Source organism: Puntigrus tetrazona, chromosome 11 (assembly GCF_018831695.1).
Source record: "Puntigrus tetrazona isolate hp1 chromosome 11, ASM1883169v1, whole genome shotgun sequence".
Classification (NCBI taxonomy): Eukaryota; Metazoa; Chordata; class Actinopteri; order Cypriniformes; family Cyprinidae; genus Puntigrus; species Puntigrus tetrazona.
Genome location: NC_056709.1, coordinates 23,991,138 through 24,135,316, shown reverse-complemented (window position 1 = coordinate 24,135,316; position 144,179 = coordinate 23,991,138). Strand labels below are relative to the sequence as shown.

The window sequence follows — 144,179 nt, the reverse complement described above, 5'->3', positions numbered from 1 at the left end:
CATATGATGATGTTTCTCTTTCATTTCACAAAGATGTAGGCAGATGGTGTCTGATTTGTGATTATCAAAACTTATTATGCTTTGTGTACATACACAAACACCCCATCATGTTCACATTGATGTTTTTAACTAATTAAAAATCTCATTAAAAAAACTGGAATAATGATTCCATGATCCCTTCATTGGCATATACTGTAAATCCGGTCAGAAGGTCAGTGAATCAGATTTGCACTCATTATGACTCATATCGAGGCGAAGCAGGTCATAAACAAACAATTGTTTGTTTTTTTAAACCCTGAACAGTTTTCATAATTATTATTTAGCGCTATGAATGCCATTTCAGAGTTTTTCGAGATGCTTTCGATCACTGCTTTTCCCAGGAGAGGGGTGGAGATAGAACGTGTGAGAAAGAGTATAATCCTGGATAAAGTTTAAAAGTCATTTTTTCAATGTTCTGGCCAAGATTGTCTGCTAATCATAAATCCGAGATCCAATCTGGAATCCGCGGCTTACTCCGGTGCGGTCTTGATGGATGACGTTGCTGCGGATTGTTCTAAATCTGCCGCGGCAACAGCCTCCATGCAACTTACATGCAACCGGCCTGAGCAGAATTCCAAATTGACCTTGGAGCAATGAGATTTCCACAGCCGTTTTTTTATTCCCCACCTGGCCAAAATCGGGCCTGTATCCGGGCAGTGTGAGAAAATGCTTTGCTTTTGATCCACCGACACCGTGGCTTTGATTTTTTTGTTTTTACTGTAATAATCCCATTGTTTATGGAGATGAAATTTTGTTTTCCAGAAAATGTTTTCGAATGAGCTGCGTAGAGAATGCCTGTCCTGGAGGTGTGTGGATCATATGTATGCGTGTTCTGAGAGCGAACGTCGACTTGAATCTCATTACATTTGATTTTACATGAGTTGACAAGGGTAATGCAGAAGCGGCGGGAATTACAACGAATAAAAATCTTGACAACGGAATCAATACAGTTCACAAATGAATTAGATTATTCCTCCTCAGTAGTTTCGTGTACTGTACAATTCTATAGTCAACATGCCGGTCACTCCACCAGATTCTACACTTACCCACAATCCCCTGCAGATATATTCAATGCTCAAAGTTTTTGATGGGTTGTCCTTAAAGTACATTTTTTCGCATATAAATATGTGTATATATATATATATATATATATATATATATATATATATATATATATATATATATATATATACAATTTTAATATATCATCCTAAAGCCATCTTGGTTATGGATATTGCATTAACAAAACTTTATTTTATTAATATAGATTTAAGAATGCACAAATGATTCAGTCCATTACTTTATTTGGCCTCTACGGACGGGTTTGTAGCTCCGTATTGAATATATGTTTACTAAGCGTGGACATGTTTGAACAATAGGATACTTTATTTATAAATGAGCATTGTTAACAGACAGAAAGGAGAGAACATGTTGAAGCGGCTTTAACAAGCTTCAGGCTATTTAACAGTTCAGCCTCTGAGGACCAGGCTGTTGTTACTTAGAATGTACTTATGGAAATATTGTCAACAACAGGATTTATTTATTTAATTTCTAAATTAACGCTGTCTACAGGAAGAAAAGTTAGAGAAATTGACTAAATAAATTGCCTGTGATGGCTTTCAAGCAACTAGGTCACAGCAGAATGTCAGAAAAACATTATTAGAGCATTTAATTTTCCACTTGTTGACAATGTTTTCACCCTCAAGACTGCAGGATTTTATTTATTTATTCATTTTATTTTTAACAGACACGGTCGATTTCGTACATCGTGGCTGTCGTATGAACACTTCATTATGGAGCGCTTCTTAAACTTCTAGCAAGCCGGTTTAGCGAATGAGGGGAGCGAAAGGTTTTAAAGGCAGCGATAAAGCGCCAAATTTAGCTTAGAAAACACCTGCGATGGAACACGTCCGTTACCACAGCAAACCGAAGAGCACAGGAAGTCCCGCAGTGAAGTCCGCCGAAACGGTAAGGAAACGCGAAGGAAGCGCGTCTCGCACTCCTAACCGAGTGGCGGATCCCCTAGAGCGCGCAGAGCCGGCCAGAGAGCGCGTATGGCGGCGCGCGGAAGCGCGGTGACAGTTCCCCCGCTGGGTTAAAAGATGACAGAATGAAAGGAACACACATGCTGGGACATCTTGTGTGAAATGCTTACCAAACTACTAAGACCCATTTTCTTGAAGAAAAAAAAAAATAAAGAAGTGAAAATAGCGTTTTTCACCCGAGAGCCTATAAACGGCTGTGTCTCGTTGTTGTTCTTGGCTTTGATTTTAAATTGATCGCTTTGACATTTTAAAGGCTATTGAGTTTGCCAGTAAGCTTGTGCCAAAAAGTGCCACAAACCCCAGCCCGAACTAAAGCATTTTTTCCGTCAGCTTATTAATTCTGCGTGTTACAACTGTATTATTTTCCTGCTCGTTTGTCATTCTAACCAAGTTCCTTAATGGATCCAGGTCCATTTAGCTATTGAATTTAAAACTTTTTTTTTTTTTCTTACGCTGTTGACAGCATTTCCATGTTTCAAAATGCAAATGCACCTGGCCTATTCGGATGGACATAATACTGCATAATGCATAGACACCGACACCGGCGCATTTTAACGCGGGTGTCTTTTGGGATGAACGCAATCCCGAGCCTGCTAGGGCGAGGCCTGTCAATCAAACACCGCGCGAATCAGCGTTCCCGCGTCCCCGCGACCTTGTCAAACGGTGCTTGATATCTCCCCGAGGAGTAGCGTTATTATCGTTACTCATTATCTCGCTGCTTTCGGAGTCGTTTGTTATGATGACTGATGGACCTTTTAATCAGAGGAACGAGAGGAAGTTGTTGGAAACAAACCGGGCAATGTTTCTCTGAGGACAAGCGGCGTGTCGTGGCATATACCCGATCTAATTGTCCGGTCACACATCTGACGAGATGCCTATGATATGAAGTGCTTAAATTTAGTGACGTTTAACGAGCATTAAAGTCATTTATTTATATTTTCAATGTCTGACGTGCCCTGTACCTGGTGAGATGGGTGTATGCATTACCTGACGTGACCCGAGGACGTTATTTTTCCCTGTCCACATCAATCCATCTGCTCAGGTTAGGGGGAAGGTTGAGACAAGAGAAAGAGTGGCCCTTCTTAAGGTGTTCACAGAGCCGGCGTGATCCAATTAGGAGATGATTGTGTCTAAGCTTCTAATCCTGATTTAAGAGCGCTGAGCGAGAGGGTGCGCTTAAACCAGCGTGAAAAACAAACATTACCCCATCACCGACATCATGAGCTGGAAATTCCTTGTCTGCTACGCTGATGTCGCACATCATTTAGAACAACCTAACCTATCAGATCCCATTCTGTCGGGGCACAGAATAAAGCAGTTTATCTTCACACTTTGCTCAAAGCAGCACACACACACACATGCACGGATACACTGATGTTAGGAGATGCTCCAGTTGCTCCAGAGTAATGAAGGCTAAAGATAGAAAGACACTCTGTAAGCTATAGGTAGCGATTACCCCCCCCCACACACACACACACACACGCGGCTGTACTTAATATTACTTACTCAATATAAGTTTTATTTGTTAATAATTTGAAAAATAATGTCATTGTGAAATAATTTATCCGATAAAGTGATCATTTTATTTTCAACTTTTTTATTCAAATTACAGTGTAACAGCAAGTATAAGATTTTCTAACTGATAAATTAGTCAAGTGCATGTATTAAATCAAGAAACATCATGTGCAAATTTTATTTGTTGGAAACAAATTATTTATTGCTCATTATAACTTTTTATTTTTTCCTCTGTATGTTCCAGAACACTTAATTTCCAAAACAAAATGTTTGAGTGTCCAGATATTTCCAAACAGCACTCAGATGAAAACTGAATAATGGGTATACATGGAAATGTGTGTGTGTGTGTGTGTGTGTGTGTTTGTCTGGGAGAGCTCTGTTTACCGTTAGCTTGAATTAATTGTGTTGCGCTCGCTTATGTTTGCTCATTCACTCCACACACACATGCTAACACACACACGGCGCCTCCCCAGAGCCATGTACCCAAACACAAATGAACAAACCCGCCGTGTGTGTCAGACTGCATGTATTGTCTGCGAAGAAAGGATTTCAGTTATAGTGTATAGTATATGTGCTTTTACAAGAAGTGCATTAGTGATTTATTTTAAGCTCTCCTACCAGCGGTGTAGTTTGTGCAGCGAGGCAGCCACAAGCCAGGCTCTTTAACCTGCGAGGTCCATATGGAACAATGCCTAATTAACAAGGCCTTTTTCCAAAGCAGAGTTCAAAGACCAGCGGCCATTCTTCGCCATCTTATGTGCATTCTAAATGCTGAGAATAAGCAAGTAAGGGCACCCTTGGCATGCTTCAGGCAGGTATATCATGTGCTCGTATTGCCAGACACTATTTAAGCTCCTAAGCGGCTCCTCTGAGTCCTAACAACCAGGATTGTGCACCATGCAGAATTGAATTGAGAATGCCTTTTAAATAATTCAGTTAACAAATTGCGATTTTTTTTTTTTTAAGCATAAGGAAATTCAATTTAAAAAGTGAATACAAGCAAACAAATTAAACGGGATTTGAATTTTAGAAAGCTTTGTTTTGGAAGTTTCAAGGTTTATAGATATTACGCACAGACAGACGGCTGGTGGGATTGGTAATTGGATGAATGGATGGTTAAACAAATAGATAGCAGAAATGTCCACTACACAGAACTAAAGCATGTGACCCCTGGCACATGTTTATTATATTGATGTATTGCGGCGGTTCAAAATTGAAATATCTATGGACTGTCTATCTATGGACAAATTTGACTCTAAAATTACCCAATAGTATCCAAAACAAAACCCATTGGTTGATGCAACCATGCCATTTCCACTTCATTTAAAATAGATTTTAACTATTTTGTTGTACCATAGTTACATGGGATTCGAACCAAAACTCTGTGAGCTACTGAACAAACCTACCATCTATGAATACCTGTGAAGATATGAAGCTGGATACATCAGTTTTCAAATATCCCAGATTATTAATATTAATTTGAATGTTTCGATATTCTTTAAATGTGTGCAAATTACTCTTTATTAATCGAAACTAAATTTGTGTGAAAAGGAATAAAAGGTGTATTTAGGTGAGTTTTACTGCCTCTAGTGTTCATTTCTTTTGGAAACTGCAGCGATATATATATATATATATATATGTATTTTGTGTTTTGCTAAAAAGTGCACCACGGTAAATTTATGAGACCTGGTAGTTTAGCCCTGATCACAGCATGCATTCGCAGTGGCATTATTTCTGCAATGTCACAACATTTATTCCCATAGATTATTTCCAGAGTTGCATTATTTATTTATTTATTTATTTATTTTATTTTTGACAAGAACTTGTATTGATGATGGGCGAATCTGACCACTGCCACATCCCACAGATTCTCAATGAGGTTAAGGTCTGGATTCGGTGGTGGCCAATCCATGTGTGAAAATGATATCTCATGCTCCCAGATCCAAGCTTTTACAATTTGAGCCCAATGAATCCTGGCATTGTCATGTTGGAATATGCCCATGCCATCAGGGAAGAAAAAATCCATTGATGGAATAACCTGGACATTCAATATATTCAGGTAGTCAGATGAATTCTTTGGGCACGTAACATTGCTGAACCTAGACCATGACCAACTGCAGCAACCCCAGATCATAGCACCTATTTTGTTTAGTTAAATCCAGGTGTTGACACTTTTTGGACGGACAGTGTAAATTCGAATTCGCACTCATGAACTGAAAGGGAGCTAGATCTTCACTTCTGAATTTGGCCCAGCCCTGTTAACCGCAGAGGAAGTTTCAACAAACTGCCATCTGATCTGGCTTCACCGAAGTGACCGAGCAGAACAGACACATCAGACCGGTCCATCTGAGATCCTTTCAGATCTGCCACCTGTATCGCTGCTGAAACCGCCAGAAGATACAATGCCCAGTGAAGGACAAGCGACCTGTCAGCCTCTGCTTAAACCTCCTAGTCGTCACATCATGACTCGGGCCAGAATCATGCTACAATGGACTCGGCAGCAGTGGCATTGGCTCTTCGTAAATGAGTCACTCTTCAGCAAGCTCTAGAGAGATGGAAGAGGAAATGAAAGGTATGTTAATGCCTGTTTTCTGGAAAATAACTTCTCAGGTGGAACCTGAGAAATCTACCATATAAATAGGATACAACTCAAACTGTAAAATTTACACTTTATTTTGATGGTCCTTTATGAACATTCTGACAATAAGTAAGTTTGCACCTACATGTCAAATAACCTTCAGTAAAGTATAAGTGGACTGTCTGATTATTATCTGCTATCTCTTTATTGTCTCCCAACAGACATTCTACTGACTATAGGTAGCTTTTCAAGAACATGTCAACTCATTCTAACCCTAAACCTTTCAGTCTACTAATACCGTACTAAGTTAGTTGACATGTAGGTGCAAAGTTACTTATTGTCAACAGAATCTTCATAAGGGACCATCAAAATAAAGTGAAACCAAATTCTGTCATTAACCCTCATGTAGTTCTATACCCATGAGATCTTGATGAATCCCGAAAGCTTTCTTATCCTTCATAGAAAGCAACACTGCTGAAATGTTTCCAGGTCCAGAAATGTATAGCACATCGTTGAAATAGTCCATGTGTCACCTTAATTTCAACCATAACCATTCAATTCCTGCAACACAATGCCATTGTGGGCAGAGTATAACAACACATGTACATGCTTCTGCGTCATGTAAATGGCACATGTGCGTGTTACATAAGCAGAGGCATCGTGCACATGCATTGTTTACACGATGTGGATGAGGAGAAGAAGAGTTGTCGAATAAAGACATTATTGTTTGCACATGCTACATGAAATAACTGTTGAATGTTTCAGTCGTGTTGCTATTTATGCAGGATCAGAAAGCTTTTGGAATTCATCAGAAATGTTAATTTGTCTTCAAATTCAAAATACATTTTTTGGGTGAACTAGCCAGAAACATTCAGTTTCTCTGTCTTAAAAAAGTCTTATTTAATACTTAAATTGTATGATGAAATTTACTGCATATTGCCCATCTGATGTCTGTCGCATACCGAAATGCACAATTTTATCTCAATATGACAAATATTAAAATATGAATGGCTTTGTGCACATAATTTTGTTGGGTAATCTATTTATTTCTTTTGTCCTCACAACAAAGTTGTTTATGTTTGATCATAAATACAACTAAATAAAAGTAATAAAAGTGTTTGAAATATAATTACAATATAATACAATATAAAATACAGTTTTGTGTATTAGTATGCGATTTATTCCCATGATGTTAATGCCAAATTTTCAGCATAACTACTCCAGTCTTTAGTGTCACGTGAATAATTTTCAGAATAATTGTAATACTAATAATATTTTAATAATAATTTTAATTAATCTTATTTGTTGAACGTTCCCTGTCGAAAGCTAAAAAGCGCTTATTTGTAACCTTTTGTAACATTAAATGTAATTGGTTACATTTGTCAGTCATTGGTTGCTATAAAAGAATAAAAAGAATAAGCTGACAGTCAAAATTCTGTCTCTGCCACACTAAATCATGTTAACGGCAAAACATAGTGAGGTACTAATCTAATCTGTTGTTTTTCAGAGTATTTTGTTTGTTTACTGGTATTTGTCAGCAATGGCGGTTGAAATTTCAGTCAAACATTAAGCATTTCATTTGCTTTCGCCATCAACATTTGCATCAACGTTTGTATATATATTGTGTGTGTCTTTCTGTGTGTGTGTGTGTGTGTGTGTGTGTGTGTGTGTGTATCTTTGTTCAGACTCAAATTCCTTTCAGGTCAAGGGCTCGGTCCATTGATCTGGATATTTAATTTCATCCAGGAAAGCCCATTTGCAGAGGGATTCCTACTCTCTCATCTCTCTCCCTCTCTTTCTTTTTTCATTCAGCAGTGTTTAGCTCCTTAGTGTTGTTTTCATAGGGGAGAATAGGCTGGTCTTCTCAATGACGATAAAGGGAAAATGAAAAAGAGAAGGAACAAGGGAGAAAATAAGAGTGTGTGAAATGGCTTGAGTCAGTCTCTGGCGGGTAGAGTGGCATCAGCAGGGTACCTGTCAATCAAAAACAGTGAGAAAGACTAGGCCTTTTGAAAACTTCAGCACTATTATAGTGAAGATGGCTTATTCTTAGGAGGCGCTGCCCTATTTGCGTGAATATGACTTATTGTTTGTTTAATTATCAGAGGGGGAAAATACAGTTACTGTAGTCACTCAGTCAGCTGTTATGTAATGCAAAAGAAATATAAAGTAGTTTATTGTTGTGGTTAAAGCGTTAAATTACTTTTTAATGTTAAAATATAATCTGCTAAAATGGTGAAATATTTTTTAAAATTTAAATTAGACTTTGCAAATATGCTATTTTATGTAGAATTGATTAATTTATAGTTTTTAATGTAAAGTGCTTCTTGTATTGAGTATTTTTTAGCATTATTTCTTTACAGTTACTATTGATTACAGCATAATAACATTTTGAACTATCTATATATATATATATATATATATATATATATATATATATATATTCAGTTATCATTTAAAATTATAATGTATAATAATGAAATTGCTAAATTAAATAATAAAATTATATAACTTTCTATTACTTAAGATACTTTAGATGTCTTTAAAATTACAGAAGCCATTTTTGCATTACACTTGCAGCAACTTTAATTTAAAAAAAATGAAGAAATCAAGAAATGTTGTGAGATGACAAGATTTATTGCATTTTAACGATACTGTAAATTGGTGTGAGACGTGGGTATACACCGAGTGTTTCCATGTTATCCAGAGTCAGCACAGCTCACAAAATAAGCACAGACTTTTAAAAACACTTCTGCTTGTCACAACGTTCTCTTTTCTTATTTGTCTCAGCTTATGCCAATAAGCTTTGTCTCACCTCTGATCTAAAGAAGGAACTGCAGAAAATGCTTTGCTTGGTTCTTTTTGCCCGCTTCACTGAAATCATGTGAAACCCACACATCGTATTTTGGCGGCTGTTCGCTGACCTGCTTGTGAGTTGTAGCCCCAGACAGAAGCCTGTGCTAAAAGCTTTGGCCCTGTGGTGTGACGGTGGAGATTGTGTGGGAGTGTGTGTGAGATTGAGGTGTCTCGTCTCGCTTTAATTATGGCCTGGGATGTAATCCAGTGCAGAGTGTCTCCACAAACTGCGCTGCCCTCTGCCACCTTGATTGACACCGGGGTTAAAATGAGTCTCATTCAGAGATAAAGATAGAAGGACTGAAATTGAGGGAAGGCAGGAGAGAGGAAGTGCATAGTGTAGATCTTTGCAAATCAGAGCTATCTTCAGCATTCACTTATGAGTGTGTTTTGTTTCTTGCTAATTTCATGACCAGCCTTTTAAGGAATACAGTACTGTAACCAACCGCACATGTGTTTGTTTGTTTGTTGTTGTTTTTTGGAGTAGAAACCAGAAGGTTTAGATTTTCTGGTACCACACTAATAACCAATGAGCTCTCAGGTGACACCAACAATTTTTGTAATTTGTTTAATCTTCTTGGTTAAACTTCTCTGTAACTTCTTATATTCTAGATTCATTACATGTGGAGTAAAACACAATTTTTTTTAATTGTGATGATTATAGCTTATAGTTCAAAAACCATTGTCTCAAAATGTTAGTATATTTCCTAAGATCAATCAAGGAAAGGATTTGCAAAACAGAAAAGCTTAATTTCTTTGAAGTATGTTAATGTCTGCACTCAATACCTGGTCAGGGCTTCTTTTGCATGGGTTGAGGAGTGAGTGGAGGTGATCAGTCTGTGGCACTGCTGAGGCTCTATTGAGCTTGAGCTTTCCATATGGGCTTCAGATATGACTGCCAATCAAGCACAGTAATATCATGGTCATCAAAGCACTTGTAAGGGGTTTTGGCTCTGCTGGAAAAAGGAAATCAGCATTGTCAGCAGTGCTCCAAAACCTCCTGGTAGTCGGCGGCGGTAGCCTTGTTGGCAGCGTGTCAAGATTCAGAGCCATTGTGCTTTGGCATTGTGAGTTTGAGTCCTGGCTTGCAGACTCCACCTGATCTTAACCCCTCTCTCTGTCTCTCTGTACTGCTACGCTAATTTGTCGGCAATGATCCGTCTTATCAAATTTAAAGACAAAACACCAAACAAAGCTGTATGGACTTGATCCAACACCAGCAGACGTCACGGCACCCCACAATCTTCTGAAAAAAAAATACTTTTTACAAAGTTTTTCATTTATATATTTTTTTATGAACCTGTGTATGTACTGTGTATGTGTAAGACATTTTGCTGTGAATTGTGCAAACATTGGTGCATGTTTTATGAAACTGGATATCTGATCGCCCTATAACTGTCCAGTGTAGTTTATCCTCCTTTTTTACTAATTTATATGGAAGAAGCCATTGTTGTAAAAGAAGAAGATCAACAGGCTGTCTTTTTCTTTCTTCCTTCACTCTGTTTTCATGCTCTGTTTTACTATAAATGTCACTAATTCTGTTGGGATTCTGTCATTTGTCTTCTCAAGGTGGGGACATGGCACACATATTCTCTCTCTCTCACACACACACACACACACACACACACACACACACAAGCAACCTTCAACAGTCCTCCTCCTCTATTACCAATATTTTGGAATAGAACGCTTTTCTTAAAATATCTGTAGTATAAATAGAAATAGGCTACATTTATTTTGTACACTGGCCTTCCATTTCTAGTGTCATGAAGGAATCAGACATACTGTAAAGGTTCTTTATGGAACTATTTAAGCAAAAAGATTCTTCTCTGGCACCTTTATTTTTTAAGAGTGTAGCCTTTAGTTTGCAACCTGAAAAAGAAGGCAATTTAAAAATGAATACATGTTAGCTATGCAAGCTCAAGTTTGCTATAGCATCAAAGGCATCAGAAATTGACTAAAAGCTACGTGCACAAAAAAATGTAAGTCGACTTCCTGAATAATTTGGAAGAAAATGGTTAGAGAGAAAAAAAAATCCTAGTAATCTTAGAGTATGTTTACATGACAACAATGTATTAAAACTGAAAAGGTTTTCATTTGCATACAGTTGACAACCTTATCCAGACAACGAAACACTACACACCGGAGTGCTTACCATTAGACTGTAAACATAATACTCATGTTTTCACAAAGTTAGTTTTTTTTACAATTTACACAGAGATGATAATGGTATCGTTTTTTAAAAGTTTGCTTTTCAGGCCTTCAAAACATGCAGTGGTGTATTTAAACAGCCAGAATGTATAAAAGTTTTCCATGCCATATAAACGCCCCCCGTAGTAATCATTTTTGTGATTCTGTTTGTTGCTGCAGAAATTTGAGTGTTCGTGTTTAGGAACTGTCGATCTGATTGGCTGTAGGTGTCAGGCTGTCCTTTCCAGCAGACGGATGATATCATTCAGCCACAAAACAGCAGTGTCATGATCACACCTTACTGCAGGTCCTCAAAACGACCTTTAGCTGCAAAAAGGAGATGGAGCGACCGAGAGACACCTAAAGATGATGAAGTGCCGCCACAGCCTCGGCTGATGGACTAGGGGTCAAAGGTTAGGCTGTTATGTGCGGTTCTTCCTCCTCTCTTCCTCCCTGCCTCCCTCTTTCTTTCAAATTATTACTCTCTGTACATCCCCACATCAAAGCGAACTGATAATTCTATCAATTTCAACCTGGGGAAATACCAAGATACAACAGAGAGAGCAAAGGAGAAGAGCGAAACAGAGAGATGAGTGTGTTTGGTTGCTAAGGAACTGCTTGGTCGAGCTCAGATTGTACTGTCTGGTGTGTGTCAAAGTGATGGCGTGGAAACAGGAGGAACATGAAACCACTTTCTCTCCTTATTTTCATCTCCTGAACAGAGAAATGACCTCCTATCAGACCACACGCATCGGGTCCGAGACCTCTCTTTAAAGGGTTAGATTGTAGCTGGGTTGCTTTACCTCTCGCCTCTACCTCATCAAACTTTATGGTTAACCTCTCATCTGTGCCTCAGCGCGCTACTGTTAACCTCGCGTCAAACTTTACCATTGACCTCTCGGCAAGCTTTATTCTTCATCTGTGCAGCACACTGTAGCACGTGTTTCAAAGCGAATAAAAGTCATAAATGGAGAACCTATGAGAAGCTGAAGATGTAGAATGTCGCAGGAAAATGAATAGAAGGAAAGAAAGTTTCGGCTCGCTGTAAAAAGAAGCAGTAAGTTTACCGGGAGAGCATTAGCCAGGCCAACTTGAAAACACCGTTTTTCTTTTAGCACATACAAGAAGTATAATGTTACGATAAAAAATTGCTCAGATTTTTTTGGGATTCGAAATACGTAATTGGAGCAAAGTCAATAAGTGTTTCATAATATCCATGTAAATCAAACTTTTTTTTTTATTACTAAAGAGCCAGTAGGACATTTAATGCTACAAGGTCAACGCAAAATTTTACATTTGGCTTTGGATTGCTGCAGAAAAATAAGCTCTGTGTCCAACAAAAGTCTATTTCAGACATGGTTTGATCACTGATATACAAAACGTTTAATGAATTTTAAATGCAATTTCCAAAAGCTAAAAAATCTAAAATCGAAGGCTCTCTGATTCCATTTACCCAATTACCTCATTTTTTGAGATCAAATAGGAAAATATCTTGAGTTTGTGTTACTGTAAATGCAGACCTTATTTCAAGCATTTAACTAAAAACCCTACTCAAAAAGAACGCTGACATCAATTACGGAAATGGAAAAGTTACAAAAAATGGCAACTCATTCCTCCAGCGCTCCCCCGCTGAAATCTCAGAAAAAAGGAAAAAAGTAAGATCCCTTATCCAAATAAGTGTAATTAAGATTTTAGGAGCTTGGCAACACCATCTCCCATTATTGTTGTGTCGCACAGAAGAAAGAAAGAAAGTCATGCAGCTTTAGAATGTCATAAGCGTGAGCAAGTGATCGGAGAATTTTAATTTTTAAGTGTATTATCCCTTTAAAACATGAAATATGTTCAGAGAGGCTATAATTGTCCGATTGTCTTGTTTTCGTTTTCAGATTGCACAGACAAATGACTTGTTGCTGGAAACCTGTAGAATCACAAGTTATAGTGAGAGTGATAGAAATACATGCAAATGGACTTGGCTAACTATACAGTGTTGGGCTTGAGGGCAGTGAGCTCTATGGATGTAATTATGGAGTAGGCGTGGTGGAGGAATGCCAGGAGAATTTTCTCAGGAGTTAGTTGAGCAGCCATGTGTGCACAAATATGATTGGCAGGATTAGATGTATATGGTTCTACGAACCTTTTGTTTCCATTATTATTATTATTATTATTCTCAATTTTTCATGTCACCAATGAGAGTTAATCATTTCTTGGTACCGTTGTCCACACTCTCTCGTAGAGAGTCCTTTCATTTGTGGGCTACGTAATGTACATGACCATGTAGAATACAAATCAAGTTATTATGTAATTCCTGCTCATTTTATCTACATGATTTCACACCTCGTTCCACGAGAGGCCAAAGCAAATAACAGCAATTACAATAACCGCATTCACGCAAAATAACTGTGTTTACACCTGCTCCCTCTGGGCCTCACACGCGCATACACTCTTTGTGTGTGTCTGAAAAGACAGAAAGTTGGGGACAAATGATAGAGGTCACGGGTTAAAGCAATAAATAAAAAGAATATGAAAGCGCAGAATATAGAGTCAAGGTCGAGGGCAAAAGGAGTGATAAAAGATTCTAAATCATCATTCATTGAAGATGAATTCAATTAAGGCCTTGTCATTTGAGGTCAACAAAATAGATAAAAAAATAATACAAATGATATTTTCTACCGAACGCATTTCCTTTTTGTGATTTAAACAAGCTTGTGAAAGAGAAAGCCAGTGCAATGCTACGTAAACAACAATATTGTGTTGCAGGCTTCATTTGCTTAATGATTGCTAATGAGGAACGCTTTCTTAATGAAGAATGTCTTTGTCCTAAGTGCATTCATTTTAATCTCGAAAACTTACTTAATATTATAGTTTAAGATCGATACTTTCTCTAATGTCAGCGTGCTAGTTTCTCCAATCTTATGTTTATGTTTTACAGAAGAAAGTCACAGGTTTTAGAACGAACGCTGGTAGCAGAGATGATTAAATATGACTAAATGCAATGATTGCTTTACGCGTTGATTGAACTGTAGCATTTCACAACTGAGTGTTAAATTATGCACAAGAAGTGTGCTGCCTTAAAAAACAGCTGTTCTGTTCTGTTCTGTGTTTTTCACCACTTCTCAGAAACTTTAAAATGAGTGAGCAATCTTTAAATATTTCATTAGTTCACACGTATGATAAACTAAAATGCAAGCACTCTAAAGTTAAGGTGCAATTAGTGTTTCAGGCACTTTTTGAGGTACCACTAGGTGGGGCAAAAGAGCACATTTGAAGTGTTGAACATAAATCATTACATGCAGTGTCCCAGGACATTAGCTTGAAATTGATTTTAAAAATGAGGTATAATAGAAACAGTTAAGCCTAAATGAGGATAGGATGTAGGGCAAAAGAATAGCTTTGCTTAGACGTCTGTTCATTTGCATGCAGTGCAACCACTGGGTCCAGTATGTACAGTATGAGCAAAACTGACCTTATTTACTGTATAAAACAGATTCCCCCGCTCCTATTATGATTTGCCAGTGCGTGGTTTCTCCAAAGACTCCAAAGACCTGTGCTTAATTGTCTCTATATTTTGCTGATAATCTCAGGTCAAGATGTTTGTGAGCTTGTTTCTTTATCGAAACAGATTTGGAGAAATTTTGCATTACATCAGTTGGTCACCAGTGAGAGTTAACATCTCACGAAAAGCTGTGTTTAAGTCCATTAAGATTTTTTTTTTTCTTTCAAAGTGACCTGATGGATTTGTTTCTTACAAGCATACAGCTTTGCGTGTTTATTAAATACATGTTTATCGCTTAATTAACAATTCAATTAAATTACTTAATTTCTCCTGATCATTCTGACGAAGAAACAAACTCATCTACATCAGAGACGGCCCGAGGGTGAGTACTTCTTTTTTTTTTTTTTTTTGCAAATTTTTCTTTTGGATGAACTGTATGCTAGTAAACACGCATGTACTAAAACGTAAGCTATCTGACACGTTGGTACCGTAGCCAGATACAACCTGCTATCAGGTAATTTTAATCGTCTCCATATTTCCAGAGGGAATTAAACACAGCCAAACATTCTTAACCGCATAACACAGCTGGCACTCAGCAGTCATAAATAATAGAGACGGTAGTGTTTTGCTCTTTACAGAAAGCGCATTGGGTACAAGGATCGGTGCGTCACCTGGAAGTCAGTAAGGAATCCTATTATTGTACCCCACCTTGATTCCTCCCGGTATGAAAGAGCGCAGAGCGATAGTGAGAGAGAGATAGCACATGTGAGCCGGCAGAAAGAGTGAACGCAGCTCATGCATGAGGGGACACGACACTTGAAATGGGTTACATGCCTGACTTGGCTTTGTAGCTGAAGATAATAGCAGGAACCAGCTGTGAATTGCTGGTTCGATACCTGCACAAGCACGCTTCCATTTATACACCGCAGAAACACAAGCCGGCGCACAGAACGAGGGAGAGAGAGGCAGAAGAAGAGCGAGAAAGAACAAACACTTAACAGCTATTTAGGGAGAGGAAAGAGGAAGGAGGGGGCAGAGAAAGTCAGAGAGAGAGAGAGAGAGAGTGATTTTTTTTATCTCGGTGGTGAGAAGCATCAATCTCTAATCATTGTCTCTTCGCAGGTGCATCAGTAGGACATAGATCCGTCTGACAGCTATTTAAATAGGTGCTATTTTAAGGGGCGGAAATACATCAAGAAAGATTGATCAATATGTTGCGCTGGCAAATCTGCCTTTGAAATGCTCCCAGCAGCAGCTGGATTCAACCAAATGTTATCATCTATATCGTGTGTGGTATGCGCAGAACCCGATTTTGCGGAGTTCAACATCTCTGTTGACCTTGGAACAACATCGGGATTAACCAATCGGATTTGAAGAACCAGTTTTGGTTTTTGCGAAGTTTAGGTTTACAACCAGTGTTCGGTGCTTGCGCATCTATCATTAAATCAGATTTTTCATGGCTTTCAGCAACCTCAGTCAGAAAAGCAGGGTTCACTTGGATGATACTTAATTTGTCCCACCATAAATTTTTATTATTTTTTTTTTTTTTAATTGAATTGAACTTTTTCAATGTTATTTAAAAAAAGGACAAAAAGAAGGTTGTATTTTATCTCAAAACCATTTTGCCGAGTTCAACATCCTTGTTGACCTTGGAACAACATTGTGATTAACCAATCAGATTTGAAGAACAAGGTTTTTGGTTTTTGTGAAGTTTAGGTTTACAACCAGCGTTTGGTGCTTGTGCATCTATCATTAAATCTGATTTTAGACATCACTCTGGCGTAAATTTAGGTTTAGTTGTGGAGTTATGGTAAAAATTAAATGGTTGGATTAAAATGTTGTTCTAGGATTAACGAAATATGTTGACCCAGTAACACATAGCATGCGATATCAGGGCGTGCTGCGGTGTACTATATTGACCAATCACCATCCAGAATTAGAATTAGAGAGTGGCTAATGTACAACTGAACGTCGAGATACTAGATGTCAACTAAACCTTTTTGTCGTTCCGGAATTTAATGGTAGCACCGAAAAAGGATAATGAATATGCCCGTCCTGATTTTGTTAAGTTGCGTGTGTCCCTGGGTCATTTTAATTCAAAAGTGTAATCACCTAAACACAACCTTACCCATGAGTAATCCCTAAAATCAGAGGAAATGATGGATGGATGACACCATACACTGATTGTAAGCCTAAATTTTACTAAATGTATAAGCTGGTTCTTCAAATCTGACTGGTTAATAACAATCAAAAAAGACGTTGATCCAGGAACTTCGCACTAATAAGGTTCTGCTAATGAACATATGGAGAATTTTTATTAACTTTCAAAACAATGAGACATGAGAGACAGTGAATGTTGATTAAACTTTAATTTTCAGTGTTACCTATTCCCTTATATGGAATGTAAAGTTTTCTTTATTAAATATGCATTTTAATGACCTCTGACGAGAAATTCCTGCACAGAATCTTCCTGTCCGTTGAGAATGCAGGACTGCGTGGTATGCAGACCCCTCCATATTAACTAACATTGTCACCCCTGATTTCCACATCAAAGTGTGAGAGAAGGCATTGTGAGATCATAAGAGGCTGCTCTTAACGGAAGCGCACTGGCAAAAATACGAGTCAAGACGAGTTAGATGTGGCTGAGTGTCTCATTCTCAAAGCTCTCTTTCCTCAGAAGTATTTTGGACAGGTTTATAGCGTGATCCAGCTGTGCCTCAATGGAATTACGGCCTGGTTTTCATGGCTTTCAGCCACCTCAGTCAGAAAAGCAGGGTTCACTTGGATGAAACTCAATTTGTCCCACCATAAATCTTTTTTTTTTTTAAATTGAATTCAACTTTTTCAATGTTATTTAAAAAAAGGACAAAAAGAAGGTTGTGTTTTTATCTCAAAACCATTTAGATAAATGAAAATTAAGATGCATTTCAGATGCATTTTTCAGATTAGGTTTAGTATTAGGGTTTGTTTTAGGGTTACTTACTTATTGCTAGTTATGCATAATCTATTGTTATGATAATAGTAAGTAAATGTAATGTGTAACAAGGACATCTTAAAATAAAGTGTTACTGTGTACAAAATTGAATTTGAAAATTATTTATACATAAAGCTTATATTTGTACTGTAAAACAACATGATTTTAATAATGTTTAAAATTAATTTTTTATATATATATATATATATATATATATATATATATATATATATATATATATATATATATATATATATATATATATATGATACTCATGAAAATAATCAAATATAATTTATTTTTCTATCTGTTGTTTTGGGGTAAAAGGTGATTATTCGCATGAGATTCTCCCTAAAGGTATACTAAAACAACAACAAAAAACATTTGTAAAGCTTTAATATAAAAAGATCTCTAATAGGCGTTACAAGAAAAGCAAGATGAACAGAGACACGTTTTTATTTACAATCTTCAAAATGAACAAAAAAATAAAAAAGGGAAGAAGCTCAATGAATTGCTCTCCTCCTCACTTCCTGCTCGGCCTCTTTCCTCCGAAATGACCCCTTGTCCACATCTCTTTCTTTGGGTGAATAATAACAATAATTGGGGGCTAAATTGCAGCTTGAGAACAGAGTTGCCTGACAGTAGCTTCCTCAGGCGAGATTTCAGCCTCATCCTGGCCCAGTGACACTCACACAGGGTCTCTGTTAGCTTCTAAACGGCCGTTAAAAACACGCGCACGCTTATACCTTTATTAGTTTTATTTTGCGATACTTCTTTATAAAAATGCGTGGTTTTATTACCCTCAACCGGTTCTCTCATTTTATAGCTGTGCTGTAAGGACTCCAAGCAACAAATTCGATTAAAGAGTATGTGTGGGGACAAAAAAAAAAGCGTGTGAATTAGTCAAGGACAAACCAAATTAAGAGCTAAGAAAAGCATTTCATCCTTGATAGAGTCTTTGACCTTGTTATAATTACTTTGTTGGTCGTAATGAAGAAAGAAATGAATTTCAATGTTTGGTTCTGTACAGCAACCTGACGGAATATGGAACAAAATCCTTTTACTCCACCTCTTTCAGTTGGGTTTTTGACACAGCTAATTGCAGTGTTACACCGAGAAAACGTGGCATTCGGTGAGAGTGGAATAATTCAAGAATGGGAGATTTTTCTGATTAAAGTAACAATGGATTTATTATAGATTTGGTGTTAACTGTGATTCACATTATAAATTCATGAGTCAGGCTGTCAGTCATGTGAATTCACTGCTGTGAGCTCTCAGCGGTCTCTGACACACATACACTTGTCATACGCTAGATGTGAGAGCCAGCGATTTATTTACTGTAGATGGGATGCTTCATCTACAAATATGTAACCTAGAGCATAAAAGGGATGAAAATCTGAAAAGAAAAGAGATTTCTTTAAACTCTCTCCCCGGTTTTCTTTTGTAGCTCAACCGGTAGATATGCAACTACTCTAGAAACACCAAGATTTGTTTCCCTGCAGGAAAAAAAAACAAAAAAACAAACCGATCAGATCTATACGTGCGGGTAAACTCTGTTTACTTCATGACTCAAGACTCTGCTTCGTGCATCAGTATCCTGTTAATAAAACACAGAAAAGTTATTTCATGTTTCCAGCTAAATGTCTAAAGTATTTTAGAATCGATCTATTTCTATGTATTCATTTTAAATGAGCATACCTGAGTAGGTCATAGATGTTTTGTCTGTGTGTACCGTAAACTACTTGGCTCTACATCTGCAACCCCGGAATTATGTACTTTACTGCACGTTTGAAGGCAGTTTCAAAGTGAAATGTCCAGAGAGTGGCACTAAAACACGTTTATTACGTGACGGTGGCGTGTTTTTATCACGTTAGTACGGTACGTGTTGCAGTGTTTTTATTATGCTGCTTGAGGTACGTTTTGTGGCCGTTCAGAATTCAAACATCCATAGTGTTGCTAAAGTACTGCCTCTGCTCGGCGATTCATACGTATAGGTACGTTTTCTTTTAGTTTTGCAGATATGTATGTAGAGGCAGGTTACGACCCTTCTTTTAGCTCAGGGCTTGATTGACAGGTCCTTTGTTGTTGGGGTGCCTCAGGATATATTATATGTATATTTCACATGTGACGTGATCACATACCGTAGGTTTCTCAATACCTCTGAATGTGTTTGTGGTGAACAAATCACAAAACGTCTATCAGTGAAATAAATGTTAATTCTAAATCATTTCTTCCTCCCGATCTTTCATTATGCTCTTTTGATAGTTCTCATGTGAAACCTCTCTCTTGCTCTTTTGGTGTACAGCTTTATTTAAACGTTCTAATACATCGAATGAATTGCATATCCCCACTGTATTTTGCAGTACGCGAGAATATTCACATGACAATGGCTAAAAAGGAAAATTGACTGGCTTTCAGTTTGGGTTTTTACATTTCAATAAATGCTATTAGCAGCCACTGCACGGCACGGATCACGATTATCCTCCTGGCAAGTGAACATGTATTTATCATAGTCTGGAACATATTTTCTTTTACTTTGCAAAGATTCGTTCATAGTTTTCAAGGATGGCACCTTTGTGTATTTTTGTTACATCCAATTGAATGCAAGACTTTTCCCAGTGAACTATTAGGGTGCCTTCATTACCAACTTGAAACAATTTAAAACAATTTCTTTACTTCTTTAGGGCTCATGTGCCTTGCCTGAAATCATGTGCTGACCCAACTCCCCAGAACAAAGAAAAAAATCCCTCTGACCCATTTTAGTGTGAAGTAGTGCAAGTTTCTATTCCGTCCTTACGGCTGAGATGAACAAATGAGAGCGCAGAGGCCGTCCCCGCCGTCTATAAAGAGCATTGTCTCACACAAACCAATTTATTGCAATTCCCACTAGGACAGAAATAGATTTGAGTATAGTGATCGTGCGCTGTTTTCATATAGACAATGATCATGCCCGTAGGGCTTGAAAACGAGAGAAATACAGAGAGGGAAGGCAGAGAAAGGGATGTAAAATTGCTGAGATGTTGGGCTGTGGAGGCTGGTTAACTATCCCACGTCTACAGTGAGCTCACTCAATGGGTTTGCTCCGCATCAGTCCGTCTACACCATGAGCGCAAGACACAACAAAACCGAGAAGCGTGTTTGGAGTGTTTCTCGTTTTGTCACGTGGCGTGGCTCGTTTGCAGTGTTGACACTTCAAAGTTGGCTGTGCTTCAGGGCTGATCAATAATCACATGTAGAGCATTCGTTTCTCCTGCCAAGTCCGTGTCTTGTTTAGATATATACACCAAGCCTAAAACAACGGGCAACTCGATATGATGAATGCAGAGCAACAGCATTACACACCAATTAGAGCCAACTGAAAACGTAGGTGTTTATGTTCAAGTGGGTGTCGGTTTGATGGGAACAAAAACAATATTCTGACGGGTGGATGTACAATTTGCGTGTGGGAAATGTTAGTTAGGCTAAAAGAATTTTTGAATGTTCTAGGCAGCTTCGAATGCATGAAACTGGTGTCTGAATACGTAGAAATAAGCAAAAAAAAATAAATCATGCACAGTGAGAAAAGTCTGGGTCAAATCATATCTGAATAAACTTTTTAGAGCATGAAAACTTTACATCACATTTGGTATCAAATAATTCATATTTGGTATCAAATAATTGCTGTGTGCTTCTCTTTTGCCTTTTAAAACCTCTGAAATGTCCAATTGGCTTCCATTTTAAGTGCATTGCTGCAATAGATGCTGTCGGCTGTTGATAACATGAATCAATATTTTATTTGGGCCTGTTTATGGGCAGATCTGTGATGGATATTACCACACTGTAAATGCTTGATTTATGCAGATGTTTAGGGAAAATTTGTTTCCTCCTATTGCACTTATTTATCTCAGATGTTCTGGTTTATACTTTATCATTTATACATAATCTTCAGAAAAGACGCATAGCGAACATTTGCGACTGATTGTAAAAATAACTTATTGTACAGGTTGTATTCATTATTTGGTGAGCTTGGAATTAGCTGGGTTTAAGGTTAGCCAAATGATTTCACTAATGATTGATGTGATTTGTAACTTCCTGTCATCTGCATTATGAGAGTTGTTACTCTCATAATACAGTGGCAATTAAAGTTAAGTGGTTTGTCTGTGTGATGTTTATAAGGCAGAGGAAAAAAATGAGTCAATTATCTATGTTGGAAGAAAGCACGGACTTGAATGTGTTTTTATGTGGCTACAATGGCTGCTTGTACCATTAGCTTGAGAAACTTTCAACTGTTTATTTCTTAATTTAATCTTCTAAACATTAATTAAAATGGTATATTTGTATGTGCGTGCAGTCCAAATCACTGTCGTCCACTGATCTCAGGGTGTTTTAGCCTGACAAAACATTAATTAAAATTTCGCCTTTGTCAGCTTATCTCACACCTGCAGGACAGAAGCAAAAGAGAGAGAGAGAAAGGGAAGTTTAGCTCCATTGGGAGCAGGTGGAGGAAGAGAGAAAGAGAGAGAGAGAGAGAACCCTCGATTTCATCAATGTGCTTCCAATCTCTACTGACCGGGAGAGTTTATGATCCAATCAATGGACAGAAAAAAATAGAAAAAGAAGAAGATTTAGATTTTACAGAGTGATGTGTGCCATTCAAACAGAGTGCATTTTTGCATTTCAAAAAGGGCAGTGGGAAAAAAACCCAGGGTCCATAGAACCTGTTTTAACTTCAGCTTATTTTTAGCAACTTTTTAAAATACAGTTTCATGCAAGAGACCCAGGAAAAGACTGAAATGCAATGGTCACATACAGTCCACCTAGTCCACTGAAAACAGTGCTTTGAGCATAGTCCATTTTCTGGACCATCCTAATAGTTCTAATAGCATTTACAGTCCTAAAAACCAACGGCTACAATAATATTCTGCTGAAAACAAACAAAAAAAAATACAATTGACACCATCAGGGATTTGTAATGGTTTTACTGGTTGAAATAGAATTTATTTCCATTTTCCCATTTGGTTTTAATAGAAACAGTGGGCTACTACAGGTAATTTGTCACCTTCTATTGGTGGAATTAAATATTAAATATGGTTAAAATGGTTAATGGTTAAGAGTTGATGGTTTGTAATTTTTGTATGTAGTGCCCCATTGATGAATACTACTATACCATTTTTTTCCTATTTCTGCAACAAAGCCCTATATCATAACTACTACAAAAACAGTAAATGTTAGTACACTATACCTAACTATGAGTTTCAGCCTTCCAAAACATTTTTTTATTTATTTTTTTTGAACGAATCAGTTGAACGAATGACTCAGTAATTCATTTATATGGACACTTGTTTTGTACCTGAATGAATCAATGTATTGAACAAATCGATCAGCTGAATGATGCAACATCTCTCTCATAATGAGTTTTTTGTTGCCACCTACTGGTGTAACGATGTAACCTACAGAAAAACCTTCAAAGAAATCACCACTACTAATGTCTAGACAGATAAAGTTTCCTGGTATTACAATATATCCTAATTTATTATAATTAGTTATATTTAGAACATATATAATTAGAACAGCTATAAATGCTGTTCTTTAAGCAGTGGCATGTGATATTTGATTCTGGGCTGTAAAATTTAGTATAAACTATGACCTCGTCATCACAAGTACATATTTTAACACATTAAAAATATTATGCCTGCTGAATGAAAAGTCCATTCAGATCTGTTTTCTGTTGATTTTTTTTTTTTTTTTTCTCCTCGGAGTAAATAAGTGATGTCTCTGTGTGCATTAAACACCTTGGAAACTGTACAAAGGCTTCGTGATCTGGTACAAAACCTTTACTTACAAACCGGACTGCCACACAAACACCTCAGTGGCATGTCTCTGAATCCAGTTGGCAAGGTCTCTCTCTTTCGCACACATAGACGTCACCTCAGCACCATTACCAGTCCTCTGAATGCAGCATGGCAGGGACTCCACACAGACAGAGCGAATGAAGCCAGCAGACCTGTCGCTCTCTCCTCCTCCGCTCAGCCAAGACCCCCCTGCTGTAAGGCGGATTGAGGGTGTCTAGCAGGGTAAAGTGGAAACCTTCTTCTCTCAAACCGCCCCAGGTCTGACCCAGACATTCTTGCTCGGCTCATGGTGAGATGGAGCCACACACTGGGCCTTTTTCTTGAGTTGTTGTGGTGTCTAATCTGAAATCCTGCTTAACTGTTCTCAACACTGAATGTATAGCACGGGTGGGTTGGTGATACCTGCTGCTATGTACTCGTTTCACAAGTTTATTGACCTTTCAGTGTGTGGGTGGTCTGTGAAGCAAGATAGATAGATAGATAGATAGATAGATAAAACATTGGTAGATAGACATTTTGGTAGTTAGGCAGGACGATAGTTATGTTGATTTCATTCACAGTTTAGATATACAGCTGTTATATAGACAGTTCGAAATATACGTAGTCAGACACAGTTCAGATAGATAGATAGACAGATACGTGTGATGTTCCGTCATTTTGCGGGTACAGGGACAGAAACGCTCTGATTCTAACACACCCTTTCATTCCCTCACCATTGCGAAACAGAACAAGAGGAGAAGAGAGCAAACGCAGATGAAAATGTTACTGGAAAGGGCAGCTACACTGAAAAACCGCCTCCTCTGAGAATTGTCCTCGGCAGATGTGAAAAAAAAAATTGCATTTTGTACCGCATAAAAGCCTCATCTCCATAGAAGGAAGAGAGAAGGAGAGAAAGAGAGAGACGCTGCTTTTGAGGCAGCCGGTCCAAAAAGACCAGTCTCATTACCTGAAGAAAAACCGTGCCATTAAATTGAAATTTAATTTGCAAAATTGTGTTTTAATGTAGCTATTCGCCTCCATCCTTCCAAATGTGGCTTCTGTCGCCGGCATGTCTTAAGGCAGTTTAATTGGACTAATAGAGACAGCTGTTAATAACGGGGCTTCTATTGTGTGGCTTTGGTGGTTTTTCATCAAGGCCAGACCCTCAGGACACACTGACAGAGTTTGAAGCAGATTCAGTTGGAATCAGTTAGAACTTTCAGCTTCTGCGAGCAACAAGGAGAGAGATTTGACACAACACGCACGCAAGCACATGTGCCGTATGGCTTCTCTCAGAAAGTCCCTCAAAATCCGCTCAAGTAATTCACATGCCAGTTTCGGCTTGCCAGTAACGCCATATGCATCTTCCATGTAGTCAAGAAGAGGCACGAGGAGAAAGATACAAAAAAGACAGATATACACTCCCTCACCTCATGACTAGGGCATGTGTGCGGCACTTCTCAGAGAATAGAAATACCTCATGATCGACGTCAAAAGGAAAGGTCATGTCCAAGGTCAAGGACACGGCAGCCCATATTGAGTCTGAACGGTAAGATTTACAGCTGAAGCACTATCAAACGCTCCTCTATCTTCGCATAATCAAAGGGCATTAGAGACAGAGAAGCTTCAAACGGCCTGCATTACAGAGGCAGCCCTGTAATGGTATGACAATGGAGAAGCATCTCTAGAATATTAAGGTACCGTGTGCCGGAATTCACAATGAATTCAGACACCGGCTCCAATCCCCATGTTGGCCGATGATGAGTCAGGCCCATGCGAGCAGCCTCCAATATGAGCCAATGAAGACTTGCGTCAGGCAAAGGCAGCAGATCTGGACTCAGATTTATAGTTTTCCATATCAAAAAGGGTTAGAGTGTGACTGACACCAGATCAGTGGATAGAGGTGAGTTCTATCTAAATATCCTAATATGTTTCAAAGAATTACGCTACATGATATATTAATTATACATTATTAAATACATTATGCCAATTGTATTTTTTAATTAAATGATTGTTCATAATTAAATAAAATATTAATTCATATTATTTAGAATTTATTATAAATAAATAAATAAAAAAATAAATATATATATATATATATATATATATATATATATATATATATATATATATATATATATATTTCTTTTTTTAGTACATTTTATAAACTCGTAACTGTAAACCTTTATATATAATTTAATAATTGAACACTTAAACAAACACAAATAAATGTAGGCATATTACATTTACTTATTACATTTGTATTACTCTCTGAAACAAATATTTAATATTAAAAAAAATAATAACAAAAACTAATATTACAAATATTCTATATACAGTACATTTAAAGAATAGAAATACAATGTATGTAATGTGCAGTCAAAAACTTCACTTGGACTGAAAAACGAGGAAAACTCTAGTTGAAGGTTCAAAGGTGTCCACTAGAGGGCCTAATGAGCCGGTAGAAGCGTCTTGTGTTTCTGTTCTTCAGCTGCTTGGCACATCTCATAAAGCATTTATATAGCGTTTAAAAGCATTTATATCTCTGCATTTTATATTTTGTGTTCCTAAGCGCAGAACAGTCTGAAAACCTTTAAGTATGCAGACCTATGCAGAGTATTGTAAATACTTTAAAATGCGGCTTCCGGTCTTAAAATATACTCTATACTGACAAACACATTAAAACACAGAAGTGCTAGCTGAAGTAAAGCCGGGTTGAGAAGGTCACTCGTTTCGAATCTTACGCTTTCCTTGTTTAATCATTACCGTTCATTCCCCGAGGTTTACACGCAAACCAAATGAGCCATGTATGTAATAGTGATTCAGTGGGAAAAAAGCAAGCTCTAAAAAATATATATATATTTTACTTGTGTTTGTGTGTTTGTCTTTCTTTAATGCCCGAAGGCCAAATAAAAGACCAGCACCGAAATGAGAGAAACAAGAGAAACAAGACAGACATACAACTTCAATCTGTGAAACTGGAGAGTTCTAGAAAGCTCAGTGAATAATAACAAGCATTCACTTGTATAGCCTGCAGATTTCTATCCTTGTTTTTTGTTTTTTTGTTAGCCGTATGTAGCTTCAACAGCTTTATCAATGCAACTCAAGCAACTCCTTATCAATTCCAAACCGGTAACACTGAGGTGGAAATATTCTCAGTGACATCAGGCAATTGTATACAAATGCTTTTATGTGACGGTATACAGTTTTTCACCATGAGGATCTTCTGTCTACGAGAGCACCTGTGAAGGTCTAAAATATGTATGTTGAATGGTGTGTGTGTGTCTGTGGACAGTCTGTCTACTGAAATCCGACATAAATAAAGGCAGTTTCTTTAACGTAAAGATTTCCAACCCTACTCGAGCTCTCAAAGTACAAGAGTCTTTTATAAACTCCCGTCTGCGCTTAGAAAACGCGTCCACATCACTCACATAAAGGACCGCTTTGAAATCCCCGCCCACAATTTGAATTCCGAGAACGCGATTGGCTGTGTTACTCCCCTCCTCCTCCATTTATTGGTTGGCGGCGGATCAGTAACAATGTTTAATGCACTATGAGACAGAGTCAGACAGTCAGAGAGAGAAACGCGCAGAGGAGGCAGAAGGGACACCGGCACACCACAGTGCATTTATTCCCGTTCCGTTATTGACAGCTGGTCTTAGTGACAGTAGGATTGGACTGAACACTTTCGGTTGATATGCACATTTAAACTTTGGACACTCTTGTTTTCCCCTTTTCGGTTTTTTTTGTATTAGGCACTGGACGCATTTATCACGGGGATGTCTCACCCCGCATCAATGCAGTACAAGAAGCTGTTCGCGCTGGTGATATCAACGGTTGTGGATGTATATTTTACGCTTGGGTCAAGATATCTGTCCTGAAGCGTCTCTAGTCTGAGTCGATGAGCGGAGGAGAGTCACTGCATCCTAATCAGCCTCATTGACATTACAAGCGCACTTTTGGGGAGCACTTTATTTTTCCATACAGTCTAGCAGGAGTTTTTTTTTCTTCCCCCACTCATTGGGAAGGTACATGGAGGATGTAACTCATCTTTGGTTATGGTTGTGTTTAGACTGGATATAAGGCTACAGGTAAGTCTGTGTGATGTTTCTCATCATCATCATTCTGTTCCAAAGTGTCACCCTGAAAAAAATATGAGATGACATGTCATATATGCTCCTAGAGCTGCTGGATGCGCACAGTGCCGGAGAGGATGCAACAGCTTCTTCTCGTATTTATTCAAGAAGCGCAGTATAAATAACCATCCGGGATTGTGTTTCATTTGCTCTGCTTTATGCGACTATGTAAGAATTGTATTTAACAGCCGGATTATGCCGTTTAAGAGGCTTATTTCAACGCATTTGCATTCAGGGGGTTGCCTTAAGACAGCAAGGTATAGATATGGCATCAGTTAAGCGGCTGTTTCAGGACGCAGGGACATAGGAAAAGATTTATCCGTTTTTATTTGCTCACCACCTTTTTCCATAATTGCGCGTTTGATGCGCGTAACGCTCTTCGTGCCACATGGCGCATCCTCGACGCATTGCTTAGCCTACATGTTGAAAGCAGAATAACACAAACATCCACCTGTGTTCAGCGCTAAAGCGCTCCGACGCATCTCAAGGTTGGATTGACATGCCATCCACGTCGTTCGCCAGGGAATGAGGAATTACGCATTAGAATTACGCGGTCACACTACAGAGAAAAAAAAGCGCATATGTTGAGACACGAGGTGTTTGTTAAAATCTGCATGTCAGAATCACAATCATCAAGTGCAATATTTCATGCAATAATCTGATAGAGGTTTGTTTCTTTTATTTTTATTACAGGAGAAGAGGCTGGGAAAGGCTATTTCTTTGTGGAAACTGGATTGTGATTATGCCTCCAATGCGCCTGGGCGTTCAGCAGAATATAAATTAGCTGTACAGCCCTACCGTTTGTTGTAAAAACTCAGGATAAAGAGAGCCCTGCTACAGAGGAAAGAAAGGAGCATTGAAAGGAAAAGCCCACATGATGACTTTATACATTTTTTATCATGAATTGGCATGTGTGCTCAGTAATTGAAGGTAAAAAATTGTGATATTGCCGGGAAGATCAACAGGTCGGAGGCGTAAAAGGCATCAGAAACCTAAGACACTCTCACTGAAAGGGATGCATCTTTCTGTTTTCCTTTTCCTACTTTTATGGGCGCAAGCCCTGACATTGAAAAACTTAAACTACTCAATACCTGAGGAGAAAATACAGGGCGTCATTGGAAACATTGCCAAGGATGCGGAGCTGGAACTGGGAGAGCAGGGGAAAAAATCCAACTTTAGGGTGTTGGAGAACTCCGCCCCACACCTTATTGACGTGGATCCCGAAAGTGGGCTATTATACACTAAACAGCGGATCGACAGAGAAACACTGTGCAGACAAAACACCAAGTGCCAGCTCTCTATGGAAGTGTTTGCCAACGACAAGGAGATCTGCATGATTAAAGTTGAGATACAGGACATAAATGACAACGCACCAAGCTTTCCTTCTGAACAGATTGATATCGACATATCTGAGAACGCAGCCCCAGGCACACGTTTCCCTTTGGCTGCTGCCTATGACCCTGACACTAAGGAGAACGGCCTGAAAACATATCAAATCACGCGGGATGATTATAGCATATTCTCTCTGGATGTTAAATCCAGAGGGGATGGAACCAAATTCCCTGAATTGGTCGTTCAGAGGTCTTTAGATCGAGAGGAACGTAGCCATCACACTTTAATTATAACTGCCACAGACGGAGGGGAATATCCCAAATCAGGCACAATGCAAATTAATGTAAAAGTCACTGATTCCAATGACAACAGCCCCGTGTTTGAACAGCCCTCATATGTCGTGGAGATCCCCGAGAATTCACCCCTAGGCATGGTACTGATAGATTTAAACGCTACCGATCCTGATGAAGGGATTAATGGACAAGTTACTTATTCCTTTAGCTGCTATGTTCCAGACAGGATCAAAGAGTTGTTCTCAATAGACCCCCGAACGGGTGTCATAAAGATTCAGGGTAAAATCGACTTTGAGGAGAACCCAATTATAGAGATTGATGTTCAGGCAAAGGATCAAGGCCCCAACCCAATTCCTGGCCATTGTAAAGTCACTGTTAAAGTGCTTGACAGGAATGACAACTGGCCATCGATAGGTTTCGTAGCTGTGCGTCAGGGGGCGGTTAGTGAAGCAGCAACCCCAGGGACAGTGATCGCACTCGTCAGAGTCACAGACAAAGACTCAGGCCGCAATGGGCAACTCCAATGTAGAATTTTGGGGAACGTACCTTTCAAGCTGGAGGAGAACTACGATAACTTCTACACAGTAGTGACTGACAGACCCCTGGACAGAGAGGTAAAGGACGAGTATAACATCACTATTGTGGCAAAAGACAACGGCAACCCACCCCTGAACTCAACAAAGTCTTTCACTGTTAAGATCTTAGATGAAAACGACAATGCACCACGCTTCACAAAAATGGTCTACCTTCTCCAGGTGCCTGAAAACAACATCCCAGGGGAATACCTTGGTTCTGTTCTTGCGCATGACCCAGATTTGGGCCAAAATGGTACTGTATCGTATTCCCTCCTTCCTTCAAATGTTAGCGAGGAGTCTATCACTACATATGTTAACATCAAACCCACTGACGGTGCAATTTATGCCCTGAGGAGCTTCAACTATGAACAAACCAAGTATTTCGACTTCAAGGTCCAAGCGAAGGATTCAGGTAACCCTCACCTGGAGAGCAACACCACTGTCCGTGTCAGCGTGCTGGATGTTAACGATAACATTCCTGTCATTGTCCTTCCGTTACTTCAGAATGACACTGCTGAGATCCATGTGCCTCGGAATGTGGGAGTTGGACACATTATCACCACCGTGAGAGCGGTGGACAACGATTTTGGCGAGAGCGGGCGCCTCACCTACGAGATCTCAGATGGAAACGAGGAGCACTTGTTTGAGATTGATTCGGTGACGGGTGAGGTACGGACAGCCCAGCCACTTTGGGAGGAGGTGGCACCTGTTGTGGAACTCATCATCAAGGTGACTGATCATGGCAAGCCGTCACTGTCCGCCATGGCCAAACTTATCGTCAAAGCCTACTCCGGGCCCTTACCAGAGGGTGAACCACGCATCAACGCAGAACACCATAACTGGGACATGTCGCTCCCGCTAATAGTAACCCTGAGTATCATCTCAATTATGCTCCTTGCTGCCATGATCACCATAGCAGTCAAGTGTAAACGGGAAAATAAGGAGATCCGCACATACAACTGTCGGATCGCAGAGTACACTCACCCACAACTTGGCAAGGGAAAGAAGAAGAAGATCAACAAGAATGACATCATGCTGGTGCAGAGCGAAGTGGAGGAGCGGGACACCATGAACGTGATGAACGTTGTCAGCAGTCCCTCCCTGGCCACCTCTCCCATGTACTTTGACTACCAAACTCGTTTGCCCCTCAGCTCTCCTAGGTCAGAGGTCATGTACCTCAAACCCACAGCCAACAACCTCAGTGTTCCTCAAGGGCACGTTGGCTGTCACACCAGTTTCACAGGACCTGTTACGAACACCACCGAGACGCCAGTGAACAGGATGTCAATAATACAGGTAAGAACGACAACTTATATTCTCCTTCCTTATTACCCTCCATCCCCCTCTTGTCCTGCTCTGTCTCACTAGGTCAATACATGAATGGATGAGTAGATGTGTGTGCATACAAAGCAGCTGGTGAATCACAGCGTGGGGGGGGAAGGGGATCACAACCGGTGATAATATGAAACACGAGTCGTTCTCCACCCGTTGCCAGATGCTGAAAAGCACTAAGCTATCGTTTTTTGAAATCTAGCTTTGCTCATATTGTTTCAAGTAATGCGTTAAGAGGAAATTGAGTATGGAACACAATTCTGTTCTGGAGATATTGTTTTGATGTTACCTCTGGTGTGGAGAGATTTGATGCACTGACAGGTTCAGCCCTAAAGGCTTGTTATTTCATAACGGCCGTACCATGTTGATTTGCTGCTCTTTCCTAGAATATATTTCTCACTACTATATTGCAAATGAATAGAGCTTCGATCAATATGTATTTTCCTGTGGCGCTTTGAATGTAAGGTTTCTATGCTTTGCCTCTTACAGTGACAGAATTAATGTTCTTGTTTTCTTTTTTTTTCCTTTTCTGCTATTGCTCATACGCTAGGTCCAATAAATATGTATTTTCATCCAATGTAATGCAATTTGTCCTTACCTCAAACGTTTCAATTTTCAGTCTTGGCATTGTAACATCCTTACCGTATTACTTACTCAGCAGGTTTGTCTCACCTTCGTACTCAAGAACACTGTGACAATCCTTTCTCTATTAAAGACGCCCGAACTGCTTTTCAACGAAAGAAAGAAAGAGCTTCCCCAGATTTCCTCGTTCCTTGCTAATACGTCTTTGTGTGGAGCGATTTGGTTAAGCCAGTGACAACTTATGTGTGTCTGTGCTGCTAAGCCAGTTTAAAGTCATTTGAAATCTGTCGTGTCAGATGAGGCTAAAGTCACCTCTTTAAACTCTGTACATCAGGTACGCATGCATGTGCAGCGACTGAGATTATAGCTGGAAAAAATTAATTTAGCTTTCTTTTGGTTCATGCCTTGAATCAGTTTTATATACACATTTCTTTGTAATATCTCTACTTAAGAACTTGTTTTAAATGTATGTGTGCGTGTCTGTCCTGTATTTTTACATGCTTGTTTTGCTTTTTCTCATATTTAAGGTTAAAGATTTGAACAAACCTCTAATGACTAACTCGTCCCATCCAGAGCGCATTAGCATTATCGCTCATTTTAAAAGAAAAAGTTATATGAAAGTGTTTACGGATAAGCTTGAATTTTGTATTTTAATGGTTTTCATGGATGTCTTGTCATTAACGTTCTCTAGATCTGTGTGTTTGCTGCCGCATGATTGTGTGAGCGTGTGCATTGCTATTCATCGCATCCCAGCTGCAGGTCATAGGTCAGAGTGAGGCCCATTATTCTGAGCCCTTTAATAATGAGCAGAATAACTGCAGAGGTCTCATCAAACCACAGACGCTAGCACTACAGCATAGATACATGCCCTTTTCTCTCACAACCTTCAACAAGCGAGCTCCAAGACACGTACATGCGTTTTGTGTTTACACAGATCCATACAGTACAGGATATACTCTCCATTATTTACAGCAGAAGTGTGGCGAGAGGCAGATCTGCTATCCTGTTACTGAACCCGTAAAACAATCTGGCTCTCCTCTCCCCTGGCTTGGAAAAGAGAGAGGGTGAGATTAAAAAAGAGCCATAGAAATGTGAATCCCAGTTGAGAGGTTATAAAAAATGTTAGAAATCCCTCCCATTCCAGTCCCTGTCGATCGATGTGTTCGTGTGCTGTCATCTACATCTGTCATCGAAGCTAGAGGTAGCCTGAAAGCTGAAAATAAATAGACATATAAACATATATAAACACACACACACACACACACACACACATATATATATATATATATATATATATATATATATATATATATATATATATATATATATATATATATATATATGTATGTTCCCAGTGCTTGCTACAACAGCTGCACAAGGGCATTTCAAATGCTTTTCACAGCAGCAGCGACCAGGAGCTCCTTAATGGTGTTTTATAGTAGTTGATCCAGAGGTTGAGAACAGCTGTCCATTGAAGTAATAGCCTACATCTGAAATGAAAAGAGGTTCAGGGTCAATTACAGCACCAGATCGGTCTGCTCTCTGAGAACACAACAGAATGAGAAGTGTAATTCGATTGGCCGAGAAAAGTTTCCTGGATAAAGGGATGTAATAACGCTTAATTGCACCACAGGCGTCTGGATCTATTACTTAATGGTGAATTGAGGTTTAAGAAAATCTTCGGTGGTATCCTTCCAACCTGGTAGCATGGGATTTTCTTAATTCTTTCATCTAGAGAGCATTTAATATCCACCCTTATGTCTGCAACATACTTAACGGCATATTTGAGCTAATATATAGTCATAGATTTATTTGCAGGAAAATCTCATAATTTGCTGATAAAGTGAAAATAACATCCTCTTACTTACCTCAGTTTTAGAGAGAGGAAATGTGTGTGAGGATGAGCCAGAGGCTGATACGGCTGCTGTGAGCATCATGGTCGGCGTTCACGGCTATAAAAGTGTCCCCTAGGTGGCGACAGTCTGCCTTCAGTGTCTTGCAAGCGCACAGCAAAGTGAATGAGGCTTGATTTGAATGCACATGCAGTGTTTGCCATCAAATTTTTCTGTAAGCGTGACTATAAAAGATGTTGATGTAGTGACAGCTGCTTGCAGTTTAACATCTTTTGATGCTTACATCTTTCTTTTTTTTGTTTTTATCGTAAACAGAGAGGTCAGCTGATCCGCTTAAGGTCAAACAAGTAAGGCAGGAGTAGCAATCGGGGGAGGGCAGCGGGCTTGATACACTCAAGTTGTAAAGGTCAGCGGTTGGAGGGAATATGCCAGCGGACAATAGTGATGTACCTCCAGGGATTGTCCATCTGAGCTATTCCATTAAACTCACCTCAAAACAAAAAGAGAGGAGTGGGACAACAAATCATGCTGTTGAGTAACTGCTTTGATGCGTGGACTGTAGTTGTGCTTGTGGCATAATGCTGTTGTGTGGTGCGCTGAAGTCACAGTGTTTCATAGAGATTGGGTTTCTGTCACCTTGTTTTTTGCAAAATTGAGCGATAAAAGCGTCTGTCAGGTAATCAAATTGCCGCATGAGTTCTAGATGTATTGCTTTGGGAACTGAAGCGAAATACTGTCAAATGGCAAGGCATGAGAGAGTCAATGTCTGACAATCTGTTTAGTGCCCTCTTTCTCTCTCGCGCACTGTGTGTGTGTTTTGCAGTGGGACAGCAGGAGTGAGAGCACAGTCATGCATGCTAATGGTTCTGTCCTTGCATGCTGCATTATATGGTACATTGTGTGTGTGCAGTGTGGGAGGGGTATTAGTATATGTGTGTGTGTATGTGTGTGCTTGCAAATTGAGTCATAACATTTCCCCTTGATGGCTGTTACAGCCCATTGTTTGTCCTCCAAATCTCTTCTCTTCTCTTCTCTTCTCTTCTCTTCTCTTCTCTTCTTCTGTAGTTTTGTGTACCGTGGCTTAGATCACATATTTTGAAAAGATTTTTTTCCCCCTCCCTTTAAGCTCCCTGTCTGAGAAATAGAGCGTTTGTTTACGGCTTGGAGTTAAAGACAAAAGACTGAAAGAAAGAAATAGGGATCAAGGAGAGATAATCATAAAAGTTCGGAAAGGAGTTCTTCCTCCTCTTTCGGTCCCAGCTCGTCCTTCTTTAGCTTTTGCGTATGAAATTTGTTCTTTCTTCTGCCCTTGGTGTCTTGTTCATATTTTCAGATGGTGTGTTCGCGCTGAATTATTGATAGGTGGTTTTGATATACACACGTGATCGATGTGTTCTGCAGTATACGAGGGAAATCTAAACAGCACTTGTCTGGCAGGCCTAAACGGTGCACATGAGACTCTACAGTAAATCCTGCCTTTGTTTGTTTGATTTCTCCAAGCTTTAGGCCTTCTAGAGTTGCAGGTGTTATATATATATATATATATATATATATATATATATATATATATATATATATATATTTATTTTTCTTTTACCTTTTGATCACTGTTTATGTGGCTGTTTATTGTGCGTGTGTGTGCTCTGAACTCAAACAATCCTCTGCTACATTTACTTGCTCATTAATTAATCATCAAATTTAACAGAACAAGACTAGAATGTCACAATAAACGTCTTTAATTTCTCACACCGCTTCTTGCTAACAACGGAAGTCCGTGACCACAAAACCTCACCTTCAATAAATGAATGTGTTCACATTTTGGTCATTTTTTACTTAATCCTTCATTCATATGTAATCATGTACGCTGCCCAAACTGTTTTTTTTTTTGTTTTGTTTTCATCTGCGAAGAAGCCTTGGGTTTCAAGTGCTTTGAATCCAGATTAGACGAAGGATTGAGATTAGCCCAGTTCTTCAGGAGATGAAAATCAATCCCGCGAAGCCAGAAACAACAAAAAAATCCATCCGTCTGTCCTCCCCTCCCTTCCTCCTTCACGTGGTCGCTGATTTTCTTTGGGTGCACTGAAGTGTGTCAAAACCTCAGCATGAAAAATGTAGCAGGGAGGGTGAAAAGATCTCTGTAGTTTTTTGGCACACATTTAGGCGATTAATTACCGCACAGCTGAAGTGTACAGATATGTGTATAATAGTAGAGACATTTGTTGAACTGCATGTATAATGTATGGCAATTCTGGAAATCCAAGTAATGCCATTGAATTATTTATTGAGTTGTATAGCTCTATAACCCAGCCCTGCGTGGTTTGGAACCCCAGACCCGTTTGGGAACCAGCGGGCCGAGGCCATTAATAACTCATAAACGCATTCGTAATTTTACCCCGCCCTTGTACAGTTCCGCTTGAACGATGGAATTAATCTTGAGAAAGTCATTGTGCCGGAGTCGTTGGGCTAGATTGACGACGTGCCTCTGAATGCACAGACGAATGAATGGATGGATGGATGAGTGAACGATACATATGGTCTGGAGAAACGAACGGATATGAGAGGCTGTCGGATTTCTTCCTATCCTTCTTTGTGACCAAATACATCTTATGTCAGTGAATTTGGAGCCAGAGAGACTGCTATAGTTTACAGTGCTGATGTTTCATATTTTATTTAACTGTATGGCCCAGACGACATTCAGAAAATAAACTTAACTTCAATCTAAATATAGTTATAGCTATTATTAATGTTCCATAGTCATTTCCGTCACGTCTCAAATAGCATAACAGCTTTTGCGCTGGAAATGACTATAAAACTGTATCATCGCACTTTTTTGCATAATTTGATAAAATTACAGCTTGATTGGAAACGACAATATTCTCTCCTAAACAAGTGCATTATCTTTGGAGAACATTTTTAGGATTTATTTGCTTTGGTAAAAATGATGCCACAGCTGTGGGACAGTTTTTGACACATTTAGAAATGATCTTCTCATAAATATTGAAATGGTTTATGATTATTTCAGTCTTTGTTTAGATAATCATCATTTTAAACATTTAATAATTCATATTTTCATGATGGATTTCCATATTTGAAAACTGAAAGCACGTCTGGGACAAGAGCGGTGCTGATCTAAGAGAGTATAGCACGGATCATTTTAGATGCTTATGTTAGTTAATGTGTCATTTTTGCAAAGCGCAGAAGGCAAATAATGCTCTTACGGAGCAGGGGTTATTTAATTACTTAAGCTCTAAAACCTGTTTGTTCTGAATGTGAAAAGGAGAAATATTCCGGAGTTATAAGACCACAAGAATTGACCCTCAAGGGGGAAAAAAAACACTGAGGCACTTAAACTAATTTGCTTGGTCGACTCAGAGAAGGACATAGTAGAGTAGAACTTTTTTGAGAAATTGAACATCAAAACTCTTGGTGTTTGTTTAAATTATACCTGCAACAAAATGTTCTTTTTTCTATTGATTTCACAGTAAACACCAGTGTTTCTCGTTCCTTGTCCACAAGGACATTGCACGGTGGGGTGTTTGGGAAACAAGTCCCAGTTACTCCCTGTCAATATTTGTTCTGGCTCCTCCACACGAACAGTACTGGCTAAAGCTAGCCTTGCTAACGCTTGAGGGCATTGGCGTTGGAGTTGCTGTCAAAGGTTTGGTTGCTTATGTGCTTGTTTGTTTTGGATAGTGGGATAAGCTAACCCTGATGAACATGGTTTAGATTGTGTCAGTGGTGTCGGGCAGAGTGACGCCCACATTTCAGATGGCTTATGGTTGTGTGTACACTTCTCTCTCTCTTTTTCTCCGGCACCAATTGCCAGCTAGCCTTTTTAGCCATGTGGCGCTTAGTTTTTGAGACCAGACACTCAATAAGACAACTGCTCTTTAATTAGAAACGAAAACATCATCTGCATGTTTAAACGATGCAGAGGCTAAGCCAGAAATCTGCTAGGTTACACGTGTCAAATGGCTGACCTCTGCCCTTGGTCCTTCCTACTGAATGCTTTAGCAACTTGTAAATAGTTAATGCTAGCTGTGTGAACAGTGTGGCTCCTAAACACAAAGCCAAAATCAAATTACAAGACCAGAATGAAGGCCAAGACAGGAAAACGAATAATGGAACAAGGGCTAGGACTAGAAGTTATTTTCTGGATTTAATGAATGAAATGAAATCTCACACATCGGCAGATAGTGAAAGACTACATTCACAAAGTAACAGAATAGGTCTGTTAGATCTAATTTAGAGTGTTTTTCGCTTTACACTGTTTTTTTTTTCTTTTGTACTACGTAGCACTGCTTTTTTGCATCTTGCAAATGAATTTCATTTTTTAAAGGTGACAAGTCAAGTTAAATTAAGTTTAGATAAAAAAAAAATCGTATTAATGAAATAATTGTAAAAAGACATTGAGATTTTAAGATGCGCCATCTTTGATACTTCAGTTGCTGTGGTAATAGGCGTTCATATTTATAGCTATTATAAAAACTTTGGCTATTCTGTTTAATTGACTAATAACTGTGTTGATCAATCATAAAGTCATATTAAAAGTTCCTTTGTACGAACATTAATTTATTATTAAACAAGTTTGTGTGCACAGTGTTTGCATAAAACACGCCCCAAACCATCTCCATATAAGGTCCTCTTCCCTAGTCTGTTACCACTCTCAGCAAACATATGTTGCATATGTGGTTTCAGTTGTCCTACAATTTAAAGTATAATTTTAATATGATAGTTATTGATAAATTATTTGTTCTTGAAAGCATTTGCGATCAGAATTCACTCACAAATGTGTTCATGCTCTGTGATTAAGAGCCAATATTCAAACCACAACTACTGTAAGCTGTTATATTAACAGGCAAACCACAAGACGCGACTGTTAGTAATTGCGGTTGTCGATTCCAAAATTTCTAGCCAAAGAAAACAGCAGCAACTTCTGCAAATTCTGCTCTTAATCAATGCGAACAGATCGTTTTCTCTGTGTCTTCACAGCAAAAACACACACAGCTGTCTGTTGCGGTATGTTTGGCCATGGGGAAGCCAGTCCTCGCAGCTCTCTGCTGCGTCCTTTCTCTATGTGGCAGAAATCGTGGAGCATTGTTCAATCGCAAGCTGTGCTTTCAAGCACCATCTCTCCTTTTATTATTTGCAGATTGCGTCAGTTCCCCTGCAGGGCCACTCTAGACCCTGAAGGGTTCTTGGTATACCTCCCATGGGGCTGCTTCTGCTAAGCTGTTTAAATGGCAGTATCCACTTAAGGTCGCGTTTGTTTGCTTTCCTTTATTTATTAATTTTTTTCATCAAAGACAAAGTTCGTACATCAGCATTAAAATTCACAAAGCACACATCTGGGAATTCACATGTATAAGGTAACGATAAAAACGGCGTCTTGTTTCAATGTCAAACGATGTGGAACATCTTTTATTTAGCGTTGGCAGTTGTCCAATCAACATATCTTTTTTTTTTTTTTTTTTTTCGTTCGACAGATGTGTTCTTATGTACGTTTTTCACACTGGGAATTGTGGTCTTTTGTTTTTTGTTTTTTTTTTTCTCTCTGGGAAGTAAAGAGAGATCTGATTACCACTTCCTAACGGTCTCTTTTTTTTCTCGCATCATGTCGTTTTTCGATTTGCGGAACTCTTTGTAAATATCCAACAGACGTGTTGCTGGTTGCAACGTCCTGATGCCATTAATGTTGTCAAAGAAAATAGTAATTAAAGAATTCCCGCTAGCATAAACAGTAAATTTGCACAGTTCTTGTCCGCCTCAGGGTGATGTTCGAACAAGTTCTTCATACTCTTCTCGTCTCTTATTCCTCACGCTTTAGTGAAATACCTAAAGATAGCTCCTGGCTTCGGGCCTGTCTTTCCAGTGAGGTGTTGTGCGCAGGAAGATGGCTCTCTTTCGAGATATCGGATTGCCATGTGACAGGGCCGGCTGGTAACATAAACCCCGCATCTGTGGCCCGGTCAAGTTTAATGAGTGAGCTTGTCAGCACTCATGTTTTGTACACAGTCTTATCTGTCTACAGTTACATCTTTTCACCTGCACTGATGGGCTGAGGGCTGTCAGCTCTCAAAGAAAATGGCTGGCAGTTTTTATGGGGCTCTTATTTCTGTTTGTTTTTCTTAATCCTAGTAAATAGAGTGGGAAAATGCTTGACTTGCAAAAACCTTCTATTTGTTTATGGTTCTTCTCTTCTGTGTATTTGTTTTTGTGAGACAAATGTCCTTTTCTGTATGCTTGACTTCAATAATGCGGCATTTCAGGCAGAGACATACAGGAAGACATATGTACGGTGACAGGTGACACTGCTCATGGGAAAATGAATGGGAGAAACCGTAATGCTTATTATGGTGGCTGTAGAAACGTAGGAAAGTTTGCTTTTCCTTAAAAAAATGTCCAATTGTGAGATTTTACTTTATTTAATTTGCTGTTATTATTATTATATACTATTATTAATATTGTCATTACTATTCCTATTATTTAACTGTGATTTGTCAGATTTTATTTGCTAATAGTGAAAATTAAATCTTAAAATTTTGGTTTCAATCCTCATTCAAGGAGGAAGTTGTACTATTTTATTATAATTGTTTTATTTTATAATTTTACTGTTTATGCAGCAATAAGGTTAATCATTAGTGTGTATATATGTATATATATATATGTATATATATATATATATATATATATATATATATATATATATATATATATATATATCAGTTACATTTTATTTTATTTAGTTGTCAATTATATATGAAAGTGCACAACTTCAACTAGAACCTCTTGAACAGATACCATTAATTTTTTCATTGTTTAATTCAAACGGCATAGAAATAGCATAAGATGTTGGCATATTATGAAACATTGATTTTTACAGAGAAGTCAAAAATCAGGCAGATAATGTTTATCGTTCATCAGTTTAATACAGTAGACAAAGGCAAGGTTTCTGAGAGTAGATTGTAAATCAATGCCTCACTCAAGTATCTGTATTGTATCACAGCCCTTAAACACCAGAATGTATAGCTATCCAATTATATTTGCAAAAACAGTATATCAAAACATGCTCACGTTACAAGCACATAACAAAATTAATGCGCCTTGAAAGACGCACCATCAGTCCGTCATTCTTGGCGCCCTTTTAAAGTTAGATCAATCCACAGTCTCTGCACGATTGATTGATTCAAAGAGTGAGAGGTTCATAACTGCCCGGTCCAGTCGGAGGGTTGTTTTCTAAAAGACGACTAACACACTCGGAGCTGATAATTGCAGCCTCGCTTTCTCGTACATGCTCTCTCTATGCTCTTGTCATTTCACATCAGAGGTGCAATGGCTCATGTCACTGACGACCAAATCCAAATTTCTGATGATTAGATTATCCTGTCACCATAGCAATCTTCACACCTTTCCGTCAATTGATTTGTTAATAAATGAAGTGGTGCTCTCGAAATCCGTTGCCTCTATTCTGAGCCGGATCTAAGGTCAGTGAATATGCAGGGCTTAGAGATGTGAATGCCTTTCGGGCTGTATGTTTTTAAAGGTGTATTTCACCCTTGGTGAAAAAAATAAAAAAAGATCACCCAAAAAATGAAAATTCTCTCAGAATTTAGTCACATTTATGACATTGATTCTTTTGTGAAACACAGAGGATATTCCAGTTAACCTAACTGACTTGAAAGGACAAAAAGGTAAAACTATTCTAAAATATAATGTAATAAACTAAAATATATATGCTCATATCTTAATAAAAGAGGTTTCCAATAACCACAGATGTCCTGGCCTGTCCTAAAGATTTTTATCTCGTTCTTCAAACACATCTATATATTTTTATGTCTGTATGGATAGAATATTTGATCGTAAAAAAAGCTAACAGGTTTAATTCCTTCGGTGTTGTCTGCAGAACATAACACCGCATGATAATTTATACAAGCTTCAATAATGATATTGTAATTTATGCCGATAGTCAAAAGTCTGCCTTGTCTTAATTACAGAACATAATTGCAGCCCTAAATGGATTTAATAGTCACAAAAATGATCAGACATGAAAACGACTGGAGACAAGTTGTGAAAAGAAGATGAATTCAGGACAGAATCCCACCCTTATCACCACCATTCCGAGGAATCCGAGGCAGGAGTCTGTATTTTCAAAACAAACAAAAAGGTATAGCGAAGCCAAAGCAGAGGTCACTTTCAAAAAAAAAAAAAAAAAAGAACTCTTATGGAATTATATTCAGAACTGTTGGGAAGGTAGAAGGAATAGTCAATCATTCCTCTTTTTATGAAGAAAAGATTGGAGGGCAGGAAGGAGAGAGAAATCTATTGACTCAGACCCTCAATCTTCAGTTTGAAGGTGGAAATTTAAGCGCGTTTGAAGGCAAGGTCGGCTGAGTTTATAGCTTTAGATTATGCAATTGTTTCTTCAGGGGTTTGCTGATTAATTCCATACTCTGGCTGACAGGTTCTTAATGCACAGCGGACAGGGCTGCTGCGGGACGTTCTGACAGCATTGCATTAAGAAAACCTCGCTTTTCTCAATTTATACGCGCGCATAAAGAGAGATGCACGTAGCTGACCCTGAGAGAAATGGAAATGGAGAGAGAACGAGTCACCTTGGAGTGAAAGACAATTGTTCTGAGAGTTGCCACAACTGTAATGCGCGCAGGCTTTTATGTGTGAACGGGTGTGTGTGTGTGTGTGTGTGTGTGTGTGTGTGTTTGTGTTTGTGTGTGGGGCATCTCTTTCTGGAGTTGTTTGGAGAGTCTAGCAGCTTAACAATGCTTTCTTTCATTACTATATTGAATCATATTATATATTTAACTTTGGGCCGTGCTTATGAATTGTTTATCATCTCCCCGTGACCTAAATTCAAGAGTCAGTTGGCAACATTTTAATCTTTATCAAAGCATTTCGGATTGCAGAGGAAGGCTGCCGCGCTAATGAATGGAGTCTGGTCTCAGGGCTTCTGGGTTCTACGCCGGGCTCATGGGAACCACTTTACGTGATCATTGCTCTGGTATAGATTATATCATGTGTTTGTAAGGGGAAAAAAAAGTGTTTGTGTTGAAGTGGTATGCTGTAAACTAATTTGGGAAGAGATCTGAAACTCATTTGCTTTGCTTGTTTCCAAAATGCTCCGGGAGTGGATATGTTTAACCGCCCTCCTTTCATTATGCATTGCAAAACGCTCTGGCTAGTTCGGTGTTTTGTAATTAGTGCTGCTTGCTCCAGGGCTCATGTTATCATTCATGCTTGGGGATTTGAACAGACACCCAACCATGAGAACTGCATCTCGGCGTGAACGTGACCACCTAAAACCCTAGCAGTCACCCTAGCAACCGTCTGAATATTACTGTACCGAAAAAACACTTGCAACCGGTTTGAAATGTGTCAGCAACTTTTGCAAGCATCTGGTTCTATCTTTGTGGCAGAATGTAATTTGCAAGTTTAAGTGTATAAGTAAAAAATAAAACAACGAAAAAAGAGGTCAGCAGCAACACACAGTCTCTTGTTTCTCATTTCCATCTGCTGCTAATGAATATTTTGTTGTTCAACGGGAGCCTTCAGGAGATGCTGAGAGGTGGACCTGCTTCTTCTGCTCCGCTTTAAGGTCTGTGCTGGACATAACGTACTCCGAATTGAGTGCGCTTCGGTTTTTAAACCACCTTGTTATTTTCAACATTTTAAAAGCGATTTCACACGCCGGCCTGACGGTCTGTGGAGATTGTTCCTGCGTGATGGCGGGAAGCGGTTTGGCGTGAAACAGCCTCTATTTTGAGAAAGCGTGTGAACTGCTGTGTTAGGAATTTCAGGGAGAAGGGGAGGAGGAAAGCGATATTTCATTCCCCGAGGCTGTACATGTCACAGATGCGGTTCAGTGATACCAACACAAACAGTCCATGGACATCCCGTTTTAAACTTCTCATCTTCTTTGAAGAAAAAAATAAATAAAGCTTCCATTAACAATATCTGTGCTCATCGGAAAAGCATGCTCATATGATCGCATGTACTCATCACTGCTCATTGATGCATTAGTGTTTTCAGCGTTCAGACCACTGAGAGGGCTGCACATAAATAATCCATCGTTTGTTCTGCAGAGATCAGGTTCATTCGTTCATTCATATCGGACTTTGCGATAAGTGCATCAGTTACTCATTACACTCATACATTTAAAATCACTGTTTCTAAATGGATCCTTCGCATTCTGATACATTTTTAAATGTGTACTGTATAAAAAAATTATATATATATATATCGCATTGCACAAAAATGCAGTACAAATACATATATTATGAAAACAAAAACTTATTTTAGATGTTATTAATAATTCTACATACATAAATGGACAAAAGACAAAAAATAGGTTTAACCAAAAAAACTATGTTTTTATTGATCATTTATAACATTTTTGGTTGAAATTAATTGCAGTTTATCTTTTTTTTTTCTGAGAAAAAAATAAACATCACACATTTTCCCTGATTTACTAAATTTACCCACTAAAATGACATTTAGCTTAACAACCTTGTCAGGCAAATTTACAGCAAATAAACAATTTATGACGCATTTTACTAATCAGTTGTAAATTTGCCACTATCCTATGTTTTGCCCATTTGATAATTAACCTATTTAAAAACCAATTAAATTTAATATGCTTCCTTACACTTTTATATATTTTTATATAAGTCAGAATAAGCACGTTATTTAAATTTTGTCATAAATATAACAAAGAATACCAAACCAAATTTTGTTAATTTCCAAAAATATATTTAAACCTTAAAATTAGACACTTTACTTACATTTAATGGGCCTTCTGTGAGCTTTATTGAATTTCTTTTGATGCGGACATTTTATCATCTTTGATATGTATATACACAGTCCACAATAAATATTTTTACATCGTAAAATCTGGATCCTGGAGCAAAACCAGCTGAGAACTGCTCATTTCGACAGTTTCCACGCACGCCCATGACAAGTGGCCAAACGCAGCATGTCTTGCACGACCCCTGGGGGTGGCTTAGGTAAAGCTGATGATAGCCTCAGCTCCCAAATCACTAACAGGTGGTCCAGGACTAGGCTGCGCTCACCGTCTGCAAACCGCATAGGGTGTTTTTCTAAGGAAAGATTAAGAGGTCTTTGACCTGCTGCACACTAGTTTTAACACCTTCTTTAGCAGAGTTAACCCTATTGGTGGGTGTTCTAAGTCTATTGGCCGACGGGTTATCGTGCTTAAATAGGGTTAGCCTGGCGTGCCCGTTATCTGTTTTACGTTTGAAAGACGACCAAGTGTCGTTACCTCAGCTCAACTCCAGATCCAACTTCCAGCGCGCTCCCACACGCAACCTCTCAGATACTTATCCAGCGATAATTTAATCTCCTGCGTCGAGGCCGGAGAATCCCGACCACAGCTCCATTTAAGTTCCCAGCTCCTGCCTTTTAACAGCGAGCAGATAGGACCGATATCGAGGGCCGACGTCTAGTTGGATGTGTTTTGTGGTTTGGCTTGAAATTTTCGAAAGGCCTCCGTTACGTAAAATGGAAAAACTAATAATGGCGGCTCCAGCAACATGGAGAATCGCTTTGTGCACTTCTCACCAACATGGGCTGTAAAAGTTTGATGTACAAGTTGAGCACTTGTAAGGCTTAGGTTACAGTTTGTCTCTCAATCTCGCTTTCTTGTCATGCCTCATTGTCTTTAATGAGGGGATATGTTTGGGATGAAGCAGGTTGATATAGCTAGCTGCTAAGAAGCTTGGGAAGATTTGAGTGTATTGATTTTCCGGTTCTAACACTGTTGTCTTCACCTTGCGCTTCTTAACGCTCAAATTCTTCTGTGCTATATTTACCTTCCTTGCCTTCGTGACATGTTTAATTTCTTTGCAATTTTTGTTGTAGGTCATGCATTACATTTAGGGAATTTATTTTTAAGATGATTTAGATTATCAAAAACATGAATGTAAAATAAATGTTATGGAAATGTTATGCTTTTATGTGTGAAATGTTCAGAGCAGATGAAATGTCTTCTTCATTTTAAAATAATGTTAGCGGTAACAAATCCTCATTTGCACAAAATTTTATACTGAGCAAAAAGAAAAAAAAACCTTCTACATAACACATATGTATGTGTGTGTGTGTGTGTGTGTGTGTGTGTCTGTGTAATAAAATAATACAGAGAATAGCAAGGTTATGTAATACATATCTTACATAATTGTATGTATTAGCACATTCACTGAGCGCAGCGACATATTACATTACATAGCCCTATGTAAGAAAAACATCAGAAAATATGTATATATATTATGTATTGTATTTATGTATTGATTATAAATTTATACAACCTTTGAAACAACAAGAACAATTGAGCATTGAATAGCCAATGTAAAGGCTGCTAAGCACAGCATTTTGTTGATTTTTAAAAGTATGTCGATGTTTATGAATGTAAGAGGACGCAGTGGACCAGACCTTTGGCATGTGTATGAGATTGTTTGTTTTTAAAGTGCTTTAAAAGCTTTGTGCTCTTCTGAGAGGTGTCCTCAGGGAGGTCTGGACCACCAGTGGAGGAGAATCAGGAGGAATGCAGGAGTCTTTTGTGTGAGGCTCTGGGCTTTCAGGAGCGACCTCGGATGATTAACAAATCAATTACACGCCGCTGCATTCGGTAACAGAGAGACATGTGCCGTAGCTCTGTATCCTCAGCATGAAGCCGTGCCAATTCGAAACACCCCGCACTCTGACCGACCCCTGACGGCACTGCTCCAGCCGTGAACCCAACGGGTGACCTTATCCAATGAGAGTGAGCAGATTGCACATGTGTTTGTTTGTCTTCACATTCAATGAAGCAGAAGTGTGCTTGACATTTCCAAAGCAGTACCTCAAAGCCGCCAGCAGAAACTTTTAACACCCTTTCGCTCAAGAAACACGTTGGCGTTATGCACCGAGAAACGCTCGTAATTAGCGAGCAGTCCATTTGTGGATGGTTCTGTTTCTAATATACTTGCATTATCTCTTGCAGTATCGTGTTTGCGTTTTTAGAAACCACTTATCCTTTTTCCAAACTACAGGGTTCAGATAAGGATTAACTGTCACGCTGTTTGATGCTAACTGTCTCATCCGGGGTTCTCTTCCATGTAACACCTTTTTGAAATTCTAATTAGTCCCACACACTTCACCCAAACGAAATCAAATTATGTGGGAGATTTCTGCGGAAGTAAAACATGCAGTGCAACGTGGGAAGTGAGGTTGTTAAGCTGTCGGTGAAATCGCAGGGCACATTTTGGCCGAACCGCAGGGCTCACTACTTGAAAGGGAATAATACAGGAACAAGAGGTGCACATCTTTGAACAAATTAGTTTTGAACAAGGTTTTTTTTTCTCCTCACAAATTTTCCCATCTTTGATCAAAATGAATTATATATATATATATATATATATATATATATATATATATATATATATATATATATATATATATATATATATATATATATATATATATATTTTTTTTTTTTTTTTTTTTTCATTTGTTGCTCTCTTTCCCTCTGTTTTCATGACCCATCTAGGGGTATATGTGTGACTTTTATTTATATTATAACATGGTCTTTATTGTGTCTTTATTCTAACTGTCTGTCTGTCTATCTGCTTACCTAAACAAAAGTGAAGCAATTTCTTAACACTTAAGCACATTATTTTTTGGAAAGAATATTATACTTAAATGTAGATATTCTTACAACTGGAAAAGCCACTGATTTCTTAGAATGACCCCCAAGCCCTTTGCTCTCTCTTTCACAGGTCTTGCTCCCTTAATCCTCAGAATGGTTAAACCATCCACATTTCAATGCAGAGAGGTTATTCCTTGTATCACACCTCTAATGTGCTTAACTGGAAAGCCAAGCCTCTCTCTCTCTCTCTCTCTCTCTCTCTCTCTCTCTCTCTCTCTCTCTCTCTCTCTCTCTCTCTCTCTCTCTCTCTTTCAAGCTCTCATTCTCACTCTGTCCCTCTATGCTTGACCGTCTGCCTCAGGTCTCACCCTGGTGTCTGAAGTGTCATAGAGGGTCTGAGCATGAAAAATTACACAGTAAAAGCCTTTTTTATATATCATAATGAGCTTAAGAAATGTATTTTCCACTTCACTTGTTTTAAGAACTACGACCAGAGCTTTAAGGACGGGTTGAATGTCAGAAAGCCTTTTGCCTTTTTGCATTCAACAAACCTGAGAGGCTTTAATAATGCAAAACACAAGTTTTGAAATGTGAATATATAAATGTGTGTGTGTGTGTGTGTATACATTTTTACTGTACTTGAACCAGAAAAGGACAGCCGCCATCTTTTACTGTCTTTTCTGTTAACATACTTAGTTATGGGATTATGTTCTGCTGTTTCCAAAGAGAATATTGGGTCTTATCTGGTCTGTATGACAGTTGCCACGGGCTGCATCTGTGTCTGCCGGACACAGAGAGTTGAGAGATAGAAACAGGACTGCCCTGAAGCGCTTATAATCCCAGCCGGGATTACTCTAATCTCCCTCTATTCATTTTTGAAATCAGGATTTGTGAAAAGAAATGGTGACTAGATGTGGTTATTGCCACTAAGATACACTGTGGCTTAAATATGCATAAGGGCTTCTTTTGTGGCTCAGATCGCTTGATCTGTAGTTGCGATGAGCGCTGGAATTGGAAATCACAGTAATTGCTCTCAGAAAGGATTTCATGTATTCAAGACACAAAAGAACAGACATGTAAAAAATGTAATGCAGATCTGTGTTCAGATTTTAGCATTAATTATTCTTATTCAAGCATTAAAATAGCATTTAGCATTAAAAAAAAAAATGAGTAGGCTGTGATCACAAAAGTGTCTAAAGGGAGACATAATATAATTTTTATTAGCTTTACTTATTAATATTAATTCAGTGACATAACATTCATATAATAGTGAAATGTAGGCGCCTATTAAAATGATTTTAACCAGTTTGACTTTCTGGGAAACAGGATGTCTTCTGTGCAACTGACAGTGTTGTCTGGATTGTATGGATAAATAACAATCGAAGCAAAACAGTTGTTTCAACTTAAACGAGTAAGCGTTTGTGCATGAAATGTGAAACTGTACTACATGACAACTTTTTAAAAAATATTTTATTATACGATATTTAAGTTGAGTAAACTTGAAATATTTAAGGCAGCGCAGACACTAGCCGAACAAAACGAGATTCGCGGACGATGGTTGTTGTGTTCCTGCCTGAGATCATTTTAGGACAATGTTAGCACTCAGAAGTAGCATCTCGCGTGGGCATTTGGGACGCAAACAGATTAGACTTCAGCATTAATGGCGATTTATCTAGTGTGTTCGTGCACATCAGCGTTGCTTAAACCCTTAAACAACAGAAAGCGGTGTGTCGTGGCTATTATATTTAAAAGGTTCCTGTCAAATCCAGGCTTAGATAAAAACGGATGACCTGCGGTGTCTGTTGGGCTCCCTGTAATTAATCTCGATGAATATAACTCTGACCACAAACGTCTAGAGTCATGTGGCGTTAATTTCAAAGGAAGCAATTAATTTTTCAAAACTTTTAACTGGGGGTCTGGGGCTGGGAGCAGGAAATGAGCGGCGATGGCATTTGGTTCGTTAGGGCTAGACGATTGATAGGCTCAGTAACCACAGGAAAACACATGACCGGCTAATTGAATTTGATCACTTGGTAATGCACTAGAGAAATGACCTAATCAATGTTTGTGCCATCGAGTAGGCCATTCTTTGTCTCTCCCCCTATAATGAATGCATCGCTCGAGAGTCCGATTATTCTCTTATTCATTTGATTCGGCTCGACACGCACAGGGGTAACTTGTCCTACTCTTGTTTGTTATGTAGTTGTAAACATTGATCGCTCTTTGTTTATGAAGCTTTATTGTGTACATTTCGCAAATGCTATTCCACCCAGGGGCCTGGTGTTCAAACAGCCAAACAAACAGATACAACAACAAGAAAAAAAAAAAAAAAAAACGGTTTGCCCTTGAAACCTTTGATTCTCGGTAGCCCGTCATGTCAGATGGCTGTTTTACACTCAATTAGGGAACTGCTGGGCCCGAGCCTGTTTGCAGTCAGAGCTTAGTTTGTTTAGCTGAGCTGAGAAAGTTTTCTTCTGAGGTGCAGTTAAAGTGGACTCCAGTTTGTATGAATAAATCTGAATAATGGAAGCGAGGTTCATTTGCATCTTTTCATGCTTTTGGGCACATTTAATTTGAATGAAATAAAGTTTAATTCAATTCTCATAGCTATTTTTCTCTGAATAATAGTTGTAGTGGTAAATGCAACACAACAAAATATATATAAAACAGTGAAAACATGATATTATTTAGTTTGGTAGTCACTACAGAATGATTATATTTATATAAAAATACAATATAATTCTAAATAATGATATCATTTTAATATATTTAATAGAATGTCCTTAAGAATAAAGTCATACGTATGAGATTAAAGTAATATAATTTTGTGAAAAACTTCTAAATAGTGAGAATAAGTTATGTGCAACAAAATATTAATAGATCAGTAAAGCTAACATCTGTTATAACGATCATGTCAGCAATTTAGTGCAATGAGAAAAACTTATATACATATGTACATAAGTATGTACATATACATAAATACTATACTACTAATCATAATTCTTAATATAATGATAAGACTCATACAAAAATAAAGTCATTAAATTATGAGATTAAAGTGGTACGTGTTAAGAATGAAGCCAAAATATAAAATTAAAAGATAAAAATAAAAATGTAAAAGTTGTAGAATTCAAACATTTTTGCACATTATTGAATTTTTTTATTTTATTTTGAACAAAACACTACAGCTAGTTACAATGAATCAAAACAGCCTTAGTTTTACATACACTTCATGGGTTAAACCTCTTTCACATCAAATAGTAATTGAGTGTTAGTGTGTATGATAAAACTCCATAGCCACCAAGCCAAAGAGCAGTCTGTCAAAAAAAAAGAAAAAAGAAAAGAAACTGTATATTTGTCCACTTGGCAGACTTACAAGGTGAAAATGGACAATTTTTCTTCATAATGCACACACATGCTCTTCCCTGAGTCGTGTTTGTGTTGTCAGACAGCAGAGGGCACATATCTGGCACGCTGGAATACCCAGATGCATTTCACAAGCCGGAGAGCTCCAATGACGTTCGAAAGGCAGATGGGCATCTATGCTGCATAAGCATCCCTTTCTTTCCCTCATGACATCTTCCCCCCACCTCCGTACCTTTCACTGAATGTGCCTCTATATTTCTCTCTGTTTGTCCTGTAAACACGCTAATGCACACACACAGGTTTGCTTGTCTTTTGTTCATTTGTCTCTATTGAAAGGAGGCATCTGGCTGGTCACCGTGAAAACACTCCAGAGAGAGTACTGAGGATTCACTGAAATAGATGAGCCATTTTCTGGCCATCTCTTGAGAGAGTCTGTTTTTCTCCCACAAACTCCCTTGCACATATAGATTCTCTTTGGAATGGGAGCTTGAGGAAACTTTTGTAAGGAGGCGGATTTTGATGACAGCTGTGTGTTTGTGAGCAGTTGTTAGGAGAATTTTAAGTATATGTCCAGAAGGTAGCTATACCTTAAAGAATATCTTTGGGGAGATTGTCACAGTTTGATTCTTACACATTTACGTATTTACAAATTAAATAAATGTATAAAAAAATTATTATTTAATATAATGATGATATGGCATGAAATCAATTATAATTAATTATATATTTACATTTATTTATATTTAATTATAATTGTTTAAATTTGTATGTATGTATGTGTGTGTGTGCTGTGTGTTAAATTAAATAGTTTTTTTTTTTTTTTTTACATTATTATATTATATATATTTTTAGGGGTTTATCTTTCATTATTAAAAAGTTTATTTTATTTTTATTATTTTATTCCTTTAACTATAATTACATATTTTGTAGTGACAGTTCCACCATAACACCTTAGGGTTCATTAATTAAAATTAAAACTAAGAATGAACAATACTTCCATAGCATTTATTAATCTTAGTTAATGGTATTTTCAACATTTACTAATGCATTATTTAAAACAAAAGTTTTGTTTGTTAACATTAGTTAATGCACTGAGATTATGCCTATTAACTAACATTAACAAAGATTAATAAAAAGTGTAATAAATGTAGCGTTCAATAATACATTAATTAATGTTAACAAATGACACCTTATTGTAAAGTGTTGCCATGTTTTCTGTGAAAGGTGTATGTAAGCAATTAACAGTTAGCCGTTAGCCTTTGTCTCTGTCAATAAAGACACATCTGGCATTTTTTAAAAGTCTATGTTGAAGTTTAGAGCATAAAAATGCAAAAACAGAACAGCCAAATCACTCGCAACAAAGACAAATCTGGAAATCAGTCATAAAAAGTCTGAAGTCTAAGCGTTTTTGCTAATGGCACCAGATGAAAACATGCAGATGGAAGCTAAGCATGTTGTTAATACTCGATTGATGCAGTAGCACAGATAATGGTCCAGTGCCCTCAATTAGGATTTAAACACTCAATTAAAACAAGCACAAGTTTAGTAACAACGATAAGTGGTGTAGGTCATTAGCTGTCTGCTAGCCTGTAGCATGTAACAGCTGGGCCGGATATGAAAACAGCAAAAATGCAATGCAGCATTATGTATTAAAGTCACCTGACGGCTACCTGATGCCATCCACGTCTTATTAAAACCAGGACCCAGACTTGTAAAAAATGACTGTGTGCTAATTGGCAAGAGAAAGTGTGATCCGCACTGTCGTAATGTACTTTTTATTAGCTTTTAGTTGTTCATACAAAGCCTTTATTTATAGCGTCTCACAGCAACACCGTTGGAACGAGAAGGCGACTTTGGATGCCAGCCTGCGAGATTGTGTATTGTTTTTCCTGATTGTGTATATTTGCAGGTTGGATGAACTTTTTGCTAAAGACACATGGTAGACGAAGAAAAGATAAATACACCGGCCACATGGACTCGTGCTTGACCCAGTGCTGCCAGCGGACACAGCTTGCGTAATCTCAGAAAAGCCTCGCGAATCTCGATTTAGTCCGGCACTATCCTCCTCGTTCTCTCTCAGACGTTCTCTCCGGGGGCAGTTTGCATACAGGCAGGATGTTGTAAAACACTTCCCCGGAAAGTGCTCTTATCAACCTTTTAAAACGTAGACGCGTGGAGGTCGTATTCCTGTGATTCCTGTCGCTGCCAAGGGCACACAAACTCTACTATCCAAACGAACCATCTTCTATTCTGGCACCGCTGCGATTATGTTATTAGAAGTCGGTACCTTTTTTAACTCATCTTTTTTAATGCCTGATTTTGCATTCTGGGAAGCTGAATGTAGAGCTAGTGTGTAATACTGAATACGCTTTTTTTTTTTACCTCAAAATGACACAGCCACATGGTCGCTGCGAAAAAAGCTTGATTCGTCGCCTGACCCTTGTGCTAAAGAAAACGTCCCACACTTTTTTTTTTTCTCCCTCAGAAACTAAAAGTTACAGAATCATAGTTCGCCTTGAATTTTCAAAAGAGTCATGGCAATTACAACTTTATCTGTGAAGCGTTCCAATTGCTGATTTAGCCTTTGATTCGGCTTCTGCATCTGTGCTTTTTATCTGCGGGTAGGGTTGAAAGACGCACTCCGTGCAGCGATAGAGAGTCTCAACAAAGCTTCATAAAGGTCACGAGGGTAAGGGGAGGCCTACGTGACCTTTCACACAATCCCACAATCCCCTCCTGCTGCGACTTTACCGTCTCGTTTCATCATTTCATCCGTCACGTACCATTCAAATGTCTTCTTTTGAAGTCCAACGTTGCATTGGAGAAAAATATTATATCTCTTTCTAGCAAATCTCCGGATATTGTTTTAAGGTTTCAGAAGCGAAAAAGAAAATTGAAAAGATAAACATTGCTCGTACTTTGATTATATAGCGGTTCTCTTTTTATCTGAAAGACCCAGATCCATTTTCCTGGTCGCATCTTTCAAATGTCTTCGGAACAACAGGTGCGCCATAACACTTTTATACACTGAGTACACGTGGTAATGTCAGGCATAAAAGCGAATGTTAGTAATGAAGAACGTTTCTGCACTGCATTACTGTACCATCAAGTTGTCTGAGAGGTTTTATGATGGTGGAGAGAGAGAGAGAGAGAGAGAGAGAGGAGAAACGAACCAATGCATTAGTCTCCCTCAGTCTCGCGTTTAGCCATGTCAATATTGTCTGGACCACAGCTGAGTCCAGATTCTCTTCTGTTCCACTCCGTATTGACTCTGAGTTGGTGCGCAAACACATTGTGGCAACATTGATGTAACATTGAGTAATTGAAACCCATAGGAGAGAGATCGGAGAGGGGCTATCGGTTTTTTGGTCATCGTCAACCATTGAAAGAGAAAGAGAAAGACTGGGAGAGAGACAGGGGTGGATATAAATCTGGAAAGAATGACAAACCGGTGAAGTTTACTCGATAAACCGTTTCTTATTACCCAGCTCTGTCTTTGTTTGGCGGAACTGATTAGTAGATGTTGAGACGTACTCCTTTTTCATATAATGATGACAGATATGCAAAGTCTGAAGCTGAAGTAAATATGCTTACCGTGTAAGAGTAGGCAAAAAAGATAACTGTATGTGAATATTTCAACTCGAATTGTGATTTAAAATTATTTACATGAAAATGCTAAATATTTAATCTAATTGTATTGTAATGAAATAATGTCATGTATTACAATAATAATGCAATGTATTGTAGTACAATAATTTAGCAAAACTAAATTACCATTTTTGTCAAATTGTAATTACAATAATATATAATGAAATTAATATTGAGCATATCTCTTTTTTTCTCCATACATACAATACTGCCACTGTTGAAAAAAAAAAAGGTATGAAATGATATTGCTATAAAATAAGCTTTCAGTGAGACATTATGAGCATTAAGACTACATCATAGTGCAGGCATTGAATAGTGAACACGAAGATCAAATTGCATCGCTGTAATGCTGTGTATTTATTTTACAGTTAGCGTCAGTTTAAAGTAAATACAATTAGCTTCTATTACGAACAAGAGTTGTGAATGGGAAGTTCTCTGATGGATAAAGAAGGTTGTGCGAGTGTGGGTGAGCGTGCAAAGCTTTTAACATCTCATCCTCTCATTTTCTTATACCAACACACTCCCTCCTCTTCATCCCATTTTCTTCCATGCTCCTCCACTCTTATTTGTATCTAACAGGTCATTAAGTTCACAAATGTGCAATTGAGTGTTTTGGATGTTTAATTAGCATGTTTCCTTGACTAATTAAAATGCACAAATCTAAGGATTAAAGCCCCCCTCCATTCTCTCTCTCCCACCCCCTTTTTTTTATGAATAATTAATCAATCTCTTTCACCAGGAGATTCTGTTGCACACCAGGACACATTTCAGTGTTGTGCAAGATGTAAACTCTTTTGCTTTTTCCTCCACAGACAGACAATTTTCCTGCTGAGCCCAATTACATGGGTAACAGGCAGCAGTTTGTTCAAAGGTAAGGCCTATTTAACAGTTTTCTCAGCTTTATTTGTCTTAAACTCCCCTACACACAAATGTTCTTCAGATAAGAACTAAAAACCCATGCATCCATGCCCGGGTTAATCTATTTGATCATTTCTGTCTTGTTTTTATGACTTGTAGCAGCTCCACGTTCAAAGATCCAGAGCGAGCCAGTCTCAGAGACAGCGGCCATGGTGACAGCGACCAAGCGGATAGTGATCAGGACACTAATAAAGGCTCCTGCTGTGACATGTCAGCTAAGGAAGCGCTCAAGATGAAGGCCACTGGCCTCAAGCCTCAACCACTTGAGCAGGGTGAGTCCTTCAACATCAGGAACTTCATTATAAACCGAAGAATTAGTGCTTTCTCGCAGTCTTTCTTTGTGCTATTCGTTCATTGTTGGAAATTCCTTTCGTCCATTGTGTGTTAGCCACTTTACTCTGCTTTCCAGCCATTTTTATCTGGCTCATTCCACAAATGCAGTAAATCTTGGTATCCTATGCTTTTATACTACTAGGTAGGTGTGTATTTGGTTAAGGATTTCCATAATTTTCTTTATTCCACATGACCATATTCTACATTCCTAATCCTACCCAATACTTAGCTACATTACTAACTATTAAAAAGCAGCAAATTAGAAATTTATTAAGGAAAAAGACAAAGATAATAATACAGAAGTGTTCCCTATTCTAAAGTGTTAAAATGATTAAATAATAAATAAAATTAAATAAATGTTGTAATAATATATGTGCATTAAAATAGAATATTTAGAAGTTGTTGATTTTTTTTTTACATTGCATTTGTTAACTCTATTGGGTAGGTTTAGGTTTGGGTTTGGTGTAAGGGATATTTAATATCTAACATGATAGAGTATTAAACTTCAGCAACATTATATTATTATTATATCAGAATATTTGAATTCTGAACGGCAACAAAACGTACCTCAAGCAGCATTATAAAAACACTGCAATATGTACCTGTACCAGCCTAATACAAATGTGCCACAGTCACGTATTAAACGTGTGTTTTAGTGCCACTCTCTGGACATTTGACTTTAAAACTGCAAGCGTGCAGTAAGGTACATCATTACAGGGTTGCAGAAAAGTATGTATAGGCACGTATTTCCAATGTGCCTGGGTAGAAAATATGACTACAATAGCTAAAATGAAATTATTATAGTTCAACACTGCATTAAAAGTACATTTCAAACATCTATGGAATTTAATTTATATTATATTAACATTTAACATTACTTACAAATGTGCCAAAAAATAACACACACAATATTGTTTTGACCCTATGCTTTCTCTCTCCTTGCTGTTTTTTCTGCATTTCTTTTTTTTTTCAAATGATGCTTGAAAAAGTCTTTTATCAGTTATTCATTTGCTGACCTCACAGTTGAATCTTCTTTCTGTCTCTTTTATTTTCTTTTGTTTTTCAAACTATCTTCCATCCTTTACACTCCTTATTTCCATTGTCCTCTTTCCTCCATCTTTCATTTTCTCCCTCTCCCTCTCCCTTTTCTTTTCCCTCTCTCTCTCTCTCTCTCTCTCTCTCTTGTATTCTAGCCACGTTCACAGTTTATCAAAGCAGGCAGGCCCATTATGATTTTATAAGCCAAACCACTCTAGCCGTTCCATTTAGTGAGTGCTGGTTAGGCGCTGGGAGGCGCTTCCTTAAAATTTTGATAATGGAACATGGAAAAAGACTTATCATCCAGCAGGCCATGTCACATTCTCCACCTGATTAAATATGAATAATTATTCTGGGTCTCTCTCGGTAGGACAAATTAGTCGTGACACGGGTAGAACAATAACTTCTGATAAGAAAGCGGTCCCATGCTCCCTTTCTACTGCACTCGTTCAGGAAAGAAGCATGTAAAGATGCTCTTATTCATATAAACCCGGGTCTGCTGGGTCGTGTTGAAGACTATTACACCGGTTGCTGTATCCCTCAAATGGCAATCCGAGAAAAAAAAAACAAAACAAAACATGAGAGAAAGAAAGAGAATAAATGGGCCACAGAAAGCAATACATCAAATATAATGGCACAATTAATCAATAGAACAGAGGGGAATCTACCGCTATCTGAGCCGAGGCAGCGGACGAGTACACCAAGCCTGTCTGCCTTGATTTGGCTTGTGTGTGTATGTGTGTGTGCTTTCATTTGAATTCAGGAATAGACTGAATGCACTGGCAAGAGAAATTGGCCAATTAAAGAGGCCCATATGTTTCATATTTTGAGAATGTAGTCATTTAATGGTGCATGGGAATGGTTGGAGAATGGCTGAAATTAGCAAGTTTAACGGTGTGACTCACTTACACTCACAAAGACATGAGCTATAGTTGCAATATTCGCATGTCCAACAAGCTTTATAATAACCTTAGCCACGAACAATGAAAACCCGACAGAGATCTGCATGTGATTTATCCTCATTTGTAGTTGGTAAAGATTTGTTTCTGCATGTTATTCTAGTAGGTGCCAATAGGTGGCGACAGGTAAAAGTTAATCATTCGAACTGATTCATTCAAAAACACAGATTCATTCAAGCACAAAGCAGCTGACTGCCTAAACTGTGAAATCACTGAATCATTTAGCGAAGAGAAGATAAATAGATTTGCTCAAAAACAGTCATTCATTCAAACAAAACAAAATGGCGGACTTTTTACCCAAAAATTTACCAAAACCCAATCTAGCCTATTCGTTCCAGAACATTGATTCATTCAGTCATGAATTGTAAGTTGACTGTATACTAAATGTCTTACTCAATAAGAATTTCTTCGCTAAAAAAACTGATTCATTCAGGAACCAAACAGTCGACTGTGTTTATAAGTAAATAATTTAATCAGTCAAACTGTTACTTTCAAAAATGCTGATTCATCCAGGAACAAAACTGTTTCTGTTTCAACTTTTGATTTATTTACTTTTTTCTCTCATAGGAGTAAAAATTCACAAATTAACTAGAAACTCACTCATCATTTGTGCTTACTGAACCATTTCAGAATAGCAAAGTCACAGTTTCTCTGCATGCAAAACATAAGCTATATTCAATAAAACATGGACACTGAGCAGCGGGAGTATGGCATAGTAAACAAACTGTAACTTATTTAATCTTATATTAATTTGCATTAAATAAATCATGCTGCTTTCTTGCTCGTTCTATAATATGTAAATTTATTCTCTCATACCGTTCGCTTTTGATGACCAAACTCACTTTACTCGCTTTCCTCAATATGTTTTCTTCTATTGAGTGTACAAATCAATATTCATTCTACAAGACAAGTTAACTGGGAATGGCTGTCTGTTTTGCCAATATCACTCCAGAGGGCTGGGCGTATCTTTCTCTCAGACAGGGACGCTTGAAGCTCTCTCTCACACAGAGATGACACATGACAGTCTAGAGAAAGCCCAGGCTAGCCTAAAGATCCCCTGTGTCCTCTTGTAAGCATTATCACCTCCAACATTAGACCGTCTCCTCTACAGCCAGCTTCTAAATCTGCGTTAAAAGCCTTTGAAATGGATATTTTACAGTTGCTGGATGGCTATTACAACATTGCAGTGGAGCGAACGTTGTGTTTCACTGCATATGCAGCTTGATATAGTGCCGTCTTTAACAGTGTAGTGTTTATGGCAGCAGGTTATGGTCAGTGGATATGAGTCTCTGTGTGTAAGGAGCCGCTTGGGTTTGATGCATTATTTAGGAAATAGGAACTTCTCTTTTTCTGCCAGCTTTTCCCTAATCTTTTATTCCTTGAGTTTGACTTATGTAACACTAGATATAGTTTAGTTTAAATAACTTTTTATAAGTTATTAAAGTATGCATTATTAAAATCCTCGATACTGTGGTTGAAAAAAAAAGACTTACCAAGTAGCTTCCTCTCCCTTTAATGAGACACCTGAGCTTGTTTGTCTTTCACAAGTTTTGACAGTTCTCAGGCAATTGTATCTGACATTGTGAGGAATAGACGAGTAACAAACTGCTGCACAAATCCACTTCTGTCCAGTGTGTGTGTGTGTGTGTGTGTATATATATATATATATATATATATATATATATATATATATATATATATATATATATATATATATATATAGGCGATCAGCAGTATGTTTGATGATTAATGAAATATTCTAAATCACGCTGATTTGCAAAATGAATCACACATCCATCAGCCTCTGAACAACTTTTACATAAATAATGTTAAATATTGCCTTCATTTTAGTACAGAACTTAATTCCGAATTGATAATAGCCCCATCCTACATGTTATCTTATTGTTAAATATCCAGTTTTTCAGCTAAATGTGTCACATTACAAAACCTTTGATTTTTCATATTGATTTTAAGTAGCTCCTCAGGTATGCATACCCCTTGTTTTAAATCCACTCGCTAGATATATTTCTAGATACACATGCATGCTTTGAATATTAACTATCTGCTTTACCAACAACTCTTATTGCGTGTGGCAAATTGTGTATTCATAACGGCAGAATTGACTACAGATATGAGAACGAAAGGAGAAACAGAACAAGTTATGCTGTAGTTTTGATGTTTTAGTTTCCTGTATGACAATCTACATATATATATACGTACACGCACACACACACATACAAAGATGCATGTTTTCACTTCTTTTCGGACATGCTTTGGCTAGTTTTCAAGGTTGTGAATTTTTTATGCCTGTGTGAGTGTGTGTTTGTGTGTGTGTTTCCTAGGACTGTGTACTTCAGTCGTAATTCAGTCGATAGAGAGAGACCAGACCTTGTTCACACAGGCATAAACAACAGAGGGTAGTAGAAGACAATACTCATCTTCCTCTCTTTCTCTCTCACTATCTACTTTAATTATGCTCACCCTCTAGCGCGAACACATTTATAGGAATCATAACTGAAAAGACATACGCATTGTGAATAGAACCGCAGTCCCTCATGGATCTAGTGTCATGTTTTCATCCCTGTAGAGAGTTAATTTCATCTGCCATGTTCCTCTCGCTCTTTCATTCTCCCTGCTCTTAATTGGATCAGAACCAAGTTGTTCTTAGAGCAAACACGAGCTCTGTTCCAAAACCTTGCAAGCTGTCTACCTAGACGTAGTTTTAAGGCATCATAGGCACTTTTCCGGTGGGAAATGAGGGCAGTAATATAAAATGCTGTTAAATGGCCAAAATGTAAGTATCCTTTCCAGACATAGCAATCCCGGAATGTTTTTTTTTTCTTTTATGAATTATTTTACTTAATATCTGTGTGTGCTATGTATTTGTACTTTAATACACCCCAATTTATTTTTTCTGTCTATTTTATGTGACTCCCCTCATTTTCTCCCTCCGTTCTTTTTGTCGCCGGCACGCGTGCCAGTGTGAAATTGATTAATTAGGCTCTCTAAATTGGGAGCTGTGTATTAATTAAGCAGAAAAGTATTTTTTGTATTAATTGTTGATTAATTGATGTAAAGTTTTGCCTGCAGCAAGGGCTAATCCTGGAATGTGTTCATCAGCGGCCATCACACGGTCCGATACGCACGTATGCGAACAACGACCCATTATACGCAAGTGCCGAGATGTGTACCTGCGATAATGTGTGCGTGCGCGTGCGTGAAAAGGTCCCATTAGATTGCTGTGTAAGTGTTCTAGATGACCTCCCTTAATTGTGTCTGATTGGAGCGCGATAATCAAATTGTCTCACCTCTTTTCCACTGTAACGCTTCAGATTATTCATATGAAGGAGCAAAATGGGAGATACGGAAAGAGAAAAAGAAATTATCGTAATAACTGAACCATTGTCTTCCCAGTTTTATCCAGTTCAGTGCTATTTTAGTATCACTGGTGTACTATTGCCTATTATATTGTTTTAGATATTATTTAGTATAATTGATATACTACTATAATAAAAAATAGTTCATTTTATGCTGTTTATTTTAACTCAATCTGAACTGCTTTACTAAATTTGATGCTTGATTTTGTCTTTTTTGTTTAGTTTTATTTTTGTTTAATATTTGTATATACAGTAGTTTGAATTTTTTGTTTTTGAGGATTTTATTTTCATTTAATTGTTTACTTTTAGTTAGCAATATTAATAATTGTCACTAGATTAGCTTTATAGTTACTTTAACTACACCATTATGGTAACATAAAAGAATATAGCAATATTTAATTACTTATAAAGGACTGTGTGTGTGTGTGTGTGTGTGTGTGTGTGTGTGTGTGTGTGTGTGTGTGTGTTAGTGCTGGGCAATCACACCAAAAAAAAAAAAAAAAAGCTTCTCTTTGCATAATATATTTACATGCATATATTTATATTGATATAATTTATAGTATTAATAAATGCATTAAATATATAAACATATTTTTCCTAAATATATATATATATATATATATATATATATATATATATATATATATGTGTGTGTGTGTGTGTGTGTTTATATATACATAATAAATATACAAAGTTCAAACGCATATATTATGTACACAAAAACTTTTTTTCTGCATTTGATGTCACGGGACAATCACTAATGAAGGATTTGAAGCGTTGCCATCGGCCAGTCAACATTATCATGATATCATGATCATTTTCGTGCCGCTCCAGAGTGATTAGTTATATGACTTTTACTCAAATAAAGATGTTAGCGAGCCAAGCAACTGCCATGTAGATGAATGAGAACGTTAACCAATAGCTTTCTTCAAACACAAACCCATTCACCCATTTCCTCTTTTTTTGGCAGAGTAATCAAGATCTCTTTTACCCACTTTATCTATTGGAACAAAGCTCTGTGATGCTTGGTCACACACGCATTATAGTTTTGAGACTACCTGAGAGCGACGGCTGATTGATTCTCCGAGGCGGCTGCAATGCTTTGAATTGAATAGTCAGGTGGAGGCAGAGCTCTGGGAAACAACAGACGCTACAAGACTCCAAAATCCGTCAGAACACCACACTCAGACGAAAGGTCTGATCAGACATATCGATTATGATCCCGATTCTACAAGCCTTGTTTAACTTCTCCTCCAGCAACATGATTCATTCATCAATAAATGATTCATTCAGTACCTTCGTAAACTAAATAGGTGCTGGAACACTCAAGTGTTGAAAAACAGCAAAACGGCATTCACAATGCCTGCGACTTGGAATAGTTTAATTAAAAATCATTTAATAAATGCCCAGTAAAATTACTTTTCATGGCCCCCAGAATATATGGTTGTCGAAAGAAAGAAAGAAAGAACAAAGTCTCTGCTTAAATCTAAAACAAATAATATACATATTTTTAAATACTTTATTTTCGTTTCCATTAATGGTGTGAACAAGTTAATTTCAGATTGAAAATATCCAGTGGGCATAACGTTATCCATTGGGATTTGGTTGGATCAGACTTGTTAAGCTATGCTGTTATTAATTTACATTAATTTCCCCCACCTACACAGGTTGTGGTTGCATTAGCAGTTTTCGAAAAAAGCAAAGTTATTACATTTTCCTTTAGAACAGAATGCTCTGAAGATTCATGCACATTAAGATCAAGGACATTTATTTAGTTGTCTGCGCATTACATTTCTTGCACCTGTTTTGTACATGGCATCAAACGGAAAGCTGAAACTGAATGATGTGCACGCATACACGCACCGCCATTTAACTGGCGGGTTTGTCTGGTGTGTGATAAAGGGGCAGAGATTATTTTTTTTTTTTTTTTTTTGCGCGCAGGAAATAAATCGAGAAACGTAAAGTGGTCTGAAAATATACCTAAAAGGGCTGATATATTTTTGTGTGCATATCCCACTTTGTGATCCTTAAACACATCCCACTTCAAAGGAGCAAAATCTGTTAATTAATGACATTCTAACTGATGCCCTTTTCCCACTTGTTGCCTAGGTAACCTCCTCTTCCTGGCACTCAGGCATTAGCGGAATGCATATTGACAGATTTGAATGTGTTTTTGGCTCTTTTTTACCCCCTCAAAAAAGGTCATTTCCTGTCATTCATAGTTTTTGCGCGTATAATGCGGCCGTGTTTATGACAGTGCGGTGTTTTGAAATGGCTCAACACTTCTACAAGGCTATTCATACACGCTCTCAATGGAATATATAAGCACTCTTGGCTTTCTTGTCAATTCTTTCCACAATGCTTCATTCATCTCTTTTCCTTAAGTTCCTCATCTGTTTTCTTCCCTCTTTTCTACAAAGAAAAGCGGGTCTGTGTAATACAGATAAAGAAAGATGTGTGTAAATGACTGCCATGTAAGACATCAGCCTGTTTTCTAAGATGGTAGAGCCGCAATGCACAGACACACACACACACACACACACACACACACACACACACACACACACACACACACACTTTGGGTGACTCAAATGCCTGCTTAGATAAAGCATAGGCTTGTGGAGAAAATGCGCAGTTTTTTTATACATGCTATTAATATTACAGTTGCTAACCTTGACTTATTAGGTTTAATTACATTTGCCACGTCACCTGCTGAATTTTTTAACAAAATAATTCTGAAACGATTTTTTTGAATTATCACGGAAAGGTAAAGGCATTGATAGGTTTTATTAATTTTATGCGCTTTTTCATTGTTATTTATTTATTTATTCTATTTAGCTTCATTTTGTTCTATTCTAGTCTTTTCTTAAACATTTTTAGTTTAGCTTTTCTGGTGACAATTATCCCAAGCTTCAGCTTAACCGTTTCAGTTAACCGAAACGGTAACAGTTTTAGTTAATAATAAAAACACTGACCATAAATGCCCTTAAAATCAGCCATTTATGAACTGATTTATTTATATCAGATAACTTATTTATAATCTTGCTTAAGCTTCAACCTTAAACTTACAATTTGATCCACATCCCATGTGGCTAAATCAAAGTAAACGTGCATTGATCCTTTCATTTCTGCAAAGCAGCTCTGTATGGATTTCACTCTTGCGCAACTCCTTAATCTCCAAAATTTATCTTACTGAAGTTTATATTGCAGAAACTCTGGAAGCAGGGGTTTTTTTGAGTTTCACAGGAATAGACTCAGCTCTGTCATCAATGCTTTCGTAAGCCGACTGTCAGTAAGAGTAATCACTGTCATTGTCTTCCTTTAAAGTGACTCAAATATGCATTAATATCACATAAATCTTACAGTTTTAGACGGCAGTGTATTTTTCATGTCTGACAAGCTCCGTACCTCTTTTTTTTTTATTTCGAGGTAGAGCTGTCACCGCGCATCAGATTTAGCCATATAAGCTCTTGAATTTCTTCTCTATCAATTCCGACAATAACAGACGTGTCGCAATAATGTAATTGATTCACAGTCAGGAGAAAAACGTAACTAACAGCACAGACAAATTGAAGGGTCAGCTAATCTCTTCTGATTTATTTAGTTCATTTTTTTTTACACCTCTCGGCAGCACCGCGGTGATTCATCAGTCAAAATAGCGGAATAGTTAATCACATTCTTTTCTGTATTTTTTCTCACTTGTAAATGAACTTTGTGCAAATGAGATTTTGATCAGAACATACATCAAAAGTGATCGTCTGTTTTCCTGAGTCATGTTCCTAGAAACACAGGGTCGAGAGAAATGGCGCGTTCGAAGCGGAGACTTCGTGAGCAGCTGACCTGCCGGGCCCCGTGGGGGAAGAGCGCCTTTTCCCTCATAACGGTTACAAATCGCCAGCAATGCAATTACCAGGGGCTAAGCAGTGACTCTCGCGACTTACACAATGGTAGCTGGGCTCGGACAGCATTGTTCGATAGCGGAATAGAGCTGGAGATTTGTTGCTCTCTCAAACGCAATGAGACACCACGTCCATTCACTTCTACAGAGCACTGAAGGCTGTTTTCGGGGGCCATCAAAGTAATATTCATGCTATTAAGATGCCTATCTAAACATTTAGCATATTGAATACTACCTCAGGCTGCCAGGTTCCGACAGAGATATACGTCTGCGTGGATTTTTAGCTATTTTGGGGATCTGAACACTAATGTAAAAATAAAGCTTCCTAAAAGAGACATTTTCTCAACGACCGCGCTATTAACAAACCATTAACTATGACTTTTGCCTCCTAATTTGCTGATTTTTATTAGCTAGCAAGTTTAGATATCGGGTAAGATTTGGGATGTAGAATATGGTCATGCAGAATATGTGCATTATAAGTGCTATTGAACAGCCAATATGTAAATAATATAATTGGTTCCTATACTAAAGTATGTTTTAATCATTGCTATTGTAGTTTTATTAATGTTTTATATAAATAAAATTAACATATTTTGTTTTTATATTATTGCATTTCATTTTTTTCTGTTTGTTTTGTCTAGTTGTTATTGTTTTTTTTGTTTTGGCTTGTTTTTTTTAGGTTAGAAAGGTTATTTATCACGTCAACAAACTAAACAAAAATGCAAGATAAGATAAGTTTAATAAAATAAATTAATGTTTATTTTATTTCAAGCAATGAAAAGGATTTTCATGATTTTAGTTTTGTTTCGTTTTGTTTGGTTTCATTGTTTTAGTTGTAATTTAGCCGTTCCCGGGCTGCATGATACATAGGCAACATCCCAATTTGTTTGTAAAATTCACATTAATGTCGTATTTCTGTTAAAGACAACAGCTGGTACTGTTAGCCTCGGCCGGGAACTCTAATTAATGTGTTTTTACGCATAGGACCTAAACACTTACCATATGGGAGATTGCTGGTTCATATTTCAAACATCTGTCTAGTAAATGTGATTAATTGATGTTTAATGGTTTGCATCTCAATTCTTCCGATCAAAAAAGATGTCTCAATTCATTAACATCAATAGAATCAAGTAAGCAAGCGAACTGATTTTATAGCGATTCATGAAAGATGCTTCATTTCCATGAAACTCGGAACATTGGGAAGCGTACGACTTTGGCTGTCAGATGGCAGGGTGTTGTTGATGTTTCAGATAATTATTTCATCACCCCGAAATCGTTGTTTTTCGCCCTCATTAATAGTGCCTCTCCTGCAACAGCCTTTGTTCTCTAACTGAATAAGCACGACCCAATTGATGCATGCGAATGTCAGAAGAAACATTTGGAGAGGGAAATTAGAAGCCTGAGCAATCTGGAGTAGCGTGAGTCTTATCATTCATGTATCGCTGTTGTTGTTGTGTCCTCACCTCACTCGTTCACACTCTCGGGCTCAGACGTGCACACTTAAAGCAATTTAGTCCACTAAGCTAGCGCAATCCCACGGAAAGGCAGCAAATCTTTTTAAAGGCAATATCAAGAGCTTAGGATTTTGTTTCCTTTATTATGGGAGATTTAAGGGATTAGCTTTCACTCTTAATACACAAAGTATGATTTTGAATCTATTGTGTGAGTGTATTTGTGTGGTACCGGACGCGTTGAGGTTAAGAAGAAATGCCCTGTGTCTGCTTGTCCTGTAGTGATTGATGACTACTTTTGTCTCATGACGAGATCTTTTAACCGTATATGGCCTATATATCATATTTGATACGCACATTTATAAAGCCTAAATTGTCAATGTATCAACTATTTGCTATAAAATCTTTACTTAGTTTTAGAAAGTTAACATTAGATGAACTCTTATATTTTTCTGGCAGAATATGAAGTATGATACAACAGGCGTTTGGGGAATGCTTCATTGTGCCATATTTAGTATTTCTCCTAACTTGCATTTTATTTAATAGTCTGCTATACTGCTATAATTTATTTCAAAGTCATTAGAAAAAGTTATTAGAAATTCATCTTACTAAAAATAAGCAACAGCCTGCCACAAACTGCCACAAGTTTTATATATATATATATATATATATATATATATATATATATATATATATATATATATATATATATATATATATATATATACTGTTTCTGTCAGTTTAAAACCCAAACATAATTTTTTTGTCAGCTCAGAATTATTTTTTTACATATTTGTTTCAATATTTAAATATTTCACTAGGAATATATGTAGGTAAATGCTTATTATCGGTTACCTTGGTACATTTTATAACAATTATGTTAAATTCCATTAATTCAAAACGTGAAAAACATCAATTACTTTTAACTAGGTTTTATTTCTTACATTTAAACGTTTTTGTTTTTCGAATTAAAAATATGAAATATTGTAAAACAAACATTGCGATTAGTTTTTTTCTCCATTTCCCAGTCCTGCCTTCGTGTGCTCATATACCCACATACCTCCTTTTCATGTAATTAAGCTGGAACCTCGTTAGCCCTGAGTATCGTGGTTATGATATTTGAGAGTCATAACGACACTGTGTCCTCTGCCTTCTGAGGGAGCAAACCATAAATCTGTGACATTAGCCCGCCGCCCCTGTCGCCGTAGTGACTAATTATGCTCTGTTTGTATAAGTAATGGCTTATTCTTCACACGGTACAGTGTGATCATGATTAAGAAGGGACCCGACGGAGCCGTAGACTCATTTTCCTTTGCTCTCATTGGCCGCTCGCTCATCATCTCCCTCTCCTCTTAAATGAAAACTCATTATTTGACGTGCGCTAAATGCTATTCGGGGTGTTTCTCCCACCAGCCCGTGCTGGAATGAAGAAATTAGTAGGTATTAATCCGTAAGGACTTAATTTATACATCGCAAGCAAAGTGGACAAGGACTTGTTGGAGAGAAAAACTTTAACGGAGGTAATTGGAGGCTAGTCACAGCGCAGAGCAGGTCAAGTGCGGCTTATGCACTTGTTCTTTATGATCTTTTGCATCTGACCTTATCGTTTGTTTAAACGCTTTGACATAAAGGTTGGAAGAAATGTTTTGTTTTTTGATTTTTTTGGCAAAAAAGGCAGCTTTTTGGTTTTATTTTCCAGGGCTCAGCCTGGACAACGACACAGTTTCTTTTATTTTCTTAGATGACCATCTTTTTTCATGTCTAAGAGTAGAAAAATGCTTTATGAAGGCAATCAGATTTGAGTAGAGACAGCATTTAAACTGGGCACAGTGGCTGTAAACCATTGCATCCAATATCCCAAGAACATCAGTAGATTAATATACTTTAACAGTGCTTGAGAGATTTTCACATATGAGTTCATAAAACAAACCTGACAGCTCCAGATGCAGGCTGCGGTATTAATGCAAAAACCGCTCGCCTCTTTAGTTTTCTGTCATACATGACCCGTGGTACTTTTTGCCACTTTACACAGTTACGGACAGATGGAAATGCCCAAACTGCGTCTGATGATGTATGTCAGAGTTTTTTGTGTACTTTTTCACCAAACATGAGTTGAAGAGACTACATAGTTTTCTGTTTATATCACTGCAAATTCAAGTATGTGTTCTGGGTCGCTCACTGGTTTATCTTCATTTTCATGCAGCATCTTTACGTGCAGGTCAAAACAAGTGCAGTTTCCTGTTGGAAACAGAATCACAAGGAAGATTGGACATATAGTTTGGATTTATAATGGAGTCTCCAACCGCAACAAGTAGCAAGAACAGCGCTTTCAAATTGAAATGGCTCACCCACTCTCATGTGGCTCCAAACATGCTTGTTTGCTTTCGTAGAACACACAGTAAGGTATTTTGAAAAGCTGTTTTAGAAAAAGCAGAAGAAAGTCACACAGATTTGGAACAACATGTGGGTGAGTAGCTGACAAAGGTTTCATTTCCCGTCAATACACATTTCTAGTGTTACTGCGCACAGCTTTTCAATACACGTCATTCCTGTTCGCAATCCAGTCAATTCCTAATGGATAAAATCAAATCTCAATAAAGTATGTCACTTGGGAAAAAAAGGAAAATGGGTTGTGAATGTCATATCTAAGCAGTTTTGTCTATTAGCCTGATCTATTTTTGACATTTAGAGTAGCTGTAGATCGTTTTCTTCACTTTTTTCCTTCTTCCCCTCCCTCTTTCTTTCCTTCTCATGGTTGATGTCACTTAAACTGATTATTAACTTTGATAAGCACACATATGTTGGATTAATTAATGTGTTGAGTCTAGTCCCCGGGTGATTCGGCTCACATTTTAGATTTAACCTTTTACTTTAAGGCATTGTTGGGTGTATAATTACGCTTGGCTTAATTAGTGAGTTATTAAGACTTGTGATGAGATATGACAGGATCTAATGGACTTCAAGAAAAAAAAAAGTAAGATTATAAAGGTTGTTGAAACTTAGTTGAACTGCCATGCGTTTTATCCCAACAACTTGATTAATTTAAAATTGCCTTTTGAATTGTATTAAATAGCATCACAGCTAGCTGTTTTTCTTGGACCGTGTCGTCTGTTTTTATAGGCAGAGCTTAAAGCGTACTCTCGATGCTTGTGCAAACTCCATTTCTGATGGAGGGAAATTGATTGGATCTATCAAATAATAATCAGGCCTTATTGTTTGTTTCCTGAGGTTTTTATTGCTAAGCAGGGCTTTTGCTAGAACACAAATTGGCGACCTTGGTTCAAGTGCCCAATCATCTACACAGCCACCTTTCCACGTCAAGTCTATCAAAATAACAATCTCTTTCTCTCCTTTCTATCAGTCTCTCTGTGTTAATGAATTATCCATTATCCATTCCTTTTATCCACCCTGCCTCTTCTAAACAGCTTGCGCTAAACACTGTAAAAATGAAAAGTTAACTTACAATTTCAAGGCAACTGACTAGTTGGGACAACATTTGGTAATTTTTTTTGGTCTGACAATTGTTTTTATGTAGTTTAAAGAAAAAAGCAATATTAGTATTTGAGGTTTTGTAAACTGGAAAATGTGCAGTTCCAGTTTTTACAGCAAATGTGACCGCATGGTAATTCGCAGGGACCTTGTTCTCTGCAACATCTGGCAACAGTCTCACCCAGTATATGCTTTATATATACTGTATATGAATTCCATGTCTGTGTCAGATTGGAAGCAGGTTAGAAATAATTCATGCTCATGTCCACTGTCCTCAAGGATGGCTCTGTTTCAGATAGCGATGCCTTACTGGTGACCCAGGGAATGTTTTATGAATCATTAAGAACTGAAAAATGTTTATGTTAATAACTTTGAACTAATTCTAACTATTTCGTTATGGCAACCACTTTAAGGACTGTTAGGACTAAAGCCGAGAATCTGATATTAAGTAGCTACATAACTGCATAAAAATGACTTTAATCAATCTCATGTCATTCAAAACCTCTGACTTACTTCCTGGGAACAACCTGGCCACTTTTTTTTTTGTTACAATGAATAGGAAACTAACCTTTCCATACGAAAGTGGCATTAAAGTATTATTAAGGTATCTGGTGAAGCCATACGATAGCTTTTTGTGAGAGAAGATTTACTGAGTCATTAAGTCAATGAGGCAAACTCGAGAACTGGTTCATTAATAAATCATTCAGACGGGTTTTCTGAATCAGATCAACCAGTTCATTCCTTGTAAACTCTTACTAAATAATTAATTGGAACTTAAATTAGTTCAAACAAATTAACTTTTATGAGTGTTTAGAATACTTGTATTTTGAGTTCAAGAAACCGACACGTTACAAGTAATCTGAGCTGTGAGGAGCAAAATAAACATCTACTATTTGGGTTTACAGTGTCGAAAGGTCCAAAAGGTGGTTTGTTCACAAAGCAGGTGACTCTTACGAACACGCCACAAGAATTTAGGATGTCTGGATTTTTAGTTAATAACATCTTAAATTTCCATTTGTTTTCCAAATAGGGCCGTTTAATTTGAGAAATTGACTTAGGGTCATATTGACTAAGGTAATTGTTTCTTTCGAGTACTTTTTAAGCTTTAAAGATTTATTTTTTTCTGTCATACTGAAGAACAACATGCGTGATTAAATGACAACAAAAGTTCATTTCTGGCTCAACTATGAGGCTAATAGAATTTTACACCATTAGAAAAAGTAAATTCCCAAAACAACTTAGTACAACATAACGCCGATGCATAAAAACGAAGTTTAAGATTTCCTGCTCTTTGCCAACTTTAAGGGCAACGTGTTGGCATTACACCATTTGTTGGCAATTGTTTTACCATTAGTGGAAGTTTAACGTGACCCTGGTCTCATATAGGAGTATTAATTTGATGAATCGTGCTGTTGTGTGGGTAAAACCGGGCAGAAGAGCTATGCAGCCTTCAGGCCTACAGAAGCCCTCCTGACCCGTCTTTGGCACGCTACTCTATTTTAGCATGTATGCTATGTGTACGTGCTTGAATAAATCTACCTCTGTGTAAGTTTAAGCTTGTGTTGTCTGTCTCCGCCTCTCCAACTCTGTGGGGAAAACATGTTGTCCGGTCTTGCCATACCAATGAAGCCCCAGGAGGAGATTATGATGATGCGTCCACACTTCCTGGCTCTCTGCCACTACTTCCCATCTGTGCTCTGTCTTCAGCTAGCGTTTCGAGTGCACTCATGTAGTAATGGCATTTTTAAAAGGAAGTACAAAAGAAAACATCATGCGGTGTGTCTCAAAAAAGCCCTTTCCTTTTCTTAGTCAGCATATTAGCTATATTATCATAATTATTTAATAGTTCAGGAACAGGTTTTGGAACGACACAAGTATATATTTTTGGGCAATAAACCAGACACTCAAAAAACAAGGAGATTTGCATAATTCAACACTGTCATCTCGCATATTTATTGTTATATAAAGCTCCTTGCTCAACACACTTGCTCTTGCTTTTGTCTGCCTATCCTGTTCTATAAATGATGACTTCCTGTTCTGACAGCTATGGAAGATTCTCAAGGTTCTGCTCTCTAAGTGACATCTTCTGCCCTTCATCTTCAAGCTGTGTTTAAGCGAGCCGAGTGCGACCTCTCTGTGGGAGGCCGCCTTACGTTCACACTTGCGAAGGGATTTCAGAGAGACGCACATGAAAGCTGTTTGCACCCGTCGGGCTTATCGCGGTGTTCTTGCATGTATAGGTTTTTCTCCCCGATGGGAAATATTTTGTCTCAGTTTGGTAGGCTTGAAATGCTCAAAACAAGTGTTTTCGGCCTTTATTTTTTCATTTATTAGTCTTTTTTTTGTGGCTTTCTGACTTCTTTCTGAGGGAAAAAAGCTGATTTTGTATAAGAAAAGGCGTAGAGGAAGGTCGGAGCTGTGGATTAGGAGTTATATTAATAAGTGTTGTCAGTATTATTATTGCTAACTAAAGCTATGCAAAATACTAATGTTAATTGAAATTAAGTAAAATATAAAAGTATGATGAATAAAAAATACAAAAAATAAAATAAAATGCAATTCAAATGTAAACACTAAATTGACTAAAAGTGAAAATAATATAGCTAAAAAAATAAAACTAATACAAATAAATAAAAAATAAACAATTGCTAAAATTAAAATAAAGCTAATCCCAAAAAAATATATATAATACATGAATAATATTATTAATAAAGTAATGCTGATATTATTTCAGTCCGTCTCTGGAATTTTCTGGTCCGGTTCTCCAACTTCTCTCTATTATTTCTTGTATAAATAAAATAAGTGAAGCTAGATTATACTAATATTTGTGCATATGAGATGCACTTTTATGTGTGGGCAGTCATGGGTTCGAGTCTGACTCAGGTCATGTCTCCAGCCCACTTCTCTCTCCGTCTCTTTTATTTCCTGTCTACACTCAGACTATTTCGAGACGGAAGATAGACAGAGATAAACGGACTGAAAGAGGAAGGGGAGGCGTGCTGTCTCCCCCCAGGAGGTGAGCTTAAGTACAGATCTTTTGTTTCCTGAGGGCTATAAGCCACCTACAGTTCAAATAATAATCAAAAGACAAGCTGCTGTGTGAATGAGTCTCTGTGCTTTATGGTAATTCGACGGATCGTTTCCGTATCTCCTACCATGGTACTTACTGTGATGTTAATCGTGCTTTATGATACCTGCACAGTGATGTTAAAGTCAATATGAAATATGATACCCTAGACGTTGTATTTTATATTGTGATATTATAATGCCTTTTTAAATTGATTGTAAGCTAAAAATATATGAATAATGAACAAATGAATGTATATTTAAATATCTATAATTATTTTATGCAATATTATACACTGTATTCATTTGTAATATTTTTATAATGATCTCTATAGAATATTTTTGTCCCTCATTGAATATCAATTTCACTTAAAAAATGTGTTGCACTACTGATAAAAGGGTTGCCATTCATTTGACTTTATTAGAACATTATTGACTTCCTGTCTCACCCCGATGCTCTTAATTACTACATTACTTGATATTTCGCCATTATTTCTATTATTATTCTTTAACACAAGCTTTTTTCATCAACAGAGAGTGACAGTTACTCAAACGCGCGAACAGCAACACGGGCCTTTCTGATACTACACGATATATAGAGTATATAGCGTGAGAATGTGTCTGTGATCATTTGTGTAAATGTCGGGAGTGTTTTTTCACGATAACCTTAGCTTGTTGCATTTTTTCCGATTTTTTTTTCTCCTGCTGAATTAAGATAAGAGGGTTTGTTAATTAAACTGTCACATGGCAGCACCTTGAGGAATCGCAGTGGAAGAGCTGCTTTAATTGGGAAGCTATTGTCTCACTACACACACTCAGCTTATCCAGTAACTATCATAACACAGAGCAGGGAGGAAGTATCGCTCTAGACAACACCGAATCAGGGAGCGAAGGGATGTTGTTTTTGATATGTGATGTTTAAAAGTGTTACACTGTCATGTGGTTGTTTGCCCCCCAATATCTCTCACCTCTTTTTTAGCGTGGTTTGGTAAACAAAGCATTTCTGACACTTTTGCTCCTTCTCTACACTGTGCTTTTGAAGTTGTAAGTTGTGGATTATGTTATAAGAAAATGTTATTTTTAGTCTTTCTACTTGAAAATGTCAGGTTTAATGAATTTATATGTCATTTCTTAGTAATTATATATAAATTTACAAGCAGTTTCTGAGAAAAAATTGTAGAGTAAATTCTGTGTGTGTGTGTGTGTGTGTGTGTGTGTGTGTGTAAAATAATAACTACACTAATTTATACCATCAAAACTACTTTATGTGGGTTTTATCCACATAATGGATTCAATTTCATATATATTTTTGATACTCAGAAAAAAAAGCTTAGAAGCTATTTTCACTCACTTAATTTCTAGTAAATTTAATTAAACATGAAAAAAATATTAAATTAAACCTAAAAATTTGAAGTAGAAAATATTATTTGTAAAGTGTATTTTCTGGTTTGTTTACAAATTGAGGAAGCTCATTTGGTGGTAAAACGCTTTTCTAGAAAATGTGCCTTTAGATTAGTTTTTCTCTTATTATCTAGGTAGTGTGTCTAGGGGATCAGTGCTTTTAAGTGATGAACTGCCTTGGTCATGTCGTCAACTGTAAATACCATCAGCAATTAACAGTGATCAGAAAGAGTGCAAAAGAGAGAGAGCAATTTAGCATCAGAGATCAATTATTGAGATTCTCTTTAAATCCCATGGTGCTCATTATATCCGTGGCTATATTGGGTTGTGTGTGTGTGTGCGTGTGTGAATGTGTTTCGTAAGGCAGTTATTTTGGAGCTATAGATTCACAGTCACATGCCGGCTTGTGCCTGTAGTCTGTAAAAATCTGTGCAGGCCATCTGGGCTGAAGGTGTTCAAAATCCGCCTTGATTAAAAAGTGCAAATCTGGAGATCACAGGCGTACTGATCTTCTCCTTCACCCTTACATGTCAAGCCCAGGCTGGATACAGGAGTGACCCATTCACTAATCTCGTCTGGAGATTATGATGATGCTTCTTTAGATGAGAATGTTGTTAAAGAGGAAGGGAGAGCATGTCGAAAACACTGTTATGTTGTAGCTAAGCAACAGCTAATGGCTTTTGAATGAGATCTCAAAAGGTAAAAGCAGAATTATTTGTTATGTTTGGACAGTTCAAGATTTAAACTCTGATTGGATGAGCAATATTTGAAGCCATTATTACGTCCTGACTACAATGCAGGAGAATAGGTCATTTTCTTGCTTAAATTGTGTTGTGTTTACCAGCAAAAATATCTAAATATGCTTTGAGAAACACGTCTTATATAGTCTACTCCGTAACAAAAAGTGCAGGCTTTTATAAATATGACGTAAAATATAGAGAGAGAGAAAGTTTAGGCTCATTGTGCCTAATTTTGGCCTCTCGTTGCGTACTGCTTTATTGACCGACTGAGTTTGTGAAATCACATGTTCTGTAAACCGGCTTCCACCGGTTAAAGCTGAATGAAACAAGCCTTCAGTTCGTGCTTCGTTATCACCGCAGCCAATTACGGCCCTGTCTCCGAAAATCGGTTTTGCACAGATTGTGAGCTGCCTGTCTGAGTATTTGCCTCCGAGCTTCGGTTTCCCACCAGCCGCTCGCAATCGCCTCACCCCATCGCCTCTCGTAGGCACGTTGGGCGTGCAGCTGCTACATCAACATGACAAGTGTTTCTAGAACATTCTTCATTGTTCACTGACCAGTAATCGAAGTGCAATGGCCGCCGTCGGGGGATATTTTCTGCTGTTGGGCTCTGAAGAGCGAGCACCTGGGCCTACGCTGAGGAGAGAGAGATAGTCATGCTCAAACAGACCGCCTCATTGTGATTTCACCTCAGGCTTTGTCGCTCTGAAAGAACTCACGGCCTGCTCAAAATCAGTGGTGTTTGCTCGTTCATTTGAATTCACTGTAAACCTCACACTCCAGTGGTGGAGAGGGACACATTCGTTTAAATTAGCTTTAGCTCAGCAAGTGCAAATACGTTTATGACCTCTCTCAGACTGTGACCAAGATTTTATTGCTTAAAGCAGAAAGTGAGACCTCCACGCACAATTACGCATTGCTTTTAGCCTGGTTGTAATCTACTTCATTCTTAAAACACTGTGTATTTTCAGTATTCCTCAAAAACACCGCGTTTCTCATTATTGATATCTAAGGGCCTGTTTACATCTGGTCACTTCATGCATTGTCTTTGATGAGATAGCTGTCAGATCGTGAAAAGGTCGCCTAAATACCCTCTGAAATGCTTTTGAGATGCACTTAAATCCGATCGCTCAAACCACTTGAGGAGGTGGTCTAGTCCACATTCCAGATGAAACTGTACAAGTGTAAATGCAACTAGTAGTTGAAACCACATATGCAAATGTTGCTCCTCCAAAAATATTAAAATAGTCAATGCATGAGAGTGTTTTATAGACCGTATGGCATATTATAACCAGATGAGTGTCTCTTCAGCAAGCTGATGCGCAAATTACCACAAATGAAACTAAAATAAGTCACAGACGCTCAACATGCAGACTATCTTTCCAGTGCTAATGAATACAATTCAAAAGCTTATCTGTTGCTTTTGTTAATGTGAACCCTTTAAACTCTGTCAAACTTGCATATTTATATCTGTTTTGCGGAGACACATTTATGTGACCAAGTTGTCCATTGTATGGACAAATGCAGTCTTCTTCTTTTGAATTCCACAGAGGAAATTTTTGAAATGACAGAACTCAGAATTGTAATTTTTGTGTGAACATTCCTGGAAGATCGTGACTATTATTTGGCATGGATTTGGAAGAAACCACGTTGTAGTCATCTGGCAGCCACCCCCAGGTGATTTTTTCCATTGAAAATAAGTTTCAGACGAGTGTATGACTTTTATGGTGGTTTTTTACAAAGAAACTCAGCTCCACTATTCTACTATTCCAGAGAAAACGCGAGGACACTCATAAATCTAATCTGTAATTCAGAACAGAGAAGCCCGTGAAGCATATCTAATCCCAGTGAACCGGCTTTACAATGACCACAGTCTGTCATCAGCTGTGAATATCCTTTCAGGAACATGTCACTTCCTCTTTTTACTACAGGAACAGTGCTTTCAAACGCAAATAGTTGCTTAGCGCTTTCAGTAACGTGTTGTTTGGTTGTCGGCGTGAGCTGTACATGTATTATAAGCCAGGTGTTTTGATGAAATCTCAGATCGGTGTTTTAACATTGTTGAGCATATATAATCCTTTTCTTATCCTGTGTAAACCCACTAATCTTTGACCTTAATCTTAAAGTGCCACATTGAATCAGAGATGGGGGTTTTTTTCCACCCATGAAAGAAAAAAAAAACATTTGTTGATATCATTTTGCTCTAATTGAGGGACTCAATAAAACAGTCACTGGAGTTCATAATGCTTAAAACTGTACTCTTCATAAACGGTATTATAAATTACCGACCTGCAAATGTGGAAAAATAAATAAATTAGCAGGTAAAAACAACTGAAATCTGATATTAAAGTGAGATCTCCAAATGGGTGTCCTCAACAACACGAAGGCTAAGCGTCTTTTATTGCATTTCAGTCAAACATCTCTTTGTAATTTGATCAAATTTATGAAGCAGAGAGTAAATATGTATTTATATGAAGGCTACAGAAGCGCTGAGGCTCTAGACGGTGCAATGCTATGCCTGTCGGAGAAGGAAAGGTCAATGCTAATTTAATAAAGTGAAACGGAAATCTGCTAGCATGCTAAGCTAGGTAGCGCGGCAGGATGTGGAAGCAGAAGATACAGGATAAGAGCTGGACAGACGTGCGGTCAGAGTGTGTTCGTTTGCTCTGTAACCAGGTTAGCACCAGGATTCAGACATTTAATACATTTAAACAGAGAGACCATCCTCTTATCTCTTACTTTAGTCACACTTTTCTTGTTTGTTCCATTTTAAGGTTGTTGTCATTCAGTAATGCATGTTTATTATTGGCTTGTACCTCCACTATATGTATAAAAATGTTCACTACAATATCACAACAATTAACGCCATTGTAAACTATATTTAAATAGTTATTTAAAAAAATATATATTTTAAAATATTTGACAATATTTCTGTTTTCATTGCATTGTTTTATTATTATTATTATTGCAATTTATACCAAACTTTTTAACAGTAGTGTATATATAGGGCCCATAAATTTACATATAATTTATTTTGCTTAAAAAAAATGATCATGTTAACCATACAGTACTCTCCACCAAAATCCTATGGTTGTTCCAATTTTAGTCACTCCGGTGGACTGAAGTATATTTTCAAGTGAATTTCTAGTGAAAAATGAGCAAAAGATTGAAACAGAATCAAGTACATAATATATATCATTTACTTGAAATAAAAATGTCAATAGCTACTGTATTTTAGCTAAATCTAATGGTTGCCATGGAAACTCTTTTAAAGTACGGTCTTGGAAAGCATTTCAATGGTCAGGTCCTACACTGAACCTGAACTGCTGCGCGTTCTGTAGGCTTCATAGACGCTCTGTTCTCGGAAATGCGCTTTCTTCATGTGTCACATTTTGTAAGTCTTTCTTTGAGCTTTGTGTGCAAGGAATATTGGTGTGTGTGTGTGTGTATGTGTAGACCCCTGGTGTCAGCTGCAAAGATTGGCCCCTCCATCAGTGGCAGGCTAGCTTACGGTTGGTGCCTGGCAGCTGTTGCTAAGTCATTGCAACACTGGCCACAATTGCTTTAATCATAGAACCACAAACAACGACAATATATGTCTTTAAAATTGAATCAATTATTTCCAGTAACTTTTAATTCAGTTAGCAAAATTGTAATCAAAACTAATCAGATAACTTACCAAATTACCAGCGATTAATATTTTCCCATGTTGGGTTACAAAAGCATTCAGTTGGCATAACAGTCAGTGGCTTTAGCCGTCGTTATGTTTTATTTCCTTTCTCTCTCATTCTCTCATTTTAAGACACCATGTCAAGTAATTCGACTCTTCAACCAAGCACTGACTGCGGATTCGCAAAACATGAAGTGTCACTTCAAGCTTGAATTGCTTTGATGGTAGGAAATCCCTTATTATAGCATTTGCAGGGTCAGGAGGCATAATTAGTAGCATTAAATTTTATTGCAGATTTTCGTTTTTTTTTTTTTTTGTAACTAATCATGCTAAATTAAATTGACAGCCCCAGTTTAAATGCATCATCTATCAGCCGCTCTCTCGACTGCAATGTCTCAATTTGTGAATTAGAATGAGGACGAAATGAGTGGACGACGCAATAGACAGCGAGATTAGGAGGGGTGCAACGAAGCCAACGCAAAATTAAAGGACTGGAACAGCTGTGTGTCAAGCTGTGTGTATAGAGAGGGATCTGGCAGTGCTCTCTTCCTGTCCCACTGAAAGCCACTCGTGAGACTCAACAGCTTTCTCCCCATGACCCTCAATGTTCACACTGAGAGGGCCGGCTTCAATAGATCAATTACCCCAATGATTACGTTCATCAAATACTTGATTGAAACTCCAATCCCGCTATAGAATTAAATGTTTTTTTTCACTCACACACTCGTCCAGATAAGAGAGATGGATTAAAGACATTTTCGTTCTGTCATTGGCCCTTTGTCCGTATTACTTCTTTTCACTTATTCCGTTCCTTTATCTTCTTCCTCCATCTTCCTGTCTATCTTTCGTTGTCTTCATTAAAAGGTCACACTTTATCTCTCCGAGTTTATTCTTGCTCTTTTTCGTCTTCCCCACATCCTTTCCTCCCATTCCGCCACTTATTATGGTAAAAGCCATCTCCATTACTGTGAAGTTGTACACACGAGTACAGATAACACCCGCTGTGTCTAGTAATGAGTGATTGGACATCATTGAGCGCGTGTGTTTAGCTCGCTCGCCGTGCCGCCGCAATCCTCCTGCATCTTGGAGAAAAGGAGATAATTGACAGACGTATAATCCTCTTCCTCCGCATGGGACTCCGGGGAACCATCGCGGTGACAAAGTGATGACACGTAGAAAAGTATTAAATGCAATTGTGGGAAAACAGCAGGGGAAGGAAGGAGCGTAGACCGAGAGTGACATTTACATTACAGGGAGTGATTTAGAGAGAGAGTTGCTTACTGCCAGTCACTATTTCGGTTTGGATCGCATTGATTTATACCCATGCAGGGCAGCGGTTTGGTTTTGTTAGCTTTTGAATTGTGGAAATACTTGTTCATATGCCGTTTGGTCAAGATTGGCTGATTAGCATGGGCCGGTTAGCTTCTTTTGGGCATGATTTCATATCATTTATTGCAATTAATTTGTTCAATGGATAAGGCTGAAATAAAAGATTAGATAGAAACTATTGTAAGACTGTTAAACTTCCTTAGTCAATACTAATATGATTAACTGTCGAGTGAGGAACAGTCCCTTTTTTTGCCCCTTTGTATCACTGAAAAAAAGGTGGGTTGCTTTAGTAAATTAGATGAGTCATTGCTTTCCACATTAGTTTGTTATTGTAAAAATAAAATACAAAGGTACACAGAGATGGTAAAAGAGAGAGAAAAGGGGGCGGGGGATTCTGTACTGTATAAATTCCATTTTGGGAGCAATTAATACAATGCAATTAATGAAAAAGGCATTTTGTGAGTTTGTTAGCGTAATTAGTTATAGTTATTATAGAGGCAAAAGAGACTTGATTCGCTGTAGGTGTGTGTGTGTGTGTGTGTGTGCACGCACCTGCTATCCAGTTCTTTCCCACCTGTGGAATCCCGCAGCGGATTTTCAAGCTTTTCCAAGAATGAACTTTGCCGGCCGCTGTGGGCGATCACGGCACAAAGACCAAAGGAGTTCTTGAATGCGAGCTGGCACGTTCACTGGAAAGATATTACAAAAACTTCACCCAGCGTGAGTGCGACTTCCTCCGTTCCTAATTACAAAAGCGTCAATGACACAGCGAACTTCATTTTGCCTTTTCCATCGCTTTCTCTTCTTTCACGCAGCCCTGTAATGGGCTGAATGTTTGTGAATGCACAAACAGGTGAGGAGCTGCACCTGTGTCTCGCCCCAGTCGCTGCAGCTCTTGAATATTTACAGCCCACATGAAAGACATACCACAGAGTGTGTATGTCAATGGGTGGAAATCTCTTCCTGTTTTATCCTTTTAGTTTTTATTCCCGAAGTCTTTTTTTTTGGCACATGCCATCAGAAGTCATTTTCTGTACTCGTGTCATTTGTGTGGTGCAACCGTTGCTTGTTGCTTTATGCGAACCTCCCTTCCTCTCTAGTTTCCATTCAGTTTCCATTTAGTTCTATACACAAATATTGAGTGTACACAAGGTTTCATCAAGACTATTTGACAGGCAGGTTGTATTTTTAAGCACAGTATAGACTTCACCTGTGTACATATTGTAGGATCCCAAATCTGATAACAAAGAGTTTATTAACATTAACTTATTATTTAAAATAAAATAAATATATAAATATATATATTTCAATTGAAACTGGCATCATGATATAATGACCAACCTACTCATGCTAACCAGCAAAACTTAACAAAACAGCATATAAACACACATTTCATTTACTATTTTATATTTTATTTATATTCATATTATATTATAAAATCTACAAAGTATTTAATGTAAATCTTAAAACAATAAATTAATTAAAACAAATAATACCAATAATAATTTTAGATTTGCAATAATATTGATATTGTTATTTGTGTCTTTTTTTATTCTAAATACTACAATACAAATATTTAAAAAAACGAAATGAAACATTACTACATACACCGGGATTATTTACATATTATTACTCTTTTCATAATTCTATCTATCTAAAAATGTAAATGTTTTATAAATCATATTAACAGACAAACACAAACATTGCGAGCAGAATATGCTTGGGCAGATTTTGTAATGTGAGTTCAATCTTTTGAAGTGTGTGTAAACTCATCTAGAGTGTGGAGGACAGATCTGAGCGCGAGTGTGATCGCGAGATCAAAGAAGCTGAGCTGCTGAAGTCCTCTTTTGCTGCTAAAGAGCCCCATGATGCAGGTGAAATAAATCATCTGGGATGCTTTTTTTACCAGGATGCTTTTTTTTTCTAGTCGCCGGACAGAAAAACATATAAACACACTCGGGGGAGGCACAAATAATGGAGCTAATTTCACCCTATTCGAATCCACACAGGAGAGAATGTACTCACCCAAGAGAGCATGCTTTGTTGAAACGCGACATCCAGCGATCTATAAAAGTAGCCCCAGCCCTCCACCCCCAAAGTCCCTTTCATGTGTGTGTTGTGAAGGTTAGCGCATTCTCTTTGAAAGGCCAACAGATCTTTCCCCCGCAGGTGAGCGCTAAGGCCCGTAAGCCCCGCGCTGAGCCCCTGCCGCGCCGGGAGAAAAACATCTCTCCTCCCTTCAGCACCCATTCTCCGCTTTGCACTTTTGTCTTGTTCCGCCAACTTCCTTCTTTAAGGAGGTCCTGCTTGTGAATGGCCATTGATTCGGCTTTGTGTGTTTGTTTGGAGTCGTCTCCTTCGGTGTCTACTCCGGAGGCGGCCTACCCTGAGGCCTCGGCTTAGAGCAACTTAACCAGGCATTAGCTGCCTGCTGCTCGACTGAGAATGCATAATGAAAAGGAGCGTTTGATCGAAAGACATTTGTCCTTGGCTTAGTTAAAGCATCTTCTCGTTCCCTTGCCATTTTCAGGAGGCTTGTCGATGAGCCTCCCCGGAGTCCATCGGTATTTGCCACCATACACCCCTCCTGGATCAAAGCAAAGAACTGTGGTAAGACACCATCTACTGTATGTAAACCATTCAGTGAGCAGTTCCTAAAAGAACCTTTTTTTTTTTTTTTTTTAAATAAGTAATTTTGAGTGTGCTGCCTAGTGTTTCATCTATTCAGATTTTAAAAGTCGCCTAGTGCAATCTGACCTTTAATGTGAAAAACATCTTAAAAAAAATTAAATTACCTTTTTTACTATAAAGAATTTTTTGAGCAGTTCAAACGATGGAACAAGAAGATGCCAAAAAAGCAATCTGATGTTTACAAACAGTGGTGACATTTTTAGTGGTATCTTGAGGTAGAAAATGATGTTTTTTAAGTAGCAATCTATAGACGTTATGGGATAAAAGAATTAAAAAAGCAAATTCGAATTTTGATTTAAAAATTCTGACTTTTTCTCTTGCAATTCTGAGATAATTTCACAATTCTTTTAAAGACGAATTATTGTTATTGTTGAGTTAAATCATATATCATAGACAATAATATTTCTGAATTGAAAAATGAAATGCATTTAACTGAAAACTGGGTGTTTAATCTTGTTTTTACTGACACTAGTCTCCAGTTTGCTATTGTTAAGTGCTTTGAAACTATCTGTATTGTTAAAATCGCAATATAAAGATGACTTGACGACTTAAATCAAGTTATAAAATCTGAACTAGGAGATGTCAGAATTGTGAGACAAAATAGGCAAATGTTATGTGAAATGTTATAGGTTTAAATAATATTTCATGCTGTAACTGTAGGCGTAATATGGTATGAACTGCGTACTGTATGTGAATATTATATTATGTATTATCGACTTTTGAAGCATAAAATGAAATGAAGCCTTTGATGACAGAATTCTATAAAAGATATTTTCATTCTGACTCAAAAAGACAGAACGCTAAAATGATTTTTTCTCAAGTTCCATGGATTTTACCCATTCCCTCAACTTGTCACCTGTGTTTTACTGCCACCACAATGTTCGCACAGCTTCAATTGATGTAGGCTGTCGTCTACTAAACTGGTCTATAAAGAACTCTCATTTTTAAAAGTACTTAGCTTAGATCTTCAGTGATATATTCAACCTCTCAAACATGCAGACAGGTGCAGCAGCAGCCTGTCACAAAGGCCTTGAGGCCTGTTCCAGCTGCCCTGTAAGCCTTCAAGCTACGAGGCCGGCTACACACACTCACACACGCGTTCATCCCCCTACCAACTGCACCCCAGTCTGCCAGGGCACAGGTGCGTGTGCTCTGATGCTCCTCTGCTCACGCTGCGCAGGCGTATCACACTTTCTACACAAAGCCTGTGTTCACGACCTCCACCCCACTGAGACCGTGCCCTCTCATGTACCCTCACTCTACATCACCCCCAATGTCACACCTTTTCAGATCTAAGGCCAGCGCGCACCGTCCACATGAATGCTAACATGCAAAACTTGCTGCTAACATCATGTTTGATATTTAATTAAAAATTTTTTTGATTGTTACAAATGTGTGTGTGTGTGTGTGTGTGTGATACAGTCAAACCAAACATTATTCAGGATAGCAAAATAAAGTAAAAATATGGCATATTATATCCAAAAAAAACTTACTTTTTTTAATATATATATATATATATATATATATATATATATATATATATATATATATATATATATATATATATATATATATATATATTTTTTTATAAATTTTTTTTTTTTTATATATATATATATATATATATATATATATATATATATATATATATATATATATATATATATTTTTTTTTTTTTTTTTTTTTTTTGGGTTAACACAAACCACACACTGAACAAAATGTTGAGTGCCTGTAAATAAAAATTAAGCAGTTGTCTGAATAATTTTTGGTTGACTGTAGTCCATGACATACTTTTCTATTAAAGTTATCTGACATTTTCAAGATGAATTTGTTCTGACACTCTGAACTCTTGTCATATTTTATTACCATTTTCTAAACAAAAGCAAATATACTGTGAGCAATGTTGAAAGTGCCTTTCTATTATATATTTCTATTTGCTGCTTTGTCCTTGTGATGTTTTGTTTCTTAAGTATGACATAAGGGCAGATTTTTAACTGATGTCTTGGACTGTCACCTCCTGTTTGCGCCCGCTGGTGGTGTATAGCAGATTGAGAGAGGGAGAGAAGGAGGGAGGAGAGGAAATTGATGTTGGCTGAGAGACGCAGCGTGGACCAAGAAAGGCAGGAAGCTGGTAGTGCGGTGCTGAGATCGGGAGGGGTCACTGGCGGATGAGCACAGAGAAACGGAACGACGGGACTGAAAAACGAGATGCTAATAAAAGATTTGGCAGGAGGCCTTAATGCACTGAGTCAGAATATACTATCTGTCTCTCTTTCTGTCTCGCTCATTCTGCTTCCCAGCTGGAGAATCAAATAAAGCACCCAGCCACCAGAATTCTTCTGAGAGATGGAGTGAGAAAAGAAAGAAACCCTGGCATTTGAAAGCTTCCTCCTTAACTGAGAGCGCGAGGTGTTTGTTAAATGGCTTCAAACTCTTAAGTGGCCTGGATTCTCCTTTTTGTATTTTTCACTCTTTCTCTCACCCACCGGGCTCTGGGGGACGTTTCTCTGGGCAAAATCAAATGAGGTTGAAGATGAGGGCTATGTTCATTATGTCGGCTCTCGCTGTCGGCTTATTTGACTGTTGAGACAGTGCTCAGTATTAAATTGTGTGATTCCAGGTCCAATTAATATGGTCCACCACATAGATTTGATGGCAAGAATTTGTACATCGGTTGTAAATGTGTGACTTGATCCAAATAAGACAGCAGTCAGCTATATGCGCACAACAGTATTGCATCATCCAGAAAAATCAGTTCGTAATATAGTTTTAAAATATGTTATCATTCAGTATATATATAAAAAATATTATATATACATTTCAAAAGTAATGGCAAAAATAATTTATTCCATATTAAAAAAAACCCTGAAAAATATGAATCCAAATGTACACACATATGCATGACACAGTCATAAGAATTCAGTTAAATTTAGTAAGTTAGTTTAATTAAAAATGTTAAAAAAGAAACGTAAACATTTTTACAGTAATTGTATGACAGTTCCGTTTTAAATGTGTTCTAAATTATGATGTCATGCATAGATGTAATCATTTGGTGAGACTGTTAAATATAAATTAAATTAAATATAATAAAATTTTATATTGTAATAAATTGTATAAAATCATAAGAACTTTTAGCATACATTATATATATATATAAAAAACTGAATTATGATAACGCATATGTGTACGTTTGTAGATTTTATATTTTATATGACTGATGATCTTTTTTTTCACAAATTAATCTAAAAAGCACTGTTGCGCATTTGTTCTAAGATTATAATTAAAACATAATTAGGATGTTAGAGGTTGTGCTAATATAGTCAAACCTTAAAGCCATTGTTAAGCAAGCCGTCCAGTACCTGCTACCCTTTAAGATGTGACAGTATTTACAATACAAGACAGCTCACCTCTCATTTTTCCAGATGCAGCGTAGAGAACAAATCATGAAGTAGTGGCTATATTATAAAGTGACCTTCTGTTAGGACTGTCACATAAATATGGCGTCGTCTCGAGTTGCTGCTCTGCCTTTGGGACTTTGTGCGCAAAGTAAAATGAGATTTGTCGTACACACATCATTAGCTTGATGAGTGGGACAAGCGCTGTGCTAGCAGAAGCCTCGCACTATGAAAGTGAAGTCTGTGAATCCCAGTAAATGGTGCACAGAGCCGAGCGTGTGCTTCTTGTGATAATAATTGGGCAGTTGATTTGACATTCCTGCAGAGCGGCCGATGAGCTGCCCGTAGCTCAGGATGAGCCATTCGATATAATAGATCTGTGCCTGGACCATCAAAAAAACCCAGGGATGTCACACAATACAATTATAATGAAGTGTCCCCAAAACAGCTTGTAACCTTGTGTACTGACTGTACGTGAGGAGGGTTGGGGGTGGCTATAATTCACACCGTGCCTCCTGCTTTGGATCTGGCGACGAATTAGTGGCCTCAGCCAGTGTCACATGTCTTATTGTTAGTCATGGCGACCCTGCCAAGTCTCAAGGTCACCTGTTCCGCCCAGGCATGAATAATCTATTGAAGGATTGGTTCCTCCTCACTGGCTGCATGGAGATGTGTCAGTGTGGATTATTTATGCTTTATTGTGCCTCCATTGAAGGAGCAGTCAGTTCTGAAAATACTGGAGAAAGCAAGACTGATTTGCTTTATTAGCTTAGCATACGCAGTTGTTTCTTTTTTCATTTGAAGGTTTGGGGTCGGCAAAAGTTTTTTTGTTTGTTTTTTTATATCTTCTGCTCAAGTCTCTATTAATTCATCTAAGTTGCGATGGCAAAGCTACATTTTCAGCAGCCATTACTTCGGCCTTCAGTGTCACATGATTTTTCTATGCTAAAAAAACTTTAATTGTAACAATCAATCAGTACAGCATTATGGTATTTCTTATTGTAAAATAATAAAAAAATAAATAAATAAAAATACTGACTCTGAACTTTCGTACAGTAGTGTAAATGTTTATTTTGCTAGTCTTGCGTCAAAAGGTGATATGAAAGTGTGAAACAAAGATATTCCCACTCACACAGAGAAACTGTTTAGCATGCATACCCACGCTAATTTATGTTTAGGGAAGATAAACATCTGCAAAATCTAGCAAAGCAGCTCAGATTCAAAGCCCGTGCAGATCTGAAGAGGACTGTGTGTGAGTGTGTGTGTGTGTGTGTGTGCGTGCGCGTGTGTGTGTATGTATGTGTTTGTGTGTGCGTGGGAGATCTCATTATTTAAAGTGGACAGCATGTTCTTCCTCACCTTGTCATGCAGGCTAGTTTGTGCCACTCAGGACTAGCCCTTGTCTTTCTCTCGCACAACACAAGAGCACCACATGCTAAATGTCAAGCTCTCTCTCTCCCCTCTTATATGCTACTTACCCTGTCATCTCACACTCTTGTAGAAAGTGTTCCTGAGGACGTACCAGCCTGCTGACCCTCCACATATGTAAACAGTCTTCATACATGGCACAAAACCCTAGGTGCCCCCCTAGGTTCAGTCTTAGGCCCAATACAGAACTGGCTATCCTCTGCTCGGCCCACAGATGCACCACAGATGTCCGTATGTGTGTGTGTGTGTGTGTGTGTGTTGAAAAAACATATTTTGACCTCAGGAGACGCAGGTGCAGTGTACCGTTACCATTGAGAATGGGTAGGGAGTTTGAAAACTTTTTCAAGGTTAGCAGAAACCCCACAGACCAGAAACAAACTGAAGGGAACCCCAGGGATAGGCTTTTGTTGGCCAGACACACAGTGAAATCTAGAACAATAGGGATTCGGGAGCCCAGTTGCAGAGGATCATTTTTCATGACATGGCTTGGCCTTTAGCAGAGAAACATCTGAAAGAGCAATTTAAAATATGATTAATGATAATAATAAGGTCAAGTGGTCATCATTTATACACGCCGAGCCTTGCGCATCGCATGAAGAAAGAAAACCAATTGCCTGTACTTCTGCGAAAGTAAACACAGATATCAATTTAATTATGAACACTTTGTCATAGAGAACTGATGCACTTTCACTGAATGAGGAAAAGGAAAATTCCTTTCTTCAAGCCGAACATCCCGATTGTATTTTGATATGCACTGTAAATGCCATGCAGGGAAAATGGGTACATCTGTCTGGGTTGGTTTCTAAATCACGCCGCTCTCAAACTTTAACTGGCTTTATGAATTACCGTGTCCCATTGTTCATTTCGAGGAAAATGAAAAACAGAAGCGACATGAAATAGAGCAAGAAGCGATTGAGGAAAGTAAGATACAAAATGACATAAAAAGTTTCATGCACTGTTTGAGGTGAAGGATAGATTATTATTGTTGGGAATTACAGTTTGGGAAATCAATAACACAAATAAAGATTCTTCGCTAAATTCATTTTCCGCTATCATCCGTTATTCCCAGACACTTTTTGGGAGTGAGTGAGTGATGACTGCTAGATTATTGAAAGCATTTCTTCTCATAAATTCATGAGGTTGTTTGTGTCTCCTTGTTTTTTTCTCCCGAAAGACAGACATCATCAAACTATTAAATATGGATGGAAGACTTTTGTTTGTTCTTCTCAAATCACTTCACTTCTCTTGTCAAAAGCACGTTGAACCAATGGCACAGGTCCGGGCGTGTGAGGTTTGCATGTGTTCACAACCTGGGTCTCAGCTTTACCTGAGCTATTTGAGCATTTAGATTCACAGGACAGCAGCTGCACTTCCCTTTTCACTTTTTTTTTTTTTTTTTTTTTTTACTTTCATTTTTCATGTTTTTCCTTTTGTTCCCCTATTTCCCCCCTCTTTCTTTCATTTCCCATTTTAAAATACATTATTTTTTTTATCCTCTTCACAATCCTGGACCCATTTGACACACCATCAGAACAGCCCACAATAATCCAAAATGTGGTTTCTTCTGAGCTGAGATGAAAGGAAGGAAGATGCCCGCGCGCACGCACACACACACACACACACACACACACACACACATGCAGTGCCGCACTAGATACTTGGCTCTGTGATATGGCAGGGCTGCCTTGGGATAGCTTCAAAGCCCAGTGACATAAATTTATGATAGCAGCACCACACTTTTTGCCAAAACTGAGCTGTTGTGGTTCTGCTGAGAGGTGGGGTGGGGAGAGAGGGAGGATTTACTGTAGAATGCATGAGCATGATAGGGGGAGAACAGTGCAATTTTTGCCATCTTTTTGATCATGTTCATAAAAAAATGTTTAGCCAGATAATTCACATTTTCCTCATTAAAAAAAAGTCTTCTTTTATGGAATGTATGACTTTTGTGGAATTTTTGATAAATAAATACATATGACTATGCATATATTTAGAAGTTTTGGGTTTCAAAGTTCTCTTAATGTTTTTAAAAGAGAACTCTTTTGCTCACCAAGGATGTTTATTTGATTTATTTAGGGAAAAAGGTCACATTTTATTATATTTCTTTATTTAGCATTTTTAATGTTACATTTATGGGTTTTTATGCCTTTCTTGGGATTAGACAGAAGAAAGCTGACAAAAAATCATTGGATGGAGAGGGGGAAGTGGGACTAACCACGAGGCTGTCGGAGCTGAATTTGTTGCGATATAAAATAACCGCTATTTGTTTGAAAAGTAATTTAGTTTTGCTATGGAAATCCTGCTTTTTCAGCAGTCATTTCTTCAGTGTCACATGGCCTTTAGAAATCATTCACAGTAAAAAAATTCATCTCCCAACTCTCTATTGACTCGTTGCCCAATTGAATTTCTGTTGGAACAACCGTTGCCACAATTCAAAAACAAAAAAATTCAGTTGGGCCCATGAAAAAAATTAGATTCTAGTGCTTTTCTAGAAACATTTCTAATTGTTATTATAGACGTAAACTATTGAGCTGCTTAATATTTTGTGTAAACCATGATGAGAGTCTTTCTGAATGATTCATTAAAAGCAAGAGTGAGTGATTTGTTAATGAAATGAGATTACATCATATACATGTTCTGTATAATTGTTCATTTTGCGAGTACACTCAAGCAGACTCGAGTGTTTTTTCACTGATGACAGCTTTATTGATTTGAACTTGCGATTACCTTTTACTTCATTTGATTATTTCAGATTAGCTAGAATTTCTCATGGATATTTTATATTTCAATTTCATCCGAATTAATATTTTTTGTCTTTCTCTCTCTCTCTTTTCAGAGGAGGACTGTGTGAACTGCACGGAGGAGTGTCGAGTGCTGGGTCACTCTGACCGTTGTTGGATGCCCCAGTTTCCCGCAGGGGCTGGAGGAGCAGGAACTCCCCAAGCCGAGAGCTCGGACTACCGCACCAACCTCTTCGTACCAGCCGGCATGGAGGCGGTCGCAGTGGAAACTGAAACTTACGAGACGGTGTGCAACCCCAATGGCAAAAAAACTTTCTGCACATTCGGGAAGGAGCGTCGAGACCACACCATCCTCGTGGCGAATGTTAAACCTTACCTAAAGACCAAACGTGCCCTCAGCCCTCTCTTGCAGGAGGTTCCATCTGCCTCATGTAGCCCAACCAAAGGCTGCAGTACAGGTTCCCCGTGCTCTTCAGCCAAAGGGATGGGTGACGGAGCCGAGGGTAAACCCAGCACCAGCCACTACGGACCCCCTGATGGACAGTACATCTCTCCGAACAAGCAAAACAAAGAGCAGGGCTACTCTACGCTGCCTCCCTCCGACCCCGTAGCCAAAGTCCTGGCTGAAGCACGTTCGCGGATCAGCCAGGAGACGGCGGTGGAAATGGACAGCGTTTTGGAGCAGGGCGGAGGAGAGATGGGCCGCGGCACCATGGACGCAGACCAGGTGGTCAGAGACATCGACAAACTGCTGCAGGATTGTCGGGGAAACGAAAACACCCCCATCAGAAAGTAAAACAGATTTTGTGAGCATAAGAAACCACAGCGGACGAGACATGGACCAAGTCGAGACGCTCTCTGAGAGAGCGTGACGCAGATGGGGACGTTTTGCGAGGGCAAAAAAAAAAACATGCGTACTTGAAGATCTTGACAAATAAACATAGAGAGCAACAGAATAGTTTGCTTACGTTCGTTTGGATGCCGTGTTGTGTTTTTGGGGGCAAGGGAATTTCTTTAGAGTTGCAGAAGTTGCTGCTTCTGGCTTCTTGTGAGCTTTTTCTTCTTCTTCAAGTGCCCACCAGCTTCAAACTCTTTCTTACAGGGACATCTTTCTGTCACTGAACTGCAGATGGAGCGTCCCACCCTTCTCCTACAGGGACTTTCGGAGGAGAAGGGGTGGACGAAAATGGTTTGTTCTGACAATCGCAAGTGAAAAGGGTTCGAGGGTGCCACGGACGCCCCTTGAACAGTTGGACCACACCAAGACAGAGACTCTCTCTTTAACTTTTATTGGCTTTGTAATATCGGCATAAAAAGTGCAAATGATATCAGCAAACTCGGAGGGGGGTGTGTGGGGCCATGAATCTTTAGGGCGGGTGGGGAGGGTTGATAATGAAATGTAACCATTCTTCACCTGTCATTTCTAGTCACGTGTAAACTGTGTCCTCCTCCCCCTATGTATATGTACACATGGAACATTCCAGAACGGTGAACCTGTTACTCTCACTTATTGGTCCTCTGTGATCATCTGTCTTCAGCTTTTCACTACTTTTAAAGTGACTTTCCATGTGTCTGACATTAAGTTATAACAGTCACTCTCTTGTATATTAGGGACATTTTTCCTTAACTGTGAAAAGATATATCTATATATACATATAGATAAATATATATATAAATATATGAACTTATGTATAGTGTCCAGATAACAATGAAAATATTTATACATTTTGTAAAAAAAACAACAAAAAAACTAATCTCAGAAAAAGGGTGCGCACAGGATGAAAATGCAGTCGAAAATATTTATTGAACTGCAGAGGACACTGTTTCAATTTCATAAATACAATACATTAACAACAACAACAGCAACAAAAAAAGAATTTTAAAAAAAGGAAATGTCCCTTCACATTGTCACTTATACACAATACCATTTTAATGTGCAAAATGTATCCAATTTAATGTGTTTACATCAAAACAACATATTTTTATTGATTTTTCTGCAGTTTCTGTGCATTTGAGCCAAATTGTTACGTGTACAAGAGCTATATTGTGTATTTTATTAAATTAATATATGGTTGTGTTGTAATATACATGGGCTTATATTGTACTTGGCAACTGATGCCTTAGTAGTCGTCAAACTCTATGAGTTTAATTTCCATTCGGTTTCATTCTTGGTTCACTCTTCCGCTCTCGCTTTCTGCTTCGCCTCGCTGCTGTGCGTTTGGACAGGTTATGTTGTTTGAAACACGTGTTGGAAAAGACTGCTTACATGACATGTTCACTACTTGCTAAGCAACTTGTTTTTGTCTACAAGAAACAAAACTAAAAAATAGCCACACATGACTACAGTTTGCGTAGTTTTTTTTACAATACAAAGACTGTTTTATGGGCAGCTAATTTTACAAAAATGATCATTGTTTGGATTCATTGAAGTGTTTTGTTTTTTCTTCTCAGCCGTCTTGCTCTATATCCATTTGATGAGCAGCAGCGAAGATTTAAAAAGGTCTTTTTAAATCTAGTCTGTTTAAGGTCATTTGTACTGCAGAGGGTCGGAAGGATTCGGGAAAGGAACGTGCTGTTCGTTTCGTAAGGACCTAAAAGATGTTCCCTCTGAGGAATTTGTGAAGTCATGGACCTATTTTGTCGTGTTATCTATTCTTTCGCTGAATGCATAAAACGTGCCGCTTAAAAAAATCGCGCTGTTCCAAAAACTAGTGAGTTGCCTCTCTGTCTTTTGATGCAAGAGGAACAAACCGATATTTTACATGAATATCAATCATTTTGAATATTAAAAGTTAATTACACAAAGCGTTTCTCACGTGTCTTCTGACATCTTGGATATATTTTTACTAAGCTTGTTTCAATGCGTTCTTCAGAGTTTTATATCCACTGCCTTTGAATACGACCAAAACGAAGGTAACTCAAAAGTCAGCACTGATAAACCTAGCTTCTGAAACAACCTTTGCATCAGCAGCACAAAGGTTCCCATCGAGAGGGCTCACAAGTTTTTTGGAACGTTTTTTTTTTTTTGTATTTTCTATGTCAAATGGAGCTCAGTTGTAGCAGTATTGGTATCGCAATCTATCCATCCCGTTCGGCTTATAATGCTCATAATGACCTTGTGCACTCTGTTCACATCATGGAATATGAGAATATAAACAATGAATATATGAATATATATGTCTATATATTTATGTTATTAGAACGGTGCTCTGCCCACACAGTGTACTTTGGGATTTGAACTATTCCCAGGCACAGCAATGTAATGAAAAAGCGCTCCTCGTAAATGAACTCCGGTTTATGTTATGTTTCCAAAAGTTTTGCTGCATTGTGACTAAAACGGGCTGCCACAATCACAAAAGAAACAGAAAAAAACCCAAGGGGAAGAAAAGCATTTTCGTGATCGGCTATTTATGTCATAAGAAAGCGTTACCCGCGGTGTGCGTTAAACACAGGTCGACCTGCACAGCTACCACAGGGAGTGGGGGAAAAAAAAACAAAAAAAAATCTTCTCTCATCTTCCGTAAAAACACAGTCGCGTCTGTTCCATTATTTATTTATTAATTTCTTGGTTTATTTATTTATTAATCCGTTGTTCTACTCATGCATCTGTTTTTCATGCTTCAAAGGATGCACTCCCAGACTTTCTCCTTTGTTTTAGTCCCCCCCCCTCCTCGTTTCCTTCTTTATTTTCCACACAGTGGGTTTATCAGTACCCGGGGAAAAAAAAAAAAGATAGCAAAAAAAAAGCAGTTTGTTGCAAGAAAGTGAAAGAGAAGCACTGTGTTCATATCTAAATGAGGTTTCTTTTTTTTTTCCCGAACATAGTGATGAGTTTGACATGCCGACACACTTGACACAACCGCAACAAATAACAATACACAGCGCGGCGGCTGCATCTCAGATCTCGCTGTGGTGTGTGACACAAGCACTTTTTATTTTCTACTGAGCCGATTCTCCGTGATCAGCGCACTGCCACGGTTCAGTCTATTTCATTTACACGAACAACGCCTTCAAGAGACATCAAGGTTCTTAAGAACGCTTTAACCCGAAGCCACACGGAAATAACTTCCCTGCTTGTCGCTCGTCTCAGTTTGTTTCTTTTTTTACTCCTTTATACCTTTAGTTAAAGTTAATTTTTTTATTGCTCCTGAATGTGAGAGCCAAACGCCAGTGGATGCCTTCATGCCGATGTGCGTGCATGAGAGAGCTATAGTGTATAGTGTGGCAGAAAATACAGCCTCTGCCCGTCAAGACTGGCTTAGTGTTTGACAGAGCATACTTACATTCTATATTTATGCAGTATATAGCATGTATGCCAATTTTAATTATGCCAGGATGTTGTGAGTCAGTCACTTGAGCTGCATATGCCATGTGACTAATCACAGGAAAACGATATCATGAAAAAAATGTAATTAGCAGCATTAGTGAGATATCTACTATACTCAAAATTACATTATATATATTTATTTGTATTTTTTTTTTCTTCATATGATGAAAAACCTACAAGCAACTGACATTTACATCCTAAAGGCCATCTATGTGAAACAATGCAATTCTATGAAATAATGTCTGAACTACAAGCAACTGGCACTAACATTACGCTTAACACTGTCACAAAAATGGGATTAAAATGCAAAAAAAAAAAAACTAAAATAATTACATGTTATTTTCTAGGTAATTAAATGTCACTCACTGCATCAAACTTGCAATGAGTCATGCGGCATGTTTTTTTTTCAGCATTTACAGTTTCACATTTTGCATACTTTTGCAACAGCACTTTCTGTAATATTGAATCCGACTTATATTTAAATGCAAATTGCATTCATTCTAAATATAAAAACAAATAAATACAAAAACAGGCACTAGTAAAATATCTTCCATAATTAAATAAGGTGAATAATTGTGATTTTTCGTCTTTTGCTATAAATACATTTCTACAAATAAAAACATACCAAAAAAAAGCAATCAATTGAAAATGAATAATACATACTACAAACTCTCAGTATATAGTATATGTGCAGAATTTGATAAGTTAGTATTCTTTTCTTAACTTAGTAGCTGTTATTGGCTGGGTTCACATGAGCCCCACCTCCATATAGGAAGTTCTCTAGCAATGCCTTTGCGTGCAATGCTTCAGTCCTCAGCCGAAGTGGAAGGCATGGTTTATTATGTCAGCCCTGTGAGCTATTTGCTGTCTAATGGACTATAAGTTGCTGAGGTCAACACATAGTTGAGATCCAGCATAAAGCAGCTTCCTCATTATTGTCTAATTACACTCAGTAGGCATGAAGAAAGACTGATTGCAGTATTAGTGAACAGGGGTAATTTTGGCCATCAACATCTTTGTAATTGAATGAGACTTTACACATGCGCTCACAACACGCAGACAAGAAACAAAGCATAAGCTGCACGGATGAGCCGCTATTATCTACGGCTATCCTCTATGGCATACAAAGACAAAATTCTCTTATTAATAGATACGTCTCCATGCTTTTCGTCATCGCTATTCCACGTGAGTCATTACAGTATGCATGGTACAGCTGCTCTGTTGAGGTTAGGCGTTGACAAAGACGGTGTTTTTATTACAATCATCAAACACCGAGGGGAGAAAATATATTTATATAACGTATCGCCAATCTGCAGCGTGCTTCCACAGTAGCTTGCTATTGGTTATCTCCCGTCATTCCCACCCGCCTCTTGTACGCCGCTGCTTTGGGTTGAAGGGATCTGTGTTTTTTTTTTTTTGCTGAACATGGAGGATATCTTTAAAGTTTAGCTCCAGGCTAATGATTCTTAATTTATCTCATTAGTTCACATTCCCACCACTCAGAGAGATTAAAGCGCAGAGGTAGCCGTCAGGCACGAGGCAGGCAGCGAGCGCACGGATGCTCTGAATCACAGCGATGGCACTTCTGCACAGTTCAGCTGCTCCAGGCTCCAGGCCAGAGAAACCTACAGGCAGGTTTATACACGAGAGCAGCTTTACTAAAATGACAGACACGGCTTATAACGTAAACATCATCTCTCTTTGCATAATGCAGGGGGGGTCTGGCCCATTAACGACAGTAGTTTTAACGATAGTAGTGCTTGCCTGAACAAAGAGTCCTGGTTCCAGGTGGCCTGGAACATAAAGAGCAGCAAAAAGAGGTTGATTGTTGAAACATGAGCCGATACGTGTCATTTTTATACACAATTAGAATTTTATGCTTTAGAAAATCCGCTGTGATTTTAATTTGAAAACAGTTAAACAATACGCAAACATATATGTGTACAGTAAAGTATATTGTAGCCTATAGTAAATATATATATATATAAAATGTAAAATATTTGCACTAAAGTTTCTTCAGATAGAACCTTTTCATTTTGATATATTTTATAGCAACATACTATATTAAAATAGCAATATTTGTCTGTTCAGGTAGCCTCATGGTTAGAACGCTGACATTTACAACTCAACTGCTCTCAGAGCAACCCTAGTTCCATTCTCATCTTGAGGTCCTATGCCAATCCTTCTTCTTCTCCCCTCTCTCTATCCAGTACTTTTCTGTCGTCTCTTCACTATCCTATCTGATTAATAAAAAATCAAAAAGCCCATTGCTGTTGTTGTATATTAAAATAATATATTTTGCATACGGTTTAGCAATATTATCTTATTTTATTTTTTAAAACTGATAATACGCCTACATTAGCTTTTTAAAAAAATGCCTTCGTGGATCATTCAGTCAGATTTCAGAATTTAAAAAAAAACTGTTTATTTTGGACGCAGTAGGAAGGTTTTAGCTAGTTTGAGAATATTTGCCTGAGGTAAAATTATTTGCAGCTGAATAAATTCAATTGGACACTGATATCAGTAGCCCCTTGAAATTAAACACAAAAGTAACTTAGTTTCCCGCTTCTAAGCCAATTAAGAATTTCATGAAAATGCATAATGCGTGGTACAATATTTATTTTTCAAAATAATGTTGGATGGAAATTCATTTCCATCTCTTATCTTGTATTTGCTTCAATTTGCAGCAGCATTTCATGTGCGTTCCTTCTTGTTTGTATATATCAGTAGCTTGGGGGCAGGTATTAATTAATGAGAAGGAGGATTCTGGGAGAAATAAAGTCTGGTCTTTTGCACAGTGCTTTCCTGTGCCAAGCTCATTTAGCTCGGAGCTTTTCTCTGGGTGCCTGTCCGCCGTAAGCTCTGTAGACAGACCTCTAGCTAAGGCTTAAACACTGGGGCAACTAACAAGCATCGCTATCTGAACTGTGCAAGAACTGCTTAACTTTACAAGTCATTAACAACCAAGCAGATTTCCCAAATATATTTAAATACGATAAAGTCTTATTAGTAATCCACTGTGAAGTCCATAACTTCTTGTTATTTGCCAATGTTTGCTAATGTGTAGCATATTGAATATTTTCAGTCAAAATTGCCTTCGCAAGGAAACCGCTCCACTGACTGAACGGGAAATGATGTCGTCAGCTTCATGAAAGGCGACCGGAATGACCTTGTTTTGAGCACCAAGGTGACACACCACTCTATGAAGATGCTAACACAGGAAGTAATCGTAGCCACGAGTGCTGAAAACCCCATGTCATCAAACAGCCGTAACAGAAGCAGCCTCAAGAAGTCGATACGCCTCAGTGTAAAGGAATGAGAATCTGCATTCACGGCCTTCTGGTGTGTGCTCGGGTGAGACCTTGATTAAACCAGACGAGGAAAATTCCCTCTGTGCGCCCTTTGAGAAGCACCGTGCCTTGTTTTGCAGTAGAAATGTTTAATGATATCTCTACAGGCATCAAAATGAACCAACAGCAGAACAGAGACGGACAACAGCAGCAAAAAAGTTCCAATTACCAATATCAGATCTTCTCACAGCGGCCATGTTGTTTTTTATTGGATTAAGTGAAATGTCAGGCAGCTAATTAGAGAAGTCGAATTCGCTCTGCCGGGGTATAGGAGGGGCGTCATATTCCCAGCATTACATTCAAAAGGTTAATCTCTAAACCCTTCGAAAATATTGTAGCCTGAGTGTAAAGTGCATTATCAGCCTGTCTGTCTGTCTTTATTTAGAAAATGACTTCCATTAAAAACATACCTGGTGTCTTCGAGCTTTCATTCTTCTGTGCAAGAACAGCATGTGCTCCGATGCTCTTCGAAAATTACATTCATTTAGCAAGAGAGTACCTCATTTGCCATGTACTCTTTTCACATTAGAATTAGAAACTAGCTAAATTAATAACCTTAAAAGTCAGCATGAAATGAAAAATTAACCCTATCTATTTGCTGAAATCAGGTTATTTTAGGAATATTTGCTTACCATCTTTTAGCGGTAAAATAGATCTCCTATACATGTACAACACATCCCGTGTGTAAGTTTCATGTGGCTTTAAAGATAACAAATGGAATTTCTGCTTCGCTGTACAGAAAAATAATTTTTTTTTTCAAAGAGGTTTGCTCTTGTTCAGTCCGTTATTTGGACAAATGTATAATCCCACTGCAAACTCCATTGATTGCCACAGGCTGTTGCTGTGTTGAGCCAGTCAGGATCCTCAAACAACTAGACCAGTGGTATCAAACTCCTGGAGACCCCGAGCCTTCCTACACTAATTAAACACACCCGATTCAACTAATCAAGTCCTTCAGGCTTAATTGAAAACTGCATAGTATGAGTGTTGAAACAAAACTCTGCAGGGCTCCAGCCCACCCCCCAGGAACTGAGTTTGAAACCTCTGAACTAGACCGATGTTTTAACAGCACCAGAGTGAGTGTTAGTATAACATTTTAAAAAGCTTTGTGATTTTAGGCAAAAATCAATGCATTGCGCTTCAGCTTGGGACGTATACACTCTTAGCAAACAGATATCTTTCCAACCATCTATGATTCCATTTATCAGCTAAATGATTTGCGCTTGCTTTGAAGGGGCGGCAAAACCACTGAACCTGAGGGCTATTATGACAGTGTCTCCACCCAGTCACTCAACACACACAGCAGTGATCCGTGACAAACAGGGTGTGCTTCCGTGCCACCCCGGGCTTCTATTTTTTTTATGTCTTTGTTTTACAGACTATAAACGACAGCCAGTACACACACATCTGCTCAGTAAAAGATGCTCTCTCTCCTAACAAAGCAGCAGTCAGAAGATAATGAGTCCTGACAAGTCCATAGATGTGAAGAATCGCATATGCCAGAGAAAATGAAAAGGTCAGTAAGCAGTGAGGAAACTTAATATGAAGTAGACATATGAATCCTCTCCAAAGAATTATTGCCATTAGCAAAGACCAGCAATGCCCGGCACTGCCAAATCAATTCCTAAATATATGGCAAGATTACGCTCTCTCTAATGCAGCTCAAGCTGTACCTTTGAGTGTAGCTCTTTTAGGACACAGTTTATGCATTAGTCAAAGCAAAGCAAATTAGAGCCTGTGAGATTCTAGGAATAATTCTGAACAGAAGAACAGTTTCTTACATTCTACATTCTAGAGATATTAAGCACACAATTTCCACGTTTAAATAAAACACACATGTTGTTCTTATAGCTGGTTTAATGTGAGCATAAAAAAGTAGAGATTGATAAAAAAGGTAGAGATTCAGATGTATATTACGACATTTCAATATCAACCAAGGAATGTTGCTTAAGGTCATGAAACAATATGGTAAATGAAAATATCTATAAAATATTAACATCATAAAGAAACATTTCTATCTAATTAATAAAAATACATACATATAAATATTACATTTCATGAAATATAATAAAAGTTGTTTATTGCCAAATATAAATTAAATAAACTAAAAAAGAGTTTTTTTTTTTACTTTTTAGAACGTTTTTGAAAGAAGCATTTTATTGTTACTAAAGCTGCATTAAAACATTATATTGTGAAATATTTATATCAATATTAACTGTTTTCTTTAAAAAATGTTAAATATAATTTTTGATGGCAAGTCAGAATTGTTAGCAACCACTACTAAAGCCTTAAGTATCCTTTAAAAGTTATGTATTCATGAATAATTTTTTCCGGGATACTTTGATAACTAAAAAGATTTGGACTTTTATTGCAAAAGATTTATTGAAAATCCATACTTGCTGATAAAAGTATTATTTTCTCTCAATACAAATTACATATCTCAAACTTTGTCTGGGAAACTTTTCCCCTCAAACAACAAATGTGCAAAAACATTAAAATAAGTGCTTTAAACATTTTGAATAGAACATTGCTTTTTTTGTACTCTTACAGTTTTTATTTCCTAAATTTAAGTCATCCATATAGTTGAAAATAAAATGCATGTTTCTGTCAGGTCTCAGGGGAACTTCCAACTTGCCCTACATACTTAACTATAACAAGCAATGAGTCGCAAGGCTGCAAACATATGCTCATCAGATCAGCTGAAGATGGGTTATTCAAAAAAGCTGAGGATCTGTGCTAATGGAAGGAACACTGGTATCTTTTAAAACTACATCTGGTACATGTTGTTCTTTGTGGTTACTCATATGCATTGGCACAGAAACTTACCCATAATTCACAGTTGTGGAAGTGGAGGTAGAACAGGTGGAGATGTCATTTTTCATGCTGTGTTGAAGCGCTTTGTTCTGAGCACTAGCCAATATGAGGACATTCCTCACTGGAATTAATAGTCTGAGATCCTGAAGACTGAACAAAAACAAACCAAAACAAAACAAAAAAGGAAGAAAAATAAGAAGGTGGTGAGATAAATGAGGAGACAACTTTAAAGGAAGAGATCACAACAAAAGAGCAATAGAAGCAGGCCAATGCACTTCTGAAGCTAAACAATAACTTTGTGTGAGGAACAAACCAAAATGAAAGTTGTTTTCCTATGTCCATGTTCATGCTATTTAACACCAGCTTTTGGATCATTGATGCTAAATGCTAAAGGCCTGTTCACATCAAGCATGATAACTATGAAGATAAAGATATAGTTCTAAAACTCGTTATCAATATTAAAGAATTGCACAATATTAAAGAGTCCACAACACAACTACAATGATAAAGGCACAGAGAAACAATATTGTTGGAATCACTTCTAGAACAAACATTGACAGCCAATCAGAAACCATCCTGCTATGACGAGAGGGTGCAGATGGAGACCGCTGGTGTGGACACTAATATCATTATCTTTACAGTTATCGTTCTTGGTGTGAATGGGGCTTAAAGTCAGGGTGAAATGAAAATCGACTATATTTATTTTGTTAGTTCATAAAGCTATTTTTGTGGTGAACAATTCATCTGGAAATGCTCCTCTAAAACAACAGGCCTTCTCTGGTAAAATCAGTTTGACATCTTTGACCACGCCCCTCCAAATGTCAGTGTTCATTTCTAAATGAAAAGCCTCCTTTACTTCATCCAATCAATTCAAAGGAAAAAAAAAAGCCACGCCCTCTGATTTCCCGATTCAATATTATTTTTTCTCTCTGATGTATGTCACAATGGCTCTCTATACTGTAAAACTAAAATATATAGACTTGAGAATGAAAAATGAGAAGTGATGTGACTGACATTGTTGAATATATCGATTTAGCTGTCATGGTAAAACATGAACCAATAACAGTTGTTTCTCCATCATTGATATGGTAACCTTGCACACACATACACACCCTTTCTAATTTCCCTTCAGGCACCAATATCTGGAATGCAAATTGAAGACGCATAATCACATTTAAATTAATACTTACTGCATTCTGCCCCCCTTTTTTTCCCATTTAAACTTTGTGTTGACACTTGCGTTGCTCTCCATGAGACCACATCCTGAGACAACTAATTAAGTTTGCTTTGTTATGGAACGCTAAGGCAAACAACAACACAAGGTAATTAAAGCCCCCCATCACCACTCTTTTGTTTTGGCCCAAGTGACCCGCTATGAGGCCTTGACGGGATTTTAATTCTCTTTATCTCGGGACGCCGGCGTTCACGTCTCTGCAAACGGGCTGACATGGTAGCTGTCACCCCTCGGAGGAGATTCTAGCCTGGCACGACACTGCTGACAGCGCGATGTCTCTGGTAATTAGGAAGATAGGGCCGTGCATTGCACGCATCAGCATGCAGCATGCACTATGTGTCAGAAGTACGGGACGCGCAATGCCCGAAATGATCCACTCAAGGTAAAGTACTTGACATAGACAGCTTTCGTTGTGCCAGGACCTTCTTTCACACTTTTAACTTAGAGAGCGGGCCATAATTACACAAATAAGTAAAAACTGTTCTCCATGTGTGAGTGTGAGTTTTATGTTTGTGTGGCCTGATATGTATAGCCTGATATATAAGGCTGAGGTCAATTCATTGCATTTAATATTAAAATAGCAAGTTATATATATATATATATATATATATATATATATATATATATATATATATATATATATGTATAGCATGTATAAAACTATCATGGTGAGATAAATCATAGCCCTACCATATTATATAATATGTAATACTGCACATGAGTATTTGGCTTAAGCTGTGTGTGAAATGTACATCTTTTTGCGTCAGTACTGCAAAGTATGAAACACAGGTAGAATGAAAATTGCAAAGTTAATTGCCTTATAAGGCTAATGTATTGGCTAAAGTGCAAATTATTACTTTGACATAGCTCTTTAGAGCTACTTTTCAATGGGAAGTTAATCAGCCCTCACAGTGGCATTAAAGTGTCTGAGTCACCATCCTGCTGTATGGGTTATATCTGTGATTTTTCCTCTCTCCTCATAACATATTACTAATAAAGTTTCTGTGTATCTAAGGCCTGTAACCGAAAACACAGAAATGCTAACAAAGCTGATTAAGCTCGGCACAATGTCTGTGGTCTGATTGGTGGGCCGGCGCTCTTTGAAAGCTCCCGTGATGACAATGAAAGGCAAAACGAATTGATGAGACAGGCCAGCCTGAGCCCCGGTGGACCCACTATCAAAGCAAATCAGCAGGAGACAAACACAGAGACAAAGTGATGCTAAGCTAACGGTCCACGAACACAGACAGAACTGCCATTGAAAACAGCAGTTTGGAGCAGATGTTTTTAGTGTAAATGAATGCACGGTAAATGTGTAACCATTAGCTCCTAAAATCCCTCCACAACTGACTTTCCCTCGCCAATTACAATAGCTAAGTAAAAATAGGATGCTAATTGGCTGTGCGAATGCTACATGCATTTCTACATCAAAATATTAAAGAGACAGTTGATCAAAAATATATTCTGTCATTAATTACTTACCGTTGTCATTCTAAAGCTATGATGTTGCCGGAATGTAATTCTTTATCGAATCTAATCTTAATCTAATTCAGCAGTTTCGACAACAAGATACTGTTGCTTTTTGCATGTTTCAAAGTGAAATGTCCAGTTAGTGTCACTGACATTAGATTTTTTTCTGAAGCAGGTGAATGTGAATCTAGCATCGTTTTATTAGGTAGGTTGCCTAGCCCTGTATCATAAGAGCAGTACTGTACCAGTTGAGCAACTGAGCAAGTTTACAATATTAGAAAAATAATATACATAGAGCTTTGTGATGTAAACCTCAAAATCAATCATCCACTATGATCAAAGTGTTTTGAGGTCATACTGCCCTTGTATTCACAATATGCATTTAAATATTATTCTTGTGCTTATTTCAGCTGGAAACTGAAGTGAACTGCATTTTGTGTATAAGTGTGTTTTTTTTAGGTTTTCCAAAAATGTAAAGGCATGTTTTCCCAGTGAGCCTGGGTTGGTGCTAACAGACAAGTTCCAGCAGTTTATAGGAAGATGAAAAGGGCTTTGAAGGTTGAGAACCTGGATCATGTTCCTGTTGGTGTTAAGCTATGTTTGTGGCCAACACTGATCAGGATTTGACTGACAGCTGAACAGTGGAACCTCTGTGATCGCCCGCAAAACACAATGTGTCTCAGCAGCTTGCACTGATCGGGTTACACGTGGTACATCTTTCTCTCTTCCTCCCCCCTTCTCCTGTTGATGCTTCACGTCGACGGAAAACTCGGGCCATTTAATCCACAAGCTCTATCGCCTCAGACAGGCAGCATTGTTGTTTGGCGAATAAATCTGATATGAAACTCAATCATCAGGCATCTGATAACTCGGAGCGGCAGTCATGCGATCGCCTCCATGCTGCTGGAACTATTTTAGTGCTCTTTCATTCATTACAGAGAAATGCATAATGCATCTCACAGAAAGAACGACATTCAGGAGAGCAAATTAACTTGAGTGATCTTCGAGGAGGTGGATGTGGCGATTGTATGATCTGGAACCCCCTCATTAGTTCCAGAACTTCAACCCTCCAAGCATAAGAGCTCTCTTCTTTATTACCATCTATGTGGTTATCAAACGCCCTCCCCTGGAGCGCAGGAGACGGGCCTATGTCTGATCGTCAAGATCAGATTTTTGATAATGATTTCATCCATTTTGGAGTCCCGGGGTGTCGTTAATTCAGAGTCGAAATACATAAATACCTCCCAACCCAGATGGTAGACCATGCTGCCTTTGAACCGTTCAATTTGCAGGGTTTTTGCTCGTGCCATGGGTAAGTGGGCTGCAGCTGGTGTGGGGTGAGGAAGAGAGGAAGTGCGTGTGGGTGTGTGCGTAACAGACAGAGAGCGTCAAAAAGAAGAGGAGGAATGTCGATGTGTGTGTGTGTGTGTGTGTGTGTGTGTGTGTGTGTGTGTGTAGGATTTCTAGACCACATCAGAGCCTGATGGCCCTACGCAGAGATACTGGAGCAGAAAATTATCTCATGTGTTGGGCCGCATTGCTACAATGGAGGTCTGTTCTGTTCTGAAAAACAAAAACAACGCCAAAGACAGTCCTAATTAAAGATTTAACATTTGATGATAAAGGACTCCATCTGTCCATCTTGTTTTTTTATTATTTAAAACATATTCGCAAAGAATTTACAGCGAAACCACAAAGAAAAAAAGGAATGTGTAATCGCATTTGGTTATGTGGTTAATTTTGTTTTGTCACATCAGAGCATAAAATACATTAACAAATAAATTAAATTAAATTAAAATTTGGGACTATATGTAAAATATGAATGCTATTTTGTTATTAAATAAATAAGATATATAAGATAGATGCATAAGAAGGCAAAGTCATAATGTAATTGCAATTGTGATAAATAACGTTATCTTATACATTTTCAATTATTCATTCATTCATTCATTCATTCATTTATTCATTCAGCTGAAGCATTCCTTTTATAAAATAAACAACTGTAAGATACAGTTGTGGATTGTTGTCAGATATAAAGTCATATTGTGAGATATGCAGTCAGAATTTCAAGCAATAAAGGCAAATACCTTTTTATTTATTTATTCATTTATGTCTTCTTCTGTTTATTAATTCAGCCGACATCCCGGTTTTCATTACTGAGTAGATAATAAAACATTACTGTGATAAAATCCAGAATAAGTTGCAAAAACTGTGCAAAAAGTCATACTGTCAGATATGTAGCTGTAGTTGTGACACAATTCACAATTACGTTTTTATTACATTTAGGTAGTATTTTTACTCTGCACCTCAAGAGAATTGCATTGGCCGTAGTCTCTTGCGTATAAATATTTAATGAATATCATGAACTGAAGTATTTATTTTCTAAAGCGGTTATATCGCTCTCGGATTTGCTTACTTGATAACAAATACGTGTTTATATATCTGCCATGTGAACCGGTCACTTTTTTTAATGCATAATATGAACTCACTTGCAAAGAGATTCAGCATTCCCTTTCTGCATCCTGGGTTTGATATTGAATTCAGAGGCCGGGCAGAGCTCTGTGCACTCTGCGTGCTGGTGGCAGAAGGGCTTGTGTTGGAATTTGTGATGGAGAGGGGAACGCTGGGATGTGCTTGGCCCACTGAGCTCCACATTATGGATGTGTCCACGGCTGTGAGGCTGCATGTCTCTGTGACAGCTCTCTCTCTCTTTCTCTCTCCGCCGGTCTGGAGCACGCCGTGTTAGATTAGAAAGCCTGTCTGCTTTCTGCTCCGGGACGGCCAATGTATTATGAACAGCAGAGATCTAACAGAAGAGGAGAGGAGGATGTTTGTCATATGTAGGGCTGGTTATTCCTTGCAAGTATAAAGAAGAGCGCTCTGCTGTGAGCTCCGAAACACGGTGCCGTCGTAAATACTGCAGACGGAGGGTTTGTCATTCCGGAGTGCCGGAGTCACATTGCCTGAGACTTGGCAATATGCCTCTTGGCTCCACGGTGACAGCGCCATATATTGTGATGTATTGTTGTAAATGTTTAAATGCATTCGCGTCTAAGCTGGCAGAATTGCGCTGTAATGTAATTCCTTACAAGCTATAGGGAGGAAATAGTTCTGGTGCGAGCACGCGGTGACGTTTTCGCGAATGTGATCGATTGTATTCCGCTTACAGGTGATTGATGCGCGTGAGCGGGGCCCTGTGTATTACCGTGCATAATTTAGCCTGTTTGCTCTGTTGATAGAGTAAGCTTTCAACCGAGCACGTCTCACAGGAGATGGACGTTATCTGGGCGCCCAGTTTCCGCGGCCGTTTGAAGTCGCCTGTTTACCGTACAAACAGGTGAGTCACCGTTAAAGAACCTGGGCTAAAGCTAACAAGCTTTACCGCGACGTGTCACAAAGTGGGAATCTGGATGTAGAGTTTCGAAGCGATGATATGGGTGCCAAGACTCAGCGTTCGGTGACACTTGTTTATGTGACAAGTTCAAATCCTCCTTACGAGGAGCTACCGCGCTTATTTGAATAAAAAAATAACTCGCGCCCCCAAAATTTTTTACATTTGCATAAAAGCTTTCATTTAGCACAGATGAACACGGGAGGCGAGCGAAGAGCTTGCTGGAGATTAGAGCAGTTCATTTGTCACATTAAGAAGAATTACGTGTGTTTGTGTCACTGAGCAGAAGGAAAGAGAGAGCATAGGGTGAAATAAAGAAAAGACAGAGAGGAAACTGTGTTGAATGCAATACAGTAGCAGCATGAGCAAACAAATAAAAGAATAGACGAGGAAACCAAAAACAAACAAATGAGTACATCTGAGCCGCTAAATGGAAAGAGTAACAGTATTAGGTGGGATTTCAGGAACTAATAAATGAGGGTGCTTAATGGTGGCTAAAGAGAAAAACAAATCTAAATGGAGCCTGACGTATGTGGAGGGAAAAGTGAATTAACTCAGTAAATGAAAAAAAAAAATTAAAAAAACACACACTGACCGCATTCCCCGGTCTGAAAGAACAGTTGGATAAAAAATAGCAAATCTCACATTTAAACTTGTTTTTCTATAATGGTGTAAGGCAGTGGTTTTCCAACATGTTCCTGGGGACACACAGCTCTGCGCATTTTGCATGTCTCCCTAATTTGCACATTTGATTCAGATCATCAGCTCATTAGGAAAGAGGTCCATGAACTCAGATGAGTGTGTCAGATAAGGGAGACATGCAGAATGTGCAGTTGTGGGTCCCGATGAACCTCTGGTATACGGGATAGTTCAACTAAAATGGAAAATTCTGTCATCGATTACTAACCCTTATATCGTTTCAAACTCTTAAGACCTTCTTTCATCTTTGGAACACAAATCAAGATTTGATCAGAGCTTTCTGTCCCTGCACAGACAATGCAGCTGACACATTTAAGGCTCAGAAAGGTAAAGACATTGTTAAAATAATACGTGTCATAAGTGGTTGAACCATAATTTTACAAGAATGCTTTTGTGAGCAAAGAAAAACTAAAATAACAACTTTATTTAACAATTCTTTTCTTCCTTGACAGTCTTCAATGCACGAGAGTGACCACTGATGTCAAATCGGCTGTTTTAACAATGTCTTTCTATCTTTCTTAACCTTGAATGTGTCATTTGCATTGCTGTCTGTGGAAGGCCAGAGAGCTCTCATGTTTCATCAAAAATCTAAAATATTCGGAATGACATGCGGGTCATGATAGTAATTTAAAGACATAATTTAGATTTTTGAGTGAGAGAATAACATTAATGTTGATATTTACTCTTATTTAATTATTCATCTATATTATTAACATTAAAGGTAATTCAAAGAACTATGAACCTAACTTTTTATTAGCATTAATTGCATTATGTGCAAATTATGTGAGCAATTTTGTCCCCTAAATATATGAGCGAAACCTGCACATGCACCACTTTCAGATTAGTAAATCCTCCTAATAAAGCAAATACAACTTTAACCAAAAACCGCTAAATGATTTGTTCCGTCTGTTCCGTGGTCAGCGTGCGTGTGTGTGTGTGTGTGTGTGTTCTGATTAAAATGATTAATGAACAAACACACAACACTGGCGTCCTGCAGAACGGCAGACGTTTGAACAGATGATTGCTCTGACATTGACGGATGGAAGACAAACGTGTTTAATGTTCCAGGTTCAGACAAATCTAGAATGCCCTTATTACAGACTCCAAAAACAGCGCTCGTCATTTGCTGTGTGCTATTTTTTTGAAGAGAGAGCACAATTGGAGTGAAAAACCCTTCTTTCTGTCCTTTGTGTTGTAAAAAAAAAAGCTTTGTGCCATATAGTTGACTCACCTCCCCCTTCGGCTCCCTGCTCTCTGCCCCATAGTGGGTGGAAAAAATAAACTTTTTGTGCACCTGGTTGGCATTTTCCCTCTTTTCTCCACTGTGGATGAAGGTCAAATGAATAAGACCGCTGTGCTGGGGTAGCTTGACATGGCTTGGTGGAGTGTACTTTATTTCAGCCGAACTTGTTGGACGAGGCTTTTTTAACGTTATGTCTGAAACTCTCGCTGCTAAACACAGGGGAGGGACAGGGCATGATAGGAGCAGGGCTTTTGTGATTCTGTGAACGGAATGACCCACGATTTAACAAGCCTGAAATCCACAGCACTCTATCAGATGGTCACTTAAGCCCGAGATAGCGCTTTCGCGGTTGTATCTGCCATCATTCATATTTGGATGATTTTGGAATATCTTGGTTATCTTTGGATGTCGGCAGGTTTTTGAATGTTCCTTAAAATTTCATCACGTTTCTATAAAGTTAAACACAGACATAGAAGATACTGGGATGCGTTGTATGCATTACATACAGTGTGATATTTGTGTACATCAGTTCGTGATTAGAAAATCGGTTCACGTTTGAGATCTGACTAAATTTACACTAAATCATAACTAGCGTTTTACATTCAAATATAATATACACAATGAAAAACATTTTGTGTGGGATTTACTTTGAAACAATCACCCAGATATGGCTAACTTCATATAATGACAAAGTAACAACATGTATATATGGTAACACTTTATTTCACTATTAGTTGCTTATTAGCATGCATATTACTAGAATGTTACCCATTTATTAGACCTAATTAAGTATATATTAATGCCTTATTCTACGTGACCCTATTCTACATCCCTAATCCTACCTAATACCTAAACTTAGCAACTACCTTACTAACTATTAATAATATTATACTGTTTAATAATTGATAATACTCAAGTCTACATTCACAGTACATTAATACTAAAATATAACATTAAATTACAATAATAAATTTAAATCAAAACTAAGAAATATAGCTGATTTTCTCTTACAGTAAAGCAGAAATATCGAGAACACTAACCTGGTTCAACTAATAATCCAGGTTCTACTGAAAAGTACAAAAACAATTGACAAATTATGAAAACAGCAGAAAAAATTACATCAGAAACAAAGATTCAGACAGGTCCAGAAACAAAGGTAGTGGTGTGTCACTCCATTTTGTAACTCGAGGAATATAACCACACCAAAAATTCTTAGTTGTTATGATAAACAGATTTGGTTTCCACAGACAACATACATTCCCTGCAACGTTCTGCACAAAAGCCTGAAGCAAGACAAACACTCAGGCTCTCCAAAATTTTACTCTCTAATTTAGCAGTGCAGGCAAATGTAGATACGAGGATGGTGAGACACCTTTCGACTGCAAATTGCTTTACCGATGTGCATTTATAAGTGTGTGAATTGCTGTGGTTTCTCCATTCTGATGTGTGACAGTAAAATAATGGGATTGTCTCACCTGTTTTAATACCCAGAATGCTAAAAAAACACCTTCAGGGCCAGTACGTGCCAAGATTGCACCATCCCTAACAAAAAAATAAATAAAATAAATAAATATATCCATCTCACACTACATAGAATTTATAACTTTCTAACTGATTGACCGTGGTTAATGACAGACCAATTTCTTGACCCCTTTTTAACCCTGCGTCATCTTCCCGTCCAAGGACGTCTCTGTGAGGTGGTGGAACTCTGCGAGAGTGAAAGGCTTTTGCGCGAGTGCCAGCAGTGTTAGCTGGAACAGCTGGAGGTGTTTGAGAGAGAAACGTTTTGGCTCGTCCTTGGTTGAGCAGCATATGGCAGCTGGCCCGCACCTGTAAGCCTTGACCTCTGCATTCAGACCCGGTGGACAATCACTTACCACAATATACAGCACATTACAGCACTGTGGATCCCAGGCTGGAAACCAAGAGGCTTTAGAGTTCAAACCACAGAAAGAGTGATCCAAGAACTGGACAAATGATCAGTTCCCCTCAGACCATTGTGACCTTGAGTAAAAAGGAGACTGGCTATATTGTAACTGTATTGTGTGTGTATGTTTTTTTTTTTGTTCTGCAAAACAATGGCCAGTGGAATAAAAAAGATGCTACAGGATGCGCAAACGTGATGGTCAAACATGGAAAAGCATTGGACTGGTACATTGGAATGATAAATCATGTTCTTTGTGACTGCCCCTAACTGATTATTTCTTTCTTTGTGGAAGCTCTATGATAATATAATTAAATTAAACTCAAATCAATTTCTACTAATTTATTTATTTATTGAGTAGTCATGCATGCATAGTGTGTGCAAATAATCAGTGCCTAAAATATTTCTGGAGGGAAATCAGATGCACTAAGATTAATTTGTGTCTGAAACTCATCTTTTGCAAGTTAATATTACCAAAAGGTCATATTATGAGATCATGTATTTAGATGTTTCACAGTGATATTCTTCTACATTTTCTGTCTAGGAACTGGATTTGAATGCGTTTGTCTGATTTAGCGTATAAAATGGAATAGATTTTATTACAGAGCCAATACATGCAAAAAATATATAAATAATACTCTCACTCTGAAAGAATCATTTAAAAAAAGTATATGTTAAAAAGTCCAGTGGTGTTTAAAGTTGTGCTGGGGTCATCAACAACAGCACCAACAGAAGAGAAAAAGGACAAGCGTAGGTTTGATATGATTTATGAAGATGTGTGGTTTGTGTTTTGGCAAGCGTTCCCTCATCAAATTTGTATACATTCGTTGCTAGTGGTGCTGGAGCCAGCCTGACCCTAGTGCCATATTAGCGTGTTTCACAAAAGCGAAGTTCTGCTGTGAAGTCTCTGACCCATGTCAAAGCTGGTTTCTGTTCTTGTAGATTCTTGTAATGGCACAACAATGATGAAACACTTCTTTTTTTAAAAAAAACTTAAACAATACAGACTCGGGTCTCATCATTTGCTGGAATGATTTATAAGTTCTGCGTCTCTAACATTCTCGGCGTCTGTGCTATCTCGCCTACTTCAGCAGGCATCTGCCACCAGTCCTCGACACGCTATACACAAAGCCTACAGAGGCCGCTTCTAAATATCAATTAATTAAAATATACCCGGTAAAGCGTGCACTATAGGAGAAGACGGCTGTGCAAGATCTATTTCTGGTGAATTAAACCGCTCGATTCAAAAGTTGTTTGTTCTAATATCATCCTCATGACTCAACGTGCAATTAATGTAAGAGTTGTTCATGAAAAGTGCAAGCTACCAGTTAGATCTGAATATGTGTGATGAAACTGTCTTCTTGTCAATAATGGTAATTACAGTATAGGGGTTGCACACTGTAATTACCCTTTACTTTTTGGGGTTAATTCCTGTGTACGCCCTTGATAAGACCTGATGCAGGCAGATGAGGAAATATACTGACCCTGTGAGTGCCCTCTAGCCTGGTCAAAGTGATTACCCACAATGCACCGGCTGGCGCAATCTCTGAGCCATCTGTGTGTGACTAGGAAGTGGCAGTGGCTCCTGTCCAGATGTGAGACGATACAGGGATTGGTGGAGAGAATGAAGGGGACGAGGGGAGGCCGTGGGTAGGGGGTTGAAGGTGCAGGGCGTCAGGACGAACGGGCTGTGGGGATCCGAGAGAGCAAGTCCGGCTGGAGCAGCTGGTCCTTACATGTGTACGAGTTCAGCTGTAAAGCATTAACCCAAGCAGCCACCCAAATCCCTGATACGGGCACACACAGGCAGAGACACCTCAATGCAGGGTAAATGGGACATTGTTGTGTACAACACATGGCTACATGCACACTGAAAACCATAAAAAAGTTTGCATGCAACCAAAACTGTAACAAAGTGCCCAGATGATGAAGCAGTCAAAAGTATCTATACACAATCTAAATAGTATCTATACACAAGGAGAACAATGAATGAATGAAAAGTTAAAATACATATAAATAATGTGAATATAAAAATGATCTCACACAAATAGGAACATGAATTCACAAACTGACACTACTCAGACATAAATGCACAAACAACCGTCAGTCAACCTCACATGCACACTGATTTACCCCCCATTTATAATTAAACATCTGTAAATGATCCACCAATTTATAATAGCTATGCTCAGTATCAGTGTAAGATTTGATTAATCCTAATCCTAACAGAATTAAAATCAGTTAAACCCCTATCGTTTCAACTTACTTTTGCTTGACACCCGTGTAGCCATCTTAGCTTGCCCAAATAGATAATTTAATAAAACATGACTTTACTTTGTACTTCTACTGTATTTGGGTCCATAAATAAACAAAGCAGGCGTAAAAACCTCCCCAACACCACTCCTCCAATTTATAAAATAATTGCTGTAACATTACACAATTAATAAATAAATGAAACGCTATTCCACAAAAAGGATAACAAAGGAGAGAGAGAGAGAGAGAGAGAGAGAGAGAGAGATAGATAGATAGATAGATAGATAGATAGATAGATAGATAGATAGATAGATAGATAGATAGATAGATAGATAGATAGATAGATAGATAGACAGTCACCTGGTTCTGGAGTTTTCTTCTTTCATCTCAAGAGCCGCTCGCCACTGACACGTCTGACTAGACATATAGAATAGGCTTCTGTGTCATTGTGTTAAGAGTCTGTGAGACTTCTCATGTGTATCTAATGGCCGTATCTAATAGCCAGCCGAACAAAGAGATGAACAGTTTATTATGCTAACAGCATTATCTGTATATCTGGGCAAAGCACAGCTGTAAATCAGCTCCAGCGCTTTTACTCTCTCAAAGTGACACTTTAAATTTACTATGACAAACACCTCAGATATGTGCCTTAATATTCTACGCCTCCCACTGGAAGACTTCATGTCATCTCCTCGCTGTCTAAACACACTTAAGACAAATGCCTCCAATAAAAGCAAGTTTTACAACAGTTAGCATAGCTCCTCTTAAAGTTTGGAGGTTCTTAAAAAATGATCAGCTAAACTTTAATATATGTCAAGATTTCGAAGACGAGAAGCGGCAAAACACGGCTCTCAGCGACATCGCTTGCATATAAAGCCAAGAGACAGAGGGGAGCAGAGCAGGCGGTGTAAAAGTGATGCTATTTGAGCCCGTTTTTATGATTCTGCACTTTGTGATTTATAGCAGAGCTCTTCCTCATAAGTGTTGAGTGTGTAATGTCAGTGAGATATATTGTTGGCGGAGTGAGAAAGTTTTTCTCAGGTTGTTGGGATTTTATATCTTTCCCGTTTTGATGGACGATTATAGAAAAAGGCGGCAGGTTGTGCCATAAATCAGGCCTCAGTCAATGAGCGAAGCAGGTCCGCCGTTTATGTTTACTAATTCTCCAGGTGATGTCGTAAAGAAGGAGCGTTCAATGTCATCAGGGACCATAAAATGGCAATGGAGGACGCCACTGTTTGTCTCTCTCTCTCTCTCTCTCTCTCTCCATCTCTCTCCCCTCCACCCGCTCCTCCTCATGGTGAGATTGCTGCTGCATATCTAATACTGGCCATGAGCACAAACTTCTTAAAGGGTGCTTTTTATTAACCTGTAACTTCCTGCCTCGCTTATTCACACTGATGAATAAACACATTTTACAAGCTTTCTGATTTTCTTTCGTATTTCATATTGTACTATGAAGTCGTTTATGGAGGTTGCTGGATGTATTACAAATATTGTTGTGCTGTGCTACATCAATACAGTATAAACAGATTTTATATCAGGAGCGAGAACAAGTGAGCACAGGATGTTGTTGGTGTTGTTGAAATGTTTATATTTTAGCTTTAGGAGTCGCAAACAACAGGTTGACATGCATGCAAGGTAAAAAACAAAAAAAACAAAAAACTTAATATGCATTTATTTTGACCTTATTTGTTCAGTGACTCCCATACTATTCGTTTTAAGATTAATTTTTCCAAACCCATCCAGTCATTGTTCAGTTTCATTTAAAGCAGTGTTTGTGAGCTTTAAATGCTCCAAAAGTGGCACTTAGTTGCAAAGATTAATTTTTTTATTTGAATTTCACGTATTTGATGTTAGTATGTGTGCACTAAAATCCAAGCCAACAATCTTTGTGTGTGTGTGTGCTGTACAGTCATTTCTCTGAATCACACGTATATGTTTGAAAAAACGATCATAGATCAAATGTAGGACTGCTTCTACTCAGCGTTTTATAAATGAGGCCCATGACCTCTGCCTTAGATCATTCAATCATGTGACAAAAACCAGCATTTTATTGCTTTACAGTATGTTGGAATAATTAGCGAGAAAATAGTTGAGATGCTACTACAAAATATGCTATGAACGTTTGTATAAACCCTAGTCCTACCTGCTGTTGCTCTATATGGTTTATGTAATGTAGAAGACTGCGTGAATGAGAATTAATTGTCCCTGTTCTACAGATTGCCCTCATAGATCAGTATTTGATTAGTGCTTCAGTGATCCTGTACAATAAGGTTGCATACATTTAGCATCAATTAGCATCTTTGCATGGGCCCCCACAGCATGGGTTAAATGCTCATCTTCTCGTAATTAGCTCTCTCTTGTTATGAGGAGTCTCCATAGAGCCCATCATAAGCACTCGGCTCATACTGAACTCTCTATGGAAATTTTTTCCATGATTTTATACATACATGAGATTAAATGACATGTGGAACTGCTCAGTTATGAGTTGATGGTGTAGAAATCATATTTGGCTGAATGCTGTTTTCTTGTCACATAAATGTATTGTATCAGTTACTAACTAATAATAACTACTAACTAGCAGTAAGACGGCGGCTGAGAGAGCTGATTGCACTGCAAATGAAAAAGTACATGCAAATAAGAAAAAAAACAACACATCTTCAAATTAAGAAAACATCTTCATCAGTTTGACAACACACATACAACCACTTTCACAAATACTCGTTAGAAAATACTTACTACACAACCAAAAAAACAAATATGTTGCGAATAATACAATACTTACAACACACAAAAATATAGAAATGTACTGCAAATACGCACAGACCACATCGGAAATGTTTAAAGATAATCGCAATCAAGTGACAAATATGTGTCTGCAAGGTGAGAATTTCTTTTATTTTAAAAGATACATAATCATGTAATCAGGATGATTATATGATTATGTATCTTTTCAGTATATTATTAGCTTAAATAAGCTGACAAAATACAATAGTAAAACTGAAATGTTATGTGAAATGTAATGTATATGTACATATGTATGTAGTATTAGTATTAGTATAACGATGATTATTACAAATTATTATTGTAGTTAAACCGCAATGTAGCCAATGTATTTGTACAACTGTGGTAATACACATATACAAACATACAATAAAAAACTATAATAATAAAAGCATGATAAATTTTTGTGCATACTGTTGGGGTATTTGGGTATTTGCAATACATGTGCTTTCAAACTTCTTTTTTCTTTGATATTTTCTATGTGTTAAAGTTGTAGCTCTTAAGAAAACACTCTCTTGGCCACCATAAATATTAGTATCATTCTAATATATTATATTATATATAATATATTATCATAGTATTCTTATTATGCAAACTGAATTCTACATATCATAGACTAAATACTGCATATTTAAACAAAGTTAGATATATATTAAAATATGAAATAATTTTTAAAACGTAAAGTTTTATAGTAAAGTAGTTTTGTATTTAATATAACATGTTCTACTGGAACCTCTAGGCTCCTCATCTCTTCAAGTGTCTATGTACAATATGTGGTGTATTGCCATATCCGTGAGCCAGCTTTACAGATTAAACCATAAGGAACACAGACAATTGCTGAAAAAAAAATGTGTAGATCACATTTTAAACAAACCCACATTTTCTCATCTTTTATCTCTACCCAGCATGGAGTGTGTGTGCGTGTTCTTAAAAATAATCGGCCTTAGCTTGCCTATACTTACTCTGTACTTCCTTTTTTCTCTGAACAAAGAGCTGTTTAAGAGTCAATGCATTTAATTGCGTGTCTTGTTGAAATGGAGACAGCGTTAAGAAATGTTTGTGCGCGTGTGTAGGAGTTTGTGTGAGTGTGTTTGTTTTCAGTCACTTTGAATTATAATGTTATCAAGGGAGAGCACTTGAAAACAAGGCCATCAGCTCGGATTTATAAACGAAAAGAGAACCATTTATCACGCCGCCATGTGATCGACATCCAGTGTGTTTTTTCGCTGTCAATTTGCTTATTAGCTTAAGCAATAAGTGTAATTTGTTTTATGGTTGTCTTTCGTGCTTTCAGTAGAAGGGTGTTTGCATGACATTTCGTTCAGAAGGGGACATGCGTTTCTATAGTGGACATTCATTATGGCCGAGCTGCAACTGACAGATTCACTTTAAATGGCTCTTTGCTACTTAAATCCAAACCGATCAGTCACTGTTCATATGCATATAATGCACAGAGCAACTAAATAATTATACCACCATAATAAATGAACATAGTGAACTTAAAATATAGCAACAATTCCATTTTCAGTGTAAAATATGAGATGCTTTTACAAACTTTTAAATATCCCAATTAAAAATATATCACTAAACCAGGGGTCACCAAACTTGATCCTGGAGGGCTAGTGTCTTGAAAAAGAGCCTGCTGGATGACTGGGTTTAATAGAGAAGCTGTGAAAACGCAAGTAGAAAAAAGGGCAATGGGCTCTAGTGTTCCTTAACACTTCCAGGGGTCCATGGATATTGACATGCAGCCAGGGTTTCGTTGACATTAATATGTACATGCTTTTAATGCTGGGGAAATACATAAAGCAAATTCACCTGTGTATTTTGCAAATACAAAATAAATCGTCATATTGTCCAGCCTAAAAAGGTTTATAATTTTTGTCAGTGTTTATTTAAAAACATTTAGTTTTTACAATATAAGATGGTAAATGTGTAAATGAATTATCAATACAGTGTGTAACAATACAACAACATTTTACAGCAAAGTTCAACATATTGAAATAAAATGTCTATTTCTTCTTTGAATTGCAGGGATCTGTTTGCTTCTCTTTTCTGTAGCTTTAAGTCTATAAAAATGCACCTCTGAGTTTTTGTCAAACCTATTTCTACAGTCAATCACAAATCTTTTTCTCATTTTAGATGTGTTTTTTTGTGTTCTGTCGTAGCTGCCATTCAATCTTTTTGCCATCCAGTTTGTGGAACAACGGTCACTCCAGCTGACACTGGCATCATATGTAAACCCTCTACTCTTGAAACGTCCAGGTGTGTCGAGGCAAGTTGAAGCTAAACTCTATAGGACACCATCCCTCCAGGACAGAGTCTGCTAAGCCTTTTCTACATTTTAGCATGTTAGTGAATTGGGGAGACCAGAGGTTGTAGCAGCATCTAACTAATTTTAGGTATAAAAGTAAAATTTCACAAAGCTGATATAAAACGATTTCACACTCTGTGAAAATGACCAATATCTAAACTATCAATATTTTAGCATGCCTGTACTGAGGAGACCAGAGTGTGGCAACAAAATCAGAAAGAAATCACAGTAGATGACCAAATCTAAATTATTTACAGCACAACCAAATTTGAAATATAAAAGTGCACTTTCATGCCCCATTCATAAACTGATATATAAAATAATGGTCTACTGTATCATTTGATAATAAATAATAATTTTGACCAAGCATATTTAATTTCAACAATAAATGTATAAACAAAACATAAAACATTCAGGTCTTACAGCGTGTCCAGTAAACTTTTTTTTTTACTCTAAACGTATTTGCACTATTAATAGGCCTAGACTGGATAATCTTTTGTACAATAAACTACATTTGGGAGTACTGCCTAAAAACAGGAGACACACTCTCCGTTCTCCCCTTAGTCTACAAGCCCTGCTCACGATATCGTCTGTTTATTCTAAGCACATGTGTGTTTGTTCCTTTAAATTCTCGAGCTCGTAATCCAATGGGATTCGCCATTTGTAAAATCCATGGGTATAGCTTCCGGTATTGAAAATCTGTGTCTCTTATCATGCACTTTTAACGTATTATCTTAATTACCAATACACTGGTTTGTAGTGCAAACAGTTTTACCTTTACTGCACGATGTTATTCTCATTCTCATCTCGACTGGAAAAGAAAATCATCTGGAAGTGATTCAAACGATATTGTTTCTCTGTGCCTTCATCGTTATATTTGTGGTGTGTGAACTCTGCTATTCTTTAATATGGACAATGATATTTTTATCGTTATATTTACGGTTATCACGCTTAATGCGATCCAGCATTCAGATAGTTTCATGAATGTCTCAGGATCATTGATCTCTGTTCTAAGGTCAGCACACAGTTAGATCAATGACTCGGTCTCGCAGCACCACCGGTGACCACAGCTCTCAGACCAGTCCTATGTCATAAAGTAATAAATCAGTTGTGCTGAAATGCTTCCACACTTTCATTTCATTCTGTCATACGGCCGAAAAGGCTGTGAAAGGGGTGCAGAGTTTCGCATTGATCTCCTGCCAAAACTCTCGGCCACCATGACTAGGCGGCTTTTAGGAAAGATGTTGCGAAGAGCTCAGTCTCAAATCCGAAATGTCTGGGAGTGCTTGAGCACAGAAAACTCTGTCTGTAAGGCAGGTCTCATTATTTGTGAACTAGTGTTTAGATTTGCTCTGGGGATTTGTTCTCTCACTGCAGCTGAAAGACACTGTTTTCCAGAGCGCCGGTGTGCGTCAGTCAACTTTTTAGAGGGCTTTCAAAGTTACTGAGCTTTGCTTCGTCTCTCATATGACTTGAAGAAAGCACAAACATGATGTCAAACATGATCTCATTATTATTCATAAAAATAGCTCCATAAACGTTTAAGTAAGGACAACATATGAATATGCTAATCATTCAGTATCACAATGTATATCAAAACACCCTGGTATTACCATTTGAACAGAATATATGCTAATCATAGTCATGGTATCATGAATATCATATTCACATACTAGAATTATTTTGAATTTTCTATTCATCAAAGAGTCCTTGGGAAAAATGCATCACAGTTTCCACAAAAATTCAAGCAGAACAACTAGAGAAGAATACAGAAAAGGGGGAAGAAAGGTAATTTAAATGACATTGAACATGGTTGCTGGTGCCAGATGGGCTGGTCCGAATATTTCAGAAACTGCTGATCTACTGGGATTTTCACACACAACCATCTCTAGGGTTTACAGAGAATGGTCAGAAAAGAAAAACTATCCAGCGAGTGGCAGTTGTGAGGGTGAAAATACCTTGTTGATGCCAGAGGTCAGAAGAGAATGGTCAGACTGGTTCAAGCTGAAAGAAGGCAACAATAACTCAAATAACTACTCGTTATAACCAAACTATACAGAAGAGCCGACACCAGGTACTAACCTCCGTCAGCCAAGAACAGGAAGCTGAGGCTACAGTTCGCCCAGACTCTCCAACATTGCACAACAGAAGATTGGAAAAAGGTTTTCTGGTCTCCTTGAATTCTGCTGCAACATTCAGATGGTATGGTCAGAATTTAGAACAAACAACATTAAAGCAATTCCCCATCCTGTCTAATCGAACGGTTTATGCTGCTGCTGTTGGTGTAATGGTGTGAGGGATATTTTCCTAGCGTCCTTTGGACCCTTTACTACCAAACGAGCATTGTTTAAACCCTGTTCTCAGCTGCAAGCACCTTTGTGATTTTAATCGAGTGAACAAGGATGTGCAGCTGACAAATCTATAGCAGCTTCATGATGTTATTGTGTCAGATAGATCAAAATCTCTGAGGAATGTTTCCAGCGTCGCTTCCGAAGGTATAAAAGGGGTCCAAATGGTCCTGGTGTAGCTGACGTGTGCATATTTTGGTATTTATGATGGTAAATCACGTAGAAGTACCCTGGTTTTCCATCTGCTAAATAGCTTATCGTCTTCCATCTTCATTCAGTCAAATTATTGCTGCTTTTGCTATGTTACATTGTACACTTATGATTCACCTCTGCCGGTGGTTTCCAAGGTGATCTATCATGCATTTCATAATTTGTCTTGTTTTTGTGAATATTTTGCTCCTATCTGTACCCATTATATTCAGTGTTTTGAAAACAATGATTTTTAAACAACTCACAGAAATCTGCAGGTTTTAATTATATAGATTAAATATAGAAAGATAATTATTAGCATTGTTCGCAGAAAATGTTGTTAACATTCTTCTAAAGTGGCATCAAACCGCTAGAAAAGCACAAGAACCAGTCAGAATAATGAGAGTTGCTTTATCACATGTCAGACAGTTTGTTATGTAAATATCTGTTTGTGACCTACATGTCTTTAAAGCTTATATTTTAAGCGTGGTTCAGGCTATGCTGGCAGTGGGGTTTTTTTTCCCCGCAATTGCAGAGGAAACTTCAAACAAACATCTCGACTGTTTCTCTCTCTCTCTTCCCATCAGCCGCTGCACTCATTTCCTCTGAGCAAAACACAGCTAAATATTTTGTCTCCAAAAGAGCGAATTTACATACTGTTTTGGAGGTAATGGAGCAAAAAGCTCGACGCGCTCACACGCAGACAGTGACTGAAATGAACTATTAGCCGTTTTCTGTCGACGCGGCCATACTTCATTTGCGTCGCATTGCATAATTGTGTTTCATGCCTTTTTGCGAGAGGGTGGGGGCTTTATTTTACACGAACGGCAACGCTTTGATGAAGAAATGCTCTCTTTCTCTTTGCAGAAAGGGAGTTTGAGAACTCAAAGGTGGGAGGATGGAGACAGAGAAGGCTGAAAGAGAGGAAAATAAACTCAGGCTTACGCTAGTGCATTTATGTGGGTTTGGCAAACTAATTGAATGTACTTTCGTTTTGTGATTGAGGGTTTTATGATCTAGAGGCAAAGCGGAGTTTGCCAGTGCAGTTCTGGCTCCAGAGACTCAGTCTAATCAAAATGGGTTTGGTGGCATAGCCCTTCAGCACCGTGATATCTCAACAGACACTCGTGGGTTTAAGCCATCTGCCCTCAATAATACACCCACCACACGCGAGCTAAAGCTCAGCGACTATACCGCATTACTGCTCACCAACACCCGCTTTACAGTTTAAAGGCACAGAAAAGTCCAAACCCCAACAGACCGGCAGAGCTTTTGATATAAAAGGGAAGCCTTGAAATTGAAATGCGAGGGGATAGAGGATTATATTGCAAAAAAAAGCTTTGTCAACATGAGCAAAGTTGCACACAAATTCTTTGATGAGCCTAGGTAAGTCTAGAGAAAGTGTCCTAATCGTGTTTAAGACAACAAGATCTTGTGATATGCTGTTAAGGTCGTCTGAGGAGCTTTGCTCTCTGTGTTGGTATTACGCTTTGGAAGTTTAAGAGTAGATGACATGAAACACTTTCAGGAGGCTGACGCCCTGTGGTGTGACGTGCTGTACTTTTTGATCATACTTTCATGATATTATACATGCAGGTTTAATAACCTCGTATGAATTGAAAGATTGCATGGAATATTTTTGCTTTAGTTGAGATCTTTTGAAAGAGAAAAAAGTGATTAAAAAGATGGAAAGGCCAGTTACAAGACCCATAATTTAAATGAAATGCTACCAAATAAAACAGTGATATAAAATGCAATAGTGTGTGTAGTAAATGCTGTTGGACTTGCTGTTTTTGGATGACTTTTATTTTGGTGTTATGTATCAGCATTTTGGAAGGAAACTAGTAGAACGAAGTAGAAAGTCTGTGTGGGCGTGTGTGCGTTTCCTAGAATTTTTTAGCTGTAATAATTAGAAATGTTTCTTTAGCACCAAATCTGAACATTATCATGAGTTTTTAAAGGGTCATGTGACTGGAGTAATGATGCTGAAAATTTTTAAAGTTATTTGAAACTGTAATAAAATTTCATTATATGTTTTTACTGTATTTCTATCCATATCTCTTAACAGCAGTGTACATTATGCTATTTATGACAATTATGTTAATGATAATTCTATGGAAGCTGCCTTGTATTTCTATCTGCTTCTGGTGCTTCTTAGAACGTCAGAAGCAGATATCACTCAAATATGAATTCATAGACAGACAGACAGACAGACAGACAGACAGACAGATAGATAGATAGATAGATAGATAGATAGATAGATAGATAGATAGATAGATAGATAGATAGATAGATAGATAGATATCATGTACCTGTATTTAAAATAAAATTCAGATGGGCATAGCAGCTGTGGAGCTTTCTGATCTGCCTCAAATGCACCCAGAGCTGTTTTTTGTAGAAGTATAGCTCAATAATTGCTGCAAATTACTGTGTACCCAAAGTGTATCCACAAATACATATACATTACATACATTCATGGAGAGCGGAGTGCATTCCAGATTCTGAAAGAATGTAAAACATGCCATTGTGTGTATGTGATTTCAAAATTACAGTACTACATCTCTGATTACCTCCTTGTATAGCACAGATCACAGCTTGGGTATCCTTAAGATCCTCGAGTCTGTTTTGAGTTTTACTCCTCCTTCTCTCAGTGTGGTGTAGTGAGTCTGTGCCGTTGGCATTGTTCCTGAGTCATGCCCATCACCTTCTGTATCTGCTCTCTCAAGTGCCAGATGTGCTGTCCTGGAGACCCGCCAACCTCATTGTGTTGGCACAGCAGGATCTGATGGGAAACTGTGCGTGTGACTATACTCACTCTCAAAGGTAAATTGGACAGTGCACATTTTCCTTATGTACAGCAGTTTGTTCACCTGCAGCAACAACAAAAAAGGTACATTTACTAAACAGTCGCACCACCTTTGCGTACAGTAATTCAAAAACCTGCATTTAAATCACAAACCACCCACAATACAGGTTAATCCAGCGCTAAAAGTGCTGAATGATCTTTTCTATTTAAGTTATAATCTTACATTCTAATTAATGTTTACTGTTTTTATAAAATGTTTTCTATGAAGCTTGCAAACAATTTCCACATTTCTTGCAAAATTGCATTCATTCAACAGACAATAAATACTTATATATATATATATATATATATATATATATATATATATATATATATATATATATATATATATATATATATATATATGTAATTATACATCATACATATGAAGTATAAAACTTTTCATTATACACTATTTTTTTCACAAAATAAGTAATCAAATGTCAACAGTTTTGGTTAACTACAAATGAGTGGATACTTAAATACTTAATGCAATGTAAAAACTATACATACATATATATATATATGAACACAAATTTTAAATGAGTCTGGATTTTTCTGTCACTGTTTGAATGCAGTACAGTAAAACACCCACAGACACAGAAGAAAACATCTGGGTCATGTCGGCTGAGAATTGAACAAATAACCTGGCTTGGAGGAAGATAGGAATCATGTCTTTGTGGCAGTTTTTCTGGTGATTAAGGGATAATACAAGACTTCTTCACTTTACAAACGGTTTTTGAAAGCAAAAAAGCTGTGTGGGAAATGATTATTTGCTAAAGCATAACAGGCACTGTTTTTTGGAATCAGCACGCCAAAAATGGTAAGCAATAAGCATATTGGATTTCATTCAGGTTTTCATTCTGTGTGAGCAGGCAAAATATAATATTAACATTATATCATTATAATAAAATTATGTATTATTTTATATTTCAATGTTCAAAGTTTAAAAGTATATAAACACACACACACAAACAAAGACAAGGCAAAGTGGGCTACTCTTGGCATAAAACCTGGCATAAAAGACAACAATACCTATTTGTGTCTCTTTAATGTATTGTGACAGATTGCTGTAGCACCTCAGTGAACCGATCATCTCTTCCTCTTTACTAGTTATAGCATGAAATAAACATGAATGAACACCAGAAAGTATCTTGTTTCAGCCACAGAAAGATGCCAATACACACGGTTTTTGCAAGTTCAAGTTCACTAGTGTTAATCTACTCTCCAGTCTGGTCTGTTTGTCACACAAAATGGCATTCAACATTCTGACAGCTCAGTCAATAAAACTCAGTGCGAAGGGTCAATTGTAGCGATTCGTAACCATATTTAAGAGCGTCAGAAGAACATTTATGTATGAACTTTGTAATGAAACATAACAAAAATTAAAAGCTTTCATCAAAATGGACAATCAAAATTAGTTGTTTTTCGCCATTGCCTGATTTGCATAATTCTTTAGTGACTCGGTTGCTGAAACAGCAAATAGCAAGTGCAAATAAACGGCGCTATCAGCGGGCACAAATCGTTATTAGTAAATTCCTACATTTCACAGTCCGGGTGGCACACGTTCATAGTCACGGACACAAGTTCAAAAACAAATCATCTCATGCACTGGAGGACACATGCAATTCCATTACATGCAGATATACTGGCAGAGGATGTGCACAAGTGAACACACAGTCTCCATCCCTCCCTCTCTGTCACACTCACGCACACACACTCATCCTTTGATGAGTTAAATCCTTTGCTGTTGCAGTCCCTGAGGAGGAAAGTGGAAGTGTGTGTCCTAAATGATTGGCCTATTTGTGCAGAAAAACAGATTCTTTCATTTGCCTAACTCTTTCACGGTGCTTTGTTGTTGTGTCAGCTTTAATTTGGATCTGTAAAACAGGTTAGCGCTGTCTTCCTGCCTCTTTCTCTGGCCGTTGACTAAGTAGCCACACCACCTAATTAAGTCTTAAATGGTCAACCTTATACTTTCTCCATTTTATGAACTGCAATTAACCTTTAACATTCTCTCTTTCATCTGCTGAATGACTGTGATGTTTATTGCTCTGAAATCACTGGAAACTGCTCAGCAGCTCAGAATGAACTAAAGATAAAAGTGACTATAGACTTTCTGTTTTAATGTAATGTTTCTTATTTCGAGATTGTTTAAATACATTCATCCAAATGTTCATCCAAAAAATACAACTTGTTGTCATTATTTACTTGATATATTATCAGACTGTAAGTGATCACTGTTAAGCTACAAAAGAACACCAAAAGTACCATCAAAGTGGTTCTTGTGCAGGTTAAAGATATGTTGGTTTGTGTTGGTTTTTTTTTAAGTAGAATAAGGCATTAATATGTGCTTAATTAGCACTAATAAATGGCTAATATTCTAGTAATATGATAGGTGTAAAGTGTTACCAAAAGATTTGTTAATGGAATTGTTAGAAAAATTATTAGGAAAATGAGAATCCCTTCCGGTCTTCCACAACAAACATGGTCTATATGTGGATTTTGTATCTTCATCTACCATTGCTTCCAGCGGATTCTCTGGACGCAGTTCAGGCCACCTTTGCCAGCACATAAATCACAGATTTCATTAGTGGCTACAGTGGGAAAAAAGACACATCCAGATGTATAGGATGAGTTGGCAGGCATATGGCTTCGGTCCTTGTGTGTATTTTGCTTTTTCTACCCAGCTTTGAGAAGACAGCGACAGCTTGATTGAGAACCTGCTTTTTGTTTTTTGATGCATGACCACACTTTCATTAACAGCTTCTGTCAGAAATGGTTTGGGCGAATGTCATCTGCACCAGAACGGGATGAAGTGTGTTTTTCTAAGGTTGCCAGATTGACGGACAGACTTTTTGGCACTTGCTGGTAAAATTAGCATAGATTGTGCATCTGTGTAGTACAAAAACAGTGGGTGTGTAAAACAGAGAAAGAGAAATAGAGGATGACAGCTGTCATTACTAGTAAACTTTTAATGCTCGCATTCAAGTCAACATGAAGTGAGTTTCACTAAAAAAAAATATGTGGACATGTCAGATGAGTACAAATGTTTTCACATAAAAATCACGATTAATCAATAAATGTATTTCATATTTACTAAAAAAGATTAGACACATTTAGAAATGTTCTTGGAAATACATCATATTATGGAAGTGATTCGTAAATAATTCGTAAGCACCGACACAAACAGAGTACATTCGAAGAGAAAAGAACTATATAACCTGACATAAACGATCCCTTAGCATCCCCAGCGGCATTTGTCTGCTGGATGACCCTTTAAAGTAAATAGTACATTCATGTGGACTTTAAAGTGACAATAATTCCCTGTTCAATTACCCAATTCGTTGAAAACTCTTTGTCCCATTTATAATTTTATCATTTATAATTTTAGCTGTCTTTGCATTTGTTTAAGAACTAAACAAAGTACCGGAGATAAAAAAAAAAAAAAAAACAGGATAAAAAAAGAAAACACAGACAGCTATTACCCTACCCTGGAGACTCCCCTTGATACGGTAAAATAATTCACCCCCCACAATACACAGAGTGTTTTAAAGGGATTTAATTTTTTTACTACTTTTAGTATGACAAGTCTATTTTTCATGCCTTTGTCTCGCCTCACAGTGGACTGTGTTTTCCTCTTTAGAAGGCTTGTTATTGTGTTTAAGGAATCACCTGGGGAAAAGAAAGTCTCCAGTCGGAGCTGTAGGTGATTGTTCTTTAACAAACCCCATTCCTTCACCCCATCTGCTTCTACCTGCACCAGTCCTCCTGTATATGTTCCTCCTCCTCCTCCTCCTCTCATATCACACACATGCGCTTTTCAGAAGCAACTTTTGCTGACCATCCATCTTCGGGCAGAGTGAATAAGTTTGTGTTTATATGCTCGGTTCCCTGTGTTCACATTGCCTGGAAGTGCTTTCATTACGGTGTTGTGTTCGGGGGCATTGATGGCGCTCTCTGTTGTCTCGGCCAATCATCATCTCTCCCTCTCCCTCTCCACCTCCATCTCCTGGGAATTATCAGGCCGGGGGTCATCGTTCTAATCCCATTCCATATTTCCGATTCAGTGAGATCGCAGACGGTGGGGTCATCCGTAGCCTGTTCTACATTCCTGATTTAGTGAGAGCACCGATCCGCGGTCAGTCCTGACCTGTCAAATGTGTCCACGGCCTCTCATCTTTTATATAACGTACGTGTCGGTGCGAAGAAGCTTAATGGCTCCTCTCTAACATGCTTTTAATAACATGCTTAAGAAGTCAGAACAAAGAGGAATTACATGCTCAAAGAGCTCAATGCAGGCGTTAATGCATTTTCTTTGCCTTGTAATATGCTTAATGAATAGCTTGCCTTTCCCTCTTCAAGCACATTATGTTGAAGTGTTCTCTTTTTTCGCATATATTCGTTAAATGAAGCATTGAAGGTTATTTATGTGTTTTACACTTGCTGCCAGATGAAAGCCATGCATTTAATGATATTACTGTTTTGTTTTGTTTCGCTTTTTCACCATTTCAGTTTTTGTTTAGTAGTAATGTAATGCCAAGCATTTTTAGTAGCTCATCCAGCTTTCATTCTGTCGGTTTATTGTGTTTTTCTCAATGGATCGTACAGTTTTCCACTTCATCCTTGGACTTGGCTTCCTGAAAAATGGCCTTCTTATCCCTGCTGGCTCCTGCTAGGATGACATTTCACCCTGGATCGATGGTGGTTGTCGTCCCGGGTCTCTCGGGACATCACCAGCTAGAGAAGAGTGACCCTGGGGCAGCACCTGCAAATCCTGTAGGGTTAGCTAGGGGTCAAAATGGCAAGAAAGCCTATTGTCAGAAGTCACAGGTCAAAACAACAGTAATAGTGTCAGAGAGAATCGCCTCACTTGGCAAATTTTTAGTGATTGGAGAAGATTCAGCTATATTGCACTTTTCATTGCCTTAATAGCTGGTCTGCGCAGCCACAATTCATCTCTCCTCGAATATAATATGCATAATAGGATGAGAGAAAGAGAACTACAGAGTAAAGCTGATAATGTATGCAATATCACATGTGATTAGCAGCTCTTGCTTTACTGTTTGCTATGATTATTTCTCAAATAGTTGCTGTAAGAACTTCATTTTCCATCTCCGGAAGCGCATTAAAGTAAATATTACCAGATCCCCTGTGATTTTCATGTTTGGGTTTGCATATCAAACAGAAGCAAAGTGTCCACCTCTATATTAAGCCTTTGCACAGAGCAGTAAGTGAATTGGCCAGCAGGAAATGGCAGGTGACATTTGGAGAACTGCCCAGAACGTTTAAATATATCACACTTTCAGCTCAGCCACTGAACTATTAACTGGACTTTGAAGCAAGAAAAAAGGTTTTCTTAAAGGAAGAGCTAATGTTCTATCGCTGTTCACCTTTGGATAATAGGTCTGTGCCTGAGTTTAAGCACCATCACTAAAAGCAAAGGTCACTGTTCTCATGATTCAAGTGAAAGGAAAGATGGATTAAACCTGGCAAAGAGCTGATTTCTTTTATCAGAGTTAACATCCTGTGTCTCTTTTATAGCGATAGCTCACCCAAAAAAAGAAAATTCTGTCATTTTGTCATCCTCGTGTTTTTCAAAACACATGACATTTTTTTTCTGCCAAACACAAATTTAATTAAAATGTACCATATGCTTTTAGCTATAGGGTGAAAATTGCTTGCTAATAATCATTCTCCATTTAGCGGTTCAAAAAAAAAAAAAAAAAAGAGTTACAGGGTTTTGTGAAATTAACACAATGTGTTTTTTGTTTAAAACAAGGCACAGAGTAGGGGATTGAGGAGGAAAAATGCTGTTTTCCTGATGTTTTTCTTTTAAAAACTGAATTTGAGCACTGAATGTGGGGTCATGCGTTGCAAAATACAGAGATGTGAACATAACTGTCAAACATGTTTTGTATAAAGCATCTTTACATAGAAAAACATCAGGAAACAGCATTTATAAAGGTGGAATATTTAATTGTGGAGAGCAAGACTGAATTTCGCTTTGTTTCTCAAATTTATAATGTTATGGTGCCTTTTTGTTTTGTTTCCTTTTAATTTAGATGATTGGTGTAACGGAAGCAGACTGACATGGAAGGCAAAAAACAATAATGATTTATTTTCAACATAGCAGAGTTACTGGAATTTGGAGCAGATGGCAAAGGTGAGTGAGCTTGTTGAACAGTATATTGTCTTTGAGAGTGATATTCAGGAATATAACTGAAGAGTCTTGACAGGAGTTTGGAATCCGGGATTCTTGGCGGCGCACACCACAGATGATCATCCGATCTGAACAGGAGCACAGGAGACAGGATACAAACACAGAATAACAGGTAGGTACCATGGCAAACCCTTAGAGAAGCGTAACCAAGTCCACTTCATAGGAACGAGACTAGACATTGAGTGCTGTGAGGTACGTGACTTTAAGCAGTGGCTGATTGCAGGGGTAATGTGATGCTGATTAGTTCTCAGGTGAGGGTGTACGCTGTGATTGGGTGGAGACAGAGCCTGGCAAATCCATGACAACTGGAAGGATTTAGATTTTTTCCCACAAGATAGTACAGGTTTAGAATAATGAGGTATATGTAGAAAAATGTGAATATTTATTTTCATAAATATTTTATTATAATGAACTTTTCAAGATAGAAAAGAAATAAATATCTAGCCCAAATGGCAAATCAAATATGTTAAGTGCTAAGCGAATAAGAAGTATCTTACTCTACTGATCTGAAGCACATCAATCACAAAACTGTCAACAACAAAACCTCTGCATTCCCATATTAAATGCTCTGGAGTGGGTTTGAGAGTTAGCTCTGACTGGCTGTCCCCTGCGATGGCCAGCGGAAGTGGGCTCCTTTGTAGTTGGGCTGTTATGATGCCTGTTCCAGAGCATCTGCGGTTTCTGGGCAAATATCTAAAAGGGCTACTGTGAGCTATTCTCCTTCATTTCCGTCCATTATTTATATGACAGGATTTCATTCGCTGCCACGGAGCACATTCGCCGTACCTTGAAAACCCGTTGGGATTGACGGTGTTAGGCAGGAGCAAGGACAGCTAGTCAGTTGGTTTCCCCCCTGAGGCTCTGAACCTCCAAACGATCTGCTTCCTCTTCCAGCTGGGAGGAAAAAATGAATGGTGATGGAAGGCCTTGAACAGTCCTTGTCTTTCCTGGCTGGCGTTGCCTCAACAGTTCAACGGTTTTTGTTTCTCAAAACTCATTGTTCAGGAACCGACGTGTTAAAAGGTTATAAATATAAATATATATAGGCTATAAATATATATTGGAGTTAAAATCATTCCAGAAAGGTCACAAATTGATAATTGAGACTCATTCTGTGGAGCCTAAAGGCCTGATTTGTCCTATTTTTTTTACTCATCTTCCAGACGCTACAGGTACCAGGACCTCCATTTCGTGGAAGGAGGTTATCGAACATGGCTGGCCCTTTCCTCAACCATGAGGGAATACAGAGAGGAGGGTGTTTTCATTGCTATGTAGGTCTAGGTGATTAAAATGAAGCGTTATACCCACGATACGTCTTAATTGAAGCTCCGCCAAGGACTTTTTTTTTCCCTTTCCCCACTAAGATCTCCATTTTAAATCACTCCCTAGTTCCCGTTCTCTCCCTCACCTTTGACAGAAGAACTGAAGTTCTCACACCTGCATTTGCCATCATCATTTGCACAAATGGCATAGAGATGGAGTGAAAATGAATGGATACTGAGGGCATATCCTTCTCTCACCCTCCCTCTCTCTCTCACCTTCTGCTCTGATATCCTCCGCATGCGGAAAATGCCAGGGAGCATCTCGTGGGCTTTCTGTATCTAACCCAAATCCTTCACTTTGCTTGAGAAATGGCTGGCTGAGCCTGGCCCAAGAGACCGGTCTGCCCCGCGCCAGCATCGGTTTACTTATTAAATATAAGATCTCCCCGCTCTCTCCCTTTCTTTTTTCTCTCTCTCTCCATCTTTCTCTTCATCCCTCAGTATCTTCTCCGTCTCAGAGGCTGCACCCGAGCTCCCCAGGAGTTTAGGCCCAGCGTTTGTTTGAAGAGCAGTAGAGAGAAGCGGCATTCTGGGAGCTTACAGCAAGGGGGGAGGGGTGGTGGAAGCTGGTCGCCCAGGCTGGATGGATGTTCTGTCAGCCTGCTTCTGTGATGTGCCGCCCTATCTGAAAGGCCCTGATGGCGAGATAGGAAGACTATCAACCAGCTAGCTTCAAAGTCCAACGAGCCAGTCTGATCCTCAAGGGGGGCAGACAGAGCGGGGGGAGGAGTGTAGAGGAGATATGGGATGAACAAATGTGAAGAAAAGAATAGGACAGAAGGACGTAAGTGATGTGACAAATGGTAATGGTGAAGAAAAAAGTGTTAAAGGGATAGTTCGAACAAAAATGAATATTCTGTCATAATTTACTCACCCTTATGTCATTCCAAACCAGTATGACTGACTTTCTTCTGTGAAACAAAAAGAAAAATTGTTTTTTTTTAATAAACAGGAGCTTTCTAGCAACACAAATCCACCATACATGTTTTCCAAAAGCGTTTCCAATAATCTGTGTCCTGTTTTTCAAATTATTTTAATGTATAACTGATAAACTGAAAATATCTGTGGAATAAAATATATTCTATATGAATGCATCCAGGTTGTAGATCAGAAAAACGTTTTGGGTTTTTTTCAGCAGCACCACATGCATAGTACTGTCTTAAACATGAGTTGAAGACTAAAATGGAAGAGAATAAATTATTGAAATTGTCATTATTTGTTTGTTTTCTTTGAACACAAAAATAATTATCGTAGCTTCATAAAATTACAGTTGAAACACTGTTGTCACATGGACTATTTTCTGGCTTTTAACATGGTAGTTCTTTTGCTGTCTAGGGAGGTTCAGAGAGCTCTCGGGTTTCATCAAAAATATTCTAATTTGTGTTCCTATTCTAATTACAATGCATATTTAAATCATAACCTTAACAAATGTCATATTTCACTTTAAAAAAAAAGGATTACTCCAGCCCAAAAAGAAAGTCATTATTTACTTACTCCCAAGTCATTCCAAACCATTAGGTCAAAAGCCTCCTGGTTTTCATCCAAATATCTTAAATTGTGTTCCGAAGATGAACAAAGCTTTTACCGGTTTTAGAATGAAATGGCGCTAAGTTTAACTTTCATTAACTTTTTAATTTTGGCCTGGAGTAACCCTTTAAGACTGATGTTCAGCAAATGTCTGAAAGTTTTCCAGGCCTTAAAGGTAGATCAGGTAGGCCTTACAGGTTTGTAACGTCAATTATAAAAATATATTATTTCTATACATTTCTTTATATTTAATAAATAACTTTTAATGAACCGAGGTGGACAAACAAATAATTTCCCAGAATGTAAATTCTACTAGAATTCCAATTCGAAAAACCAATTAAGTGTGAAACAAGTTATTTTTCTTTGCTGTTTTTCAAAATCAAATATTGGAATAACTCACTTCTTAAATTTTAAGGACAAATCACACCACACTGACAGATGACAAACGGTAACAGACACAATTGTCAGGTTTTGCCGGATTAATGTATTACCTCTGACATTGTCTGTTGGCATTGGTTTTTGCTTGTTTTTGCCCTGTGAACATGTTGAATCGGTTTGTTGTCTTGGAACGTCAGAGAAGTGACATGCTGTACTTTATCAGCATTGTTCTACATCTGTCGTTGCAGTGTGAAATTTCCTTTAAAACGCTAGCTCATTCCCAAACTCACACCACCCACCTGTGAAACCCCTTCATTCCTGTAGATGGAAAGATTCCACCACATTAAAAACGAAAAGTGACAGGAAGAGAAACATGCACATCCCACCCCCTCTACAGAGGTTAGAGTTCACAGCAGTGACAAGTGCATTGAGGCATCGACTTCTCCTCGGATCTCTTTCGCCATCATGTCTCTTTTCCATTTTTTCCTCCCTGGCACTTGGGTGCTTTTCCATCCCCACAGAAAGACGTCAGGCGCTCAGTCAATTAGGCACAGATGGCGAGATTACAGCGAGAGAGAGAAGGGTGAGAGGGGCCTGTGTTAAACGCTGAGGAACACACACACCAGACAGGAGAAACAGCACTGCGGGGACAATCCAACATGAGAGAGAGACAGAGAGAGGGAGAGAAAAAGAGAGGGAGAAGGCCGGGGTCACAAAGGCTATGTGAGAGGGAAAAAAAAAAAGAGAGAAGTGCCTCATTGAATATTGAGAAGGGCTGCTATTCCCTGCTTTCCGGAGGCATGGCCTTGTTGTACTGCTACAGATGTAGATCTACTAAATGGATTGTTGTGTGATTGGAGACAGCGATCCAGGAATAGAACACAGCCTGTAAAACATTTCATCGCACAGAAAATGTGTTTCTTCAGATCTCCTCTCTGTACAGATTGACAGATATTTTACAGGATTATTTAACAATGTATACAATCGAAATTGTATAAGCAGCTTCTGCGGCGTGCTGAAACATCAGTTTATGAAATGACACAAAAAATCTGTTTATCTGTTGCACATGCAGTGTAAATTTTTGGGAAAGGTATTCCAGAGAGTTTAAATGCAAAAAAAGCAACTGTTACAATCATTTGAAAAAAATGTACACACATGCACACACATTATATATATATTTATATATACACGCACACACACACAAAATATGCAGTGATATTAGGAATAGGCCATTACCACAGCTCTGGAATTCCAGTGACTGTAGGATGTGACAGCCAGAGGAGTGGATTAAAAAAAGAGCGAGAGAGGGAGAAAAACGCTGTCCTAGATTAGGACAGTCGAGCATTTGGAAAGCGTCTGATTCATCGAGCTTGAAGTGCAGCGAAGGTTAAGTGAGATTTAGAAGGTGTGTGCTTTATGTATGTGTGTGTGTGTGTGCCCCATCATTCTTATAGGTGCGCACCGGGCCACCAGGACGCAATTAACCCAGCGAGAAATGTATTTATTCATGCCTCTGAGCCACACGGAGCTTTACACAGGGTGAGTCAGCAGTCCGAGACCGCGCTCATACACAAGCGGCCGCGCATTTATATATGCTGGAATGCGGTAAATAAACAGAGAGAGAAACAAAATATGAGTTTAAATGTGGCATTAGAGTGCATGCTCGCCGCCTGTCACGGTTATTTAGAAAGGCCGCAATGTTCTCGCAGCAACCAATCGTTTAGCGCTCGACCTGAAACGCTTTCGCGCACACACACGTGCTTACACGCAAGTGCCATACCAAACACCGGGCTGACAATACCTCATCTATGTTCACACAGACACGGAGAGGGAGTCGGGGGAGGAAACGCAGCAGCGGAGAAAAGCAGAACTGACAGAATGAAGAGGCCCTAGCAGGAAAACATCAGTAGAGAAGTCATCCCAATGCACGGCAACAGAGCAGTTCCCATGGTGCACCGCAGGCAGCCTATCTCTGGGGCTGGAGGCAGGTAATAGGAAGCTGTAATGATAAAGACGGGGAGAGAAGCCACAGGAGCATCTTCCATTCAGCCCTTTTCTCAGAGAGAGGGAGAGAGAGGGGGATGATGGGTGGAGGAAAGACTTTCTATCAGAGGCAGACTTCCATTTGAAAGCTGTGAGTTAGGCAATCTGTGGTCTGGATGAAGTCAGAATGGTGAACATGAGAACCCAAAGAAGAGAGGGAAATGGATGTAACTGCAATACAAACACTGACCTAGAATTTGAAGTGTGACTCGAAAGGGTGTTTAGTAATTATCTGAAAACGTTTTGTCTAAAAGGGGATTTATATTCCAGGCATCTGCGTTTTAATGCTTCTTTTTAATTGAAAGTTCCCATAAAAGTTTTGAATATTAATCTTCAACTACACTTTATATGAACAACTGATATGTATATATGTATATATATATATATATATATATATATATATATATATATATATATATATATATATATATATATATATATATATATATATGAATGCAGTCAGTTTAAAGGAATAGTTCACTGAAAATGAAAACTTGCAGTGAATGGGTTCGAATAACACAGAAATTCCACAAGTAATCAAATGCATTCCATCAATTAATGTTTTGTGAAGAGTGTGTTTCTAAGACACAAATCCACCCATATATTTCTTTAGAGCTGTTTTTAGGCTGTTTTTGACAACCTGGTCTCAAGGTATAAATATACCTGGGCACTTTTTAACAAGACACAAAAAAACGTGCCAATAAGTACATATCACTGCAGTTATCAAAAGAAATGTCAATTGAGTGGTGCTAAAACACAGGTGAACCCTAGCACATTTTTATTACATTTAAATAGGCAGATATTGCTGTGATTTTATTACGTTGCTTCAGGTACATATTGCGCTGATTCAGAATTCAAATATATGTGGACTGCCACTAAAAGTTAATGCTCTATCATGTTGGAAATAGCCTATGCCTTACACCAAACCTAACCGTATAAACCTACTCGATAGTGTTAAGAAATTCAAAACTGATATAAAAATGCATTAGTTGATGCAACCGCGTCATTTAAAGTTCCTTGCAGATATGCAGGTTTGAACTGCTTTCTCTCCATACTCCAAACAAACCTACAGTTTATAAAAATTCTTATGAAGCTGGATGTGTGATGCGTTCAAAAGCATCAGTTTTCAAATCCAGCACATTAATATTGTTATGAAGTCATAACGTGATATTCTTCAAGTAATTGCACAAAAATTAGCCTGAAGGTGAGTCAAGAGAGTCAACCAGTCACTTGAGATTTTAAGACTTTAAGGATTTGAGTCTTTTTGAAGGATCTGTAAGTCATTTGTTGGAGAAAGATAATGGACAAATTATTCCCACATTAAAACTTGTAACTAAATATGCATTTTTACAAATTAGATCACTCTTAATTACATTAAACAGCAATATAAATGCACATAACAAATAAATGAAACTAAAAATGCTTACGGAAGTTGCATGTGATGATTTCAAAATATACGATGATAGAATATTCATTTTGTGGGTGACCTGTCCCTTTAACAGACATTATGAAAATCCCTCTGTGATACAAATTAGTCTTTGGTTCTCAACCCTACTTGGGGGGAGAAATAACAGCATGTTAGGCGATTGGCATTATCAATGCTAATTGATGAATGTTGGGGATTTGTAACTATGGGCTCGTAACTAAGCATTCTTGGATATGGCCCATCCGTATGCAAAGCATTCTGGAGGCTAAATTGAATCACATTACATACAAGACAGACAGTGCCTCGCGGGCTACCACGGCAGATGAGATCGTAAAGCTTAATTTCCATGAGACCGCATGCATTTAAGGAGATCTGGCATCCAAACTTCATATTTATTCATCGAAACATGGAGACTTGAGCACTTAACAAGCTTTTCTCTCCTCCTCTGTTAAACCCATCAGGGCCTCTTGACGGTACAGCAGGTGTTTATGTATTTTGGTTTTTTTCTCTAACAAGGGAGGAAAAAACAGAGAAAATACTTCCTTGTTGTTTTCCGAGTTCATCTTAATAGTCTCCCATCTGCCATGTAAGCCAGGCGCTCTCTAGAGCAAATGCTGTTTGGCTGTGTGGTGATATCTCCAGGATTTTAATCCGGTTTGGCACTGCTGATAGGTGGCCCAATCCCCTTTTCCTCGCATGGTGACCGGAATATCGATCTACGGTCAGCTACGCCTGCCTCCTCACCTCTCACACGCTCCATCTCACCACTGACCCCCACCGGCAGGATCAGGGGAAGAAGTCAAACCAACCAATCAAGCATGAGTCTTGGAAAGGCTGAAGGGATATTGGCTGATCATATATTTGACAGGCTGAGCAATGAACCATTTAATTACGTCAGTTATTCATGCTTTCTCTGTGCCGAGGGTCAAATGTAGTGTCTGGCTGCCTTAGCCGATGATCTTTTGGCATATAACTGACGCATAATTGCCAGCGTAATTACTTACTAAAAAAATTACCAAAAAAAGTTCTGTGTTTTTTATAGCTATAGCAACACAGTGCGTCTTTTTTGTGCATACGCATCTAAACAGCACACTTTCTGTTCGGCACAACACCGCAGATCTCTATTGAGAGAAAATTATGTGTCTAAGAAAAATGAAATTATGCTTCTTTTTTTTTTTTTTTTTTTTCCTTTCATCTCCAAGTTGAAATTTTTCCATCAGAGGCACTTGTAAACATCTTCCTCTTATACCCACAAAATAGCTCACTCACTCATAAAAAAAAACTCATCTCCTCAGCCTCCTGGTCATATTCAGTGTGTTATCATCGTTTAGAGAGCCTGCATGGCTCTAGAGCCGAGACATGTAATATTGTCAGTTCTAACAAATATAAGAATAGTGTCTGTCAGTATGATGGTTCTCCTGCACTCCACATCCATCCACAATGTATTTTTTTTTATATATATATATATATATATATATATATATATATATATATATAATTTCTTCATTTCACATCCTTCATTTCAAGCCTGTTGGAATAAATAAAATAAAATTAATCAAAAGATGAAAAGATAATTGCAACCTGTAATCTCATAATTCACAAATCATTATTTTCATTATATTCATTATTCTTTTTTTTTTCATTCTAATTACTGTAATTTTTAAACTGTAATCTAAATGTATATTGTCAGCTGTAATTTTATTTGATTTTATTTGCATGTATCTGTTTTCTGAACGCATGCATTTCAGCCTCAATCTGCTTGTCGGAACACAAGAAAATAAAGGGCTGACCTAATTAATTAATGAACCTGGACATCGTAGCAACGCTATCGCTCTTTCGCTGTCTGTCTCTCTCTTCCTGTGTCTCACATACTAAAAAAGAAGCATTATTGTGGCCCCTTGTTAAAGTAGGTATACATCGCAGTGTCCCATAAGATTAAAAAGCTAAGTGCCATACAATGTCTCATGATAATGAATCTGTGCTTCTTTATTAAGCTTTTTTCAGACCATTGTCTCTCAGAAAGACAGGCACTTCATCTGCTAATATCACGTCTCCACAGTGCAGGTCACCCAGGTCAGTTTAGAATGAAATTGCTGCGCAGGTTTAATTCTAAAATCATATATTATCTTTTGAAATGAGCAAGAGAGAGATGAGAATAAATGGGGTGCGTTTTCATCTATTTTCTGCAATAACAAAGCAGCTCAGACAAAGATAAAAATTCTTAAGAGAAATTAAAGGAGTTTCATGTAAATGCTCCAGTGCATTAATTAGTATCTCTGTTACTGGAGGTAATTCATCTAGAGCTCTGTAAAGGGCTATTATTTGTCCATTCCTGCCTTTTCAGATGCAATTATAATGATTCAGCTCCACAAATTTCACTGTGTTAAAGTCACTTGTCTCTTTATGATCAACTTTAGAATATCCCAAAGAACATCTTGAGCTTCAGTAGAAGTAAGAGCATCACGTGCTCAAAGGCAAGCGAACAGAGACCAATAGTGCATTTCATTGTATATCGCATTTTTCTAAATCCACACACTTTTTAGATTTTCAGTATGGTCACAAACGTATCAACCACACTGCATTTAAAACTCAAATAAAGAATGTAAAATATACAAAGTCAAAATGTAAAAAAAACTGTCATATAAACAAAGAGTCAGTAACGAGTCACTGCTCTGTTTTAAGTCACACAGGCCTTAAGTGAAACAAAAAAGACAAACCAAACCACCAGAGCCATGTCTGAAATCATGGGAATACTGTCAGAAAAATTGTCACAATTCAATCTGTCGGCAAGAGCGGAAGACAGCGGAGTCAAGACGTGAACATCATAGGGAGCCAAATATATACTGAGTCACAGACCCTGACATGGGCTCCTGCACCCACCCAAACCCCCTTCTTCTCTCCGGGCTTTTGTTCTGCTGAGCATCTGTGTTTGTAGGGCTTCACTGAGCGGATTTCTGAGTGGCAGCTAATGGAGGAGGCTGAGGGACCGAATATGTTAGAGGCACCTCAGACAAAAATAAACCTGAAAGTTACAGGCTAAACACAACTACGTCAATGTTTCACAGTTGCTGGAGAGAAGGAAAAAAAAGTGTATTCTTCTCTTTTGGCTGCTGTTTGTAAAAAGCTGAAAAAAGAATGAGAGATGGGCTCTAAGAGCTGTGAGCTTTACTAATGGCTTAGAAAGTCAGAGCTGATTTCTTCTTTTGTTTGTCTTTCTATGATACATATTGTAAAAAAAATTTTATTATCTAATCTGTAGTCTTATATTTAATCCAATATTTGCTGAAAGTTTTGAAGAATTTCAATGTGAACATTTTTGGTCAGGTATTCTAAATTAATTTATATATATATATATATATATATATATATATATATATATATATATATAATAAGTGGCTCAAGTGGTCAAAAGTTAACCTGAATGCATTAGAAGTTGTACTTGTACAAATTGTATGTGACAAATAAAATCTTGACTCTTGAATTAATTTTAAACAATCTGTTATTTTCAAGTGTCAGATCAGGTAGAAATTTAGGTAGAAATCATTCTCTACTAAAGCATAAAAATTGCCATAGTATGTTTGAAGATAATTAAGAAACACACTAAGTTAACATACCAAAAACAATGGTACAGTCTGATATTCTCTTTTGAAAATGTTAGTTCCGGACTGGAATGTTTTGGTTTGTAAAACCCGCCCACTGCTAGTTTACCCAATCGTGTTTTGGAATCCCAGGTTGCCAGTTGGCGGAAAAAAGAGTGTATTTCATTTCAGTCATGGAAGCTGGCAAACAAAAGGGGTTGAACGGGAATCTGGCAACCTGTCCGTAAAGTCTGAGTAGGAGGGGCTCGGGTGAAAAAAAACTGAGTTCAACCACTCTATGTCAATCCTACATACAGCACCTTTAAAGGTGAAGGTCAAATACCACAAATATTTAAAAATCCAAGAAATATAATCCCACGAAGCATTGTGAATTACATATAAAAGCTAAAAATGACATAGAGCTTTCTCTGTACAATCATGGGTAACATAGTTTTTCAGCAGGACTTCTGCTCTTGAACACCTTTATTTAAAACTTAAATTTAAATAACTTCAACAAAACCCAGTAGCACACAGTAGGTCAGTCTTTAAAGCTTTATAAGTTCTAATTCAAAATCATTTAGCCTATGGATTATTAATGGGATGTTTACTTCCTAACTGGGGAATCAACCTACACATGGCTTATTTATATTTTCCCCTGAATATTAAGAAACAAAATAAAAATGACACACATTGCACACAATAACACACTGTAACATTGTGGCATTCAATTATATGCAATTAATCTGTCAGAAAACAGAAAACTTTCATTTGAACTCAAATCTTCTACCACTGCTTCATATGCCTTGTTATTTTCCCCTCACGTTTCTAGTCATTTGTCACTCCTTCTGTCTCCTATGCGACCATTTTTTCCACGCTGTCCCTGAATAAAAATGAAGAGCGCATCCGTGGGTGCTCTGACGCCGTACCATCTGTCCAGGGGCTCAGATTTACACCCCAATATCTTCATAACTCACACACAAACATGAAGAGCGCCACACAAGCCAAGAGAGTGGCCAATGACATCTGAAGGTCTTGGGCTTTAGCTCCAGGGCTCGATGATTTGAGTGACTGATGTGTGTTTTAAACGCCGCTGCAATGAACTCTCCGGTAATAGAAAAAGAGAGTGAATGAGAAAAAAAGGAGAGCACAACAGGAAGAAAGGAGAAGGACTGCTAAAAAGGCAGGGCAGCAGTCTAATGTTGTGGATTGGTATATTTGCATACTACATAACGAACAGCATACGACATAACACTGACTGTTTATTAAAATTGTCTACTGTTTATCTATTTACAAAACAAACTAATTATAAGGTTGTAAATTTATATTACACAGTTGTTACATAATATGATAAATGTAATGGATATTTGTAAGCCATATATTAAATAGCAATGATAAACTAAATGTGATTAAATAAACTGAATGCATTTTAAAATTGACAATTACCAGGTTGATATATTTAGATCATATTTTTTAACTTGTGCAGTTAATCATGATTCATCGCTTTCAAAATAATATATTTGTGTTTACTTTGTATATTCATATATAGATACACTGAAATACAGCATATTTTTTCGATTTATTTGCATGCATATTCATTTATATATTTATGTTTGTATATTTTATATTATATATAAATACTATATTACATATACTTAATATATAAATATTGAGAATATTTAGCTTGTGATTAATCTGCATTATTTATGCTCTTATATGTGAGTTCAATAATTTCACTTTAATGACAATAAATAGGTTATAGATAGATAGATAGATAGATAGATAGATAGATAGATAGATAGATAGATAGATAGATAGATAGATAGATAGATAGATAGATAGAAGTTCAAGAAGCAAGGAGATATCAAGACATAAAAATCAGTGAAATTGTAGGAGGTCGAGAGAAGAGGAGAGATGCAAAGAGGAATAAAAAAAAGTTTTTTTCCATCCAAGATGGGCAACATTTGGAGGAGAGATAGAGATTGTTAAGATGGGCCGAGGATGTGACTTTCTATCTCTCGTCTGATTATAGAGCTATCGGAAATGTGCTGGGGAATTGTGTTCTGTCTGTGCTCAAGGCTTAAGCACTTGTCAATTTCATTCCTCTACGGCAAACGATTACTTACAGACCCCTCCGACAGCAAGCTAATGGGCTCCTCAGATCTTGGCAGAGATTAGATGGTAGGACATTGCGAGAGATGGAGCAGAGGCTGAGAGGACATTTTTAAGGAAAATTACGCAAATGACCTTGGTCTACTTATCATTGCACTCCTTGCCAGGAATGTAGATGGGCTCCTTGGAAATTACAAATGATCTGAAACTCACTTAAACAGTGTATACTGGTGAGGTGTTTTTATTATTATTATTATTATTATTATTATTATTATTATAATTTCTCAAGGAAGATAAAAAAACACTGTGACCTTTTTTTTCTTAACCTCTTGTCAAGTTCTGACTGAATCTAAAGCAGTACTTTGAGGTTAAATAGAAGTTAGCCTTTCTTGACAGCACCTGTGTCATGCTGTTGATTACCACAGAAAATTATTTAGACTTTGTGAAAAAAAACCATGTTAAATGCAATCACAACAGAAGTCTTGTATCAAGTACAGATACAGTATGTGGTAGATGGTAATCAAGGTAAACATAGACCCATAAATTGTAATTTTAGTATCATTTAGATAAAATTATCAGTGTTTATTGAAAACTGTTATTAGTAAAAACTGTTAATAGTTTTGATTCATTTTAGCTAAAATTTGAGCAAGGATAAAATGTTGTTTGTTTGCATCATTTTTATTTTATTTTTAATACATTATATAGCTGTTTTTTTCATTAAATATTTTGAATGTTTTATTTTATTCCAGTTAATTCTGTTATGGGTTTTAGTCCTAGATGACTAGTCAGGTAAAAGTAAAATTGCCATTGCTGACAAAAGCTAACTTTTATTTAACCTGTAATATTACTTTAAAATAATTTAAACACCATTCAAACAACAATATAACCTATTTGTCTTAGAAAGAGATTGTAACAGAGACAAGCACTAAAAACCAATAAGAAAAACATTCACAAAACAAACTGCTCTAATTTTTTATGACACCTACTACTTGTTTTCCCCCGTCTTTTTGAGGTTCTCGTTAAAAAGTTACTCTCTGTTTCTCTCTCTTCCTGTCATCAGATGCTCAGAAGTGTTTTAATCACATGCATTGACTTACGTACTGTATGGGTGTTTGAATGCGACTGAGACTGACTGATTTTTCTTTTTCTGATAAAAAGTACATTGCTATATGGTTGTTGAGTGTTTGCTTGCTTGTAACACGCGGGGCAATTTACTCAAAAACATTTAATACCTAGGTTTGTCCTGAAATCAGAAGTATGAGCAGTAATAATAGTGATACTTGCCGTAGCAAGCAGTAAAACACCTCCGAGCTATGACAGCGGTCTCAGTAGAGTGGCATTACAAGATTAGATTACCAGCAGACATCCCTAAATCATGTTATTTAGTTAAAATGAGTGTAGAGCATGAAAGGGATATTGCCACCAGTCCTCTCATGACTGTTGGCCACCCAAAGATCAGGAACTGAATTAAGAGAAACCATGCACTCCCTTTACTTATTGAATTCTGTGTTCTTTTCAGTGCTTTAGTTAGATTACCACAAAAAGAATGGAGTCTTTCCCGTCTACCTGCTCATAAACAGAGAACTATATTCTCTGAGCTATAAATGCTCAAGGTTACAGATGTTGGACACCGAATGTAGGATGCAGTCCTATGTTCCTACCCTCAACATGACATGAAAATGTAGTCTTTCTTAGTGCATTTCTCTGGTGATTCATCATTAGCGCATGTTATTCCACATAGAAAACATAAAACTTAAAATTGCTTTTCTTAAAAAAATAGCAAGCTCACACGGTTACAATCTTTGTGGTAATCGATGACTATATTAAAATGCTGATCCCCTTAATGCATACATGGATGCGCACATTAAAACATATATGTGATATAAATATAGCACATGCGATGAATTGAAATGTATGTTTATACTTTAAATCCAACAGTCATACATATTCACAGAATTCTGCATCTAATCAGTTGCATTACTGGTCCAGCACACCACAGGTTCCAATATAAAATGTCTAAAATGGGGCATTTTTAGCTCAGCATAATCAGTCTTTCCATTGGAGTGAGCTGGTGGTTAAATGTTTAGACCCGAAATCCTTCATCCTACTTCTCCAAAAACCCGTCTTTTACCCATAATTGTACTTTTCACTCAGATATGTCTCTTTCGCTGCTAATTTGTCTTCTCTCAACC

At 37.8% G+C, this 144,179-nt stretch overlaps 1 protein-coding gene across 1 annotated transcript; it reads left to right on the top strand.

Annotated features, from left to right (window-relative positions):
- Positions 1-27,069: 27,069 nt before the first annotated feature.
- On the top strand, positions 27,070-92,533 carry pcdh17 (protocadherin 17). The gene is made up of 5 exons (XM_043252612.1): positions 27,070-27,591; positions 28,330-31,132; positions 55,084-55,142; positions 55,289-55,461; positions 90,289-92,533. Exons 2-5 carry the CDS (start codon positions 28,652-28,654, stop codon positions 90,987-90,989), a joined length of 3,414 nt encoding a protein of 1,137 aa, XP_043108547.1. The 5' UTR covers positions 27,070-27,591; positions 28,330-28,651; the 3' UTR covers positions 90,990-92,533.
- The last annotated feature ends 51,646 nt before the right edge of the window (positions 92,534-144,179 follow it).

Bases quoted from the DNA above. Each gene is read 5' to 3' on its own strand.
- pcdh17 (XM_043252612.1), top strand. From the start codon at position 28,652: ATGCATCTTTCTGTTTTCCTTTTCCTACTTTTATGGGCGCAAGCCCTG. The intron at 55,143-55,288 runs GTAAGGCCTATT...TATGACTTGTAG, and splicing joins AGGCAGCAGTTTGTTCAAAG to CAGCTCCACGTTCAAAGATC. The intron at 55,462-90,288 runs GTGAGTCCTTCA...CTCTCTTTTCAG, and splicing joins GCCTCAACCACTTGAGCAGG to AGGAGGACTGTGTGAACTGC.